Consider the following 144,179-nt stretch of genomic DNA (forward strand, 5'->3'; position numbering starts at 1 on the left):
AGTGTTCTATTTGAAAAAGTTATGCCCTCAGAGATACATTTGTGTGCAGAGGGGTCCTCTGAAGTTTGTTTAAGGGAATTCATTGGAGTGTGTTCTCAAAGCTCATAGGGCAGGATAATGCACAATCAGTAGTGTGCATGAGGATTCTATTCTGGTGTCACTCCAGTGACTAACACTGGCACAGATCACAAAACTCCATAAAATCCACCACAAAGCCATAGATACAACGCCATTTAATGACCAGTCAGACATGGAAGTCATGGGATCTGCCCACCTGTGTCTTACATTTGATGATAACATGAACTTAAGCACAAGACTGCTGTTTATGGTAACTCCAGGCTTTTGAAATGGAAGTCGGAATGTGGAACAATTCTGGAATGATAAAATGTAATAGGATCTGTAGACTGTTGAATGCTTAATGAATGTCACATTCTCAGGATGCATCCAGAACCAACCAAACCCGATCCTGTGCCTGGATAAGCCTCCCCTGCAGCAGATACAATAGCAATTTGCTACTTGCAGAAAGGTTGATTAACACCTTAAGTTTTGTACTGTATGTAATTGCTCATGTTATACAGTAGTACATACAGAGTAGACCAATGGAATTTGGCTTTAACATGTCATTTCCTTATTTTTTAAGTAAAATGGGATTCCAAATTTGTTGTGCAAAGAATTTGTACAGTCATATTATTTGTTACACTCTTTGACAGGGCTGTTCCCAAATAACCTTAGGTATTTGAGGGATTAGGAAATCTGAAAATGTTCATAAATGTTTTAAATATACTAATTAATATCAAAATATTTGCTAATTAATGAGGCAAAGAGCTAGGGGTGATGTATAATGATTCTGGATACAGCCATTTTGTGAACATAAGACATATCGGCGTGTCACTAAACACTAAAACAATCTGAATGTGCAAAACTACTGACACTGAACCAGTGCAGGCGAGCCATGATACTACACTGAACCCAGTACTAACATTCAAACAGTGTGCCCCAAAACACTGACATACTACACAGACCATGGGCTCTTCACGTGTAAACATCGTACAAACACAGTGTCTAAAACGCATCATTAAACGGTCCACTCCAAAGCAAAACACCTGCTGACACAATGACCTCAAATAAGATGAATAGTATCACCCGCTCCCCTGTCCCAACCCTCTATAGCAGAGCTTTCATTTCAATTCTATACACATTTACATGTTACAGAGCGATTTTAAATTCATTTTGACACATTGTTCCACTGGAGTACCGACTGAGTTTCTGCTGCTCAACTACATAAGGTGAGCATAAATGCAGCACTGTCAACCCATAAATATGGCGACCATTTTGGATAGTCTTCACCAGCATGGATGCTTATTGGACGTCCTCTATTCAGTCTTCGAACACAATGCAAAAATTGGCAGGTAATCTCATTCTGTCCACAACAAGTCTTTTCAGGGGTCATCTGTTACATTACAGTACCATGCTCAGCCCCAATGGACGCTGGGAAGAGAGGGTGTCGTCTCTCTGTTCTTAGTTCTGATTGGCTCTCTCTATATAGAGACAACTTAAAAACTAACAGAACAGAAAATACTAGAAAATAAGAGGTACAAGAGAAAACCTCTTCAGCAATTTTCCAGTGTTTCACACTTGTGTGTTTCAGTAGTCTTCTCCACTTCAACGGGAGACAACGGGAGACAGTGAGTCTCAGTGTCTTGTTAGCTCAGTACTCTGTCCCTCCTAGCCCCATCCTTTCTCTCTCTCCATCTCCTGCTGGGCTCTGGTCAGTCCTGCTGGTGCCCTGGTCCTGAGTTCCTCAGAGGTGAGAGGACGTGGAGAAGCACAGCTTCAGGGTGTAGGGGTTAGAGCCATCTGGAAAAGGTCAGACACACTGGGTTACACACCTACTATACACACACTCACACATATTCCTACACATAAACAAACACACATGCTCACATGGCATGCCCACACACATGTTCACTCTGTTGGGGACATTGGCAGGGAGAATTCTGAACACAGCAGCGTGAAGTCTGGTCTGAGAAGAGAAAAAGGTGTGCAGCAGATGGTGCACAGACTCTGGTCCTAGTGTGCTCCCTGTCTCATGACACACACACACACACACACACACACACACACACACACACACACACACACACACACACACACACACACACACACACACACACACACACACACACACACACACACACACACACACACACACACACACACACACACACACACACACACACACACACCTAATCTCCCTCTCTGATGACAACCAACGCCATAGGGCCAGGCTGAAACACCTGTGGAGCCAACCAACAGACAGGATAAATATTGTGAAAATCAACCACCTGCTTCTAGAACAGACAACATTGACAGAGTTCTCCCCCTTGGATTTTATAACATGTTCCCCATGCTATTTCACTCAGGAATAATAGTGTGGCAATAAGACAGGCTATGCCAGTGCAGTAAAGGGGTAGATTGAATGTAAGATAGGATTTAGTCTTCAGGTCTTTAGTCTTCATGTAAATTTGGTCTGAATCCAATTTCTCTGGGCATTTCTCTGACTATGTGACACACTCAGTTATCCTGCTGAGAGTGACTACTAACGGTGGAGTGTTTGGTGCTAGAGTGCGGTCACTGTTGAGGAAAGCAAGGCCATCTGGTCACTTACTTGGTATTCTGATCTGGTAGTGGTTTAGGACGGTCAAGACCTCGACCGCGTGCGTCTTGGAGTCAAACTCTAACAACCCAGAGATAGTTTTGGAGGAGGCTGATGACAAGAGAGGACAGTAGGACAACTTAAGTATGACAGTACAGCTAACTCCTTCAACAGCCTAACAAAATAAAATGAAGTGAACAAAATGCTAAACTTACGCTTTGCATCAAACATCTTGAACTTGGTGAAACCTGGTACATCATGCTCTGAGCATAGCTGTAAGAAATCAAACAACAGTCAACAAGGACAGCTGAGACAACGCTCATGTTTTTCTAACCACATACACAAGATGGAGCTCTTCAATAACGGTCAAACTACAGAGATCATTGACAGTGAATGACTGGTAGATCCATCAGTGGTCCGCTTCTTCTATGGAAGTAATTGTTCAGCAAAAGAGTTTCATCTCTTAGGCCCCCTATCCACCAAACATCAGACATCCACCCTCCTTCCAAGATCCAGCTGGCCCTCTGGAATGTAGGGGGAGGGGCTTGTAATAGTGCAGCTCACAGGATGAGAGTCAACGCTAAACCCTACCCCATACAGACCTCAGAAACCCTTCCCCATACCCTACCCTGTCATTCCAGCCATAACCTCAGCAGCTGGTACTTTCAGATGGGACGCTGCAGTAGTGCAGTATACAGGATGGGAGTTAACCATAAACCTTACCTTACTTCCTCTATCCCGTCCCCTAGCCTTGACCCACAACCCCTCAGGCTTCTGCTCACAACCTATCGCTACCATTGACATCATTACAGCCCTACCCTCAGTAGCTGGTCCTCTGAGATGCAGGGAGGAACGTTGTAGTAGTGCAACACACAGGAGGGTGGCTGGATGATGTTCTTGGAGGCCTGGCCTTGGCTGGTGAAGCGGTTGTTCCTGGTCATGGCAAAGTCCTTATAGCTGCTGCTGCCGTCCTCCAGCTCAAACACCTGGCTGGGGATGACCGCATGCTGCTTGGACACACTGGAGAGAGAGAGAGAGAGAGAGAGAGAGAGAGAGAGAGAGAGGGAGAGAGGAGGAAGAGAGAAATGGAGAGGAAGGGAATGGAATGGAATACAAAGAATGAGTAAAAAGATGCTAGATAATAACATTAATTCCATGGTTGAATACTGCAGGTGCTAAGCTATCCTCTAACATGCTAACAAGGACACTCACCAGACATTAAGCCGCTTGCCAAACACCTTGATGCTGTTGAGGTGAGTGATGGCCCTGTCCACTGCATACTCATCCCCCATCTCTACTAGGGCAGTGCCCGGGACACTCTTCATGAACTTCACCTGCCACACACACAGATTTAGACACATGATGTGCATAGCAAGCCTCAAATACTATATAGCTACATACACATTTAGCACAGTGGTTCTCAAACCTCTCCTCGGGGCCAGCCAGACATTTCACAATTTTGTTTCACACTGAACTAGCTAACCTGATTGACTTAGTCAAGGGCTTGATAATTAGTTGACAATTTGAATCAAATTTTATTAGTCACATGCGCTGAATACAACAGTGAAATGCTTACTTACAAGCCCCTAACCAACAATGCAGTTTAAAAAATACTAATAAGAATAAGAAATAAAAGGAACAAGTAATTAAAGAACAGCAGTAAAATAACAATAACAAGACTATATACAGGGGGTACCGGTACAGAGTCAATGTACGGGGGCACCGGTTAGTCGAGGTAATATGTACATGTAGGTTTCTTTATTTATTTGATTTAACCTTTATTTAACTAGGCAAGTCATTTAAGAACAAATTCTTATTTACAATGACGGCCTAGGAAAGGTGGGTTAACTGCTTTGTTCAGGGGCAGAACAACAGATTTTACATTGTCAGCTCAGGGATTCGATCTAGCAACCTTTCGGTTACTGGCCCAGACCTCTAACCACAAGGCTACATGTCGGTAGAGTTATTAAAGTGACTATGCATAGATAATAACAGAGAGTAGCAGCGGCTTAAAAGAGGGGTTGGGGGGGCAATGCAAATAGTCTGGGTTGCCATTCGATTAGATGTTCAGGAGTCTTATGACTTGGGGGTAGAAGCTGTTTAGAAGCCTCTTGGACATAGAGTTGGCGCTGCAGTACCGCTGCTGTGCGGTAGCAGAGAGAACAGTCTATGACTGGGGTGGCTGGAGTCTTTGACAATTTTATGGGCCTTCCTCTGACACCGCCTGGTATAGAGGTCTTGGATGGCAGGCAGCTTAGCACCAGTGATGTACTGGGCTGTGCGCATTACCCTCTGTAGTGCCTTGCGGTCGGAGGCTGAGCAGTTGCCATACCAGGCAGTGATGCAACCAGTCAGGATGCTTTCGATGGTGCAGCTGTAGAACCTTTTGAGGAACTGAGGACCCATGCCAAATCTTTTCAGTCTCCTGAGGGGGAATAGGTTTTGTTGTGCCCTCTTCACGACTTTCTTGGTGTGTTTGACCATGTTAGTTTGTTGGTGATGCATCCTGACACCAAGGAACTTGAAGCTCTCAACCTGCACCAACACAGCCTCATTGATGAGAATGGGGGCATGCTCGGTCCTCCTTTTCCTGCAGTCCACAATCATCTCCTTTGTCTTGATCACGTTAAGGGAGAGGTTGTTGTCCTGACACCACATGGCCAGGTCTCTGACCTCCTCCCTATAGGCTGTCTCGTCATTGTCGGTGACCAGGCCTACTACTGTTGTGTCATCAGCAAACTTAATGATGGTGTTGGAGTCATGCCTGGCCGTGCAGTCATGAGTGAACAGGGAGTACAGGAGGGGACTGAGCACGCACCCGAGGGTCCCCTGTGTTGAGGATCAGTGTGGCGGATGTGTTGTTACCTACCCTTACCACCTGGGGGAGGCCCGTCAGGAAGTCCAGGATCCAGTTGCAGAGGGAGGTGTTAAGTCCCAGGGTCCTTAGCTTATTGATGGGCTTTGAGGGCACTATGGTGTTGAATGCTGAGCTGTAGTCAATGAATAGCATTCTCACATAGGTGTTCCTTTTGTCCAGGTGGGAAAGGGCAGTGTGGACTGCAATAGAGATTGCATCATCTGTGGATCTGTTAAGGCGGTACGCAAATTGGAGTGGTTTCTGGGATAATGGTGTTGATGTGAACCATGATCAGCCTTTCAAAGAACTTCATGGCTACATACGTGAGTGCTACAAGTCGGTAGTCATTTAGGCAGGTTACCTTAGTGTTCTTGGGCACAGAGACTATGGTGGTCTGCTTAAAACATTACAGACTCGGACAGGGAGAGGTTGAAAATGTCAGTGAAGACACTTGCCAGTTGGTCAGCGCATGCTCGTAGTACACATCCTGATAATCCGTATAGCCCTGCAGCCTTGTGAATGTTGTCCTGTTTAAAGGTCTTACTCACATCGGCTGTGGAGAGCGTGATCACACAGTCGTCCGGAACAGCTGGTGCTCTCATGCATGTTTCAGTGTTGTTTGCATCAAAGTGAGCATCGGACTAGTTTAGCTCGTCTGGTAGGCTCGTGTCACTGGGCAGCTCTCGGCTGTGTTTCCCTTTGTAGTCCGTAATAGTTCTCAAGCCCTGCCACATTCGACAAGCATCAGAGCCGGTGTAGTATAATTCCATCTTAGTCCTGTATTGATGCATTGCCTGTTTGATGGTTCATCAGAGGGCATAGTGGGATTTCTTATAAGCTTCCGGGTTAGAGTCCCGCTCCTTGAAAGCGGCAGCTCTACCCTTTAGCTCAGTGCGGATGATGCCTGTAATCCATGGCTTCTGGTTGGGGTATGCACGTACGGTCACTGTGGGGACGACGTCATCGATGCACTTATTGATGAAGCCAATGACTGATGTGGCATACTCCTCAATGCCATCAGAAGAATCCTGGAACATATTCCAGTCTGTGCTCGCAAAACAGTCCGTTAGCTTAGCATCTGCTTCATCTGACCACTTTTTTATTGACCGAGTCACTGGTGCTTCCTGCTCTAATTTTTGCTTGTAAGCAGGAATAAGGAGGATAGAATTATGGTCAGATTTGCCAAATGGACGGCAAGGGAGATCTTTGTACACGTCTCTGTGTGTGGAGTAAAGGTGGTCTAGAGTTTTTTCCCCCTCTGGTTACACATTTAACATGCTGATAGAAATTTTGTAAAGCGGATCTAAGTTTCCCTGCATTAATGTCCCGGCCACTAGGAGCGCCGCCTCTGGATGAGCGTTTTCCTGTTTGCTTCTGGCGGAATACAGCTCATTGAGTGCGGTCTTAGTGTCAGCATTGGTCTGTGGTGGTATGTAGACAGCTACAAAAAATACAGATGAAAACTCTCTAGGTAGATAGTGTGGTCTACAGCTTATCATGAGATACTCTATCTCAGGTGAGCAAAACCTTGAGACTTCCTTAGAATTTGTTTACAAATATACATAGTCCGCCCCCTTGTTTTACCAGACACAGCTGCTCTATCCTGCCGACATAGCGTATAACCAGCCAGCTGTATGTTTGTAATGTCATTGTTCAGCCACGACTCAGTGAAGCATAAGATATTACCGTTTTAAATGTCCCGTTGGTAGTTTAATCTTCCTCGTAGGTTGTTGTTTTTATTTTCCAATGATTGCATGTTAGCTAGTAGAACGGAAGGCCGTGTTTTTTCCCCCGATCGCCTACGAATTCTCCGAATGCAACTCGACCTCCGACCTCTTTTTCTCTGTCTTCTCTTCACGCAAATGATGGGGATTTGGGCCTGTTCCTGGGAAAGCAGTATGTCTTTCACGTCGGGCTCGTCAAAGAAAAAATAGCTTTTGCCAGTTCGTGGTGAGTAATTGCTGTTCTGATGTCCAGAAGTTATTTCCGGTCATAAGAGACGGTAGTAGCAACATTATGTACAGAATAAGTTAAAAAATAAGTTACAAACAACGAAAAAAACGGAGAAAAAACCCCCACAGTTGGTTAGGAGCAGGTAAAACGTCAGCCATCTTCTCCGGCGCCATGAATCAGATGTGCTAGCTCTGGAATAGATTAAATCCATGGAACAGTTGTGGGTCACCAGGAGAGATTGAGAACTACTGCTTTAGCACACCTACTTCAAACAGAAATACTTCAAACAGAATAATACACACTGACAACAAAAAATGAATTCATCAAAGAAATGTTCATTCACACTCAAACTATCACAAACACACAAATGGATGCCCTCAAGTCCCTCCTAAGGTGGACCTCTGCTGCTGACCTTTTCGATGTTGCCATAGAGACAGAAAAGGTTGAAGATGCGAGTGCAGTTCATCTTGGTGGGGTGCAGGCCGCTCACCATGGCGACAGAGCTAGAGCCGTGGTTGTTGTAAGAGGAGCTTTGGGGCAGGGGGTAAGCCACCACCTCTGGGATGTCATGGGAGCTCAGCTTGTACCTGCTGTTCCCTGGGAGAGGCAGCAGGGGGCAGTGTGACCCTGGAATACATAACACAAGGGGAAAGGAGGAGGGGTTACAACTTTCACTTACACCTGAGTTGTGTTCAGTAGGCATGAAACTGGATAAAACATTTTGAAATGGAGGAGGTCAGCTACTACTTTCTTGTCCTGTTTGATCCTACTCAACACAAGCCTGATGGTAAAAGGAGTCTGGAGGTAGGTTATGTATGGGTAGCCTCTGGAGACAAAGCAGGGTGGGAGGTCTCTACTCTCTAATCCTCTCCCCTTCAGATAAACTTGGGAATCTATACCATCCGAGGCATAGAGGTTGTCGGGCAGGGTTTTACCTGAGGAATAAGGAGTGTGGATGGGGTGGATAATGTAGCAGTCTGTGTGGATAGAGTGGATAATGTAGCAGTTTGTGTCTAGAGATGGAGGAAGCCGATACACTAAGTAATATGGTAGTGTTTTGGTGCTGAGAGGCGGGATCTTACCGTATCCATTGTCTCCGTAAGAGGACGGGTGCTCTCCCAGTATGGCCTGCCTGCCCTTCCCACGCTCTGAAACATCAACACATCCACAACATAGGGAGAGAGTATGAGGTAAATGGCTCTGGGCTACAAATTCAAATAGGTGCTATTCACATAGACACACTGATAGAAAGGTCATTGGAAGTAAAGAATCAGAATAATTAGAGGCGACAGAAACCCTGTGACATTACAGGTGAGTATGAGTACACCGACTGGGGAAACCCACTCTCTGTTGAAATCTTACTTTACATTACAAGTTCACATAGTAACAGTGCAGGCATAAGGCACAACAGGGCACAATAATGAAGTCAAAGCTACATATGGAAAAAATGCTATTGATTAACACACATAATAATACTTTTTGGGAGGAGGGCTTATATTTGTCCTGTTACACACAAGTGTGTAATAGAAATGCGTTTCTTGCATATCCCAACTCCCCCTGAGACACCCACAAAGAGTAGGGTCATCATTGTACAGCACCCCTAGAGCAATTAGGGTTGTGCCTTGCTCAAGGGCACAGCAACAGATTTTTCACCTTGTCGGCTCCAGTATTCAAACAAGCAACCTTTCAGTTACTGGCCCAACACCTGCCGCTCTATTAGAGCATGCTCCTGGTAATAATTTGCATTAGAAGGACTACAATGCCTCCACAGTTGTACCTTTACCATAGTAGTAGCACTTTAAATAGTAGTATTATGTTGTACTAATACACACAGAGAGAAGAAGACGCCAATACATGTTTTAAAAAGTAGGTCCTACTGTTAACCCCAACGGCAGTTCACTTTAAAAAAAAAATACAATTTAAATCCTTCACAACCTATAGACAAGGAACAGTAGAGAGAAAACACAAGAATAGAAAGAAACATAAAATATCACATTTTAAATAGGGGGAAAACATTGTTACATTTGTAATACAAAGATTGGTGGAGGAATAGTACCTGAATTACATCACTAGCGTGAACAGTCAGCAACCCTCTCACTGAGGTCTTGGCTTTATTGGCACAGGTTGTCTCTTTCAGCACAAGTGCACAACATCAACCTGTGTTACATCATCATACAGTCAGTTCACATCTGCCACAGAATCACAGTGAGATACATGGAGGCACAGGATGGACAAAGAGCAGCTGCAGTCCCATCTCCCACAAGAACAGTCCAAAAGGAGCCCTCAACCTGCCTAATAATAGTTCAAATCAAATATTCAAATTAAATTTTATTTGCCACATGTGCCGCATTCAACAGGTGTAGACCTTACCATGAAATGCTTACTTACAAGCCCTTATCCAACAATGCAGTTCAATAGAGTTAAGAAAATATTTACTAAATAAACTAACGTATCATTATTTTTTAACCTTTATTTAACTAGGCAAGTCAGTTAAGAACAAATTCTTATTTTAAAATGACAGCCTACCCCGGCCAAACCCTCCCTTAACCGGACGATGCTGGGACAATTGTGCGCCACCCAAATGGAAGTTACAAAAAATTAAGCAAAACAATCTAATCAAAAAGTAACAAATAACGAGACTATATACAGGGGTACTGGTACCGGATTATTGAGAGAGAGAAAGCTCATCAAACAGACAGAGTGACCTTCAGTCACAAATTAGGGACGTGCAGCAGGGTTCATTGTTTTATCTGCTGTGCAAGCGTAAGTCACCTAAACCCCCCCCCCCCTCCCCCCATCTCACGCTACGGCCCCTCCCTCCACAATCAGGCCACGAATACCCTCAAATACCCTGAAATCCCCCTCCCCTCACAAATCCCCCTATTTCCTCTAGTCTCCTCGTCCTTTTGGTAGAAGGGAAAACAATCCATCATTAAGAACTCCCTCGGAGAGACTGCAGGCCCCTGCTGTACACTCAGCTTTACACTGCACATCCTCTAGCCTCCATTTGTCTTGAAAGCACCGCACAACACGGACCGCGGAACGAGGGAAAGCTCGGTTTGTTGTTTTGGAAAGTTAGTTGTTTTAGAAAGTTTTGAAAGTATATTGAAAAGATTTGGTTACTATCTAGCTACCTTTTGAGTTTGGATCCCGCGACACGGTTGGCATCAGTTGATGGGTCTGCTACTATCTGTCCAGAGATCCTGCCAACCAAGGCCGGGTCTGAGGAGCTGCTTGGTGTAGCAGCTAGCCTAAATGATAGCTAACTGCCTATCAAGCTAGTGGTGTTTTCTTGAGAGCATAAACGCAGCCCGCGATGCAGATAGCCATTGTGGCAGGGACCACGGATTGTCCCAGGTTTGTGGCTCTCTAGATCTCTGCTGTTTGTTGTTTTCAATCTTCCCTGCGAACTGCCCTGTCTGGAAATGCGAGGAGTAACAGCGTAACCTACATTTTATTTTATTTATTTAACTAGGCAAGTCAGTGAAGAACAAATTGTTATTTTCAATGACGGCCTAGGAACAGTGGGTTAACTGCCTTGTTCCAGGGAAGAACAACAAATTTTTACCTTGTCAGCTCGGGGATTCGATCTTAACCTTAACCTTGTAACCTTTTGGTTACAAGTCTAAACGCTCTAACCACTAGGCTACCTGCCGCCACATTGCTATCCTAACAAAGACCAAAGCCGGCGGGAGTACCGTTGAGGACAGTAGTGTCTCTATAACAGGTGAAGGATCTTTAAACAAACAAAAATAGTTCTACAAGCAGTTGTTATAACAACAAGAAAATAGCTTCAAGTGTTTTGTCCAAATACTGGTGGAGTCAACTAATAAAAGCATGGACGACCAGACCAGAGAGGTCCAGGACCTGAAGAACAGTTTGCAGTTCTCCCGGGTCAGCTCGATGAGTTCAAACAGGAGAATGGCAAGATTACAGCAATCTGTAAGTCATTGAGAGAGGACATCAGATCTGTGTGTGAATCCATGATAACAATGACGGAGAAATCAGACTCGAGGGACAATCAAGGCGGAACAACATGGTTGTGGATGCAATTGCAGAATCTCCACATGAGACCTGGACGGAGTCTGAGGACAAAGTGAGGGAAATGATCTCTGAGAAACTGAAGATGGACCACAGGAAGATTGAGGTGGAGCGTGCCCACAGGACTGGAAAACTCACCACCGGCCCAGGTAACAGGCCCAGGTAACAGACCCAGGTAACAGGCCCTAGTGGTAAAGTAGTGGTAAAGTTCCTGAGGTTCAAGGTACATCTTCCTCAACGAAGACTATCCTGAAGCTGAATGTGGGAGCTGTACTGTTAGATGTCAGTGCAGACTTTGATATTATTGACCATAAACTGTTGTTGAGAAAACGTATGTGTTATGGCTTTTTAACCTCTGCCATATCGTGGATTCAGAGCTATCTATCTATCTAATAGAACTCATAGGGTTTTCTTAAATGGAAGCTTCTCTAAGGTCAAACATGTAAAGTGTGGTGTACCGCAGGGCAGCTTTCTAGGCGCTCTACTCATTTCCATTTTTACCAATGACCTGCCTCAGGCATTAAACAAAGCATGTGTGTCCGTGTATGCTGAGGATTCACCTACAGTGGGGAGAACAAGTATTTGATTCACTGCCAATTTTCCTACTTACAAAACATGTAAAGGTCTGTAATTTTTATCATAGGTACACTTCAACTGTGAGAGACGGAATCTAAAACAAAAATCCAGAAAATCACATTGTATGATTTTTAAGTAATTAATTTGCATTTTATTATATTATATTATAATTATATTATTATTTATATATATCAGAAAAGCAGAACTTAATATTTGATACAGAAACCTTTGTTTGCAATTACAGAGATCATACGTTTCTTGGAGTTCTTGACAAGGTTTGTACACACTGCAGCAGGGATTTTGGCCCACTCCTCCATACAGACCTTCTCCAGATCCTTCAGGTTTCGGGGATGTCGCTGGGCAATACGGACTTTCAGCTCCCTCCAAAGATTTTCTATTGGATTCAGGTCTGGAGACTGGCTAGGCCACTCCAGGACCTTGAGATGCTTCTTACGGAGCCACTCCTTAGTTGCCCTGGCTGTGGGTTTCAGGTCATTGTCATGCTGGAAGACCCAGCCACGACCCATCTTCAATGCTCTTACTGAGGGAAGGAGGTTGTTGGCCAAGATCTCGCGATACATGGCCCCATCCATCCTCCCCTCAATACGGTGCAGTCATCCTGTCCCCTTTGCAGAAAAGCATCCCCAAAGAATGATGTTTCCACCTCCATGCTTCACGGTTGGGATGGTATTCTTGGGGTTGTACTCATCCTTCTTCTTCCTCCAAACACGGTGAGTGGAGTTTAGACCAAAAAGCTCTATTTTTGTCTCATCAGACCACATGACCTTCTCCCATTCCTCTGGATCATCCAGATGGTCATTTGCAAACTTCAGACGGGCCTGGACATGCGCTGGCTTGAGCAGGGGGACCTTGCGTGCGCTGCAGGATTTTAATCCATGACGGCGTAGTGTGTTACTAATGGTTTTCTTTGAGACTGTGGTCCCAGCTCTCTTCAGGTCATTGACCAGGTCCTGCCGTGTAGTTCTGGGCTGATCCCTCACCTCCCTCATGATCATTGATGCCCCACGAGGTGAGATCTTGCATGGAGCCCCAGCCCGAGGGTCTGAACTTCTTCCATTTTCTAATAATTTTGCCAACAGTTGTTGCCTTCTCACCAAGCTGCTTGCCTATTGTCCTGTAGCCCATCCCAGCCTTGTGCAGGTCTACAATTTTATCCCTGATGTCTTTACACAGCTCTCTGGTCTTGGCCATTGTGGAGAGGTTGGAGTCTGTTTGATTGAGTGTGTGGACAGGTGTTTTTTATACAGGTAACGAGTTCAAACAGGTGCAGTTAATACAGGTAATGAGTGGAGAACAGGAGGGCTTCTTAAAGAAAAACTAACAGGTCTGTGAGAGCCGGAATTCTTACTGGTTGGTAGGTGATCAAATACTTATGTCATGCAATAAAATGCAAATTAATTACTTAAAAATCATACAATGTGATTTTCTGGATTTGTGTTTTAAATTCCGTACTTGTTCAAATACTTGTTCTCCCCACTGTATATCCGCATCAGCAACCACAGCTGGTGAAGTCACTGAAACCCTTAGGTGGCCAGTAACAAACTGGTCCTGAACATCTCTAAAACTAAGAGCATTGTATTTGGTACAAATCATTCCCTAAATTCTGGACCTAAGCTGAATCTGGTAATACATGGTGTTGCTGTTGAACAAGTTGAGGAGACTAAATTACTTGGTGTTACCTTAGATTGTAAACTGTCCTGGTCAAAACATATAGATTCAATGGTTTTAAAGATGGGGAGAGGTCTGAGGTCACACTCCACAAAGCAAGTCCTGTAGGCTCTAGTTTTATCTTATCTTGATTATTGTCCAGTGCTGCAAAGACCTAGTTAAGCTGCAGCTGGCCCAGAACAGAGCGGCACGTTTTGCTCTACATTCTAATCAGTTTTGCTCTTCACTGTAATCAGAGGGCTAATATTAATACTATGCATGCCAGTCTCTCTTGGCTAACAGTTGAGGAAAATCTGACTGCGTCACTTCTTGTTTTTATAAGAAACATTAATGTGTTGGAAATTCCTAATTGTTTGCATAGTCAACTTACACACAGCACTGACACCACCAGGCATGCCCCCCATATCCAAAACAAATTCAAGGAAACGTACAGTATTATACAGAGCCATGAGTGCTCCCTTCAATATTATTTAGCGTAAGTGAACAGCAAACCTGGTTTCAAAAAACAAATAAAGCAACACCTCACGCCACAACGCCTCTCCCTATGTGACCTACTTGTGTGTATGTACTGACATGTACAGTATGTGTAACTGATAGATGCTCGCGCACAGACACACACACACACACTACATGTTAATGTTTTTAAATGTATGTAAATTGTAAAGTATTTTGTCTGTAATGTCTTTTTTGTTATATGTCATACCCCAGTAAGACTAGCTGTCACCGTTAGGGATCCTAATTAATCAAATCAAAAGCTACCAGAGATTTGCTTTGGCAATCATCATTTCCCTGCTGAGCTGATAAGAAAATGAAAGCGCTGCTTCTCTTCTTGACTGACTTTCTACATTTTTGGGGAAATGGTCCATTAGATTTTCAGTGTAAAGGGCTAGTTATTACCCCACCCAAGCTGAATGCTATTTCCTACAAAGGTGCCAGGGGGTAAGGGTCATAGCTGAGGAGGAGGCCTACTACAGATGTAGGATCTTAATTTGGATCTTAATTTGATCACCCTGTTGCTGGAGAACTTTCCTGCAATGCAGGAAATGTAAAACTTGTACTGTATTTCAGGCTTCTGATGTTTGTTATTTATCAACCCCTACAAAAAAGCCATATATTATAATCCACATAATAATTCACATTTGCTATTGCTGCAGGATTATTTTCTTGCTGTAGCAAACTGGCTCAAATTAAGATCTTTGCTGTAGGCTACAGCAATATGAACCCTGCTGCGGTTAAAGCGTCTCAGAGGGGACGTGATGTCACAGAGAGCCTCTCTGGCTGGTCCCCTTGGGATGTAAAACAGACACTTTGTTGTTGCAGTTGGTAGAGCATCAAGTACTAACACGTTGTAACACCATGTTAACACCTGTTCCACAATGCCAGGGAAATGGGTTCTGTATCAGAAGGTGCTGCAGACCAGATGATAGATAGAGTAGAGGTCTGGGTTACTTCATTCTAGCTGATAGAGCTATGACTTATCAGCAGAGCTTGACTTGGGCAGGAGCTAACAGGAACTGAGTACTGCGGTGACTTTCAGATGGAGATAGAGAAGTTGGACCTCTGATAGAGGGACTCCAGGTCTCACAGAGCGGTGACTTTCAGATGGAGATAGAGAAGTTGGACCTCTGATAGAGGGACTCCAGGTCTCACAGAGCTGGGACTTTACTAGGGAGTTGAAACAATCATAAAAGGAACTGTGACTCTCTTCATCCACACAATGTGCTTCCATTAACAGTGCATGCAATAATTATTATCTAAACTTTTCTCTCTGCTAAAATAGGCATTTCAACACATTGACATTGACAGAAATACTATAATGTAAAGTATAGCTTATAGAAGAAGATAGTGTCAATTTGGTATTTAAGTAGATTACAGAGCATAGGTGTGTATCTTATTGTCTGATTTAACAGAATACAGGCTTTCTCTACAGGCTTGAAGACAGAGAGAAATGCACTTTAAAAGTTCTGGGATACTGTAAAGTCCATGGAAAACAAGAGCACCTCCCAGCTGCCCACTGCACTGAGGCTAGATAACACGGTCACCACTGATAAGTCCGTGATAATCGAAAACTTCAACAAACATTTCTCAATGGCTGGCCATGCCTTCCACCTGGCGACTCCAACCTTGGCCAACAGCCCCGCCCCCCCCGCTGCTACTCGCCCAAGCCTCCCCAGCTTCTCCTTTACCCATATCCAGATAGCAGATGTTCTGAAAGAGCTGGAAAACCTGGACCCATACAAATCAGCTGGGCTTGACAATCTGGACCCCCTATTTCTGAAACTGTCTGCCGCCATTGTCGCACCCCCTATTACCAGCCTGTTCAACCTCTCCTTCATATCATCTGAGATCCCCAAGGATTGGAAAGCTGCCGCTGTCATCCCCCTCTTCAAAGGGGGAGACACCCTGGACCCAAACTGTTACAGACCTATATCCATCCTGCCTAGCTAAGGTCTTCGAAAGCCAAGTCAACAAACAGATCACTGACCATCTCGAATCCCACCGTACCTTCTCCGCTGTGCAATCCGGTTTCCGAGCCGGTCACGGGTGCACCTCAGCCACGCTCAAGGTACTAAACGATATCATAACCGCCATCGATAAAAGACATTACTGTGCAGCCGTCTTCATCGACCTGGCCAAGGCTTTCGACTCTGTCAATCACCATATTCTTATCGGCAGACTCAATAGCCTCGGTTTTTCTAATGACTGCCTTGCCTGGTTCACCAACTACTTTGCAGACAGAGTTCAGTGTGTCAAATCGGAGGGCATGTTGTCCGGTCCTCTGGCAGTCTCTATGGGGGTACCACAGGGTTCAATTCTCGGGCCGACTCTTTTCTCTGTATACATCAATGATGTTGCTCTTGCTGCGGGCGATTCCCTGATCCACCTCTACGCAGACGACACCATTCTGTATACTTCCGGCCCTTCCCTGGACACTGTGCTATCTAACCTCCAAACGAGCTTCAATGCCATACAACACTCCTTCCGTGGCCTCCAACTGCTCTTAAATGCTAGTAAAACCAAATGCATGCTTTTCAACCGTTCGCTGCCTGCACCCGCACGCCCGACTAGCATCACCACCCTGGACGGTTCCGACCTAGAATATGTGGACATCTATAAGTACCTAGGTGTCTGGCTAGACTGCAAACTCTCCTTCCAGACTCATATCAAACATCTCCAATCCAAAATCAAATCTAGAGTCGGCTTTCTATTCCGGAACAAAGCCTCCTTCACTCACGCCGCCAAACTTACCCTAGTAAAACTGACTGTCCTACCGATCCTCGACTTCGGCGATGTCATCTACAAAATAGCTTCCAATACTCTACTCAGCAAACTGGATGCAGTTTATCACAGTGCCATCCGTTTTGTTACTAAAGCACCTTATACGACCCACCACTGCGACCTGTATGCCCTAGTCGGCTGGCCCTCGCTACATGTTCGTCGTCAGACCCACTGGCTCCAGGTCATCTACAAGGCTATGGTAGGTAAAGTGCCGCCTTATCTCAGTTCACTGGTCACGATGGCTACACCCACCCGTAGCACGCGCTCCAGCAGGTGTATCTCACTGATCATCCCTAAAGCCAAAACCTCATTTGGACGCCTTTCCTTCCAGTTCTCTGCTGCCTGCGACTGGAACGAATTGCAAAAATCTCTGAAGTTGGAGACTTTTATCTCCCTCAACAACTTTAAAAATCTGCTATCCGAGCAGCTAACCGATCGCTGCAGCTGTACATAGTCCATCTGTAAACTACCCACCCAATTTACCTACCTCACCCCCATACTGCTTTTATTTATTTACTTTTCTGCTCTTTTGCACACCAGTATCTCTTCTTGCACATGATCATCTGATGATTTATCACTCCAGTGTTAATCTGCTAAATTGTAATTATTCGATTTATTGCCTACCTCATGCCTTTTGCACACATTGTATATAGATTCTCTTTTTCCTACCATGTTATTGACTTGTTTATTGTTTACTCCATGTGTAACTCTGTGTTGTTGTCTGTTCACACTGCTATGCTTTATCTTGGCCAGGTCGCAGTTGTAAATGAGAACTTGTTCTCAACTAGCCTACCTGGTTAAATAAAGGTGAAATAAAATAAATAAAAAATGTTCCAATGTCCAGACTAGGGATTGTATACACTAATACATAAATATTTCTACTACTGGTCATTTGGTGAGGGGATATAAAGGGATTTAGCCAGTCAGAGTACTGACTGAATAAGATCAGGATGCAAGCAAGAGAAGAAAATAGGTCCAGTCTAAAAGCAGTCAGTCCTCCAGCCATGAGGTGGCACTGGCGGGTTCTCCTGGGCGTGTTGATGTTGAGGTTGCATGAGGTCAGGATGAATGAGTAGTCTTTCTCCCTCTCTCTTGAGGTTTGGGTGAAGATGGATGCATGTTGTTGTGCAGGGTCAGCCTGTCGTCCATCCCTCTCTCTCTCTCTCTCTCTCTCTCTCTCTATTCCCATGGGCGGCAGGTGCAGGCTTGTGAGAGACGGATGTGAGAGTGTGTTGCTTGGAGAAGGACGCGCAGTGGGTCGATCTTGTGTTGGCTTGGTTGACTGCAGGTCTGTGGTCCATTCTGGTCCTTAAACACCTTCCAATAGGTGCGCTACAGTGACAATGATGACTTCACATAAACAGGGCCATATCTCTGCTCTTTTTTCAAACAGCATCTGTGCTACTGTAACATTCCTCATACAATGATAAACCCACCGTACCCACATCAGCCTCTGACTCAGTATCTCGCTGTCTCACATTTAGCAACGTTAGCGAGGATATAGAGAAGTATCGCCAAGTATCTGTTTCATTTTAGCTGATGCAGACTAAACTCAAGACAAATTGTCTTTCTCTCTCTCTCTCCTCTCTCTGTCGCTCTCTCTCTCCAACAGCTAAGATCTGATTTATCTACAGCCTGCAGGAATGAAAAGAGAGAAAGAGCCACACTTATTTGATATCCTTACCGCTCCTTTCCTGCTGTTCTGTTTGCAGCCTGAACAAATTTGAGTTACTGAGCCAGAGGGAGAAAAACCTGACTCTGCCCTGCAGGCTGCCCATGGACTCTCTGACAGCCCGATATTGCAGGTTTTAGTCCTAACACAGCAGCTTCTACACAATGAGAGTGCTCCATAGCCTACAGAACTAGGAGCAGATTGTTACCTCTTCGGACCAGGTAAGGCTTTGTGTAGTCCCAGCTCTCGTTGTCATTTCTGATCACGTTCAAGCGAGTTGGCTACAGGGGGGAAACAACAGATATGTTTTTGCATGCTGAGGCTGATCATCAGGAAGTGCTCTGGTGTTTTAAACACAATCTATTTGCTAAGAATTATATATGTGATTGCGTGTGGTGAATATAGACTTACCCTTGCATATTCAATTTTTAAGGTGCAGCAGCCGGCATAGATGTCAGCTCCATTGAGAGCAGCCTTAGCTTTCTGAGCACACTCGACGGACTCAAATGTGAGGAGGGCAAGTTAAGGACAACAGCAAAACAACCAACGAACCTCAATCCTCAATTCACAATTACAAGTCCCCGGATAGAAGTTATAAAACCTCTAAACCCATCAACAAAAACAAGTCTATGCTCATTGAATAATTTGACTTGGGGATACCTTTCTTATTGGTTCACCCTCCACCCCTAACACTCACACCCTAACAGCCAGACAGCCTGTCAGCCAGACAGCCAGCCAGACAGAAAGGATATTCCACCATGGCCTGGATGCCGTTGCGTTTGAAGATGACGATGCGCATCACACTGCCGATGGGGTTGCAGACGGTGTAGAGAACGTCCTTGGAGACAACAGAGGGAGACAGAGAAAATGTTTTAGTCAGCTCTCACCAAGGCTGCAGACGGAAGATAAAAGCTCCAATCAAATCAAATCAAATTATATTTGCCACATGTGCCGAATACAACAGGTGTAGTAGACCTTACCGAGAAATGCTTACTTACAAGCCCTTAATTAACAATGCAGTTCAAGAAATAGAGTTTAGAAAATATTTCCTAAATAAACTAAAGTAAAAAATAAATAAAAAGTAACACAAGAAAATTACATAACAACAATGAGACTATATTCAGGTACCAGTACCAGTGTTCCTTGCCTCGTAGCAAGCAGAAAAGGCATTTAGCTCATCTGGTAGGCTCGCATCACTGGGCAGCTCGCGGCTGTGTTTACCTTTGTAGTCCGTAATAGTTTTCAAGCCCTGCCACATTCGACGAGCGTCAGAGTCGGTGTAGTATAATTCAATCTTAGTCCTGTATTGACGCTTTGCCTGTTTGATGGTTCATCTGAGGGCATAGCGGGATTTCTTATAAGCATCCGGGTTAGAGTCCCGCTCTTTGAAAGCGGCAGATCTAGCCTTTAGCTCGGTGCAGATGTTGCCTGTAGTCCATGGCTTCTGGTTGGGATATGTACGTACGGTCATTGTGGGGACGACGTCGTCGATGCACTTATTGATGAAGCCGGTGACTGAGGTGGTATACTCCTCAATGCCATTAGATGGATCCCAGAACATATTCCAGTCTGTGCTCGCAAAACAGTCGTAGCACCCGCATCCTCTGACCACTTCCGTGTCTCTCTAATCAGACTCTGTTTGACTCAATAATAAGACAATTCAACCCTATCCATGACCAGCGTGCATACTTCCTGCTTAAGTTTTTGCTTGTAAGCAGGAATAAGGAGGATAAAATTATGGTCAGATTTGCCAAATGGAGGGCGAGAGAGAGCTTTGTATGCATCTCTGTGTGTGGAGTGAAAGTGGTCTAGAGTTTTGTTTCCTCTGGTGGAATTAGGTCAAACAGATTTAAGTTTCCCTGCATTAAAGTCCCCGGCCACTAGGAGCGCCGCTTCTGGATGAGCATTTTCTTGTTTGCTTATGGCCTTATACACCTCGTTGAGTGCGGTCTTAGTGCCAGCATCGGTTTGTGGTGGTAAATAGACGGCTACGAATAATATAGATGAGAACTCTCTTGGTAGATAGTGTGGTCTACAGCTTATCATGAGGTATTCTACCTCAGGCGAGCAATACCTCGAGACTTCTTTAATATTAGACATTGCGCATCAGCAGTTATTGACAAATAGACACACACCCCGCCCCTCATCTTACCAGACATAGCTGCTCTGTTCTGCCAATGCACAGAGAAGCCAGCCAGCTCTATATTATCCGTGTCGTCGTTTAGCCACATCTTGTGAAACATAAGATATTACAGTTTCAAATGTCCCGTTGGTAGGATAGTCTTAATCGTAGATCGTCCAGTTTGTTTTCCAATGATTGCACATTGGCCAATAATACGGAGAGTAGTGGTGGTTTACCTACTCGTCTGCAAATTCTTACAAGACCCCCCCCTTCCCTTCTCCGTCTTTTCTTCGCGGATGATGGGGATTTGGGCCTTGTCTCAACAAAGCAGTATATCCTTCGCGTCGGACTCATTAAAGAAAAAATCTTTGTCCAGTTCGAGGTGAGTAATCGCTGTTCTGATGTCCAGAATCTCTTTTCGGTCACAAGAGACGGTAGCAGCAACATTATGTACAAAATGAGTTACAAACAATGTGAAAAAACAAGCAAAAAGCACAGTTGGTTAGGAGCCCGTAAAACGGCAGCCATCCCCTCCTGTGCCATTACACAATTATATAATAGCAAGAGCAATCTGGATGCAGGAACCTATATGTTCCGTTTTAAAGTTCCATTGGTCTTGATATAAGACACTCTAGTATGGCATTGTATGTCTATCTATAAGAGTGAGTGTATATCTATGTGCATACATCAATCAGTCCTTTAGTGTGTGTGTTCATTCTTCCATAATGCTTGTATGTTCTAGCACAGTGACTGTGTCTCGCTAATCAGACTATGTTTGACTCAATAATAAGACAATTCAACCCTATCCATGACCAGCGTGCATAACTATTGTATTTCCTCTATGCTCAGCTGGAATTAGACACAGGGAAGCAGTGCTGGATGCTTTCTCAGCCTATTTGTTCATCCATATCTGAGGAAGACTGATATATGTGAGCTTCCTGGTATTCTAATCATCAGACACATGCTATCTGAACACATCTACAGACGCCCCGCTGAGATCCCTCTCTATCTATCAGTACCTGAGAGGGAGAAAGGCAGAAAGAGAGCAGGGGGAGATGAGAGAGAGAGCAAGGGGGAGGGGGATATGCAAACTCCGGGAGAAATAAACCTTGAAACAGCCCGAGGATGCTTTAAAACACTACTTTCTAAATGTAGCCCGTCAGCTCACATTAGGAGCGAGAGGGAGACAGAGAGATAACATTGAGATATAGAGGAGTGAGAGAGCAAGAAAGAGTAAAAAAATGATAATACACAATGCTTTCGATTCATATATTCACTTGACTACTGATAATATGGGCAATAATCAAGGACTCTCGTTAGCTACTGTTACCAAGGTGAGAGAATAGCATACATACAGTACAAGGGGCGTGGCACAGAGCGACTTAATAACTGCCACTGTGGTAATGGTTCTTTGTCGCTCAGTTGATAAAGTATGGTGCTTTTAATGCCTGGATAGTCGGTATGATTCCTGGGACCACCCATACGCAAAATGAATGAACACGTAAGTTGCTTTGGATAAAAGCGTTTGCTAAATGGCATATATTACATATATTTGATCATTCTAATGTATAATACAGTATGTATTTTCAGCACTGATTACCGTGGTGATGGGGTAGAGGGGATTCTGGATAGACAGGAGCAGGACTTTGTTGCCACTGTTGGGGTTGTCTGAGTTGGTGGGGCGGGTGATCCTCTTGCTGGTGGAGTAGTTGAAGAAGGCCTGCTGGCCTGCGATGTAGACGGCCTCGCTACTGCCACACGCCACACACTTATCAGCACTCTCCACCATCTCAAACTCCACCAGCGCCTGCCGCTTAAAGGGCATCATCATCACATAGCTGCCATCAACACAGAACAACAAGGAAGCCCATTAGAATTCAATTGACTGAGTGGAAAATGTGTCCATTACTCTAAATGGACTGAGGCTCAAATTACACCCTATTCCCTGCTGTCTACCGTACTGCCATAAAGAGAGCACTATTGGGAAGAGGGTCTCTTTGAGATTTCCCCAATGAGAACCCATGTCCTGAACTGACAGAATTTAAACTGCAAGTTTGGATTGTAAAACATTTCCTAGTCAAATTGTGAGGTTTTGGGCAACTGTCAAACAATTCTAGCAGAAAGGAAACTGCTGTATCTATTTCTTGTTTATATTACCTTCAAAAAATTATCATAGATGCACTGAGCCTAAAGTGGCTCAACACAAAAGCACACAAAACAGAGGAGGGGAGAAACTGCTGCTGTGACAATACTGTGGGCAGTGCTGGTCTAATTGGACAGTTACCATAGTTTCTACAGTTACCATGGTACGGTAGATTGTCCCTATGTTGTGGGTTACCCATGCTGTCGTATGCTGTTTCCACAGCTCTCTTAGGGTTGATGGGATGTTAATGAATATTGCACCACATAAGGAGCCTGAGTCACACTGAGATCTCTCTGTTACTCAAGGTCTCTGTGAGGTAGGGGAGAGTGGGGTAATCTGAGCAATTTTTTCCATTCAGCATCACTCCGTCAAGGGAAACATATTATTCTTTCTAACAAAGAAATATACAAATTTCAGGGTGTTGTTTATACATGGAAATAATCAGAATTCATGTAACCGTTACAGTTTTGAGAACATATCTTGTCCAAAAAAAGTGGTCTCTTGGCACAACTTACCCCGGGTAAACGGTAAGTTAGCCCCTTGTTAGACCTCATAACGAAAAGGCATTTATCCCATCGTTTTGTTAAACATAGGAAAATATGCACAGAAAATCATTTTACCAAATATTTAAGAGGTCATCATTTCATGGAGTCTGTAAAGGAAGAAACCATATGGAAAGAGTGGTACGCAACTTAGGTCCAAAAAACGCATTTTCACCAAGTCAAATGAATTCATTGTGTTAGAGTTTTCATGATGCTTGTATCTAAACCAATGTAGATCATTTTAAGATTGTTTCTATACGTCAGTTGAGGTCTATATAAGCTCCTAAACCTAGCATGAAAGTGTAGCCTTGTAGCTGTGTGGGCTAATATAGTCAAAATGTTTGCCTTGGGGTAAGTTGTGCCAATGGTTGAGCAAATTGAAATGTAGTGCTGAGTGATTAACGAAATTAATGTTATTTTTAGTTTTTTAAACAACTAATTGAGCAAAATCTGTTCAATTATTTGAATTCCAAAAAGCAGTAATGGGCAGTCACTACCATCATGGGACTTTTATTAATAATTTTATTCTGTGTTACAGCATTCAACCCACATAATGCATAGTGCATTTAACCATGATATTTTTTTTATAACCAAACCCAAACCGAACCAACCTCAAAAAGCGCTAATCGCTCATCACTACATCCCAGGTGTAATGCAAGGAAATCCCTGGGATAGGAGGTAACAACAAGGTCTGGCCTATGTTAAAAGTCTTTTAAAAAGTGTTTGTTAGATGCTTAAAATGATTAAAAGAGCAAAATGCTATTGTGATTGAATTGTGTTTGGGAAATAAAGATAGGCATGGTTTAAAAAAAGTGGTAATATGTCACACAGTACAAAAATGTGTAGGCGGCTTAAGGGGTGGGGTGCATACCATATGGGTCCAAACTTCTCAAGGGCCTCCACCAGGTCAGCCTCCACCACAGCCTCACACAGCCCCCTGACATGGACGACTGGGGACTGTGCAATCCTATGGGAGTCCTCCCCACTGTCCTGCAACACACACAAACAACATTGGTTAGAGACTAGAACACACAATACTGGAATAGCGGCAGAGGTTATGTTGATCATAAATCGACTGTATTAAATCATATAACAACTGAAGTGCCATGTCCTGTATAATACCTATCTAAAATAGGAGTCATTTTGAAAAGTTTGGATGTAGGGAGGAGGTTTCAGGTTGAATAATTTAACTGCAGCTCAAAATGGATGACCTCCAGTACAGGTTACCTTCCCTAACTGGGACTGTACCCCTCTTTGTGAGAACCTTTAAGTACATCTATGAATGAGAGGATGGGTCGCTTCAAGGATTCCCGACTGAAATTCAGTTTTTAAAATGTTATTATCTGTAATTTTTACCCATTTTCTCCCCAATTTTGTGGTATCCAATTGTTAGTTACAGTCTTGTCTCATCGCTGCAACTCCCATACGGACTTGGGAGAGGCAAAGGTCGAGAGCCGTGCATCCTCCAAAACACGACCCTGCCAAGCCGCACTGCTTCTTGACACAATGCTCGCTTAACCCGGAAGCCTGCCGCACCAATGTGTCAGAAGAAACACCATACACCTGTGTCAGCGTGCACTATGCCCGGCCCACCACAGTAAGCGCTAGTGCGCAATGGGACAAGGACATCCCTGCCGGCCAAACCCTCCCCTAACCCGGACGACGCTGGGCCAATTGTGCGCCGCCCCATGGGTCTCCCGGTCGCGGCCAGCTGCGTCATAGCCTGGACTCAAACCCAGAATCTCTAGTAGCACAGCTAGCACTGTGATGCAGTGCCTTAGACCACTGCCCCAATCGGGAGGCCCTGACGTGAAGGGTTTGCAAGTCAAGTTCCATTAGTGCCAAGGGTGCAAGAGGGACAGATTTTTTGGGGAGGTGGGCAGGAGATTTGGTTTAAAACTGCTAAATGTTCTCTCAGCCTCATGGTAAAATGTGTAGAATAGCAGGAGATTTGGTTTAAAACTGCTAAATGTTCTCACAGCCTCATGGTAAAATGTGTAGAATAGCAGGAGATTTGGTTTAAAACTGCTAAATGTTCTCTCAGCCTCATGGTAAAATGTGTAGAATAGCAGGAGATTTGGTTTAAAACTGCTAAATGTTCTCTCAGCCTCATGGTAAAATGTGTAGAATTGCAAGAAATTAGCTAGCTTGAAACTGCAACATTTTATCTTAGTCTCATGACAAAATGTGTAGAAATGCAGAAAGTTAGCTGGGTGTGGTGGGGGCACCAAATGCATGGGCAAGATAAAATATTTAGACGAAAAACCATGGCGTGCTCGGAGAATGTCCGATGAGTCTCTATTTCAGGCTTTAGCAACAGAGCGATGTTTACACTAGCTCTGTGATCTTATAGGCTCAGGATGTAACTAGGTGGGGCTTAGCTGGCTTTCTCTAGCAGTAGTGGGCGGGAATCCATCTCTCTGTGATAGTAATATGAATATGGTTACATTCCCATTCAATATATGACATGCAGGAATAATGGCCAAGACCTATGCCCAATGGACAAGGTGCTTGTGGAGCATAGAGTCAGTGGTGGGAAAAGTACTCAATTGTCATACTTGAGTAAAAGTAAAAAGTTAAAGTTAAACATCAAACTCCTTATATTAAGCAAACCAAAACTATCTTTATTTATCATTTTATTTACGGATGGCCAGGAGCACACTCCAACACTCAGATATAACTTACAAATGCAGTATTTGTGTTTAGTGAGTCCGCCAGATCTTTTTTTATTTTTTTTTATTTAACCTTTATTTAACCAGGTAGGCAAATTGAGAACACGTTCTCATTTACAATTGCGACCTGGCCAAGATAAAGCAAAGCAGTTCGACACATACAACAACACATAGTTACACATGGAGTAAAAACAAACATATAGTCAATAATACAGTGAAAAAAATAAAAAAAATAAGTCTATATACAATGTGAGCAAGTGAGGTGAGATAAGGGAGGTGAAGGCAAACAGATATATGTATAAATAAATAAAAATATAAAAAGGCCATGGAGTACAACACAGCAAGTAAAATAAAAACAAACAAAAAAACACTGGAATGGTTGGTTTGCATTGGAAGAAAGTGCAAAGTAGAGACAGAAATAATGGGGTGCAAAGGAGCACAAATAAATTAATAAATAAGTACAGTAGGTAAAGAGGTAGTTGTTTGGGCTAAATTGTAGATGGGTTATGTACAGGTGCAGTAATCTATGAGCTGCTCTGACAGCTGGTGCTTAAAGCTAGTGAGGGAGATAGGTGTTTCCAGTTTCAGAGATTTTTGTAGTTCGTTCCAGTCATTGGCAGCAGAGAACTGGAAGGAGAGGCGTCCAAAGGAAGAATTGGTTTTGGGGGTGACTAGAGAGATATACCTGCTGGAGCGCGTGCTACGGGTAGGTGCTGCTATGGTGACCAGCGAGCTGAGATAAGGGGGGACTTTACCTAGCAGGGTCTTGTAGATGACCTGGAACCAGTGGGTTTGGCGACGAGTATGAAGCGAGGGCCAGCCAACGAGAGTGTACAGGTCGCAGTGGTGGGTAGTATATGGGGCTTTGGTGACAAAACGGATGGCACTGTGATAGACTGCATCCAATTTATTGAGTAGGGTTTTGGAGGCTATTTTGTAAATGACATCACCGAAGTCGAGGATTGGTAGGATGGTCAGTTTTACAAGGGTATGTTTGGCAGCATGAGTAAAGGATGCTTTGTTGCGGAATAGGAAGCCAATTCTAGATTTGACTTTGGATTGGAGATGTTTGATGTGGGTCTGGAAGGAGAGTTTACAGTCTAACCAGACACCTAGGTATTTGTAGTTGTCCACATATTCTAAGTCAGAGCCGTCCAAAGTAGTGATGTTGGACAGGCGGGCAGGAGCAGGCAGCGATCGGTTGAAGAGCATGCATTTGGTTTTACTTGTATTTAAGAGCAGTTGGAGGCCACGGAAGGAGAGTTGTATGGCATTGAAGCTCGCCTGGAGGGTTGTTAACACAGTGTCAAAAGAAGGGCCAGAAGTATACAGAATAGTGTCGTCTGCATAGAGGTGGATCAGAGAATCACCAGCAGCAAGAGCGACATCATTGATGTAAACAGAGAAGAGAGTCGGTCCAAGAATTGAACCCTGTGGCACCCCCATAGAGACTGCCAGAGGCCCGGACAACAGACCCTCCGATTTGACACACTGAACTCTATCAGAGAAGTAGTTGGTGAACCAGGCGAGGCAATCATTAGAGAAACCAAGGCTGTCGAGTCTGCCAATGAGGATGTGGTGATTGACAGAGTCAAAAGCCTTGGCCAGGTCAATGAATACGGCTGCACAGTATTGTTTCCTATCGATGGCGGTTACGATATCGTTTATGACCTTGAGCGTGGCTGAGGTGCACCCATGACCAGCTCTGAAACCAGATTGCATAGCGGAGAAGGTGTGGTGTGATTCGAAATGGTCGGTAATCTGTTTGTTGACTTGGCTTTCGAAGACCTTAGAAAGGCAGGGTAGGATAGATATAGGTCTGTAGCAGTTAGGGTCAAGGGTGTCCCCCCCTTTGAAGAGGGGGATAACCGCAGCTGCTTTCCAATCTTTGGGGATCTCAGACGACACGAAAGAGAGGTTGAAGAGGCTAGTAATAGGGGTGGCAACAATTTCAGCAGATAGTTTTAGAAAGAAAGGGTCCAGATTATCTAGCCCGGCTGATTTGTAAGGGTCCAGATTTTGCAGCTCATTAAGAACATCAGCTGACTGTATTTGGGAGAAAGAGAAATGGGGAAGGCTTGGGCGAGTAGCAGAGGGGAGGGCAGTGCTGTTGTCCGGGGTAGGGGTAGCCAGGTGGAAAGCATGGCCAGCCGTAGAAAAATGCTTATTGAAATTCTCAATTATAGTGGATTTGTCGGTGGTGACAGTGTTTCCTATCTTCAGAGCGGTTGGAAGCTGGGAGGAGGTGTTCTTATTCTCCATGGACTTTACGGTGTCCCAGAACTTTTTTGAATTTGTATTGCAGGAAGCAAATTTCTGCTTGAAAAAGCTAGCCTTGGCTGTTCTAACTGCCTGTGTATATTGGTTTCTGGCTTCCCTGAAAAGTTGCATATCACGGGGGCTGTTCGATGCTAATGCAGAACGCCATAGGATGTTTTTCTGTTGGTTAAGGGCAGTCAGGTCAGGAGAGAACCAAGGGCTATATCTGTTCCTGGTTCTAAATTTCTTGAATGGGGCATGCTTATTCAAGATGGTGAGGAAGGCATTTTTAAAAAATGACCAGGCATCCTCTACTGACGGGATGAGATCAATATCCTTCCAGGATACCCCGGCCAGGTCAATTAGGAAGGCCTGCTCGCTGAAGTGTTTCAGGGAGCGTTTGACAGTGATGAGTGGAGGTCGTTTGACCGCTGACCCATTACGGATGCAGGCAATGAGGCAGTGATCGCTGAGATCTTGGTTGAAAACAGCAGAGGTGTATTTGGAGGGCAAGTTTGTTAGGATGATATCTATGAGGGTACCCGTGTTTACGGAATTGGGGTGGTACCTGGTAGGTTCATTAATAATTTGTGTGAGATTGAGGGCATCAAGCTTAGATTGTAGGGTGGCTGGGGTGTTGAGCATGTTCAAATTTAGGTCGCCTAGCAGCACGAGCTCTGAAGATAGATGGGGGGCAATCAGTTCACATATAGTGTCCAGAGCACAGCTGGGGGCAGAGGGTGGTCTATAGCAGGCGGCAACGGTGAGAGACTTGTTTTTAGAGAGGTGGATTTTTAAAAGTAGAAGTTCAAATTGTTTGGGAACAGACCTGGATAGTATAACAGAACTCTGCAGGCAGTCTTTGCAGTAGATTGCAACACCGCCCCCTTTGGCCGTTCTATCTTGTCTGAAAATATTGTAATTGGGGATAAAAATGTCTGAATTTTTGGTGGTCTTTCTAAGCCAGGATTCAGACACGGCTAAAACATCCGGGTTGGTAGAGTGTGCTAAAGCAGTGAACAAAACAAACTTAGGGAGGAGGCTCCTAATGTTAACATGCATGAAGCCAAGGCTATTACGGTTACAGAAGTCATCAAAAGAGAGCGCCTGGGGAATAGGAGTGGAGCCAGGTACTGCAGGGCCTGGATTCACCTCTACATCACCAGAGGAACAGAGGAGAAGTAGGATAATGGTACGGCTAAAAGCTATGAGAATTGGTCGCCTAGAGCTACTAGAGCAGAGAGTAAAAGGAAGTTTCTGGGGGCGATAAAATAGTTTAAAGGAATAATGTACAGACAAAGGTATGGTAGGATGTGAATACAGTGGAGGTAAACCTAGGTATTGAGTGATGATGAGAGAGATCTTGTCTCTAGAAACATCATTGAAACCAGGTGATGTCATCGCATATGTGGGTGGTGGAACTGCAGGGTTGGATATGGTATAGAGAGCAGGGCTAGAATCTCTACAGTGAAATAAGCCAATAAACACTAACCAGAACAGCAATGGACAAGGCATATTTACATTAAGGAGAGGCAAGCTTAATCGAGTGATCAATAAGGGTCCAGTGAGTAGAGGTTGGTTGGGGTCGTGGCGATCCAGACAGCTGGCCGGGTATATGGCTATCGGTAGCAGCATAGGATGGAGGTCTGTTTGTAGATACCTCGTTCGTTTCTGTCGGTAGGTTCCGTGTAGTGGAGTTTTGTTCAGATAGCAGCCGATAAGACAGCTAACGATTAGCGGGCCTCAGATGAGCGTTCAGGTAATGTCGGGACGGAGGTGCCGGTTGGATAAATCCCTCGGGCAGATAATGTCGGCAGTCAGTCGTGAAGGCCCGGTGGGGTTCCGTATCTGCAGCAGCAACAAAGAAACGGGTCCGGATGGTGATGGAACTCCTCAGCTGGCTAGCTCCAGCATGATTTGAGTTAGCTCCGGGGTCGACGTAAGCCAATAGTCACACGGTATGCAGCTAGCTAGCTGCGAAATCAAGGTGCAAGTGTCCAGAGCCTGCGGTTGGATTCCGGGGAAACTGAGAGAAAAAAAGTCCCGGAATGCTCCGGTCCGAGTCGCGTTGCACAAAAGTGCCGGTAGATTATCGAGCTAAAGGAATAGCTGATGACCGCAAAACGTGGGCAGCTGAAACACCAACGCTAGCCAGCAAACCGGCTAATTTCGGGGCAGCTACAGATTAGCTTCTGGCTAGCTATCGGAGTAGCTTCTGGTTAGCTTTCAGGCTAGCTTCTGAATTAGCCCCTGGCTATCTTCCACGATGGATTTTCAGATTGAGGTAAATAATACTTATTGTAATTGGTGAAGCGGGTTGCAGGAAAGCTTTTGCAGGAAAGCTTTTGTAGTTGAGTTGTTGGATAATAAAATAAATAAAAGATATGTGAAGAAAAGGTGTAAATATATATATATACAGGACACGACACGACAATACGGAAAAATACGTCTGAACTGCTAAGCCACCTTGGAATGAGGTCAGAGGCAGTAGGGATGACATTGACATTTGCATGTTTTCAACCATAATTCTGTCCTGCCTGAGCATTCCAAATGTAACGAGTACTTTTTGGTGTCAGGGAAATGTATGGAGTAAAAAGTACATTATTTTCTTTAGGAATGTAGTGAATTAAAAGTAAAAGTTGTCAAAAATATAAATAGTAAAGTACAGATACCCCAAAAAACTACTTCAGAAATACTTTTAAGTATTTTTGCTGGAGTACTTTACACCACTGAGCATAGTGTTAAAGCTCACCCTTCTGTTTCAAACACCTATCTCTGTCTGCTGTGGCAGTACAACTTCTCCATCCCTATAGTGCAACAAAAACATCCCACTCTGCCCTTTCAGATGTCCTATTCCACTCAGTCTATAAGAGAGAGCCAGGCAGAGAAAGAGGAAAATAGGCAGAACGGGGAGGTTGAAAGTCAAAAGACAGCACTAAGAGAGAATGCAAGCAAAGGAGTGAAAAGGAGTGATGCAGATGGAGTTAAAGGTCCAATGCAGATGTTTTTATCTTAATATCAAATCATTTTGGGGTAAGAAGGAAGTACCTCACTGTGATTGTTTTCAATTAAAATGGTCAAAAAGAAACAAAAAATGCCTCTTAGCAAAGAGCAATTTCTCAAGCAAGAATTTAGCTAGGGCTGTCTGGGATTGGTCTGAGTTGAGTTTGGAAGGGGAAAATGGAAAAGTACCTGTTACTGGCAGAGAGGTTTGGAACTCCTTCTTATTGGTCTATTAACTAATTTAAGTGTGACTAATTGCACAGTATTACTCCAACCTCAGAGTGTGGAAATATACACGGAAAAAATATCTAAACACAACATGTAAAGAGTTGGTCCCATGTTTCATGAGCTGAAATAAAACATCCCAGAAATTTTCCAAACGCGCAAATAGCTTAATTCTCTCAAATTTTGTGCACACATTTGTTTACATCCCTGTTAGTGAACATTTCTCCTTGGCCAAGATAATCAATCCACCTGACAGGTGTGGGATATCAAGAAGCTGATTAAACAGCATGATCCTTACACAGGTGTGCCTTTTGCTGGGGACAATAAAAGTCCACTCAGTGGGGAAATGATCACCTTCGATGGCCACTGGCACGCTGGAGAAGTGTGCTCTTCACAAATTAATCCCGGTGTCAACTGTACCGTGCAGATGGCAAGCAGCGTGTATGGCATTGTGTGGGCGAGTGGTTTGCTGATGCCAACGTTGTGAACAGAGTACCCCACGGTGGCAGTGGGGTTATGGTATGGGCAGGCATAAGCTACAGACAACAAACACAATTGCATTTTATCGATGGCAATTTGAATGCCCAGGGATACCGTGACGAGAACGTTGTGCCATTCATCCGCCGACATCACCTCATGTTTCAGCATGATAATGCACAACCCCATGTCGCAAGGATCTGTACACAATTGCTGGAAGCTGAAAATGTCCCAGATCTTCCATGGCCTGCATACTCACCAGACATGTCACCCATTGAGCATGTTTGAGATGCTCTGGATCGATGTGTACGACAGCGTGTTCCTGTTCCCACCAATGTCCAGCATCTTCACACAGACATTAAAGAGGGGTGGGACAACTTTCCACAGGCCACAATCAACTATATGCAAAGGAGATGTGTCACGCTGCATGAGGAAAATGGTGGTCACACCAGATACTGACTGGTTTTCTGAGCCACTCCCCTACATTTTTTAAGGTACTGTATCTGTGACCAGCAGATGCATATGTTTATTCCCAGTCTTGTGAAATCCATAGATTAGGTCCTAATGAATTTACTTCAATTGACTGATTTCCTTATGTGAACTGTAACTCAGTAAAATCTTTCAAATTGTTGCATGTTGTGTTCAGTGTATATCAAACACAGGAAAATCATGTTTTTGACTCCACTGGGACTTTAAAGAAAGGGGGTCAAAGAGAGGTAAGGTTTAGTTATACAATTGGAGAGAGCGAAAGAGAGAGACTACAGCCCGTGCAAAGAGAGAGACAAGGCAGTGAGATTAAAATACTTTCTAGAAGTGTCTGTCTCCAAAATGAGGTTAATTTCAAATGGTTCAGTCCCTGCAGACTCTGAAAACGCATAATGCGATTCAAAATATATCACAGTGTATAACGTTTCCATACCCATTTTTAATGTGAGTAAAGTCATACCGCATATAAAAAAAAAAATCTAAACAGGTTTGTTGGAAATACCAAGTTTCGGTACAGTTTTATAAATGCTGATGTAGGGCAACCCCAGAAGTGACCCTTTACAATTTATGCAAGAATTTCCTCTGTGTCTTAGGAATTCAACATTCTCTGTGTTGATCTCACCAAACCCCATTGTCACACCTCTGAGCAGTAGAGGTTCTGATGTGATTACATCACGTAGGTCTGATATCTGATTGGAGGTTAACTTTACAGTAATGCTATTGACCAACAACTCAGATGTTATAAAAGGGTCTTAGATGAATTGTCGCTCTCTCTTTTTTGTTCCTGACCTGCACCGGTTGAGATTCTCTCCTGTGAGCTGTGGGTCATGGCACAAGTCACGGTTTCATTATCTCTCTCTCTCTGATCATGCCTAGATTAAGGCCTTGTAATGCTTGCTAATGCTTTGTAAATTAAGTTTCATGCCTTGTATGTGAATCCATTCATTTTACAAAGTAATTAAATAATACTTGTACAGTTGAAGTCGAAAGTTTACATACACTTAGGTTGGAGTCATTATAACTCGTTTTTCAATCACTCCACAAATTTCTTGTTAACAAACTATAGGTTTGGCAAGTCGGTTAGGACATCTACTTTGTGCATGACACAAGTAATTTTTGCAATAATTGTTTACAGACAGATTACTTCACTTATAATTCACTGTATCACAATTCCAGTGGATCAGAAGTTTACATACACTAAGTTGACTGTGCCTTTTAAACAGCTTGGAAAATTCCAGAAAATTATGTCATGGCTTTAGGAGCTTCTGATAGGCTAATTGACATCATTTGAGTCAATTGGAGGTGTACCTGTGGATGTATTTCAAGGCCTACCTTCAAACTCAGTGCCTCTTTGCTTGACATCATGGGAAGATCAAAAGAAATCAGCCAAGACCTCAGAAAACAAAATGTAGACCTACACAAGTCTGGTTCATCCTTGGGAGCAATTTCCAAATGCCTGAAGGTACCACGTTCATCTGTCTGTACAAACAATAGTACCCAAGTATAAACACCATGGGACCATGGAGCCGTCATACCGCTCAGGAAGGAGACGCGTTCTGTTTCCTAGAGATAAATGTACTTTGGTGTGAAAAGTGCAAATCAATCCCAGAACAACAATAAACGACCTTGTGAAGATGCTGGAGGAAACAGGTACAAAATTATCTCTATGCACAGTAAAAATGAGTCCTATATCGACATAACCAGAAAGGCCGCTCAGCACGGAAGAAGCCACTGCTCCAAAACCGCCATAAAATAGCCAGACTACGGTTTGCAACTGCACATGGGGACAAAGATCATAGTTTTTGGAGAAATGTCCTCTGGTCTGATGAAACAAAAATAGAACTGTTTGACCATAATGACCATCGTTATGTTTGGAGGAAAAAGGGGGAAGCTTGCAAGCCGAAGAGCACCATCCCAACCGTGAAGCACGGGGTGGCAGCATCATGTTGTCGGGGTGCTTTGCTGCAGGAGGGACTGGTGCAATACAAAATAGATGTCATCATAAGGAAAATTATGTGGATATATTGAAGCAACATCTCAAGACATCAGTCAGGATGTTAAAGCTTGGTCGCAAATGGGTCTTCCAAATTGACAATGACCCCAAGCATGCTTCCAAAGTTGTGGCAACATGGCTTAAGGACAACAAAGGCGAGGTATTGGAGTGGCCATCACAAAGCCCTGACCTCAATCCTATTGAAAATGTGTGGGTAGAACTGAAAAAGCATGTGCGAGAAAGGAGGCCTACAAACCTGACTCAGTTACACCAACTCTGTCAGGAGGAATGGGCCAAAATTCACCCGACTTATTGTGGTAAGCTTGTGGAAGGCTACCCAAAACGTTTAACTCAAGTTAAACAAGTTAAAGGCAATGCTGCCAAATACTAATTGAGTGTATGTAAACTTTTGACCCACTGGGAATGTGATGATAGAAATAAAAGCTGAATCATTCTCTACTATTATTCTGACATTTCACATTCTTAAAATAAAGTGGTGATCCTAACTGACCTAAGACAGGGAATTTTTACTTGGATTAAATGTCAGGAATTATGAAAAACTGAGTTTAAATGTATTTGGCTGAGGTGTATGTAAACTTCCGACTTCAACTGTATTTAGAATTCTATTCTCAGACATTTCTTGATTGCCTATTACGCTAAATCAACGATAGTCTCTTGCATATTTTAATCATCTTTATGGAGTCAGATAAACATTTTAATAGGCTAATTGCTTATTCTTGCATGTGAGGTGTATAACACACATATCCAATATTACCCCACTACACCGACAGATCATTTGTTTGTTCGACATTGTGGGATCTTTTTGTGTCTGTAAAATGTATTAAATGAAACGCATTTATGCACAAAGCAAATATTGATATAATAACCATTATATTGAAATAAACCTGGAGTAATGCAATGGTATGGTATGTGGTCCTTCCACTACGACTCAGGAAACCAAAGAGTTTATTAGGCTACAGATGAAATAATTTATGATGGACTTCACAGGCTGGTGAAAGTGCAAGGTGATCTTGATGCTCCTGTCCAATAAATATTGAGGGTCTTATTCTGGTGACATGCTGATCGATGCGAATAAAAAAACAAACAAGTTAAATGGGTTTCCATCGCATTTTCAACTCTACTCATGGTTTTCTCTCAAAAAAAATGTGTGGTTTATAGAGCGAGTATGCCCACTCTGGTATGGGCATGTGCACTCTAGCAAACAGCTCGCAGACAGTGTGGGTATAGCCTACCTGCAGTACATGATGAGATTATTATCGACAAGAGAACACAATTATTTTTATTTGTCAAACGGAAGCCAAGCATCGATGATCATGCCATCAGAATAAGACCCTCGATGTTTATGGGAAAGGAGCATCAAGATCGTCACCTTGCACTTTCACCACCCTGTGAAGTTCATCATAATGTATTTCATCTGTAGCCTAATAAACAACATGCTTTCCCGACGAGTCATAGTGGGAGGACCACAAAACATGTCTACCGCGTGACTCCAAGTTGGTTTATTATATCAATTTTTGCACATATAAGCAGTTCCACTGAAATTTCTCACATCATTTATTTTACCGACACATCAAAATCCCACTTTTGTCTGTCGTATATTTTTGGGTCGATGATTGGAAAGTTTACTGACACATTTTCTGTTTCCATCAGGCCTATCGTGACATTTTTTATCCGACGTGTACTTTATTTGCATAAAAAGATTAGATGGAAACCTGGTTAGAGACAGATATTTGATGACAATCAGGTAAATAGAATAAGGTGGCTTTAAGATGGAAATAGTGGAATAACTTGTTCCTTTCTGTTTCCTGGGCTTTCTAACTTAGTCACTCCTCTCCTCTCCCATTCTGGGATTTCAACATTCCTCATCACTTCTTAGGGAAATACTAATAACCTAGCGTGCAAGGATCAGTTGGCCACTCAAGTGTGCGTGTGTCTGTATGTGTTTGTGTGTGTAGGCATGGGCAGATGGTTGCGCAAGGTTAAGTGGCAGTCCAATCCATCAGCAGACTCATTTTCCCAGAGTGCTGTTTTTTCCGTGTTTGTTAAAGTGGTGTGTGAGAGTGGCCTACTGGCCTTGTATTCCAGCTCATTCCTCACTCGAATTCTGAATAATCCTCACTACAACACAGGTGACCAGGGCAAAAATGAGGTTAAATGACTTCTGTCTCTACACTACTTTACCTCTCTCTCTTCTCTCTCTCAGTTATGATGTGGTGGTGGACTACACTTCCTTGCTGAGCTGATTTCCTTAGCCTATTGTGTGTGTCAGTGTTTTACTGTCTGTGCTGTTCACTAAGACCCCGACAGTCTCAGAGGGAGGTGACCCCCTGGCACAGACAGCAGCAACTGCCGTTTAGGGAGAACAAGGCACCAGTAGGAGCATTGAGAGACAGAATATGTGTTCCTTCCCATATATACCTACACTGTGTGTACTCCTCTGACAACATCCCTGTGTTCTGCTACGCTGCTCTGACTGAGTGTGTTCCTCTCCCCTCTCTCTGATATTTATAGCACACTGCTGACATTTCAGAGTGGCTGCAGTAAAAATGTAGGCCATACAGGAAAAGGGCTGGTGCAGTGTATTGTGATAGGTGACCAATTAGCTTGCATTATGGTATTTGGTACTGGGAGGTGGGCGTGGTGAGTGTATATCTGTCTGATGAAAACCTCATACAAAATGTGTGCCTTTTTTTATTTATTGAAAGTAGTAACTCCCTCAATGTACTCTGAAATGTCATTTATTCATAACACATTCTGAAGTTTCAAAATTGTATGTTTGTTATTGGTAAAATATGTCAGTTAGGGACAATATTTTTGTATGTGTGTACATATGTGTGTGTGTGTAGCTGCTAATAAAAAAACTGCCGTCAATTAAATGACTGTGAAGAGTACTACAGTATGCTAATAAACCAGAGGTCAATAAATGTTTTTCTTATCATACAGCTGTAACGGCTCTCGTCGAAAGGAGGAAGTGTGGACCAAGTCTCAGCGTGGAAAGTGTTCATGATATTTATTTTCAAAAAACACTTGAACAAAATAACCAAAGTGAAAACGAAAGCGCACAGTTCGGTAAGGCAAATAAACTATATAGAAAACAAGATCCCACAAAACTCAAACAGAAAATGACAACTTATACATGATCCCTAATCAGAGACAACGATAGACAGCTGCCTCTGATTGGGAACCACACTCGGCCAAAACAAAGAACTAGAAAACATAGAATGCCCACCCAAATCACACCCTGACCTAACCAAATAGAGAAATAAAACGGCTCTCTAAGGTCAGGGCGTGACAACAGCAAACATTTATTGAAATTTCATTGACTTAGAAACACCTTAGTATTATATTAACAATACTGAAAGGTCTACACGATTGCTGATGTATTCCTAGATATCTTAGCTATAGAATAGCTTTGGTTATTGCCTGATCTACAAGCTTCAATTGTTTTATTAAAGAGAATTACCAGAGTATGAGCAGTAATTAAGAAAGTGGCAATCTCTAATGGTATATTTTAATATATTTCATTTAATATAAAGAATAGGAAAACATGCATGTGATTTAATGACGTTTCTTTCAACCTCATCTTGTGTAGTAAGCAACAATCAACTCTAACACCAAATAATCTAACACAATTTACAATAGCAGTAGCCAGTAGCCTACGGCAAAACAATTCAGCACGCTTATTCAAGTCCAGTATAAACTCAAACATTAAAGGTCAATGTCTGGAAAACATCCCACACAGGTCAATGTGATAGCAGGGGAAAAAGGTGTTAGGCCTGTCTTTGGTTTGTTGCCATAGGTCTTCAGTTCAGGCTCTATGGTGATTCTCTGTTAGGAATAGTATCATACACCGAGCGGCGAGGGTCTTTCTGAAGGGCTGTGTAGGTGTCATCCTGTAGGTTATCATGCTCATCAGGTTCATCCTGTATGTCATTGAACTCAGCAGTGTCAGCGTAGATATGATCTATGCTCTCCTTCTCACACACGTCGACGTTCAAGGCATCCTTACTGACATAATGGACTCTCAGTGTATCTGAGATCACTTTCTCAACAGTTTCTCCTGTTCAGTGTGTAGTAGCTGAGGACTAGAAGAGTTCCAATAGTCAGGACAGTCACCACCCCCAGTACAGGAGCCAAGACACTGGTCTATCATCTGTGGTCAGGTCCCAGGTACAGTTCTGAGCTCCAATCTCATTCTTAGCCTCACAGAATTACTGGTCAATGTACCCAAGACTGACACTGGTGTAACTTTGTTTCTCCCTGTAAAACCGTCACTTCAGTTTCATTCCTTTGGTACCAGGTGTATTTCTCCACTGGTGGGTTGGCATCACTGCTGCAGGTCAGAGTCACTGCACCGCCTTCCAATATTTCATTGACTGTCACGGTGGTGGACCTTGGAGGTTATCTCACAATGAGCATAGCTGCAAGGGACCAGTGATTCTCGAGGCCAACCAATGCACAGGAGTAGCTGAATGTATCTTCACTGCTGACTGGGCCAAGGTATATAGGATACCCCAGTGTTGGTTTGGCCTGGGAAGAAGAAGTCTGTCCTTATAGAAGATGTAGTTATTAGAGTTAAGGTTCAGAAAGCAGGAAGTTTCGCACAAGATCCGGACTTCCTCTCCCTCCATGACGATGTCAGGACTAACGTTTACACGTACGCCTGTGACAGACAGAGTGACCTGAAATTGGTCATTGTAGTTCCCCTGTTGTGTTTTAAATCTAAAACTGTACTTGGCTGAGTTCCACTGTCTCAGCTCTGCGACTTTCAGGGTGCAGTCAGTCTCCTTATCTCCACAGTACTGCACACAACCTTTTTTTTTTATATAAAAAATTCACCTTTATTTAACCAGGTAGGCCAGTTGAGAACAAGTTCTCATTTACAACTGCGAACTGGCAAAGATAAAGTGCGTCAAAAACAACTGTCACGCCCTGGCCTTATTATTCTTTGTTTTCTTTATTATTTTAGTTAGGTCAGGGTGTGACATGGGTAATGTTTATGTTTTGTATAGTTTTGTTAAAGTGTTTCGTGTCGTGTTCATCTTCGTCTTTTTAAATAAAAAAAGAGAAGATGTATTCATATCCAGCTGCGCCTTGGTCCTCATTCTCTCCAGTACACGATCGTGACAGAATTACCCACCATAGGACCAAGCGGCATGGAAGGCGGCAACAGGACATACCTACACAGGATCTCTGGAGTTGGGAGGAGGAATTGGAAGAAGATCCATGGGCACAACCTGGAGAATATCGCCTCCCTCGTGAAGAGCTGGAGGCAGCGAAAGCCGAGAGGAGGCGATATGAGGAGGCAGCACGGAGACAAGGCTGGAGACCCGTGAGTACACCCCAAAAATTTCTTGGGGGGGGCCTTAAAGGGAGGGTGGCGAAGTCAGGTAGGAAACCTGCGCCTACTTCCTGTACTTACCGTGGAGAGCGAGAGTACGGGCAGACACCGTGTTACGCAGTAGAGCGCACGGTGTCTCCTGTACGCGTGCATAGCCCGGTTCGGTACATTGCAGCTCCACGTATCGGCCGGGCTAGACTGAGCGTTGAGCCATATGTCATGAAGCCGGCCCAACGCATCTGGTCACCAGTGCGTCTCCTCGGGCCGGCGTACATGGCACCAGCCTTACGCATGGTGTCCCCGGTTCGCCTACATAGGCCGGTGCGGGTTATTCCACCTCCCCGCACTGGTCAGGCGACGGGGAGCATAGAACCAGGTAAGGTTGGGCAGGCTCGGCGTTCAAGGGAGCCAGTACGCCTGCACGGTCCGGTATTTCCGGCGCCACCTCCCCGCCCCAACCCAGTACCACCAGTGCCTCCTCCACGCACTAGCTATATGGTGCGTGTCTCCAGCCCTTTACCACCAGTGTCTAAACCACGCACCAAGCCTCCTGTGTGTTCCCAGAGTCCTGTGCGTCCTGTTGCTGCTCCCCGCACTAGCCCTGAGATGCGTGTCCCCAGCCCGGTGCCACCAGTTCCGGCACCACGCACCAGGCCTACAGTGCGCCTCAGCCGGCAGGAGTCTGCCGTCTGCACAGCATTGACTGAACTGCTCGTCTCCCCAGCGCCATCTGAGCCATCCGTCTCCCCAGCGCCATCTGAGCCATCCGTCTCCCCAGCGCCATCTGAGCCATCCGTCTGCAATGAGCCTGCAAAGCCGCCCGTCTGCCATGAGCCTGCAAAGCCGCCCGTCTGCCATGAGCCCACTGAGCCGTCCGCCAGACAGGAGCCGCTAGAGCCGCCAGCCAGACAGGAGCCGCTAGAGCCGTCCGTCAGACAGGATCTGCCAGAGCCGCCAACCAGACAGGATCTGCCAGAGCCGCCAACCAGACAGGATCTGCCAGAGCCGCCAACCAGACAGGAGCAGCCAGATCAGTCAGCCAGCCATGAGCAGCCAGATCCGTCAGCTAGCCATGAGCAGCCAGATCCGTCAGCTAGCCATGAGCAGCCAGATCCGTCAGCTAGCCATGAGCAGCCAGATCCGTCAGCTAGCCATGAGCAGCCAGATCCGTCAGCTAGCCATGAGCAGCCAGATCCGTCAGCTAGCCATGAGCAGCCAGATCCGTCAGCTAGCCATGAGCAGCCAGATCCGTCAGCTAGCCATGAGCAGCCAGATCCGTCAGCTAGCCATGAGCAGCCAGATCCGTCAGCTAGCCATGAGCAGCCAGATCCGTCAGCTAGCCATGAGCAGCCAGATCCGTCAGCTAGCCATGAGCAGCCAGATCCGTCAGCCAGCCATGAGCAGCCAGATCAGTTAGCCAGCCATGAGCAGCCAGATCAGTTAGCCAGCCATGAGCAGCCAGATCCGTTAGCCAGCCATGAGCAGCCAGATCTGTCAGCCAGCCATGGGTCGTCCCTCAGTCCGGAGCTGCAGTCCCTCAGTCCGGAGCTGCAGTCCCTCAGTCCGGAGCTGCCATTCCTCAGTCCGGAGCTGCCCCTTACCCTGGAGCTGCCCCTTACCCTGGAGCTGCCCCTTCCCCTGGTGCTGCCCCTTACCCTGGTGCTGCCCCTTACCCTGGTGCTGCCCCTTACCCTGGTACTGCCCCTTATCCTGGTACTGCCCCTGACCCTGGTACTGCCCCTTACCCTGGTACTGGTCCTTAGTCCGGAGCTGTCCCTTAGTCCGGAACTCCCCCTTAATGCAATGGGGTTAATGTGGAGGGGGGTCGTTTGGAGGAAGCCTAGGAGGTGGTTAGGTACTGTGGTGACGTGGGGACTACGACCAGAGCCGGAGCCGCCACCGTGGAGGGGAGCCCACCCAGACCCTCCCCTAGACTGTGTATGGTGCGCCCGGAGTTCGCGCCTCAAGGGGGGGGTTATGTCACGCCCTGGCCTTATTATTCTTTGTTTTCTTTATTATTTTAGTTAGGTCAGGGTGTGACATGGGTAATGTTTATGTTTTGTATAGTTTTTTTAAAGTGTTTCGTGTCGTGTTCATCTTCGTCTTTTAAATAAAAAAAGAGAAGATGTATTCATATCCAGCTGCGCCTTGGTCCTCATTCTCTCCAGTACACGATCGTGACAACAACAGAGTTACACATGGAATAAACAAACGTACAGTCAATAACACAATAGAAAAGTGTGTGCAAATGAGGTAAGATTAGGGAGGTAAGGCAATAAATAGGCCATTGTGGCGAAATAACTACAATTTAGCAATTAAACACTGAAGTGATATACTGTATGTAACAGAAGATGAATGTGCAAGTAGAGATACTGGGTTGCAAAGGAGCAAAATGAATAAATAACAATATGAGGATGAGGTAGTACAGATGGGCTATGTACAGGTGCAATAATCTGTAAACTGCTCTGACAGCTGATGCTTGAAGTTAGTGAGGGAGATAAATCTCCAACGATGTTTGCAGTTCGTTCCAGTCATTGGCAGCAGAGAACTGGAAGGAAAGGCGGCCAAAGGAGGAATTTGCTTTCGGGGTGACCAGTGAAATATACCTGCTGGAGCACGTGCTACGGGTGGGTGCTACTATGGTGACCAGTGAGCTGAGATAAGGCGGGGCTTTACCTAGCAAAGATTTATAGATGACCTGGAGCCAGTGGGTTTGGCAACGAATATGAAGCAAGGGCCAGCCAATGAGAGCATACAGGTCGCAGTGGTGGGTAGTATATGGGGCTTTGGTGACAAAACAGATGGCACTGTGATAGACTACATCCAATTTGCTGAGTAGAGTGTTGGAGGCTATTTTGTAAATGACAACGCCGAAGTCAAGGATCGGTAGGATGGTCAGTTTTACGAGGGTATGTTTGGCAGCATGAGTGAAGGAGGCATTGTTGTGAAATAGGAAACCGATAATAGATTTAATTTTGGATTGGGGATGCTTAATGTGAGTCTGGAAGGAGAGAGTACAGTCTAACCAGACACCTAGGTATTTATAGTTGTCCACATATTCTAAGTCAGAACTGTCCAGAGCAGTGATGCTGGACGGGTTGGCAGGTGCGGGCAGCGATCGGTTGAAGAGCATGCATTTAGTTTTACTTGCATTTAAGAGCAGTTGGAGGCCATGGAAGGAGTGTTGTATGGCATTGAAACTCGTCTGGAGGTTAGTTAACACAGTATCCAAAGAAGGGCCAGAAGAATAAAAAACGGTGTCGTCTGCGTAGAGGTGGATCAGAGTTTCACCAACAGCAAGAACGACATCATTGACGTACAGTTGAAGTCGGAAGTTTACATTCACCTTAGCCAAATACATTTAAACTCAGTTTTTCACAATTCCTGACATTTAATCCTAGTAAAAATGTCCTGTCTTAGGTCAGTTAGAATCACCACTTTATTTTAAGATTGTGAAATGTCAGAAATATAGTAGAGAGAATGATTTATTTCAGCTTTTATTTCTTTCATCACATTCCCAGTGGGTCAAAAGTTTACATACACTCAATTAGTATTTGGTAGCATTGCCTTTAAATGGTTTAACTTGGGTGAAACGTTTCAGGTAGCCTTCCACAAGCTTCCCACAATAAGTTGGGTGAATTTTGGCCCATTCCTCCTGACAGAGCTGGTGTAACTGAGTCAGGTTTGTAAGCCTCCTTGTTCTCACACACACTTTTTCAGTTCTGCCCACAAATTTTCTATGGGACTGAGGTCAGGGCTAGGTGATGGCCACTCCAATACCTTGACTTTATTGTCCTTAAGCCATGTTGCCACAACTTTGGAAGTATGCTTGGGGTCATTGTCAATTTGGAAGACCCATTTGCGACCAAGCTTTAACTTCCTGACAAATGTCTTGAGATGTTGCTTCAATATATCCACAATTTTCCATCCTCATGATGCCATCTATTTTGTGAAGTGCACCAGTCCCTCCTGCAGCAAAGCACCCGCACAACATGATGCTGCCACCCCGTGCTTCACGGTTGGGACGGTGTTCTTCGGCTTGCAAGCCTCCCCCTTTCCCCTCCAAACATAACGATGGTCATTATGGCCAAACAGTTCTATTTTTGTTTCATCAGACCAGAGAACATTTCTCCAAAAAGTACGATCTTTGTCCCCAAGTTGCTGTGGGGGGTGCAGAGCTGTTGACCGGGGTAGTGGTAGCCAGGTGGAAAGCATGGCCAGCCTTAGAAAAATGCTTATTGAAATTCGAAATTATAGTGGATTTATCGGTGGTGACAGTGTTTCCTAGCCTCAGTGCAGTGGGCAGCTGGTTGGAGGTGCTCTTATTCTCCATGGACTTTACAGTGTCCCAGACCTTTTTGGAGTTTGTGATACAGGATACAAATTTCTGTTTGAAAAAGCTAGCCTTTGCTTTCCTAATTGCCTGTGTATATTGGTTCTTAACTTCCCTGAAAAGTTGCATGTAGCGGGGGCTATTTGAAGCTAATGCAGAACGCCACAGAGTGTTTTTGTGCTGGTCAAGGGCAGTCACGTCTGGAGAGAACCAAGGGCTATATCTGTTCCTGGTTCTACATTTTTTGAATGGGCCATGCTTATTTAAGATGGTGAGGAAAGCACTTTTAAAGAATAACAAGGCATCCTCTACTGACGGAAAGAGGTCAATATCCTTCCAGGATACCCGGGCCAGGTCGATTAGAAAAGCCTGCTCATACTCCAAGTCTTCAGGCTTCCCCTTGGGATCTACATTTTTTGACCAGAGAGTCTGTGTGATGGTCTGTCCACTGGGGTATGTGTAAGTGCAAGGCAGGTCCACAGATGACCCGGTTATGGCGCAGATTATCTTGTTTGTGTATCTCACATCCCAACAGTTATCCAGGACACAAAGTGCAGGAGAACAGAGATAATTTACAGCACAGGAGTAGCTGCCAGCATTCGTAATGTTGAATGGGTCTAGGTACAGGCTGGTATTTAGGGTCTTTGCGTTGATTAGTTGTTGTCCGTTCTAGAGGTCGACCGATTATGATTTTTCAATGCCGATACCGATACCGATTATTGGAGGACAAAAAAAACGATACCGATTAATAAAAAAATATATATAATTTAAATATATATATCATACACACACACACACATTTTTGTAATAATGACAATTGCAACAATACTGAATGAACAATGAACACTTATTTTAACTTAATGCAATACATAAATACACACACACGCACACAGCTCTGCAGTGACAATGATACTGAAGAGTCTGCTTAGGAGACAAATACTCTCAACTGTTTGAATAAAAATAGAGTTTAAGTTACCTGTGATGAATGTTGAAAACAAAAACTTTAATTTCTATATGCAGGAAATCCTATTTTAATAATAGGCATGGTAAGAATTGACAACCAAAGTGTGAGTCATAATTCCCATGACACCTTCTAGCAAAATCTGAAAAGCGGTTCATTTATTCCATAGGATATTTTTAGATTCACTTAAAATAAGGTCTGTGTTTCGTGTAGTCTTACATCACCGTGCCAATTTTATAACTGTGTATATATCAATAGGACAAGGTCACTCTGATCAATATTGGCTAAATATAACCAAAGATTAAAAAAAATTGTAGAGTGGATTTATGAAAATATGTTGACAAACGTTACCTTATCCTAGTGAGATTTACACGGGTATCAAAACGCTGAGGCGGTTTAAGCCTGCACGAAACACAGACCTTATTTGAAGTAGATCAAGACATTCTCTATGGAAGACGTGAAGGGTAAAATAACGAAGGAACCCCTTTCAAATTCAGCCGCAAGTTATTACAGGAATTTTAACGCGTCGACTATTTCTCTCTAAACCATATACCTTTGACTAATCCGGAAACTATCACCTCGAAAACAAAACGTTTATTCCGTTCTGTATTTTACCTAACGGGTGGCATCCATGAGTCTAAATATTCCTGTTACATTGCACAACCTTCAATTCCCTATTACATATCAGCAGGAATACATTCTGTTAATCCCCATAATTTTTTATCTACAATGTTTGTTTGGTTACAGTAATTTCCCTTAATGCACTCAATATTATTCCAGTCTTTTACTGTTCTCATTGTTGGAGTGGACATGTTTGCAGAGCGCACAACCTATGCTACACTTGTTTTGGTTTATTTCATTCCATTTACAAGTTTTGTCAATTTATTTAGTGTCTTTGTTTGGAGAGCTCCCAGCAATGTTGTGTAAGGACGCACACCTGATTATGCATGGAAGTAGGCCCTGGCTACCTGGCCTGCTTGCAAATGTAAGCATATAAATGTGCCCATTTGGGGGTCTGATAGTATTTCTTAACTCACCACCACTAATGAGCTGTGGAACTTCTTAAAGTACTATTTTTTTTAATATATATATATTTTTTTTTTACATCCATTGTGAATGACAATAGTTCCTCAATGTAGCATGTTAGAAAAATCTTTCCAGCTCTCTCCCTTTTGATAACCACTTGGTGTGAAAGGAAAAAAATGGCATGCTCTGATCCAGTGTAAAAATCATAAAATAGGTCTCATCCCCTTCGGCGTTTTTTATGTCGCCGGTCTACTAACCACCGGTCCTGGGATCCAACATTACACACACCTGGCATCAACAATTACTCGCAGCTGCATGTCATCATGAGGCACACCTGGACTCCATTACCTCACTTATTACCTCTCCTATATCTGGCACTCCCTTAGGTTACTTCCCCAGTCAGTATTGTTCCTGTGTTTATGTGTAGACGCTACTGTTATGTTGTCTCGTTCAACATTTGTTGTTTTATTAAACATTTCATCTGCACCTCCTTGTGTCTCTGTTATACCTACTTGATTACTACTTGTCCCTTGCACAAAGCTTAGCTGTGTCTGTCGGGAGCTCACTGGTGTGGGAAACTCTGAGGGCCCAGAATACTGTCCGACAATGTTGCAAGTTTGATAGTGCAAGCATTGGGTCAGACCCAGTTGATAGTTGACACATGTGTCAAGTTCATTGCAGACAGGTCACGCATAGCCATGTTTTTATTTGTTGGCCTTAGGTAGACTATTTTTACATATTTTATTGTGTTACTTTCTATTAAATGTGTTTATTGTATTTTCTATAAAATATCCCAAAAAACTCTGCATTGTTGGTTAAGGGCTTGTAAGTAAGTATTTCACGGGAAGGTTGTTGTATTCGGTGCATGTGACAAATAACATTTGATTTGATTTTACATCAAACTTTCAATGGGTGAATTTGAGTTCTGAAAGCTCAGATTTACACTCATCCCTGTGAGAGCTTTGGGAGCCTCAAAGTCTGTATGGTCTCCTCAGGCTAGTCTCTCTACAACCTGTAGCTAGACCAACTAAACAGTATGCTGTTCTGTGAATACAAACAGCAGATCAGATTAATGAATCTATGTCAGAAAATATATAAAGGCTGATGGGAGAAAGCAATACAGCAGATATGTGGTGAAGGGAGTCTTTAAAAGCACCTTAATTGGGGAGGACAGGCTCGTGGTAATGGCTGGAATGGAATCAGTGGAATGGTATCAAATACTTCAAACACATGGTTTCATGCCGTTCCATTCACTCCGTTCCTGCCATTATTATGAGCCGTCTTCCTCTCAGCAGCCTCCACTGGTATATACTGTATACCGTTGTATTTGGAAATAGCCACGGGAGGGTTTTTCAATACCATGAATAACTTGAAACCATTTCTTTGAAGTTTTTCAATACATTTTTATATTTGTAGCTAATTTCTAAGTAAATACCGGCAGACAAATTGTGCAATATGTTAGGAGATAAAGCAGATCGCGTTCTTCATTTCACCTGTCACATTATTTTACAAGCTTAGATCCCCAGAACAGTTGAGCCAGTCACACTGTTTGTTTAAAAATAGCATAACGGGAGAAACGGGAGCAGGTCCAGCTGTGTATTAGGGGTCGCGTTTTATAATGAAAGTTAACAGTGTTTTTTTTGCTCCTATAGTTTTCCTTTACGGAAAATAAATTAATGCAACACATTAGGGAGAAAATACTTTAATTTTCATCAGATGACAACAGAAGTGAAACGCTAATTGGCTCGCAGACACATAAGTAAATTAGCTTACAATGAAAAAGCAATGTATATTTTTAATGAAAAACGATACATGTCCATCATATTTTTAATGTTTATCATAGAAAGAATGTAGCCAGCTACATTTCCTAATGTTTTGCTGAATGTTAATCGTGCATTTTACCTGAGAAAAGTAGTCTGGCTACACCGAGAAAAGTACAGGAGAAAAGTAGCTACACATCAGTCAAAGTGTGTCTGCTGATAGAATGCCCGTTTGTGAATTCTCGAGTGGAGAAGTGCAACTGAAGCACAAAATGAGTCTGATGCCGACTAGAAATTACAATAAGGAGAATTTTAGATCTGCGTTTACAAAACACAGCAAGATGTTTCTAATCCGCTATATATTTTCTTCCTGCGTGAAAAATGCAGAATTCTGCTTTAACCCCTAAATTTAACTTGTTAGTTATCTAATAAGTGGCTGAATAAATAAGGTGACGGGGCATCATATTGTGTTAGCTTTCTGTCGTGTTTGAGTCAAAGCCCTTTGGATGAGTTATTCAATTTCTCCTCCCCCCCTCTTCTCCGAGCAGACAGGCAGGCCTGTTGCCCTAGCGACTCCAGGCTCCACACAGTCACAGCGTGTAGCCTACACATGCTGCTCCAGAGTCAGTACTGTTCTTCCTTCAGACAAGCATGCGTAGACATTGTGCAAATGAACACATTTTTATCATTCACATTTGCCTGTAAATGTCACCAGAAAGGACATTCGGTAGCTCCTACCTATATATGTATAACATTATGAGCTGGATTGCCTGTCTTTGCAATTCGTTTATTTTCATTTGTGCTAATTAGCATATTTAGCTAACAGCCGTAACGGAAATCCGCTATTACTTGTTATAATATTGTTAGCATTCTGGTAATAGATGCTCAATAGGCTTTTTTTGCATTTTTGGCACTCCCTTGTGTACTAAGCTGGTATTACCAGTATGAAAGAAGGCCGGTATGACGATATGAAAATCTGGATACCGCCCAACCCTATAATGTGGTACAGTATTTTTTATAATATTATATTACAGCATTTTTAGGAGAGTGTGTTTAACTGTGTTGGGAGTCAGTAGAGGCATTCTGAACATGTATTGGGGGAGTCTGTTAGCATGTTGAGAGTAAGGAGTGATGTTCCTTGGACTGTGAACATCAGCTTTCCAGGCCACGTCCCCTGGGAGAGTGTGTGGCCATGCAAGTGTGTGAGTAAGACAGAATTTGTTCTCAATTTGTGCTCAACATCAGCTTTCCAGGGTTTGCTTCCTAGGGGCTTGAACCTGTTTATCCTTTTCTCAATAAGGGGTGCTGTTTGCACTTTGTAATAATTTCTTTCCCAAATTAAACTGCCTCGTACTCAATTCTTGCTTGTACAATATGCATATTATTATTACTATTGGATAGGAAACACTCTCTAGTTTCTAACACCGTTTGAATTATATCTGTGAGTAAAACAGAACTCGAGTTGGAGCAATTTTCCTATGAGGAAGTGAGAAATCTGAAATCTGCAGGCTGTTCTGAGGTCGGTTTATTAATTTGCATGTCTTCTATTGGCTGAGATGCACTGCATACGCCTTCCCCTGGATGTCAGCAAATATGGAGAATTGAAATGGAGTTGCTAGGCAGATCTGAGGCCTTATAAATGGGCTGGCAGCGTGGGGTCCTCTCTTTCTTTCCTTCGCCATGACGCAAGACAGACCTCAGGATGGCGTTCTAGAAAGCTCCCGTTATAGCCCTTAGATATATCCGGCTCTGATTTTATTCGATATAGGTGTTAAAGACATCATAATGTTGTTATTTTAAACCGAGTTATATCAGTATATTGCGATTTTCGGGTATTTATTTGTGCTGCGTTCTAGTGAGTTGGGCACGTCTGGCCCACATGGCTAATGTTTACTGCTAATTCCAAAGTTGAAGACCACAATCTACAACCGAGCAACGATTCTTTTGGAAAAAGGACAACTTGCCCAAGATTCTGATGGGAGCTCATCAAAAAGTAAGAACTATTTATGATGTTAATTCGTTGTTCTGTTGAAAAATGTAAAACTCATATTCCGCCATTAATTTCGGTGCGGTCTCGCTTTAACGCACGCTGTATGTCGTAGTAACGTTAATTTTAAAAATCTAACACAGCGATTGCATTAAGAACTAATGTATCTTTCATTTGCTGTCCAACCTGTATTTTTTAGTCAAGTTTAAATTTAGTTACTGATTAGATTAGGTGCCTCTCCCAAGATTTCTCCTGACATATTGTTGGCAGCTTGGCTACTATTCTCATTGTATAAGCATGATTTGTGCCGCTAAATATGCACATTTTCGAACAAACTCTATATGTATTGTGTAATATGATGTTATAGGACTGTCATCTGAAGAAGTTTGAGAAGGTTAGTGAAAAAATGTATATCTTTTGCTGGTTTATTCGTTATCGCTATTGTTGGCTTGAATCAATGCTGTTGTGTGGTTGGCTATTGTAGTAAGCTAATATAATGCTATATTGTGTTTTCGCTGTAAAACACTTAAAAATCTGAAATATTGGCTGGATTCACAAGATGTTTGTCTTTCATTTGCTGTACGCTGTGTATTTTTCATAAATGTTTTATGATGAGTATTTAGGTAATTCACGTTGGTCTCTGTAGTTATCCTTTCAAGAAGACGTAAGCAGTGTCCGTATACTCATAGGAATAACATTGGCCTTAAAACTGACTCCAGAACAGGGGCCAACATTTCTGAAATCTGACTCCATGTCAGGGAAATTGCTATAGAATGAGTTCTGTTCAACTTAGAGACAAAATTTCAACTCCTATAGAAACTATAGACTGTTTTCTATCCAATAATAATAATAATATGCATATTGTACAATCAAGAATTTTGTAGGAAGCCGTTTCAAAAATTACACGATTACCATAAATAGTGACAACAGCACCCCCTAGCCTTAAGAAGTTATTCTAGTTACTTTGGTGAGAGTTGTGATGGTGGCTGCAATGGTAAACTATGATTTATACCTGAAATATGCACATTTTTCTAACAAAACATATGCTATACAATAAATATGTTATCAGACTGTCATCTGATGAAGTTGTTTCTTGGTTAGTGGCTATTTATATCTTTATTTGGTCGAAATTGTGATAGCTACCTATGCAGGAAAAAAATAGTGAAAAAATAAGTTGTGTCTTTTGCTATCGTGGTTAGCTAATATATTTACATATTGTGTCTTCCCTGTAAAATATTTTAAAAATCAGAAATGATGGCTGGATTCACAAGATGTGTATCTTTCATCTGGTGTCTTGGACTTGTGATTTAATGATATTTAGATGCTAGTATTTACTTGTGACGCTATGCTAAGCTATGCTAGTCAGCTTTTTTACTGATGGGGGTGCTCCCGGATCCGGGATTGTGATGAAGTAGAAGTTATATATGTGTGTGTGTTTGTGTGAGCAGAGTGGAGTGGAGCGAGGAGTGGAGCGGAGCGAGGAGTGGAGAGGAGCTGGAGGAGCAGAGCAGAGCTGGAGCGGAGCAAGGAGTGGAACGAGGAGTAGAGCGGAGCGCGAGTTTCCCAAAGGCTGGAGCATCAGCCTTCTCACCCGCTCCAATTTCGCTCCAGTAGCAGTCACTTCAGGACCTCAGGGCATGCCCGGCCCAGCGTGCATTTGTAGTCTACTTGTGTGCTGCTATAGCCCATAGCTTTAGCTACTGTCATCTAGTACGCTAAATATTTTCATAAAGAAACTGATAAAACACACAGGTGAAAAATCAAGGTGACTAACAAAGATGAGGACCAAGAGAGGGAGTAAAGAATGATTGTGGAATCTGAAAAGACAGGTATCCCGAAAGCATGATGGGGTACTTAGTATGTGTTCATGCTAACAGAAAGGAAGGAGGTGGGTAGCTAGCTAAGTGTGTCATTGTAGCAAAGTATTTATAAACAAAAAATCTGATCTCTTAAAAGTTTTGTTAATTTTCATTGTATTATCTATACAATAGACCATCATTGATTTTGGCAGAATAGGCCTGGCATTTTACATCATTCAAGTAGCTTTCTGTTTTGATAGGGTCATTTTACCTAAAATCCTTTAGGCCTAGCTACAGAAATATAAAAAAACAACTACACATCCCTGCCCAGTCTGGCAAGAGCGTTCCAAAGGGTGTTCAGCATCCCCAGTGGCTCTGGAAGCGCTGAGAGGGTATTCTCCGCTGCTGGCCTGTTCTCCAGGCACCATCACATGGGCCTGAAACCACAGACTCCAGCCAAACTCATGTTTCTAAAAATGAATTCAAATGCCCTGTAGATGGAGCATAATAAGGCATTTTTCATTTAATTTGTATTTAATTCTTAGTAAATCACAACCTATATGTGTAGTTTATACGCTTTGATAATTTAATACAACAAAATGTTTTTTAAATGCTGAGCGCTTAATGTTCCTGCCAGCCTAGTGTGTCGCACTTGCAAATGCTTCACAATGTATTTCTTTGTCGGCTATAGCCTTAAAATAACAATAAATAATAATTCATTTTCGTTCCTTCTTAGGCTCCCTGTCTGGCTCCAGAGCTATTTACAGTGTGTTTAATACGACATATAGCCTATTTGAAATTATAAGTGCTTCTTAGTCACCTTTTCCTGTAACCAAACGTTAGGTCCAGATAGTCACAATAATAGATGGGTTTTGGTTAAATTGTGATTTTAATGAATGGAACGAATTCGGAGCGGCTGTTTTTTTTTCTTTGAGCGAGGAGCAGGTTTTTAGCGGAGTGATTCGAATAGAACGATGAGCAGGATTTACGACCACTCAACTGCATCTCACATAGTCTGGTGTATGTGTGTTTGAAAGTGTGCGAATGCGTGAAACATGATTGTGTGTGTGTGTGTCCCTCTGTATGTGTTTGAGAGCCGAACATCGACTGTTGAGGCTTGCTTCCCAGGAGCCCAACCCCCTTCCCCCACCCCCTCTCCCCTAGACGTCTGGGAGGAATATTATATCATCCACAGGACAGATATGTGTAAAAAACAACCTAGCTAGTAACAGCCCCTCCATTCCTCACTGAGACATATTCTCAAAGAGACATACTATTCAGTCTACTGCAGCACATCATCCCTCTACAATTCCACCTCAGAGTTCCACCAGGCTTCAGTTGAAATGAGACCATTTCATTCTATAACAGACTGCATCCCTGAAAGATATAAGGACTTCACATTGACGATAAATATCAGTTTCCCACAGAGCTCCATCCATAAAAACAACATTTGAGAATTCTACAGGGATTGTTGCTATGTGACTATGTTAGTCTACCATTCCATTTCACATGACCCACATTAATCATACAGATTCCTCTCTTTCATATGATCAACCTTACAGCACTTGGATTAACACACTTAATCCACATGACAGAAATGCTGCCCGAATAATGATCATAATTTAGACCAGCCTCGACTATCTTACATGAATAACACCTTCAAATGAAAGATTGAACCCGTGATAATTATTTGTACAAAATGGACTTTGACGTAATTTGTCATTCTGACTTAAATTATGCCAAAACACTAACCTTTCAATCAAGCGAACACCACAGTCAGACACCGCAGCTTTAAAGGGTAATGTTTCAGCCCAACCCTGCTCTAACACCTGTGTCGCTGTCTGAGTAGATTAGCAATCGAGTCTCATCAAGTCTGGGACAATAACAGGCCTCTCACTGGCCCTTTCACAACCATTTATTCTGAGTATGCATCAGGCAATGTTTGGCATTTATGAATTTCAGCTGAATTCAGGCCTATTGTTTACTATAGAAGCCAATTCCCAGTGTTGTGCTGTTTTGGCAGTTTTTTTCCTGATGCCTTTCAGGATGCCTCACACTCATGAGTATTATCACACTCATTCTGCTGGGAAACGCTGAGAGGCCAGCTGTGATGAACAGACACACACACACTCGCACGGACACAAGCACAGTTGCACACACACACGTTTAGCTCCACAGCACTGGGGGCAAACACAGGTCTTCCATTTGACACCTGCATTTTACCATGTTCAGTCAGGACTACGGCTGTGGTGGTCACAAAATTTCGTCAGCCGGTGATTGTCAAGCAAATAACTGTTGGGCTCACAGTAATTGACCATTAATTAACATGAACACATTTAGCATCTCCTGGCTTCCACACACAGCCTACAAGCCACTGATGCAGACCTTTAGAACAGCTACATTTTAAAAAGTCTAATAAATCCATGTAATATAGCCTACACCTTCACAATAAATCCATTATTTATTTTAGACCGGTCTAAAGAAGCATAATATGAAGATAATGTAGTCTATTTCAAAAGAAAATAATAGCATACTCTTGAGTTGTCCTTATTTTAGGCCCTGATGTGGCTATGCCAAATGGCTGTGGGCTACACTAGTTCATTTAGCAGACAAGATTTGCTTATAATTCTGTGGCATTATTTTATAGTATGAGAAATACAATTGAACAAAGCTGAATAAAATATAAATATTTTCTCCAAATTATTTCAGGGAGTGCGCACATGCGGCTATTCTGTGTTGAGCGGTTAACAAAGAAATAGGTACTCCTATATGCTTAATTTAGAGTTATTAATGTAACTTTAGTTGTTCTACAAACGGTGGGCTATATGTTTAGATTTTTAATACATTGTAAGGATGCATGATGCGACTCTAATGATGATTTGAAAAAAGTTGCTTGATAGGCATGAGCTCTGCTTTGTTTTTTGAGCAGGTTGTACACACTCCAATAGTCTCTCATTCACATTTTGACAAGCACTTGATAATGCCTCAAATTTCACCGCGGCATCACCTTGTGGCCGTAATGCACCCTTTTGCAGCCCGGAGTGCTGCATTGTGCCCTTCTCCCTGAGAGTGCTGCGCAATCCGAGGCTCTCCATGAAGTGATCAGGTCTTTCTCAGAGGCTACAAGTGAAGACAGACTGTAACGGCTGTCGAAGTCGTTCTCCTCCTCAGACGAGGAGGAGCATGGATCGGACCAACACGCAGAGTGGAAAGAGAGTGGTCATCTTTTAATGAACGTAGACTGAACACTTACACATACAAAAACAACAAACGTGACAAAACCGAAAACAATCCCGTGTGGTACGAACACTGACACGAGATACAAACACCCACAAAACACATGTGAATCCCAGGCTGCCTAAGTATGATTTTTTTTATTTTTTATTATTATTTATTTATTTATTTTATCCCCTTTTCTCCCCAATTTTTCGTGGTATCCAATCGCTAGTAATTACTATCTTGTCTCATCGCTACAACTCCCGTATGGGCTCGGGAGAGACGAAGGTCGAAAGCCATGCGTCCTCCGAAGCACAACCCAACCTAGCCGCACTGCTTCTTTAACACAGCGCGCCTCCAACCCGGAAGCCAGCCGCACCAATGTGTCGGAGGAAACACCGTGTACCTGTCCCCCTTGGCTGGCGCGCACTGCGCCCGGCCCGCCACAGGAGTCGCTGGAGCGCGATGAGACAAGGATATCCCTACCGGCCAAACCCACCCTAACCCGGACGACGCTAGCCCAATTGTGCGTCGCCCCACGGACCTCCCGGTCGCAGCCGGCTGCGACAGAGCCTGGGCGCGAACCCAGAGACTCTGGTGGCGCAGTTAGCACTGCGATGCAGTGCTCTAGACCACTGCGCCACCTGGGAGGCCCTAAGTATGATTCTCAATCAGGGACAACGATTGACAGCTGTCTCTGATTGAGAATCATACCCGGCCGAACACAAACATCCCAACATAGAAAATAACACATCGACAACCCACCCCAATTCACGCCCTGACCAACTAAATAAATACAAGAAAAAGGAAAAACAGGTCAGGAACGTGACACAGACACATCGGGGACGCAACTCCGCGCGTCCTTATCCAATTCCGAGGTGCATATTGCAGATATTGGATAACTGTCCACATTTACTTTTCATCAGCCAATAAGATGTGTAGGACTAACGAACAGCAAAATCACTAGCCTGGGTCAATCTATGCCAAACCCTCCCCTAACCTGGACGACGTTGGGCCAATTGTGCGCCACCCCATGGTTCTCCCGGTCGCGGCCGGCTACGACAGAGCCTGGACTCGTACCAGGATCTCCAGTGGTACAGATAGACCACTGCACCACTCGGGAGGCCCCGACCTATTCTATTCTGTGCGAGAAATAAATATTCCAAACATAGTCGGGGACAGTTGTGTAATGCGATAGATCCCAAATTAATACAACACTAACATTAAAAAAATGCAATGTGGCTGACGAAAAAGATCAGAACATTTAGCTTAAAATGTTGATAAACTATTAGGCTATTTCTTCACATTATAAGCACAGCAATGCTCACACGGTAGAAGTCTATAAGTGTGAATGTTCCATTAGTGGAAAACACCATTATCAAAAGTGACCGCAAATGCAATTATGCATGTAATGCTTTTATTATAAAAGGTGCATTTTTATGGTGAAAATGATCTTCCCTGAACTTGAAATTCACGTACTGCTTATATATGCCAGTTAGGCTCTACACCCCTTGTAAAGCGGATTAATGTGCTTTATTTTAAGAGGTTTGTGATAAAGACCTATGGGCTAGGCACATGAGGTGTGTGACTATGATTCGAACAAGTCGCAAAAAAAGGCTTTGTTTCTTATGCTGGGCATCATTTACAAGTGATAATATATATTTCACAAGTGATAGGCTAATATTGTCACCCATCAGACTATTCTTGATTTAATATTGTCTTTACATATACTAAATAATATATGTGACATTTGTTTTGATTTAGAATGAACCATTATTATGCACCTGTATCGAAACAGGGGCAGCAGAAAAAATACATGTCATCTATGCACTTAAACAGCGAATGGAGGAGGCTTTTCCCTATGGTTATTTTCATTCCAGCCAGGTAGGCTATACTCCTGTCGTAAAGAGAAGCAATGTGCTTAACATTAGGAAAGTTGAGAAATAAATATAGTAGGCCTAGCCTACAGAAAGCTGATGGGATCCTCCTCTTTTTATTAGCAGCCATCACTCTGTTTTCTCCCGCAATTACATAACCTATAGAAATGTTGCGCAACATGAGCTCATGGGCTCTCAGGAAGTGTTTGATTAGAGGGACAATAGAGTGCTGAGTACCAAGCAGTAGCAAGTTTGGTGGCTACTAATGACCAGCAGCAGCATCAGAGCTTGGAGAAGTCTAATTACCGTGACTAAACGGTCAAGTGGAATTTGACTGCCTTCATGACTCGTTACCGCCGGTGTGGCAGTAATACGGTCACTGCAACAGTCCTAGTCAGGACAGACATTTTGAAGGCATGTGACGTGGGCCTAACACACTCGGTCTATGCCGTAGATACTGTGTCTCAGCAGCAGTAAGAAAAACACACTCCCTATATGTTGCTCTGTATTTTGATCTTACGAGGGGAATGGAGACTTGTCACTTGAGTGTCAATCAATCAAGCTTACTTTCTCCAGCAGTGAGGAGGGAGTAGAGAGAAAAGCTTAGACACACAGACACAGACAGAGGACTCCACATCATAAACACAATGAACAGACCAGGCAGCATGATAGGTCAACTTTACCATTAAGAAAGACCAGGAAGGATACCTCCAGAAATACATGTTATCTGTGAATTGAACAGAGTCATCTGCATAAGGGGTCATTGTGGAGTCGAAGGTTGATGAGCTGATGCGAAACTTATACTGATATATTTTCATACACAAACTAATTAAACACACAAAAATACATAAACTAATTAAAACACACGCAAATACACAAACTATGTACACACACAAATACACAAACTAGGAACACACACAAATACACAAACTAATTAAACACACACAAATACACAAACTATGAACACATGCTGGACATACACATATAATCACACAAAATCACAATGTCAGTCAGTGCCTTTATCAATCCTTCTTTTCTACTCGCTGCAATTGCCGTAACTGATGTGAGCAGCTGCAAACTCTGAAGCATGTGATCACATGGTGACGGTCTAAAAACACAAAAATGTACCAAAACAAGGAGCATTGTTCCTAGTACTCTAAAGACACCTTCTACATAAAACCCAGACTTGTAAAGCGCAGAAATACCTGAAGACTGTTAACGTAATCACATAGAATGAACTAAATGTGAGTAACAGGCATAGAACACTAGAATCATAGCACTCACACACACACACACACACACACCCCTTCTCAGTACAGCACCACGACACACCTAACATATACCGAACAATATAAATGCAACATGTAACAATTTCAACAATTTTACTGACTTACAGTTCAGTAAAATGGAAATCAGTCAATTGAAATAACCCTTTACATGCTGCTTTTATATTTCTGTTCAGTATAGTTCTACAAATACATTAAGGGCATAGGGCAGACCGCACATATACAGCCCACTTCAACACCTCCTAACAAACTGGGTCTCAACAGCATTAACATTTCAATCAAACTCATGGAAGACCCCAGGAAGATTAGCTAACTTTGACGTTAGCTGATCGGGATCCTAATAAAAAAAGATTATTTTTGAAATCAACAGGTTCCTTTGTGGGAGAGCACAGATAATAAAAGAGGGTGAGCACACTTAGTGAAATACAATTACACACACAACACACGCAGTCACCAACACATACACTATACACACATATGCACACACTCAGTCCTTTCTCAGTTTGAAAAAGAATTCAATTTGCACATCTCCAAAAGAGCCAGTGGGAAATCGAACACATATTTGCACTGTTCGTCTGGCAACAGTGGAAGACTTGAGATGCTGTAGGAGAAGTCAGGAGGTCACTTCACAGCCTAAAGCAGGAAAACTGGAGACATATGAGAACAAAGTTCCCTCTCACATTCTCTCTAACCCAACAGTGTGTGGAGTGTTGGGGGAGAAGAGGAGCGAGAGGGAGGAAGAAGGGAGGAGATGGGAGCTAGAAAGCTGGAGTCTGTCACTGAGTAAATTCCCTGGGAGGAGGTTGTAATGGGAGGCTTTCTACAGAGTGGTCTGTAAGCAACAGGAGGCTTCACACACACAAACACACTCTGTCAGCACTGCTAGGTTTACCTAAGATAGATCATGCTTTTGCACCACAGAAAGTTTTGAGCGCCTTTATCAAAATAACGTCAGCTTAAAAAGAACAACTTGAAATTGATATCTTTACCTTTATGGTTTTTTTCAACCTTTGACCCTTTGTTGTGCCTTGGATTTGACTTAATTTTTTAAATATATTCTGGCACACTCGGTAGGCTACAATGTTTGCACCGGTAAATAGGCTATTGAGTCAAGGTCAATAGGTCACTTACCTTTTACACACAAACTAAACAAATACACAAAACTACACCACTGAACAAACCATACACACATAAACCACATTCACAAAACCATGCACTCGTGCTCAGCCGTCATCAAACAGTGCTTACAGTGGAAATCAAACAAGACATCCAACTGCATATGTTATTGTTGTCTTGAAATAAAATTGTTTTTCACTAATCTCAGAAACCGGGTTTTTATTTGGACTAGTCTAGTAGTCTCTGCCACAGACTTTCAGACAACTTGAAGAGGTGCTGTGCTTGTCTTCTCTCTTCTCTACTGGGTGCAGACTGTCTCAACTAGGGATGTGGACGGTTATTCCAATATCTGACGGGCATTAGAATTCGAATAATTGTCTGACAAATAAAATATTGGCCTATTTTAACACTGAATAAGATTTTTCTAAATTAAATAAAAATATAAATTTGACAATGTTACATATACCATGACATTTCAAATGATTAATTTAATAAAACTGCAAACTTTTCAATGCAGATTTTATGACGTGTGCCCCATAAAAAGACCGGTAGCCCTCACGTCTGTAGCTTGTTGTTTATGTTGGCCAATCGATGCGGCAGAGGCTCAATGTGTAGCAAGTAAAGTGGCGTCAGTAATGCAATGCAAGATGAAATAAAATGTGTGAATTAAAGGTTATCGAAATTAGAAGGAGTAGGATATAATGAGCAACCAACAGTAGGCTGTTGCTTTATCTAAATGGGGTTGGAGAGAAAGCACAGCATATGGGCCTCAAATAACCTAGCTAGCTATAGCTGGCTAGCTAGCTTAGCTAGCTAGCTAGTTAGCTTCTCTAGGCTTCTCCGGTCAAGACAGGCACTGTTATATGGGATGATAAATAACACTGTGGCTGCTACAAATTAGCTAGTCTTGGCTGCATCTCTCTCTCTCTCCCTCCTTCTGTTCGCTCCCATGTGATCACACGCTGGCCGCTCCGCAGCTGCAGCAATAGAGCGGCAGCCTCTATCCCTCGTGCAGCAGTGCTCATGTTAAAACTTACGTTAAAAAAAAAACATATGTATTTCGAAGAACCGGATATCCGACAAAGATTCATGATAGTATTTGAATAGTGAAATTATTTTAAACCCCCCCATCCCTAGTCTCAATTTCTGTCTGTTTGTAGCTTAATCTCTCCCTTCGTCAGAGTCTCTCTTTTCCATCGTCTTCAAAGACGGTGTAATATATAAATACATTCTATGCCACAGGTGCAAACCCCATTTTTAAACATATTTTTCTTAATCGTTTAGGTGTGACATTTAGTCATGGACTTGTCTGTCTCTGTCACTATGCCGATAGGGAACCCATTGACTTACTGTATACAAAAATGTTTTATAGCCCCCTCTCTCTAAAACCTCTCTCAATTCAATTCAATTCAATTGACATGGCAAGTTCGTTATTACTTACATTGTCAAAGTATACATATCGAAAAATAAAAATCAAATATATATGTATATATATACAAAATATATATATCTGTTGCTGTCTCTCTCTCTCTACCTCTTTATCACTCCCTGTCTCTCTACCTTTATGTCTTTATCTCTCTCTCACCAGCCCGTGGCTGGTTTTCAGTAGCAGTCCCAGCTGTCATATTACCAGTAGTGATGATTCAGAAGACACTCTGCCCTCTCAGGAGGTCACCCCCAGCCTCAGTCCATTTTATCCTGTCACCCTGCATCACACAGCAGCACCCAGTCCACACACACACACACACACACACACACACACACAAACCTGGTCTGTCTGCAGTCCATGCTGCCTGCAAGGTCGCTCTCACATACACATGCGCACGCAAGCAGGCACACGCACATACAAACACACACACACACACACACACACACACACACACACACACACACACACACACACACACACACACACACACACACACACACACACACACAGTCACACACACACACACACACACACACACAACCAAACACATCAGCAATGAGGAGAGGTCCCAGCACTATCTGCTGCCTGCATACCAAATTAGAAAATGAAAATCAATATGCAATTTTTTAGATATCCACATAACTGTTTATGGCGGGACGAATCCCATTAAAGCGCATGGCAGGACGGAGAAATAGAAATTATCATCATGTCGAATTCCAGGTGTTAACCATGCACAAACTCAGCATTGGCATCCAGCACTCAGATATCAGGTAGGTCTATATGCCACCTAATTGGGCAGCCTGGTCTCATAGACTAGACGTAAAATAATAAATATAAATCCTCCGAGACTCAAATTAGTATGATATGTTAACGTTTAATGCGAACATCTAGCAACCCAAAGGTTACTCGTTCGAATCTCATCCCGGACAACCAATAACGCGAACGTCTAGCAACCCAGAGGTTGCGTGTTCGAATTTCATCAAGGACAACTTTTGAATTTTAGATAATTAACAACTTTGCAACTACTTTGTACTTTTTAGCTACTTTGCAACTATTTAGCATGTAAGCTAACCCTAAACCTAACTTTTTAGCTAACCCTTCTCCTAACCATAACCATAACCCTTTAACCTAACTCCTACCCTTAACCCTAACCCCTAGCCTAGCTAACGCTAGCTAACGTCAGTGTTAGCCAACTAGCTAACATTAGCCACAACATATTGGAATTCGTAACATATCATACACTTTGCAAATTCGTAACATATCATACAAAATGGATGATGGACATCCACAAATGAATACATACCACACAAAACGTAACATATTATACTAAATGGAGTGTCTCAGATTTCCGTATAGAATAATACAAAATGCTCTGAGTCCAGGTTGAATTGGGATGAATCTGATATGCCTAAAAATAAAAACATTACATATGAAGCATATTTGGCAAACAGCATCTAATTTAAATGTAGAATCACATTATCCTATTGTCAGGTGTTCACTGTTCACTTTCTAAGCTACAGGTGGATGTGTGGACCACTGTGGATGTTGTTGTTGCTTGTCCATTTGATGTAGAAACATTAGTTGGTAGAGAGCGCAGATAAGGCGCGTGCTCCGCAGGTTGTGACATCAGGCAGCTGAATCTGTCTTGCCGGTGGCAGACTCGTAGCTTTTCCATGGTGATAAGGGGAAAAGCCGATCAACGGACTCAAGATCTGCACCGCCTGAGGTAGCAAAGACCAAAACACTGCATAGCTAATCTAGATAATGCGTTCAATGCCTCCCCAGGCCAGGACCGGTTTATGATAATCTGCGGAGAAAATGTAGCAGAGATACGGACACAGAGCAGGGAGCTGGTTTCGCTTCCCACATTGCTGTCTGTTGTTGATCTCAAAGCAAGGCATGCTGGGCTGTATTCTGCACCCCGCGGAGGTTGAAGTGAGATAAATCAGATTTAAAACATCAGGATTCTCAGTTTCACTGGACAACTCAGTAGACTGGTTTACAATCCAAAGACTCAGTTCCCTCTTTACACGCCGGGGGTCCTCTTCTCTTCTGCTGGGTTAAACGTGTTTCTGTAGACTTATTATACCTTTGTAGACTATTTACTTTTAATTACACTAAACTAGTCGTGTCATGGTAAAGTCTGTTGCAGGGCATGAGCAGGTCTTCACATAACTTAATTCCAGACATTAGACAACAGAAGTGAAGATGTTCCCATTCGCATCTGTAGCCTATCCAAAGCAAGCAACCCCAAAGACTAGACTATACTCTGACAGTGTAGCACAGTCTACTGACTATATAAGCAGTGCAAATCACATCATCATGTCACTATGAACTTTTACAAAAAGCAGTGGGTAGAGGACATTTCCAAAATGAATTGCTAATATTAGTGATATTAGGCCAAGTGACATCACCAACTTCACACATCTCATTCAATATTCGTGACATGTCACTATCATAGTAGACCTAAAACCATAGTAGTCAATGAGGGTTCAGTATGTTTCAACTCCTCTGTAAAGCACTTGCTTTTTCTGCAGTTTGATGTTATGCATCAATTGTCCAATAAATCAGTTATAATCCATATTACAATCCCGTTTAACTTCAACACGTGGTCATCTAGTCTGAACAAGATTTACACCTTGTCAGAGTAGAAAATAACTATAGGCTGCCCATACGTTGTACGATGTTTACCTGGTGAGGGTACCCTTCATGTGAAACAGCCTGTCAATTGACATCTTGACTGCAAAGGGCAGACAGGTTATCAAACGCAGACGAACACAATGAATGAATAGCCTATATATAGGCTAGGCTAATATTTCAGTAGCAACACTGTCACCACTGTGTCACCATTGCCAAACAATCCTAGTAATGTTACGAAACATTGTAACAGATCAGATTCATATTCGATGGGCGCGCTTCCCTACCCGTCTTGCAGGTCCGTATTTCGTTGTGGTCCACAGGGCTTTTTTCTCGGCTCCTACATTCTCTACATCTCCGAGCAGCCCTGCAGAATCAGAGTCTGAGTTCTCTCCCTCCTCCAGCTCCTCGCCCTCCTCCACCTCTGCCGTCTTAAGTCGCTTCGGCGCCCTCCCATACTCCCCTTCCTCGTATTCTTCAACAAGTGACATGGCTCTTCAGATGGACAGCGATTGAACCCTTCTTTATCTGGAGATAGAGCGTGAAGACGGACTAGTGGTGCGTCGAAAGTTCCCTCTCCTTCTTTTTTGTAAATGTCTCTGGCGTAGCGTGCATCAATGAAACCTGAATGTCCTTCTGTAACGCGCCCTCCTCCGCGGTTCTGTACCAGAGAGCTGCCCAGAGAAGGTGAGTGGAGAGAACCCACCCAGCACGTCCCTCATTGGACAGTCTGTGCTTGCTACTTAGGAATACATCTACCGATTGGTCAGTCTTTTTGTGTCAACAGAGAAAGCCTTCGCTCTCCAGTTTCCACATTATGCAGTAAAGAAGTACGCAGAAATTAATGCAGCTGCTCGAGCTGTCATATCTCCTGCGACAGAAATAATGTTTGAATTCGAAAATTGCAACATAATAGTGATACCATTGCAATTTTATTCCTAGCTTAATGTTGCTGACCCTTTTCAACACTTCCAGAAGTGTTGCCACAGCACCCGATAGTTGGTGCACATATTTGTATTGCACCTGGTCAGGGATGGAATTTAAGAATTTGGGGCACTGGACAGACCTGACGGAAGATCCGGTTCGGACCGAAACGTTGTCTGAAAAGTACTAGCCTTGAGCTAGCTTAATTTCCATATTTGCACCTGATATATGCATATTTTAGTCTATTGCCTGGTTCTCTAAAGTTCCCACTAAGATGCTAGACTTGAGTGCATCCAAGAGCTGAGAAGATCCTCCAGCTTAGTGGAAGAGCCGTCCGCTCCATATTCTTACAGCCAGTGGTATATTGTTGAGAATCATAACTACAGTCAAGAGAAAGACTTCCCACGGTACTAAACTAGTAGATGTGACTGAAATCTGATTATCTATCTAACCAAGGTTGTAAATTGGCCATTGGGCTTCCTGATTCTGCATTATGCTTGGATGAAACACACAATACCCAGTGTCCTCTGCTTAATCAATAGCTCTAAACAAAGCTTCTGGATTCAGACTCTATGCTTCAGGCTTGGGTGTGTCAGTTTCACATGTACAGAAACCCAATATTTCCTTACCTTCTCAGTTTTATATGCTGTCCTTGTGCGCTCTAGATTCTTTGCCCATCAAAGTAATACCGGTAGGCTAAACGCACTAGCTTAAATTGACAATCTATGCCTAATGTTTATTCAACGTCCACCTCTCTTCTTCACAGAGAAAGCTGTCCCTGGATGACATGGTAGCTGTGTTTGTTAAAGCTTCAAACGGAGGCTTCCGTCTGATAATCGGGGTTGTGTTGAAGCCTGCTGAGGGGAGGACTGCTAATAATAATGTCTGGAACCAGAAACCATGTATTTGATACCATTCCACTTTTTCCGCTCCAGCCATTACCACAAGCCCGTCCTCCCCAATTAAGTTGCCACCAACCTCCTATTGTTGAAACCCCTGAGACAGTGAGAGATATCACCTCATCGTCATCTTCCTCTGACCCTACACACAGAGGAACCAAACAACTGGGTGTTTCCTTCATCTCCTCATCATGACCTGAGAGTCAAGTTACACCTCAGCACAAAGGGAAGCATGTGTTGCACTTAAATGTTTTGTATGACACTGTTTTGTATGACACTGTTCGGATGGCACTGCCTAAATTGTAGGGGCAGCAGGGTGGAGGCCAGAGGAGCTACCATATAAATGTTGAATGAGGTCTGTACAATTAATTTCTTCTCATTGATGTAGGAGGCGTTGAAAGGATATTCAAGGACTTCAAGATCGAAGCTTTGATCCTTTCTTTGTCGTTCCTTAATGTTACAATGTGCTCCACATATTTGAGGTTTTACGCAAGCATTGACTTACTCTATTGTCAGAAAAACTCTCACAATTTTAGAGCGTTATTCAAACCTCTTATGCCTGTTTACTCTCACTTTCCCCTATGTTCCTTTGTCTTTATGCTCCACCCTTCTCTTCCCTCTTGAGATACTTGTCAAGTATCGAGCTGCATGCTTCAGATTCAGCATTGGGTAGGTTACTTTCTAAATGTAATCCGTTACAGTTACTAGTTACCTGTCCAAAATTGTAATCAGTAATGTAACTTTTGGATTACCCAAACTCAGTAACATAATCTGATTACATTCAGTTACTTTTAGATTACTTTCCCCTTAAGAGGCATTAGAAGAATCAAATCAAATCAAATGTATTTATATAGCCCTTCGTACATCAGCTGATATCTCAAAGTGCTCTACAGAAACCCAGCCTAAAACCCCAAACAGCAAGCAATGCAGGTGTAGAAGCACGGTGGCTAGGAAAAACTCCATAGAAAGGCCAAAACCTAGGAAGAAACCTAGAGAAGAACCAGGCTATGAGGGGTGGCCAGTCCTCTTCTGGCTGTGCCGGGTGGAGATTATAACAGAACATGGCCAAGATGTTCAAATGTTCATAAATGACCAGCATGGTCAAGCATGGCCAACCCAGACAGGAAGATCACGTCAGTGACTCAACCCACTCAAGTGACACATGAAAGGGACGGCATGAAAGAGCACCAGTAAGCCAGTGACTCAGCCCCTGTAATAGGGTTACAGGTAGAGAATCCCAGTGGAGAGAGGGGAACCGGCCAGGCAGAGACAGCAAGGGCGGTTCGTTGCTCCAGAGCATTTCCGTTCACCTTCACACTCCTGGGCCAGACTACACTCAATCGTATGACCCACTGAAGAGATGAGTCTTCAGTAAAGACTTAAAAGTTGAGACCGATTCTGCGTCTCTCACATGGGTAGGCAGACCATTCCATAAAAATGGAGATCTATAGGAGAAAGCCCTGCCTCCAGCTGTTTGCTTAGAAATTCTAGGGACAATTAGGAGGCCTGCGTCTTGTGACCGTAGCGTACATGTAGGTATGTACGTCAGGACCAACTCGGAAAGATAGGTAGGAGCAAGCCCATGTAACGCTTTGTAGGTTAACAGTAAAACCTTGAAATCAGCCCTTGCCTTAACAGGAAGCCAGTGTAGGGAGGCTAGCACTGGAGTAATATGATCACATTTTTTGGTTTATTCAGGATTCTAGCAGCCGTATTTAGCACTAACTGAAGTTTATTTAGTGCTTTATCCGGGTAGCCGGAAAGTAGAGCATTGCCGTAGTCTAACCTATAAGTAACAAAAGCATGGATTCATTTTTCTGCATCATTTTTGGACAGAAAGTTTCTGATTTTTGCAATGTTACGTAGATGGAAAAAAGCTGTCCTTGAAACAGTCTTGATATGTTTGTCAAAAGAGAGATCAGGGTCCAGAGTAACGCCGAGGTCCTTCACAGTTTTATTTGAGACGACTTTACAACCATCAAGATTAATTCTCAGATTCAACAGAAGATCTCTTTGTTTATTGGGACCTAGAACAAGCATCTCTGTTTTGTCCGAGTTTAAAAGTAGAACGTTTTCAGCCATCCACTTCCTTATGTCTGAAACACAGGCTTCTAGCGAGGGCAATTTTGGGGCTTCACCATGTTTCATTGAAATGTACAGCTGTGTGTCATCCGCATAGCAGTGAAAGTTAACATTATGTTTTCGAATGACATCCCCAAGAGGTAAAATATATAGTGAAAACAATAGTGGTCCTAAAAGAAGACAAACATGTATGTTACCAATTGATTTATCCTGCATTAGATGCCGTTCAATGTTAAAGTTTACATAGCTGCCGATATATAGATGTTACGTTTTACTTTATGGGTTGATTATGTAGGCTTCTTCTAACCCATCGCTTTCTACTACATATAATACGATTCAATTATATATTTACATTAAAAACCAAAGTTTATCAGAATTCCAGTCATTCCAATAAATGTTATACCCCTTGATCTTCAAGAATAGGACTTGGAAATATGGAAGTATAGATTAGCCAAATTGTTTTACCTGAGCATGACCCCAAAACTAAGGACTTATTAACCAGCCCTACTCTGTTGTCTATGATTTTGTTGTCCTGGAGGACTGATTGGGCTCATTGATTTGAGTTGAACAATAAATGTTGCGCTCATGGCATACTTTGAGCGCTACTGAAAAGTGCTATTTACATGTGAAAAATGAATGCCATATGCTGCATTTGCTATACACCTATTGTTTACCTTTTTGTTGGTGACACTTTGATATATTGATAATATGCAGCTGTTTAAAGGGCAGATCCACAGATGAAACAATAACTGTTGTTTATAACTGTTATAATAATAATAATATATAATAACTGTTATCTGTTTTGATAAAAAGCTGAGGGATGGGCCTGGAGAAATGTAACTACTCTCTGATTAATAGACAGAGCTATGGATGCAAGGATTGACCATCCATGATATCAAACATATTATTTAAAATATGTTATGAGGCTATACATGTTTGTTAACATTTACAATGTTTACAAACATTGGAGAAAAACAAGTTATTGAGGCATTTATCAGTTATATTCTTCAACAATTAATGGATATATATATATATATATATATATATATATATATATATATATATATAATTTATAATTTATAATTCTAAAAATGGATCTAGCAACTACAGGTTGCCCCTTTTTTTTACCAGGCAAGCCAGTTAAGAACAAATTCTTATTTTCAATGACAGCCAAGGAACAGTGGGTTAACTGCCTTGTTCAGGGGCAGAACAACAGATCTTCACCTTGTCAGCTCTGGGATTTGATCTTGCAACCTTTCAGTTACTTTCCTATGCTCTAACCACTAGGCTACCTGCCACCCTTTAAGTCCATCAAAATTGGCCTCCCGGGTATCGCAGTGCTAGCTGTACCACCAGAGACTCTGTCGCAGCCGGGCGCGACCGGGAGGCCCATGGGGCGGTGCACAATTGGCCCAGCATCGTCCGGGTTAGGGAGGGGTTTGGCCGGCAGGGATATCATTGTCTCACCGTGCACTAGCGACTCCTGTGGCGGGCCAGGTGCAGTGTACGCTTGCCAGGTGTACAGTGTTTCCTCAGACACATTGGTGTGGCTGGCTTCTGTGTTGGATGTGCAGTGTGGCTTGGTTGGGTTGTGTTTCAGAGGACGCATGGCACTCGACCTTTGCCTCTCCTGAGTCTGTACGGGAGTTGAGCGATGAGACAAGACTGTAAATACTACAAATTGGGGAGAAAAAAAGAGGTAAAAAAATAAAAAGTCTATCAAAAGTGTGTGAGTTTGAGCATGTGTCCATTAGGACTATGGATTATCTTTTTTATCAGCGTGAATTAGATTGAGCAATAAAATCCCCATTTTTATTCCATAGAATGAGATCTGCACTAGGCAGCTTTTGCAAGAGCGCATTTTTCAATGGCTGTCCACTGGTTTCAAAAACAATGATTGATAGGCAGCTTAAACTTCTTGAATTCAACCATTATTGGGTTCAAATACACATTTAGATTTGTGAACAGCCATTCACAACAACCACAATCCGTGAGGCACAAATAGCTAAATGAGAGAGCAGCAGTGAGTCACATCAATGCGCTATGTAAATATCAATAATAAGTGATATCCGTATCGCCGTAGACTAACCCACTGCACCATTGTAAGACATATATTGGACTGTAGCCTACAAAAGTCTATTCCTGCGCTTTTCCCACAATCGATCAAACACATTGGTGTGTCATCATAGAGGTGTCTGACTTGTGGTGACTCGCTCAGTTGGAACAAACTTAAATGTGCCCCTTTTTTTCAATGCTGATTTGAATGTTATTGAGAAAACAGAGAAGTGTCAAAGATTTTTTTTCGCAAACATTGTTTCTGAATTTAAAAGTAATCCTTGATGTAATCATCTAGTATCTGCAATCTGATCACAATATTTTTGCTGGTAATGTAGCACAGTTACTTTTTTTGTAAACCTTTACAAACCCTGTCCAGAGTACTCCATGACCTTAGGGCCTTGAGTTCCTTTGTGTAATCACAATGTGCTACAATACACACACACACACATGTTAGTAATTTAGCAGACACTCTTATCCAGAGTGATTTACAGGAGGAATTAGGGTTAAGTGCCTTCTTCAAGGACACACACACGCTATCCTCGTGGGGACCTAACAGGTATTCAAAATCCCTAATTGTAACCCTAACCATTAACCTGAAAATAGCCTTTCTCTTCATGGGGACGTGAGGAAGGTACCCACGAGGGAGAATTTTTCTTATTTTACTATCCTTTTGGGGACATTTGGGATTTTCAGGTCCTCACGAGGATAGAAAAACAAGATCACAAACACACACACACACACACACACTCACAGATACACAGGGTGAGGACATCTATTGCCTCACTTCCTCTTCAGTGTTAGGTGTTTTTTTTCTCCCAGTTGCAGTTCCTCATTTGGACGACTTAAACATTACGAGTGAACCTTAATATGTGCGTGCTTAACTTGCATAACTTATATAAGTTTATGCCAGTGGGAGATTTGCATATCTCAAGAGCCTTCAAAAGCATTTTACATTTACGTAATTTAGCAGACGCTAAATCCAAAACAATTTACAGTAGGTAATGAGCGCATACATTTTCGTACTGGTCCCCGTGGTAATCAAACCCACAACACTGGCATTGCAACCTCAGGAAGTGTGACTAGCATGTTTCACACACTTGTTGTAACATCTGCTTCCAACTCCCTCAACACCCTCAAACACGTAGATCCCCTGAATGCAGCTCACTTTCCAGCTCACACTCTCAAACACGTAGATCCCCTGAATGCAGCTCACTTTCCAGCTCACACTCTCAAACGCCTAGATCTCCTCAACGCAGCTAACTCTCCAGATCCCAATCACCTGAATTCTAATCACCTGTTCACACTCCTGTATGTCATTATCACACACTATTTAGTTCAGTTCTTTGCACCCCATCACTGTAAGGTATTGTTTGTTTTGTGACACACGTCTTTCAGAGCGCTGGGTTTCCTGAGATTTACGCCTCCCGTGGATGATAGTTTTTGCCTGCCTCACTAACGATGCCTTTTTGCCTATTCCCTGCCTGTACTTTAGCCTATCGGATTTCCTGTTATCTACCTATTGCCTGATCACCCGGACTACGTTACTAGTGTCGTGTCTTTACTATCATTAAATTGAAGACTTCGTTTTATCAAAGATTCTCTGTAATTTAGTATTACGCGATTAGACTGATTAATCATGTAACTGTAATTAACTAGGAAGTCGGGGCACCAAGGAAAATATTCAGATCACAAAGTTATCATTTCCTAAAATAACTTTTCAGACATTTTCATATCTGATCCATAGGTCTTCTTAATTAATGAATTATTTACTTTACCTCACGTTAGTCAAATCATATCAAATCAAATCAAATTTTATTAGTCACATACACATGGTTAGCAGATGTTAATGCGAGTGTAGCGAAATGCTTGTGCTTCTAGTTCCGACAATGCAGTAATAACAACAAGTAATCTAACCTAACAATTCCGCAACTACTACCTTATACACGCAAGTGTAAAGGGATAAAGAATATGTACATAGAGATATATGAATGAGTGATGGTACAGAACGGCATAGGCAATGGTGCAGTACATGGTATAGAGTACGGTATATACCTATGAGATGAGTACTGTAGGGTATGTAAACATAAAGTGGCATAGTTTAAAGTGGCTAGTGGTCCATGTATTACATAAGATGGCAAGATGCAGTAGATGATATAGGGTACAGTATATACATATACATAAGAGATGTGTAATGTAGGGTATGTAAACATTATATTAGGTGGCATTGTTTAAAGTGGCTGGTGGTACATTTTTACATAATTTCCATCAATTCCCATTTTTAAAGTGGCTGGAGTTGAGTCAGTATGTTGGCAGCGGCCGCTAAATGTTAGTGGTGGCTGTTTAACAGTCTGATGGCCTTGAGATAGAAGCTGTTTTTCAGTCTCTCGGTCCCTGCTTGGATGCACCTGTACTGACCTCGCCTTCTGGATGATAGCGGGGTGAACAGGCAGTGGCTTGGGTGGTTGTTGTCCTTGATGATCTTTATGGCCTTCCTGTGACATCGGGTGGTGTAGGTGTCCTGGAGGGCAGGTAGTTTGCCCCGGGTGATGCGTTCTGCCGACCTCACTACCCTCTGGAGAGCCTTACGGTTGTGTGCGGAGCAGTTGCCGTACCAGGCGGTGATACAGCCCGACAGGATGCTCTCGATTGTGCATCTGTAGAAGTTTGTGAGTGCTTTTGGTGACAAAAGTCTCATTCCAAACGTCGTAAATTGTTGGTTATCTGCACGAACCCAGGCTTCACTATGAGTCATCCAAACATCAATTGTCTTAATTAATTAATTTATTACTAACTAAGTAATTCACAGAAATGCATAAACAAACAAACAAAGTAAATACGGTTACAAGAAATGATAGGAGAATGTGCCCTAGTGGGCTAAACCGGCATGGCGGCTTGTTAGACCAAAGGGAAGTGGGGGTCGACTGAGAAGTCACTACAGAGTTAATAATTATAACAATTGAAATGCTAATTCTTTGCACATGAACGCTCACTCATTCGGGAACAATTGCAATCAATATATATATTTACGCTCAGTGTGTCGTCTTGATCGCTGTTGAAAAGTTAGTTTCTGTTAGAGAGTTTCCGTTCTCTCTCTCTGTCGTGGTTAGAGGGGATAGTTCAGAGTGATATTCATTCGTGTTGTTGTAGAATGGATATTTCGGCGGTTGTCGATCTTCGCGTTCAATGATACCAAATTCCTAGCTGCAGACTAGTAATGAATATCAAAGACTGTTCTTATTCTGTCAGTATCGATAGTCTAAGAGTTTAACCACGTGGTATGGTTAAAAGATTCAGCAATGGTCTGCAACCTTCGTCCCCTCCTAATAGAGAAAAACATGGTCTGGTGATAATTTCTCAAAGTTGGATTTTTATTCGGAATTGCAGAAAAGGGGCTGTCCCAGGATGTCTGACCCTAACTGGGCTCAGGGGCGGTCCTCTGATTTAGTTCAAATCAAAAGGGAATTGGATTTTCCTTCATTAAACAGTCCAAAATCATATTACACAATTTTAAACAGTATCATACTCACTCATTCATCTTATACAACAATTAGATGTAAACCTCATATCTGAGGCTATTAGATAAACAGCGTTATGGTAATGTGGCCACACCGTCTCCCATGAGCTTCCCCAAGTTGTAACAAACAGACCAGTTCGTAGCTGGATTCTACACCGATCTTTTATACTTCCCCCGGAACATGAAATTTGTTCGTACCTCAAGTTCTGTGAGGTGGAAGAAATTCCCTTGTTCTCTATGAAAATGTACTCTGCCTCTTATACTGTGTGGCCATGTGGCAGGGTCTTCTCCTCGGGAATTTACGACCTCTCTCTGACCACAGCAGCCTAGTTGAAGGAGGCAAGGGGAAGGCAGGGAGAGGGGATGGGGCTTGCTATATCCAAAGAGAACAAGTCATGACACTAGCCTTTTTCCTGCCTGTACTGTTGCCCTTTTGGACCCCCTGTGTATGACCTTCTGCCTGCCCCTGGAACCAGCTACCTGCCTCCTCCTGTGGTCCTTTGCAATAAACACCTGCTGAGCCCTGTGCTTGAAACCAGCTCTCTTTCTCCCCTCGTGTTCATTAGACTTGTTTTGATATCTCGGTCCTAAACGAAGGCAATCAAGCATGAACGTCCTACTTGTTGGGGGTGATTGTGTCTGAGTAGTAGCTATAATCCATGCTCATGTATCACTTACTCCAGCCACCAGTTATTATGCTGTGTACTCTGTGGGCATTTTCCTTACACAATCTCAGTCTCCACTCTCCAACAAGACATTCCTGCCCAACCCACCTGTTGAATGGCTTATCAGGTTGGAAATTAGATTTGTCTGTGTTAACAAAGCAGAGCATGTGGATAAAGAAGGGTGTGGAGGTGTGTGTGTGTGTGTACATGTGTGCATGCAAGCAACAAGATTGATAATATTCCGACAACAGACCAACAGGTGGCACACCACCCTCTGACCCCCTGTCCAGTAGATCACTACCTTCTGACCCCCCTGTCCAGTAGATCACTACCTTCTGACCCCCTGTCCAGTAGATCACCACCCTCTGACCCCCTGTCCAGTAGATCACTACCTTCTGACCCCCTGTCCAGTAGATCACTACCTTCTGACCCCCCTGTCCAGTAGATCACCACCCTCTGACCCCCTGTCCAGTAGATCACTACCTTCTGACCCCCCTGTCCAGTAGATCACTACCTTCTGACCCCCCTGTCCAGTAGATCACTACCTTCTGACCCCCCTGTCCAGTAGATCACTACCTTCTGACCCCCCTGTCCAGTAGATCACTACCTTCTGACCCCCTGTCCAGTAGATCACCACCCTCTGACCCCCTGTCCAGTAGATCACTACCTTCTGACCCCCCTGTCCAGTAGATCACTACCTTCTGACCCCCTGTCCAGTAGATCACTACCTTCTGACCCCCTGTCCAGTAGATCACCACCCTCTGACCCCCTGTCCAGTAGATCACTACCTTCTGACCCCCTGTCCAGTAGATCACCACCCTCTGACCCCCTGTCCAGTAGATCACTACCTTCTGACCCCCCTGTCCAGTAGATCACCACCCTCTGACCCCCTGTCCAGTAGATCACTACCTTCTGACCCCCCTGTCCAGTAGATCACCACCCTCTGACCCCCCTGTCCAGTAGATCACCACCCTCTGACCCCCTGCCCAGTAGATCACTACCTTCTGACCCCCTGTCCAGTAGATCACCACCCTCTGACCCCCTGTCCAGTAGATCACTACCTTCTGACCCCCCTGTCCAGTAGATCACTACCTTCTGACCCCCCTGTCCAGTAGATCACTACCTTCTGACCCCCTGTCCAGTAGATCACCACCCTCTGACCCCCTGTCCAGTAGATCACTACCTTCTGACCCCCCTGTCCAGTAGATCACCACCCTCTGACCCCCTGTCCAGTAGATCACTACCTTCTGACCCCCCTGTCCAGTAGATCACTACCTTCTGACCCCCTGTCCAGTAGATCACTACCTTCTGACCCCCTGTCCAGTAGATCACCACCCTCTGACCCCCTGTCCAGTAGATCACTACCTTCTGACCCCCTGTCCAGTAGATCACCACCCTCTGACCCCCTGCCCAGTAGATCACTACCTTCTGACCCCCTGTCCAGTAGATCACCACCCTCTCACCCCCCTGTCCAGTAGATCACCACCCTCTGACACCCTGTCCAGTAGATCACTTCCTTCTGACCCCCCTGTCCAGTAGATCACCACCCTCTGACACCCTGTCCAGTAGATCACTTCCTTCTGACCCCCCTGTCCAGTAGATCACCACCCTCTGACCCCCCTGTCCAGTAGATCACTACCTTCTGACCCCCCTGTCCAGTAGATCACCACCCTCTGACCCCCTGTCCAGTAGATCACTACCTTCTGACCCCCTGTCCAGTAGATCACCACCATCTGACCCCCTGTCCAGTAGATCACTACCTTCTGACCCCCTGTCCAGTAGATCACCAACCTCTGACCCCCTGTCCAGTAGATCACTACCTTCTGACCCCCTGTCCAGTAGATCACCACCCTCTGACCCCCTGTCCAGTAGATCACCACCCTCTGACCCCCTGTCCAGTAGATCACTACCTTCTGACCCCCTGTCCAGTAGATCACCACCCTCTGACCCCCTGTCCAGTAGATCACCACCCTCTGACCCCCTGTCCAGTAGATCACTACCTTCTGACCCCCTGTCCAGTAGATCACCACCCTCTGACCCCCTGTCCAGTAGATCACTACCTTCTGACCCCCCTGTCCAGTAGATCACTACCTTCTGACCCCCTGTCCAGTAGATCACCACCCTCTGACCCCCTGTCCAGTAGATCACTACCTTCTGACCCCCCTGTCCAGTAGATCACTACCTTCTGACCCCCTGTCCAGTAGATCACTACCTTCTGACCCCCCTGTCCAGTAGATCACCACCCTCTGACCCCCTGTCCAGTAGATCACTACCTTCTGACCCCCCTGTCCAGTAGATCACCACCCTCTGACCCCCTGTCCAGTAGATCACTACCTTCTGACCCCCCTGTCCAGTAGATCAGTACCCCAGTATGAGTCAAAAGGATTTTGAACAACAGTGCAACTTGATGTAACGACTGCTTCCAACTCACTCTCAAACACGTAGATCCCCTGAACACAGCTCACTTTCCAGCCCACTTTCCAGCGTACACTCTCAAACACATAGATCCACTGAATGCAGCTCACTCTCCAGATCCCAGTCATCTGAATTCTGATCAAATCAAATCAAATGTATTTATATAGCCCTACATACATCAGCTGATATCTCAAAGTGCTGTACAGAAACCCAGCCTAAAACCCCAAACAGCAAGCAATGCAGGTGTAGAAGCACGGTGGCTAGGAAAAACTCCATAGAAAGGCCAAAACCTAAGAAGAAACCTAGAGAGGAACCAGGCTATGAGGGGTGGCCAGTCCTCTTCTGGCTGTGCCGGGTGGAGATTATAACAGAACATGGCCAAGATGTTCAAATGTTCATAAATGACCAGCATGGTCAAATAATAATAATCACAGTAGTTGTCGAGGGTGCAGCAAGTCAGAACCTCAGGAGTAAATGTCAATTGGCTTTTCATAGCCGATCCTTAAGAGTATCTCTACCGCTCCTGCTGTCTCTGGAGAGTTGATAACAGCAGGTCTGGGACAGGTAGCACGTCCGGTGAACAGGTCAGGGTTCCATAGCCGCAGGCAGAACAGTTGAAACTGGAGCAGCAGCACGGCCATGTGGACTGTTGACAGCAAGGAGTCATCATGCCAGGTCGTCCTGAGGCATGGTCCTAGGGCTCAGGTCCTCCGAGATAGAGAAAGAAAGAGAGAAATAGAGAATTAGAGAGAGCATACTTAAATTCACACAGGACACCGGATAAGACAGGAGAAGTACTCCAGATATAACAGACTGACCCTAGCCCCCCGACACATAAACTACTGCAGCATAAATACTGGAGGCTGAGACAGGAGGGGTCAGGAGACACTGTGGACCCATCCGATGATACCCCTGGACAGGGCCAAACAGGAAGGATATAACCCCACCCACTTTGCCAAAGCACAGCCCCCACACCACTAGAGGGATATCTTCAACCACCAACTTACCATCCTGAGACAATCCTGAGTATAGCCCACAAACATCTCCGCCACGGCACAACCCAAGGGGGGGGCGCCAACCCAGACAGGAAGATCACGTCAGTGACTCAACCCACTCAAGTAATGCACCCCTCCTAGGGACGGCATGAAAGAGCACCAGTAAGCCAGTGACTCAGCCCCTGTACTAGGGTTAGAGGCAGAAAATCACCTGATCACCTGTTCACACACCTGTATGTCATTTACACACTCTATTTAGTTCAGTTCTTTGCACGCCATCATTGTGAGGTATTGTTTGTTTTGATACACATTTCTATTCAGAGCTCTGTTTTTTCCAGTATTAGTCCTCCTGTGTATCATAGTTTTGGCCACCCTCACTAACGATGCCTTTTGGCCTATTCCCTGCCTGTACTTTTGCCTATCGGATTTCCTGTCATCAACCTCTTGTCTAATCTCCCGGACTACATTACTAGCCTTTTCTCTGCCTGTACTGTTGCCTTTTTGGACCCCATGTGTATGACCTTCTGCCTGCCCCTGGACCCAGCTACCTGCCTCCTGTGGTCCTTTACAAAATAAACACCTGTTGCGCCCTTCGCTTGAAACCAGCTCTCTGTCTCCCCCCGTATTCATTACACTTGAGAATGTTTAGGATTTTAATCATGATCAGTTTGACTAATGCAACACTGACGGATATTCCCTCTGGTAGTCGACAGCATCTAATATCAAGATGAATGAGGTGTAGCTTTGACAGTGAGTCTCAAAGGGCAGTTGATGACACAAGACGAAGGAAACCCATAGGGACCCTAGCATCGAGCTAGGCCCATTCCCCCTGCTAGCAAATGAAGTATTAGGCCCATTTCCCCTGCTAGCAAATGAAGTATTAGGCCCATTCCCCCTGCTAGCAAATGAAGTATTAGGCCCATTCCCCCTGCTAGCAAATGAAGTATTAGGCCCATTTCCCCTGCTAGCAAATGAAGTATTAGGCCCATTCCCCCTGCTAGCAAATGAAGTATTAGGCCCATTCCCCCGGCTAGCAAATGAAGTATTAGGCCCATTCCCCCTGCTAGCAAATGAAGTATTAGGCCCATTTCCCCTGCTAGCAAATGAAGTATTAGGCCCATTTCCCCTGCTAGCAAATGAAGTATTAGGCCCATTCCCCCTGCTAGCAAATTAAGTATTAGGCCCATTTCCTCTGCTAGCAAATGAAGTATTAGGCCCATTTCCCCTGCTAGCAAATGAAGTATTAGGCCCATTCCCCCTGCTAGCAAATGAAGTATTAGGCCCATTCCCCCTGCTAGCAAATGAAGTATTAGGCCCATTCCCCCTGCTAGCAAATGAAGTATTAGGCCCATTCCCCCTGCTAGCAAATGAAGTATTAGGCCCATTCCCCCTGCTAGCAAATGAAGTATTAGGCCCATTTCCCCTGCTAGCAAATGAAGTATTAGGCCCATTCCCCCTGCTAGCAAATGAAGTATTAGGCCCATTCCCCCGGCTAGCAAATGAAGTATTAGGCCCATTCCCCCTGCTAGCAAATGAAGTATTAGGCCCATTCCCCCTGCTAGCAAATGAAGTATTAGGCCCATTCCCCCTGCTAGCAAATGAAGTATTAGGCCCATTTCCCCTGCTAGCAAATGAAGTATTAGGCCCATTTCCCCTGCTAGCAAATGAAGTATTAGGCCCATTCCCCCTGCTAGCAAATGAAGTATTAGGCCCATTTCCCCTGCTAGCAAATGAAGTATTAGGCCCATTCCCCCTGCTAGCAAATGAAGTATTAGGCCCATTCCCCCGGCTAGCAAATGAAGTATTAGGCCCATTCCCCCTGCTAGCAAATGAAGTATTAGGCCCATTCCCCCTGCTAGCAAATGAAGTATTAGGCCCATTCCCCCGGCTAGCAAATTAAGTATTAGGCCCATTCCCCCTGCTAGCAAATGAAGTATTAGGCCCATTCCCCCTGCTAGCAAATGAAGTATTAGGCCCATTCCCCCTGCTAGCAAATGAAGTATTAGGCCCATTCCCCCTGCTAGCAAATGAAGTATTAGGCCCATTCCCCCGGCTAGCAAATGAAGTACACCAACTACAATACCTCTCTTGCAAATTGGCCTGGACCCTTTGTCGACACGGCGCCCCGCTGATCCATCACGACTGGTCTACTGACGTAATTCGGCTGATGTGCTCTCAACCGGCCTCTGCGTCGTTGATATCGGTGAAGACCCAGCTACTAGCCCAGGCCCGCTAGCTCTCTGAACGCCGTGTCTCCCGCTCGCCTAGCGTAGTAACGACTACCGAACGGCTCCCTGTTTCATCCATTGCTGCTCATTGGACCCTATGATCACTCGGCTACACAGCTGATGCTTACTGGACTGTTCATTAACATGGTACTTCATTTTGTTTATCTGTTGGCCCCAGCCTCGAACTCAGGCCCTGTGTGTAGCTAACTGACCCTCTCTGCCCATTCATCGCCATTTACCCGTTATTGTTGTCTTAGCTGTTTACCCATTGTTGTCATAGCCTTCCCAATCAACACCTGTGATTGTTTTATGCCTCCCTCCAATGTCAATATGCCTTGTATACTGTTGTTTAGGGTAGCGCTCATTGTTTTGTTTTACTGCGGAGCCCCTAGTCCTGCTCTACATGCCTCGGTTAGCTCCCTTGCCCCACCCCCCACACATGCAGAGACCACACCTAGCTTAACTGGTGCTTCCAGAGATGCAGCCTCTCTCATCATCACTCAATGCCTAGGTTTACCTCCACTGTGCTCGCACCCTACCATGCCCTTGTCTGTGCGTTATGCCCTGAATCTATCCTACCACACCCAGAAATCTGCTCCTTTTACTCTCTGTTCCGAACGCACTAGACGACCAGTTCTTATAGCCTTTAGCCGTACTCTTATCCTACTTCTCCTCTGTTCCTCTGGTGATGTAGAGGTTAACTCAGGCCCTGTGTGTCCCCAGGTGCTCTCATTTGTTGACTTCTGTAACCGGAAAAGCCTTGGGTTCATGCATGTTAACATCAGAAGCCTCCTACCAAAGTTTGCTTTATTCAATGCTTTAGCACACTACGCCAACCCTGATGTCCTAGCCGTGTCTGAATCCTGGGTTAGGAAGGCCACCAAAAATTCTGAAATTTCCATCCCCAATTACAACATTTTCCGTCAAGATACAACTGCTAAAGGGGGCGGAGTTGCAATCTATTGTAGAGATAGCCTGCAGAGTTCTGTCCTACTATTCAGGTCTATGCCCAAACAATTCGAGCTACTACTTTTAAAAATCCATCTCTCGAGAAATATGTCTCTCACTGTTGCCGCTTGTTATAAACCCCCTTCAGCTCCCAGCTGTGCCCTGGACACCATATGTGAATTGATTGCCCCCCGTCTATCTTCAGAGTTCGTTACTGTTAGGTGACCTAAACTGGGATATGCTTAACACCCCGACCTTCCTACAATCTAAGCTAGATGCCCTCAATCTCACACAAATGATCAAGGAACCTACCAGATACAACCCCAAATCCATAAACATGGGCACCCTCATAGATATTATCCTGACCAACTTGCCCTCTAAATACACCTCTGCTGTTTTCAACCAGGATCTCAGCGATCACTGCCTCATTGCCTGCATCCGTTAAGGGTCCGCGGTCAAACGACCACACCTCATCACTGTCAAACGCTCCCTAAAACACTTCTGCGAGCAGGCCTTTCTAATCGACCTGGCCTGGAAGGATATTGACCTCATCCCATCAGTAGAGGATGCCTGGTTGTTCTTCAAAAGTGCCTTCCTCACCATCTTAAATAAGCATGCCCCTTTCATGTAGAACTAAGAACAGCAATAGCCCTTGGTTCACTCCAGACTTGACTGCCCTTGACCAGCACAAAAATATCCTGTGGCGCACTGCACTAGCTTCGAATAGTCCCCGCGATATGCAACTTTTCAGGGAAGTCAGGAGCCAATATACGCAGTCAGTTAGGAAAGCAAAGGCTAGCTTTTTCGAACAGAAATGTGCGTCCTGCAGCACTAATTCCAAAAACTTTTGGGACACTGTAAAGTCCATGGAGAATAAGAGCACCTCCTCTCAGCTGCCCACTGCACTGAGGCTAGGAAACACTGTCACCACCGATAAATCCACGATATTTGAGATTTTCAATAAGAATTTCTCTACGGCGGGCCACGCTTTCCACCTGACTACCCCAAACCCGGCCAACAGCTTTGAACCGCCCGTAGCAACTGGCCCAAGCCCCCCTGCTTCTCCCTACCCAAATCCAGACAGCTGATGTCCTGCAAGAGCTGATGAATCTGGATCCCTTCAAATCAGCTGGGCTAGACAATCTGGACCCTCTCTTCCTAAAATTATCTGCCGCCATTGTCGCACCCCCTATTACTAGTCTGTTCAACCTCTCTTTCATATCGTCTGATTGGATTGGAAAGCGGCCGCTGTCATCCCCTTCTTCAAAGGGGGAGACACTCTAGACCCAAACTGTTATAGACCTATATCCGTCCTGCCCTGCCTTTCTAAAGTCTTCGAAAGCCAAGTGAACAAACAGATCACCGACCATCTCGAATCTCACCGTACCTTCTCCGCTTATGCAATCCGGTTTCCGAGCTGGTCATAGGTGCACCTCATCCATGCTCATGGTCCTAAACCATATCAGGGCCTGTTGTCCGGACCTCTGGCAGTCTTATGGGGGTGCCACAGGGTTCAATTCTCGGGCAGACTCTTTCTATGTAAATATCAATGATGTCGCTCTTGCTGCTGGTGATTCTCTGATCCATCTCTACACAGACAACACCATTCTGTATACATCTGGCCCTTCTTTGGACACTGTGTTAATAAACCTCCAAGCAAGCTTCAATGCCATACAACACTCCTTCCGTGGCCTCCAACTGCTCTTAAACGCAAGTAAAACTAAATGCATGCTCTTCAACCGATCGCTGCCCGCACCCGCCTGCCCGACTAGTGTTACTACTCTGGATGGTTCTGACTTAGAATATGTGGACAACTATAAATACCTAGGTGTCTGGTTAGACTGTACTCTCTATCCAGACACATATTAATCATCTCCAATCCAAAATTAAATCTAGAATCGGCTTCCTATTTTGCAACAAAGCCTCCTTCACTCATGCTGCCAAACATACCCTCGTAAAACTGACTATCCTACCGATCCTTGACTTCAGCGATGTCATTTACAAAATAGCTTCCAACACTCTACTCAGCAAATTGGATGCAGTCTATCACAGTGCCATACGTTTTGTCATCAAAACCCTATATACTACCCACCATTGCGACCTGTATGCTCTTATTGGCTGGTCCTCGTTACATATTCATCGCCAAACCCACTAGCTCCAGGTCATCTATAAGTCTTTGCTAGGTAAAGCTCCGCCTTATCTCAGCTCACTGGTCACCATAGCAACACCCACTTTTAGCACGCGCTCCAGCAGGTATATTTCACTATTCATCCCCAAAGCCAACACCTCCTTTGGCTGCCTTTCCTTCCAGTTCTCTGCTGCCAATGATTGGAACGAATTGCAAAAATCACTGAAGTTGGAGACTCATAGCTCCCTCACTAACTTTAAGCGTCAGCTGTCAGAGCAGCTTATCGATCGCTACACAGCCTATCTGTAAATAGCCCATCCATCCAACCAACCAACTACCTACCTCATCCCCATATATACACTGCTCAAAAAAATAAAGGGAACACTTAAACAACACAATGTAACTCCAAGTCAATCACACTTCTGTGAAATCAAACTGTCCACTTAGGAAGCAACACTGATTGACAATAAATTTCACATGCTGTTGTGCAAATGGAATAGACAAAAGGTGGAAATTATAGGCAATTAGCAAGACACCCCCCAAAACAGGAGTGATTCTGCAGGTGGTGACCACAGACCACTTCTCAGTTCCTATGCCTCCTGGCTGATGTTTTGGTCACTTTTGAATGCTGGCGGTGCTCTCACTCTAGTGGTAGCATGAGACGGAGTCTACAACCCACACAAGTGGCTCAGGTAGTGCAGTTCATCCAGGATGGCACATCAATGCGAACTGTGGCAAAAAGGTTTGCTGTGTCTGTCAGCGTAGTGTCCAGAGCATGCAGGCGCTACCAGGAGACAGGCCAGTACATCAGGAGACGTGGAGGAGGCCGTAGGAGGGCAACAACCCAGCAGCAGGACCGCTACCTCCGCCTTAGTGCAAGGAGGTGCACTGCCAGAGCCCTACAAAATGACCTCCAGCAGGCCACAAATGTGCATGTGTCTGCTCAAACGGTCAGAAACAGACTCCATGAGGGTGGTATGAGGGCCCGACGTCCACAGGTGGGGGTTGTGCTTACAGCCCAACACCGTGCAGGACGTTTGGCATTTGACAGAGAACACCAAGATTGGCAAATTCGCCACTGGCGCCCTGTGCTCTTCACAGATGAAAGCAGGTTCACACTGAGCACATGAGCACATGTGACAGACGTGACAGAGTCTGGAGACGCCGTGGAGAACGTTCTGCTGCCTGCAACATCCTCCAGCATGACCGGTTTGGCGATGGGTCAGTCATGGTGTGGGGTGGCATTTCTTTGTGGGGCCGCACAGCCCTCCATGTGCTCGCCAGAGGTAGCCTGACTGCCATTAGGTACCGAGATGAGATCCTCAGACCCCTTGTAAGACCATATGCTGACACATGCACATTTGTGGCCTGCTGGAGGTCATTTTGCAGGGCTCTGGCAGTGCATCTCCTTGCACTAAGGCAGAGGTACCGGTCCTGCTGCTGGGTTGTTGCCCTCCTACGGCCTCCTCCACGTCTCCTGATGTACTGGCCTGTCTCCTGGTAGCGCCTGCATGCTCTGGACACTACGCTGACAGACACAGCAAACCTTTTTGCCACAGTTCGCATTGATGTGCCATCCTGGATGAACTGCACTACCTGAGCCACTTGTGTGGGTTGTAGACTCCGTCTCATGCTACCACTAGAGTGAGAGCACCGCCAGCATTCAAAAGTGACCAAAACATCAGCCAGGAAGCAAAGGAACTGAGAAGTGGTCTGTGGTCACCACCTGCAGAATCACTCCTGTTTTGGGGGGTGTCTTGCTAATTGCCTATAATTTCCACCTTTTGTCTATTCCATTTGCACAACAGCATGTGAAATTTATTGTCAATCAGTGTTGCTTCCTAAGTGGACAGTTTGATTTCACAGAAGTGTGATTGACTTGGAGTTACATTGTGTTGTTTAAGTGTTCCCTTTATTTTTTTGAGCAGTGTATATGTATTTGTATTTCTGCTCAATGGCACACCAGTATTTCTACTTGCACATCCTCATCTGCAATCTATCACTCCAGTGTTAATTGCTAAATTGTATTTACTTCACCACTATGGCCTATTTATTGCCTTACCTCACTTCATTTGCACACACTGTATACAGATTTTCTATTGTGTTATTGACTGTGCGTTTGTTTATCCCATGTGTAGCTCTGTGCTGTTGTTTTTGTCGCACTGCTTTGCTTTATCTTGGCCAGGTCACAGTTGTAAATGAGAACTTGTTCTCAACTAACCTACCTGGTTAAATAAAGTTTAAATAAAATCAAATAAAAAGCATAAACAGCAGAGAGGGAGAGGAGACTTCATTCCCATTTCCTACCCCCTCCCCTAAACAGTGTGAAAGAGGCATGCCACAACAGTGCTCTGAGCTTGAGGGTTGGTTCAAATGCATGATTGCCAGAAGAGACCAACTCTGATGATAGAGGTTGTAGCCTATTAATTCAAATCAGATAAAATCTTTATTATTCTTATTGTTATTATGGGTATATTGAGTTTTAGAGAGATTTCGCAACAACTTTCTGTTTGTAGTAGTTATTGTTTATTATTTCAGGAAAATGGTTATTTTGAAACGTAGCTAAATAGCCTATTTATTGATAAAAACATTTTAACATTATGGCTTAATAGTGCATGAGCATTGTTGTCTGTGACACTGTACCTCATAGTCTATTTGCATGGAAATGTTGGAGTGCAAATGCCCCTTGGAGTATGAATATTCGCATCACTCGTTGGCCACTCAATCCTTTATTTAATTCCACTAAAGGCTTATCTGAATGAACAACAAAGACAGAATGCAACATGACATTTTATTAAATAGTTTGGGAAATGGCCTCATCTCTGAGGGAAGATCCTCAGAGCCAGATGATGTGATCACAGGTAGCCATATTCGGGGCTGTTGGCATCGAAACCCCCCCCCCCCCCACTGGGAGAAAGGTGTTCCAATGACGTGCCTTAAAGTTATTATAGCTGGTGGGGAGGTGGGTGGTCGTCAAAAACTGTTGCTAAAAACAGCAAATGAGAGAACAAAGGTAAGTTGACATATAAATAAACTCAGCAAAAAAATAACTGTTCTCTCACTGTCAACTGCGTTGATTTTCAGACAACTTAACATGTGTAAATGTTTGTATGAACATACCAAGATTCAACAACTGAGACATAAACTGAACAAGTTCCACAGAAATTTGACTAACAGAAATGGAATAATGTGTCCCTGAACAAAGGGGGGGGTCAAAAATAAAAAGCAACAGTCAGGATCTGGTGTGGCCACCAGCTGCATTAACTACGGCAGTGCATCTCCCCCTCATGGACTGCACCAAATTTGCCAGTTCTTGCTGTGAGATGTTACCCCACTCTTCCACCAAGGCACCTCCAAGTTCCCGGACATTTCTGGGGGGAATGGCCCTAGCCCTCACCCTCCGATCCAACAGGTCCCGGACGTGCTCAATGGGATTGAGATCTGGGCTCTTCACTGGCCATGGCAGAACACTGACATTCTTGTCTTGCAGGAAATCACGCACAGAACGAGCAGTATGGCTGGTGGCATTGTCATGCTGGAGGGTCATGTCAGGATGAGCCTGCAGGAAGGATACCACATGAGGGAGGAGGATGTCTTCCCTGTAACGCACAGCGTTGAGATTGCCTGCAATGACAACAATCTCAGTCCGATGATGCTGTGACACACCGCCCCAGACCATGATGCACCCTCCACCTCCAAAGTCAATCCCGCTCCAGAGAACAGGCCTCGGTGTAACACTCATTCCTTCGATGATAAATATGAGTTCGACCATCACACCTGGTGAGACAAAACCATGACTCGTCAGTACTTTTTGCCAGTCCTGTCTGGTCCAGCGACGGTGGGTTTGTGCCCATAGGCGACGTTGTTGCCGGTGATGTCTGGTGAGGAACTGCCTTACAACAGGCCTACAAGCCCTCAGTCCAGCCTCTCTCAGCCTATTGCAGACAGTCTGAGCACTGATGGAGGGATTGTAACTCGGACAGTTGTTGTTGCCATTCTGTACCTGTCCCGCAGGTGTGATGCTCAGATGTACCGCTCCTGTGCAGGTGTTGTTACACGTGGTCTGCCACTGCGAGGATAATCAGCTGTCTGTCCTGTCTCCCTGTAGCGCTGTCTTAAGCGTCTCACAGTACGGACATTGCAATTTATTGCCCTGGACACATCTGCAGTCCTCATGCCTTGCAGCATGCCTAAGACACGTTGACACAGATGAGCAGGGACCCTGGGCATCTTTCTTTTGGTGTTTTTCAGAGTCAGTAAAAAGGCGTCTTTAGTGTCCTACGTTTTAGAACTACGACCTTAATTGCCTACCGTCTGTAAGCTGTTAGTGTCTTAACGACCATTCCACAGGTGCATGTTTATTAATTGTTTATGGTTCATTGAACAAGCATGGGGAAACAATGTTTAAACACTTTACAATGAAGATCTGTGAAGTTATTTGGGTTTTTACGAATTATCTTTGAAAGACAGGATCCTGAAAAAGGGACGTTTCTTTTTTTTCTGAATTTACATCCCAACATTTACGCCCATTGGTAGGGAGAGAGAAAGGTGATAATTGCAAGTGAGCCCTTAGCTTAAACAGCAAGTGTGAGTCATGTGCATGATTATACCGTGCTTATAAGGTAAATGGAGTGAATGACATTCTATACATACTGTATTGTATATACTGTATTATACATGTGACATGCACATTATGGCCCGCTGGACACAATCGTCACTTGTTTATAATGCTAACAGCAGCGGTTGGCCAGAGTGTCTTACATATCCCTGACAAATGGGGAACATGTCAAAAGAGAGCAGTTAGTATTTTAATAAGTGTGACATCATTTCTGGTCACCAAACATTTCCTCATATATTTTGACTGCGATGTCGATCTATGAGTAGTGTGGGAGAATTTGGAATCTTCTTTTAGAAATGAGTGCCTATGACCTATAATGTTAACTGTCAGCTCCAAAACAGAAACTAGTTGAGGTGTATTTTATCTTGTGGTTTAAGGTTAGAGTCCAGAGCGCTGACATGATGACCAAGACTTAATATTAGTATACTTAGGATACTTACACAGTGGAGAAAAATAGTATTGTCTATTTATGATTTGACAATAAACAATAATTCCCTCAGAATTCTTTATATCTGAGTTGTTAGGGTATCTGGGTAATGTTTGTGATAATATGCCATATTTCATATACTGTATTCACGACTCTATACCTGGGTCATCAACCAGATTTATGTGTGCAACCATTTTAAAGTTACGTTTTTTTAATGATGTGATTTACACACAACATATTCAGTGACAAGCTCTTTTTCTAATACCGTACACAGCACCACCAGTGTGTTGATTTGGTTTCCATAGTAACAGCAGTCATTTTCACACTTCCACCCACCCACTCATCTGCATTCTGAAGAGTTGGCATGGTGCCATTTCTCTAACTGGGAAAATGTTTTTTCTCTCCTCAACGAATCCTGTCTTAACTTTCATTTATATAAACAATTCCTGATTGGCATGATTTTCTCATTGTTCATGACCAGATAATGTCGCCTCAGCTGTGACAGACAAAAGTGGTGTAACACTCACATGGTGATTCTTTATGTGAAATGAGTTTAGACTGTAATGACACTCTCTTAACTGTGATGTTGAACACTGCCTTACATCAAAACACAGAACAATCACATTTACTTTCATAAAGTTATTAAATACAAACACAAAATCTACAGGTCGCATTCTTTAGATTCAACCATTCAGCGCAACCGGCCACCCGAATGAATAATATACTTTACAAATCCCCAAATCCTGCAATTGGAGTAGATGCAATAAAAAAAGACCAAGAAGGTTAATCTAATCCAATTAAATCCAGCCCAACCATACACACCTCTTCTTCCTCCATGCTAGAAAGATGAACAGTAAAGCAAAAGGACATTTAGCAACCTGTTGAAACTCAACACCCCATCTCTCCAAGAGAGTAAAAATGCTTTGGGCCAACTTCTGAATTTGAAGTTTTTGAAGGTTGAACGAAGGAGTTACTATAGCAACGCTGCTGCCGAGTATCTGAGCAAATTTTACAAAAAGGGTAGTACTCACTTTGTTCAGATGAGAATTAATCGCTTACAGCTAGAGTAGCAACGAATTGAAATAGTACACATGTGAGATGAATCCAAAAGTGTGACAGGCGCAGACAGAAACAACACTATTGGGATTTCATTAGCATTCAATGGTGTGCTGAAGAAAGTTAGTTTGACAGGCAACTTATTTGGGATACCACTCTTTCCATTGTGCCTATGATGGCACAATGAAACACACCACCCTATCCAACTCGTTTTCGAACGTTGCTATGGGCACAGCCAAACAACGGAAGTGATGGATTCGACTTCCACTTTACTTCCTTACTGCAGCACGCCAGTAGCAAACTTGCCAGAGTACATTATTTGAAGGAGTCAATTTATAGAGTATAATTAAGTGATAATGCCCTCGAAGCCGGTGTTTGGAGGATAAATTGGCACGGGTGTTGTTAGGCCCGAGACAAAGTTGAAACCGTACCAATATATCCTCCAAACACCGGCTTCGAGGGCATTATGACTTTTGTACAACAGGTTACCAACATATTAAAATAATTATTGACATATTTTCATTAAAAACTTTAATTTGATGAATTTATTCATACTATTTCATCCTTCCACAAGATATAGTCCTGACACAAATCTAGGGTTGCTACCCAAGGAGGCTGGTCGTTCGTTCTATCGGTTTGATTGTCAGAGACGCGACCCAGTCGTTCAGTCTTTTTGTTCTGTATCTATGGACGCGACCCAGTCGTTCATTTAAAATGTTCCATTGGCATACTGGCTGGCAATGTTCTTATGCCTTGCTGCTAGCTAGCCAACTACGACTAATTTACAGTCGCGTCAAATAGTGTAGCCAGAATAACAACAGTCTCTGCATTTGCGTTTGTTTAAGCTTTTTTCATTTGACATTTCTTTGTATATATCCATGGAAATGATGCCAGCTGATTCATGATTTCGACACCTGTGCCAGACAGTGTGGTGAAGAAGGCGCAACAACGTCTCTTCAACATTAGGTGGCTGAAAAAAATTGTCTTGGCCCCTCTCAAACTTTTACAGATGCACAATTGAGAGCATCCTGTCAGGCTGTATCACCGCCTGGTACGGCAACTGCACCGCCCGCAACCGCAGGGCTCTCCAGACACCATTCTGTATACATCTGGCCCTTCCTTGGACACTGTGCTAACTAACCTCCAAACGAGCTTCAATGCCATACAACACTCCTTCCGTGGCCTCCAACAGCTCTTAAACGCTAGTAAAACCAAATGCATGCTTTTCAACCGTTCGCTGCCCGCACCCGCCCGCCCGACTAGCATCACCACCCTGGACGGTTCTGACCTAGAATATGTGGACAACTATAAATACCTAGGTGTCTGGCTAGACTGTAAACTCTCCTTCCAGACTCATATTAAACATCTACAATCCAAAATCAAATCTAAAATCGGCTTTCTATTTCGCTACAAAGCCTCCTTCACTCACGCCGCAAAACTTACCCTAGTAAAACTGACTATCCTATCAATCCTCGACTTCGGCGATGTCATCTACAAAATAGCTTCCAACACTCTACTCAGCAAACTGGATGCAGTCTATCATAGTGCCATCCGTTTTGCTACAAAAGCCCCTGATACCACCCACCACTGCGACCTGTATGCTGTAGTCGGCTGGCCCTCACTACATATTCATTGCCAGACCCACTGGCTCCAGGTCATCTATAAGTCTATGCTAGGTAAAGCTACCCCTTATCTCAGTTCACTGGTCACGATAACAACACCCAACCATAGCACACGTTTCAGCAGGTATATCTCACTGATCATCCCCAAAGCCAACACCTCATTTGGCCGCCTTTCCTTCCAGTTCTCTGCTGCCAGTGACTGGAACGAATTGCAAAAATCGCTGAAGTTGGAGACTTTTATTTCCCTCACCAACTTTAAACATCAACTATCTGAGCAGCTAACCGATTGCTGCAGCTGTACATAGTCCATCTGTATATAGCCCACCCAATCTACCTACCTCATCCCCATACTGTTTTTATTTTATTTACTTTTCTGCTCTTGCACACCAGTATCTCTACTTGCACATCATCATCTGCTAATTTATCACTCCAGTGTTAATCTGCTAAATTGTAATTATTCTCTCCTATGGCCTATTTATTGCCTACCTCCTCATGCCTTTTGCACACACTGTATATAGACTTCCTTTTTTTCTATTGTGTTATTGAATTATTTATTGTGTTATTGGCTTGTTTATTGTTTACTCCATGTGTAACTCTGTGTTGTTGTCTGTGTCACACTGCTTTGCTTTATCTTAGCCAGGTCGCAGTTGCAAAGGAGAACTTGTTCTCAACTAGCCTACCTGGTTAAATAAAGGTGGGAAAAAAGGGTGGTGCGGTCTGTCTAACGCATCACCAGGGGCACACTGTCTGCCCTCCAGGACACCTACAGCACCCGATGTCACAGGAAGGTCAAAAAAACATCAACCACCCGAGCCAAGGCCCGCTATCATCCAGAAGGCAAGGACAGTACAGGTGCATCAAAGCTAGGACAGAGAGACTGAAAAACAGCTTCTATCTCAAGGCCCTCAGACTGTTAAATAGCCATCACTAGCCGGCTCCCACCCGGTTACTCAACCCTGCACCTTAGAGGCTGCTGCCCTATATACATAGACATGGAATCACTGGTCACTTTAATAATATTCCCATACTGCTTTACTCATTTCATATGTACAGTTGAAGTCGGAAGTTTACATACACTTTAGCCAAATACATTTAAACTCAGTTTCTCACAATTCCTGAAGTTTAATCCTAGTAAATTCTCTGTCTTAGGTCAGTTAGGATCACCACTTTATTTGAAGAATGTGAAATGTCGAGAGAATGAGTAGAGAATGATTTATTTCAGCTTTTATTTCTTTCATCACATTCCCAGTGGGTCAGAAAATTACGTACACTCAATTAGTATTTGGTAGCATTGCCTTTAAATTGTTTAACTTGGGTCAAACGTTTTGGGTAGCCTTCCACAAGCTTCCCACAATAAGTTGGGTGAATTTTGGCCCATTCCTCCTGACAGAGCTGGTGTAACTGAGTCAGGTTTGTAGGCCTCCTTGATCGCACCCCCTTTTTCAATTCCGCCCACACATTTCTATAGGATTGAGGTCAGGGCTTTGTGATGGCCACTCCAATACCTTGACTTGTTGTCCTTAAGCCGTTTTGCCGCAACTTTGGAAGCATGCTTGGGGTCATTGTCCATTTGGAAGACCCACCAAGCATTAACTTCCTGACTGATGTCTTGAGATGTTGCATCAATATATCCACATAATTTTCCTGCCTCATGATGCCATCTATTTTGTGAAGTGCACCAGTCCCTCCTGCAGCAAAGCACCACCACAACATGATGCTGCCACCGTGCTTCACGGTTGGGATGGTGTTCTTCGGCTTGCAAGCCTCCCCCTTTTTCCTCCAAACATAACAATGGTCATTATGGCCAAACAGTTCTATTTTTGTTTCATCAGACCAGAGGACATTTCTCCAAAAACTATGATCTTTGTCCCCATGCGCAGTTGCAAACCGTAGTCTGGCTTTTTTATGGCGGTTCTGGAGCAGTGACTTCTTCCGTGCTGAACGGCCTTTCAGGTTATGTCGATATAGGACTCGTTTTACTGTGAATATACATACTTTTGTAACTCCTCCAGCATCGTGACAAGGTCCTTTGCTGTTGTTCTGTGATTGATTTGTACTTTTCGCACCAAAGTACAATCATCTCTAGGAGACAGAACGCGTCTCCTTCCTGAGCGGTATGACGATTGCGTGGTCCCATGGTGTTTATACTTGCGTACTATTGTTTGTACAGATGAACATGGTACCTTCAGGCATTTGGAAATTGCTGCCAAGGATGAACCAGACTTGTGGAGGTCTACAATTTGTTTTCTGAAGTCTTGGCTGATTTCTTTTGATTTCCCCATGATGTCAAGCAAAGAGGCACTGAGTTTGAAGGTAGGCCTTGAAATACATCCACAGGTACACCTCCAATTGACTCAAATTATGTCAATTAGCCTATCAGAAGCTTCTAAAGCCATGACATAATTTTCTGGAATTTTCCTAGCTGTTTAAAGGCACAGTCAACTTAGTGTATGTAAACTTGTGACCCACTGGAATTGTGATACAGTCAATTATAAGTGAAATAATCTGTGTGTACACAATTGTTGGAAAAATGACTTGTGTCATGCACAAAGTAGATGTCATAACCGACTTGCTAAAACTATAGTTTGTTAACAAGATATTTGTGGAGTGGTTGAAAAACTAGTTTCAATGACTCCAACCTAAGTGTATGTAAACTTCTGACTTCAACTGTATATAGGGCAGGCAATCAAGGAGGTGATGGAGTCCATGTGAGTGTCATAATGCTGTGCGTTACAGGGAAGACATCCTCCTCCCTCATGTGGTATCCTTCCTGCAGGCTCATCCTGACATGACCCTCCAGCATGACAATGCCACCAGCCATACTGCTCGTTCTGTGTGTGATTTCCTGCAAGACATGATCTCAATCCCATAGAGCACGTCCGGGACCTGTTGGATCGGAGGGTGAGGGCTAGGGTTATTCCCCCCAGAAATGTCCGGGAACTTGCAGGTGCCTTGGTGGAAGAGTGGGGTAACATCTCACAGCAAGAACTGGCAAATCTGGTGCAGTCCATGAGGAGGAGATGCACTGCCGTAGTTAATGCAGCTGGTGGCCACACCAGATACTGATTGTTGCTTTTGATTTTGACCCCCCCTTTGTTCAGGGACACATTATTCCGTTTCTGTTAGTCACATGTCTGTGGAACTTGTTCAGTTTATGTCTCAGTTGTTGAATCTTATGTTCATACAAATATTTACACATGTTAAATTTGTTGAAAATCAACGCAGTTGACAGTGAGTGGACGTTTCTTTTTTTGCTGAGTTTATTTAGGTTTAAAGCTTAATTTCAACAGGGCTCAAAGCCAACTTCATATGATATCACAACGTTTAATGCGGTACAAAATCCAGCTGTAAAAGAGGGGAACAAAGCAATGTGGAGGAAATTGAAAGAGTCAAATTGGTCCCTCTGTGTCTTTATAAACCCATCACCTCTAATCATGTACGTCGCCTTCCATGAATATGCTGCCAATCATCTTCATAATTTTCATTCCAAAATCATTACCTGTCCATCTCAGATTGGTCCTTGTATATTGCAATATCATCCCTCTGATTTGAGTGTTAACATCTCCTGGTCCGTGTCACTCCATCCCTCATTTCAGCAAAGAATCAGCTCTGATCAGTGGCTGGGATTCTGATTGGTTGCTCGGTGCTTGATGCTGATCCCTGAACCCCCTCTCTCCCCATCAGGTGGTGGAAAAGGTGAAGCGAGTGTCATGACAGTACTCCTCTCAGCAGGGCGTCGGAGAACGAGGCCTGTTCAGAAACATAGGATCACATGGTCAGGGTCACACCTGAAGGACAGGACACAAGAGGCTCACCTTGAAGACAGAAGAAAGGTGTGAAGGCTTTTGGGAGAACCGTGGGCAGGCTAAAACTGGTTGCCAGGGGCATGCAGCTGTAGATGTGGTTGCTAGGTGGTTAGGAGTGAATATGGAGGTCTCTCTGTTGGCCCAAAGTGTCACATGACAGACAGCTGCATTGAGTGTCTCAATGTGAGGTTCAGTGATTGTGCTGAATGAACAAACGTGCACGGACACACAGTGTTTGTGTTTCCAATCACATGTCAAGGTCAGGTTTAAGGAACTGGAGAAGAACCATCCAAACAGAAAAAGAAAAAGAGAAGTTAAAACATAGACTGCCTGGCCTTGTTTAGTCTGAAAAAGACAAGAGGCAGAGTTCAGTTCAAATCTCTCCAAGTGCGTGTGTGTGTGTGTGTGTGTGTGTGTCTGTGTGTGTGTGTGTGTGTGTGTGTGTGTGTGTGTGTGTGTGTGTGTGTGTGTGTGTGTGTGTGTGTGTGTGTGTGTGTGTGTGTGTGTGTGTGTGTGTGTGTGTGTGTGTGTGTGTGTGTGTGTGTGTGTGTGTGTGTGTGTGTACCATTCTCTCCAAATCTCCTGTTTTGACACATTCTACCCAGTCTTCCCACCCTCCCTCTCCATTCCTCCCTTCCCCCTGCTTGATCTGACTGCAGTGTTCTCTTGCTCCCATATGGGCGGCAGTTTGATATGTATGCAAATAGAAGTGCTTCTCAATCTGTCATTTGCCTGCACACTTTGTTCTTGAGCTCAATCCAATGCAAATGGCTGTCTCTCTGTGTGGGTCTCTGCCTCTCCTACAGTACAGAAGAGGAGGAGCAGGGGCCAGAGCTGGCGTTAGGCAACACTCTGAATGTGACCCACGTAGTGGCAACACAAAGGGCTGTAATTACCAGGCAGCCCACCCACCAGCAGCCATTAAACTCTCAAGCTGAGAGCACCTTTGCACTGTTTTTGCTATGGCTGTATTCATCAATCTACCAAGAAGGCAATTTATTGAATAATGTAGTAGTGTCCACCGCCAGAAAGGTATGGATATTGGCTTTCATCTGGAATTGTGTAAATAATCATCTGAATTTATGTCTGAGAAGAAACACTTTTCACTCCATAAGATCTAGTACACAATAAAAGTATAGTATATATATATATACAAATATGATAATCTTATATGTGAATCCATAAAATGTGAATGAGCATTTTCATATTTTATAATGTCCAATCAGTTTTAGAAACATCTACACTAAATATTTCACCTTCTTTATTACTGTACAAAAAATATAATGAAATTAGTGACAGTAAATGTGTCACATTGTTATAGCTCTAAATAAACATTTTGGCCACAGTATGCAGTAAATAATGGAAGGCTGTTAAAACGATGTCTGAAAGCACCCTGAGTCATATTGCTCATTGTCTCTCATAGATGCTTTCTCATAGCTAGTCTTTAAATGCAGGCATGTCTGAGACTCTTGGTGTTATTGACTGGTGCGGTGGTTAGAGATTCTGTGATGAGGTAATTCTAGTGTATTTATGGATGTGTGTGCAGGCCTACATGAGTGCTTGTGATTTCCTCTGTTCAAGACAGCCCTATTAGCCATGTATCAAAAACTCTTCTTGCCTATTCAAATACCCACATACATTTGAAGTCAGAAGATTACATACACTTAGGTTGGAGTCATTAAAACTCGTTTTTCAACCACTCCACAAATTTCTTTGGCAGCATCATGTTGTGGGGGTGCTTTGCTGAAGGATGGACTGGTTCACTTCACAAAATAGATGGCATCTTGAGGGATATATTGAAGCAACATCTCAAGACATCAGTCAGGAAGTTAAAGCTTGGTCGCAAATGGGTCTTCCAAATGGACAATAACCCCAATGTCACGCCCTGACCGTAGAGAGTCTCTATTTTGGTTTTGTCAGGGTATGATTTGGGTGGGCATTCTATGTTCTTTTTTCTATGTTTTTGTATTTCTTTGTTTTGGTATGGTTCTCAATCAGGGACAGCTGTCTATTGTTGTCTCTGATTGGGAACCATACTTAGGTAGCGTTTTCCCACATGGTTTTTGTGGGTTGTTGTTTCCTGTTTAGTGTTCTTCACCTGACATGACTGTTTCGGTTTCGGTTATTCACATTGTTATTTTTTGTTTAGTGTTCAGTTTAAATAAAAAGTCATGAACACTTACCATGCTGCGCTTTGGTCCGATTCCTCTTCATCCGACGACGACACCCGTTACACCCAAGCATACTTCCAAAGTTGTGGCAAAATGGCTTAATGACAACAAAGTCAAGGTATTGGAGTGGCCATCACAAAGCCCTGACCTCAATCCTATAGAACATTTGTGGGCAGAACTGAAAGAGTGTGTGCGAACAAGGAGGTCTGCAACCTGACTCAGTTACACCAGCTCTGTCAGGAGGAATGGGCCAAAAATCACCCAACTTATTGTGGGAAGCTTGTGGAAGGCTACCCAAAACGTTTGACCAAAGTTAAACAATTTAAAGGCTTAAAGGCAATGCTACCAAATATTAATTGCATGTATGTAATCTTCTGACCCACTGGGAATGTGATGAAAGAAATAAAAGCTGAAATAAATAATTCTCTCTACTATTATTCTGACATTTAACATTCTAAAAAATAAAGTGGGGATCCTAACTGACCTTAGACAGGGACTTTTTACTAGGATTAAAAGTCAGGAATTGTGAAAAACTTAGTTTAAATGTATTTGACTAAGGTGTATGTAAACCTCCGACTTCAACTGTACATAAACATTTGGAATCACAGAAATGGGGCTCATAGACCTGAACAGTGTACGGGAACCTTCCCCTGTGCATATCCACTCTAATGACACTGAGGGCAAGAAGAGAGGCTGTGAAACTAATCTGCACACGGCTAGCACAGCAAGAGGAAAGGAGCAACCGGATTTATGGAAATCAACAACCTCACGCAGCCTCCTACTTAAAAAGTCAGTCTACCAGCCCATAATTACATTTCTCCGGGTTTTGATATAGATAGATGGAAAGACAAAGGGAACCTAGAGAGAAAGATGGAGAGAGGTGAGGCAATACAAACAAATATATGTATTGTCACATACACTGTGTATGTGCAGTGAAATGTGTTGTTTTACAGGGTCAGCCGTAGTAGGGCACATCAACAGATTATTCAACTTGCCGGTTATTCGAACCAGCGACCTTTCGTTTACTGGCCCAACGCTAGGCTACCTGCCACCCTGATACTGTACAGCCCCCAATACTGTGCAGGGCAGTCGAGAAAGAAGAACAGAGAGGAAGGGAGAAACAGTGATGAAAGAGAAACAGGAAGAGAAAGAGAGAGATGGGAGGAGAGATAAGAGACAGTCTAGACAGGAGAATGTGTTACAGTGAGGAGAGGAGGAGATTAGAGTGAAGGAGAGGAGAGGAGAGGAGAGGAGAGGAGAGGAGAGGAGAGGAGAGGAGAGGAGAGGAGAGGAGAGGAGAGGAGAGGAGAGGAGAGGAAAAGAGGCTGGGAGAAGAGTAGAGGAAAGGAGCGGAGAGGAGAGTAGAGGAGAGGAGAGGAGAGGAGAGTAGAGGAGAGGAGGGAAGGAGATTAGAGTGAGGGAGAGGAGAGAGGAGTATTCAGTGAGGAGAGGAGAGGAGAGGAGAGGAGAGGAGAGGAGAGGAGAGGAGGAGAGAGGAGGGAGAGGATGAGAGGAGAGAGAAGCTGAGAGGAGAGGAGAAGAAAAGAGTGACGAGGAGAGTAGAGGAAAGGAGCGGAGAGGAGAGTAGAGGAAAGGAGAGGAGAGGAGAGGAGAGAGGAGGAGAGGAGAGTAGAGAGGAGAGGAGAGGAGAGGAGAGGAGAGGAGAGGAGAGGAGAGGAGAGGAGAGGAGAGGAAAGGAGAGGAGGAGAGAGAGGAGGAGAGTAGAGAGGAGAGGGGAGAGGGGGAGAGGAGGATAGTAAAAGAAAGGAGAGGAGGAGAGAGAGGAGGAGAGTAGAGAGGAGAGGGGAGAGGGGGAGAGGAGGAGAGTAGAAGAAATGAGAGGAGAAGAGGAGGAGTGGAGGGGAGAGGAGAGTGGAGGAGAGGAAAGAGCAGGAGAAGAAGAGGAGAGGGGAGAGGAGTATACGGTGAGGAGAGGGGAGAGGAAAGAAGGGAATAGGAGAGTAGAGGAAAGGAGAGGAGAGGAGAGGAGAGGAAAGGAGAGGAGAGGAGGAGAGGAAAGAGCGGGAGAGGCGGAGAGGGGAGAGGAGTATACAGTGAGGAGAAGAGAGAGGAGAGGAAGAGCAGAGGAAAGGAGGGAAGGGGAGAGTAGAGGAAAGGAGAGGAGAGGAGTGGTAAGTGGCGGAGAGAAGAATAGAGGAAAGGAGAGGAGAGGAAAGGAGAGGAGAGTAGAGAGGAGAGAGGAGAGGAGAGAGGGGGAGAGGAGAGAGGGAGGGAGGAGAGGAGAGGAGAGGAGAGGAGGAGGAGGAGAGGGGGAGAGGAGGAGAGGAGGAGAGGAGAGGAGGAGAGGAGAGGAGGAGAGGAGGAGAGTAGAAGAAAGGAGAGGAGAGGAGGAGATGAGGAGGAGAGAGGAGAGAGGAGGAGAGTAGAGGTAAGGAGAGGAGTGAAGAGAGGAGGAGTGGAGGGGAGAGGAGAGGAGAGAGAGGGGGAGAGGAAAGAGCAGGAGAGGCGGAGAGGGGAGAGGAGTATACAGTGAGGAGAGGAGAGGAAAGGAGGGAAGAGGAGAGGAGAGAGGAGGAGAGGAGAGGAGTGTAGAGGAGAGAGAAGGAGAGGAAAGGAGTGAAGAGGAGAGGAGAGGGGAGGAGAGGAGAGGAGAGAGTAGATGAAAAGAGGAGAGAAGAGGAGAGGAGAGAGGAGGAGAGGACAATAGCGGAGAGGAGAGAGGTGAGAAAGGGAGAGGAGAGGAGGTGTCAAAAGTCTAGGTGATGCTGGTAAGGCGAAGTCAGGCGCAGGACACAGAGATGAGTAATAACCGTAATTTATGAAGGAGACAAAATAATCCAGTTCACAAAACAAAACTTGACAATAACAAACACGCACAAAACCAAGGGGGAAACCAGAGGGTTAAATAGTGGAACAATGATTATTGAATGAAAACCAGGTGTGTACAATGAAGACAAAACAAATGGAAAATGAAACGTGGATCAGTGGCGACTAGAAAACCGGTGACGTCGACCGCCGAACGCCGCCCGAACAAGGAGAGGGATCAACTTCGGCAGAAGTCGTGACAGGAGGAGCGGAGAGAGGATGAGAGGAGAAGAGAGGAGGAGAGAAAGGGAGAAGAGAGGAGGAGCGTAGAGAGGAGGAGAGGAGAAGAGAGGAGGAGAGAGGAGGAGAGGAGTATACAGTTCTCAGTAAATCTCATAGCAGGTACTCCCTGAAGTCCCATTATACGTTGATGCTGTGATTACTCAAGCAACAATTACTGCCATCAATCTAATGGAAGCACAGGGGACCAGCAGAGAGAGGGCCAGAGTGCATTATAACTACAGAGGAGAATTGGACAGTGTGTGTGTGTTATACAATATTTCTCAGTGCACCATGTGTCAACCTTACACGTGTTCATGCTCCTTGTATGTGTCCTGTGTACATGTCTGGAATATATCCTCATGCCGTCTATATGGGCAGTATATGTGATTTGCTGCTGTCTGTAGCACACTTACAACAAAACCCCATCGGATTTAAAGCTATATAAATTAAACTAAATCTGTTTTTTTTAAATGAATGATTACTGGGGCGAAGGTGTACGTGTACAGAGAAAGGGGAAATGTTTCAATAAAACCTATTTTCATGCAGTCCATGAGACAGTCTCTGTACTGTGTGTTCTGTGTGTGATAATGTTTAGTGGGCTGCTGCACAGCTCAGCCATGCAGTACTGTAACTCTAGCGAAGGGAAGCCAGCTCACTGAAAAGCTGATGGAGCCCGATGAATCAAGAGCACAAGATGTTAAAGCACTTTATTACATTGCATGCTACAGGGGTTAGGGGCTCTGGCGACAGTCAATGAGAAAACTCAATACTCAGGGAAAGTAGTTGTTGTTACATTGCTTTCTGACTAAAGACTCGCAGGAACATACTACACACACACACACACACACACACACACACACACACACACACACACACACACACACACACACACACACACACACACACACACACACACACACACACACACACACACACACACACACACACACACACACACACACACACACACACACACACACACACACACTTACACACACCTTCCACCGCCTTTCTATTCCCTCTCTTCCTCTCCTTCCATCTGTAAAGTGTTCTCTTCTCCTCCCACACCTCTGACCACAATTGATTTCCCATGATTCCACTGTTGGCCTCATGAAACTGTGCTTTTATAAAATCTCTCTAAACCTCCAGAAACTGTCCTCTGCTCTAAGACAATCTCTCTAAACCCCCAGAAACTGTCCTCTGCTCTAAGACAATCTCTGTAAACCCCCAGAAACTGCCCTCTGCTCTAAGACAATCTCTGTAAACCCCCAGAAACTGTCCTCTGCTCTTAGACAATCTCTCTAAACCCCCAGAAACTGTCCTCTGCTCTTAGACAATCTCTCTAAACCCCCAGAAACTGTCCTCTGCTCTTAGACAATCTCTGTAAACCCCCAGAAACTGTCCTCTGCTCTTAGACAATCTCTGTAAACCCCCAGAAACTGTCCTCTGCTCTTAGACAATCTCTCTAAACCCCCAGAAACTGTCCTCTGCTCTTAGACAATCTCTCTAAACCCCCAGAACCTGTCCTCTGCTCTTAGACAATCTCTGTAAACCCCCAGAAACTGTCCTCTGCTCTTAGACAATCTCTCTAAACCCCCAGAAACTGTCCTCTGCTCTTAGACAATCTCTCTAAACCCCCAGAACCTGTCCTCTGCTCTTAGACAATCTCTCTAAACCCCCAGAAACTGTCCTCTGCTCTTAGACAATCTCTGTAAACCCCCAGAAACTGTCCTCTGCTCTTAGACAATCTCTCTAAACCCCCAGAACCTGTCCTCTGCTCTTAGACAATCTCTGTAAACCCCCAGAAACTGTCCTCTGCTCTTAGACAATCTCTCTAAACCCCAGAAACTGTCCTCTGCTCTAAGACAATCTCTCTAAACCCCCAGAAACTGTCCTCTGCTCTTAGACAATCTCTCTAAACCCCCAGAACCTGTCCTCTGCTCTTAGACAATCTCTCTAAACCCCCAGAAACTGTCCTCTGCTCTTAGACAATCTCTGTAAACCCCCAGAAACTGTCCTCTGCTCTTAGACAATCTCTGTAAACCCCCAGAAACTGTCCTCTGCTCTTAGACAATCTCTCTAAACCCCCAGAAACTGTCCTCTGCTCTTAGACAATCTCTCTAAACCCCCAGAACCTGTCCTCTGCTCTTAGACAATCTCTCTAAACCCCCAGAAACTGTCCTCTGCTCTAAGACAATCTCTGTAAACCCCCAGAAACTGTCCTCTGCTCTTAGACAATCTCTCTAAACCTCCAGAAACTGTCCTCTGCTCTTAGACAATCTCTGTAAACCCCCAGAAACTGTCCTCTGCTCTTAGACAATCTCACTAAACCCCAGAAACTGTCCTCTGCTCTAAGACAATCTCTCTAAACCCCCAGAAACTGTCCTCTGCTCTTAGACAATCTCTCTAAACCCCCAGAAACTGTCCTCTGCTCTAAGACAATCTCTCTAAACCCCCAGAACCTGTCCTCTGCTCTTAGACAATCTCTCTAAACCCCCAGAAACTGTCCTCTGCTCTTAGACAATCTCTCTAAACCCCCAGAACCTGTCCTCTGCTCTAAGACAATCTCTCTAAACCCCCAGAACCTGTCCTCTGCTCTAAGACAATCTCTCTAAACCCCCAGAAACTGTCCTCTGCTCTTAGACAATCTCTGTAAACCCCCAGAAACTGTCCTCTGCTCTTAGACAATCTCTGTAAACCCCCAGCAACTGTCCTCTGCTCTTAGACAATCTCTGTAAACCCCCAGAACCTGTCCTTTGCTCTTAGACAATCACTGTAAACCCCCAGAACCTGTCCTCTGCTCTAAGACAATCTCTCTAAACCCCCAGAACCTGTCCTCTGCTCAGACACTCTCTCTAAACCCCCAGACTTTACATCGACACTACCTGCACCCTGTACTTTAATCACCCTTACGCAACGACACACAATCTCACCATTATGCTTTTACTGTATATTCATCAACTACAATCTAGTTACGTCATTTTCTAGTCATTAAACGTCTCTCATGTATAACAAGTACTAACTGTAACTGACACACATCACAGTTTGGTTTAGTTTTACTCTAACTCCAAAGTTTTATACATAATTTTAAAACAAGTGAGTACGATTCAATATATGAAGGTCTTTAATATTGGTCAGTATAATCCCTTTGATTTTACTTCAATGAAAAAGATTTGTATGCAACTAAATGGCTGAGCATTTGCAATGTTAGATCAAAGAGAATCCAATGGTCTTCGAGGCTTAATTTTTCAGTAGCAGTCTCATTAATCATTCAGTTAATGGGCACATCATTTACGTCGTACCTTAACAGTAGTAACAAAACTATAGTAGCGGGGTTAATTAGTAAGTCAGTCCTATTACAGATAATGGGCTGTGAGGAAAAAGCTCAGGGACAATTAAAATGTGAGTGTGTGTGTGAGTGTGTGTGTGTTAGAAGCCTGCCTTGCAGTTTATAAAATGCATGTGGACCCACCAGACCGCCCATCATAAATAGAAGAGACGTACTGACAATGTGTAATGTTCCTCATCAATAGAAAGTCTACATCAGCAGTAGTTTAGCCCATGGGCCATTTGCAAACCAATTCACTGTGACTGTGACTAAACATTTCCGTAGTTGATTTCTGTGGTTACAGTCTACACATGGTGCATTTCCACTGAGGATATACACCAGTGTTTTACGCACAAGACTCAGACTTTTCTATTTCCATCTACGTGGCCCGGCACCGGTGTCTCACTGGGCCATGGCTCCGGAGGACCTGCTCTGACTTGGAGCCAGGGTAGGGCCCTGCATACTTTTCAGCTGTCATTTACATAACAATGGCTGTGTACATTTAACACCTTATCACAAAGCAACTGTCTTGATGGTGCAGAGGTTGTTGATTCTGCTTGCTTCAAGTCTTTAATGTCACACTCCTGATGGAGTGTCACGTCCTGACCATAGTTCTTATGTGTTTTGCTTGTTTAGTGTTGGTCAGGACATGAGCTGGGTGGGAATTCTATGTTGTGTGTCTAGTTTGTCTGTTTCTGTGTCCAGCCTAATATGGTTCTCAATCAGAGACAGCTGTCAATCGTTGTCCCTGATTGAGAATCATATATAGGTGGCTTGTTTTGTGTTGGAGATTGTGGGTGGTTGTTTCCTGTCTCTGGGTTTGTGTTCTGCACCAGATAGGACTGTGACGGTTAGTTTGTTTTGTCATTTTGTATAGTGTCTTGTTTTGTGTGAATTAAATAATGGAAAATTACCACGCTGCACATTGGTCCTCAGATCCTTCTCGCCTCTCCTCGTCTGAGGAGGAGGACGACTTAGACTGCCGTTATATGGAGACACAATTGCACCAAGAGTTACATTAACATAAAACACTGGGGATACACTGGCTTGTGGGTGAGTCTACATGGGAAACCACCAACAGACTACTATTTGGGCTCCGGAGTGGCGCAGCGGTCTAAGGCACTGGCTTTGATTGGGAGTCCCATAGGGCAGTGCACAATTGGTTCGGGGTAGGCCGTCATTGTAATTAAGATTTTTTTTCTTAACTGACTTGCCTAGTTAAATGAAAAAATACTATTATGGACCCATGGCCAAATGATCTGGCTCTCTCCTCTACTATTGACCTACTCTGCCTACCTTACAGGACACCAGGCAGAAGATGTTGTGTTTAGGGTAGGAAGTCCCGCCCTTTCCTTAGAAAGAGCCATCCAGGAAGTTGGCTGTGTAGAACTGGATGCCAGGCTGATTGGTGTTGACCTCACAGAACACGCCCACTCCCCTAGGAGACACAGACGGAGGGCAGAGGTGAGGATAGGGTAAGAGAGAGACACAGTCACTCACTTATCTAAGGTTGTAGCTGGGGCGCTGTGCAGTGTTCATGCATTTTCTAAGTTGATCTGCAGGACCACTACTGATGATTCATAGAGAAACAGCAAGTTAAACAGCAACTATACAGCCCAACATAGCAAGTCAGCATTGACAGTGCGCTGTGGCCTCACACATCTCCAGGTGATGACAGGCCGTGGGCCAATCAGAACAGGCTTCCATGGTCAAGGGGTGTGAGCTCCACAGGTCTGATCTCTCCTATAGGCCGAGCAGGGTTAGAGCTGAGTATGTTCATTTTCACATGACTAGGGCTGTGGACCTGGACCAGAGTATGTGAGCAGAGCTGAAACGGAGCGAGGAGCAGATGCATCTGTAGTCTACTTGAGTGCTGCTATAGCCCCTTGCTTAAGCTACTGTCATGGAGTTCACAAAATATTTTCATAAAGAAACTGATAAAACACACAAGTGCTAAATCAAGGTGACTTACAAAGATGAGGACCAAGAGCAAGAGAGGGAGTGTGGTGATGTAGTGTCCACAACTAAAGAATCATGGTGGAATCTCTCCCTGTACACCAAGTCAAAAACGTAGGATAAATAAAGGGGGCATATAAGCACACATTGAAAGCTCTTACAATATTTGATGATTACATTTGTCTAAAACAGGCTATAGGCTACATGTGCACCACCAAGTCAGAACAGTAGGCAAAATGAAGGGGGGGGGGACAAATTATTAGGCTGAGGCATATGGGCTACTAACGGCTTACTACACAACATACATTTAGTATTACTTTCTTAGCTACAGTATACATATCTCCCTGGCATATTACATACTTTATGCAGCATACAGTACAATACATTTTTAGACTTGTTGTGCTGTACTCACTTGAACAGGAAGGTGGCGCGGCGGTCCTTCGTGGGCAAATTTTGTCATCAAAGTCTGGCATTCTCTGGATTTATGGTGCTTTCAAGACAACTAGGAACTCTGAAAAAAACAAAGTTGAATCATCATGACGTCAGTGATCTTCATGTCGGAGCTCTAGAAAGAGGCCTGAGTTCCCAACCTGCAATTCTTGGATGAGTTGGATGACTGTTCAAAACATATTTTTTCAGACAGAGCTCGTTTTTTCAGAGTTCCCAGTTATCTGGAACTCACTGTTGAGCGCGGCAGAAGTCAAACTGGATTGACAGCATGTCGAATGTTGAATGTTTATCCTTTTAAGCTGGGAAAAGAGACCCTTAAACCCAGACTTGGTATCACAATCCCCACTCCACTGAATATCAGGCTAGTGATTGCTTTGCAATGCTTGCAGTTAGCCACTAATTCCTTCCAAACCACTCATTGTTGAATTTGCGATTTCCAACTTGTTGTGTAATGCTTATGTTCAACGGCCGATGAGCACCGATACGTTTTTATCTATAATTTATCTTCATTATTTCTCTTCCGATGACAAGGATTAAAAAGCATTTGCCATTAGATTGTCAACTTGATTCATGATGATGAGTGCTGGCTTGCTAGCTAAGATTTTGAAAGTTTGATGTTGACATGATCAGTCCAACCAAAGCTACTGTAATTATAACGTGATTTGATGTCATTTTATCTTTGGTCAATGGCCTTGAGCGTTCTTAGATGGGCACACCTAATATAACTCTATGGCAGCACCCAAGGGGCTTGAATTTTTGAGCTCTGCCCTTTGATTTGGCAGTGACTTAGTGTCCCCATGAGTGACAGAACACTGAGCCAATCACGGCGCAAATAGAGAACATTACTCAATCACGGCGCAACTAGAGAACATTACCCACCCCTATACTTTGTATTTTCTGCTGGCTGCCCCACCACCACAGAAGGCAATGAGCTAGGCTGAAACACCTGCATTTTGGAGCTCCCTTGCTCAAGAAAGCAAAAAAGAGACCAAGTTTGTTTGCGGCTTTATTAATTAAGATTATAATATATATTTTTTTACATTGTTTACAAATTGATATGTGACACGTATTAATGTCAAAATAACAGGCAAAACAGGCAACCCCCCCCAAAATTAAAAAAAAATATATATATTTGTAACGGTGTTCCTCCTCCTCTTCATCCGAAGAGGAGGAGCAGGGATTGAACCAAACTGCAGCGTTTTGAAATGACATAATTTTAATTAAACAAGACGGGAAAAACACGAAACGAAAACACTTGAATAATTAACAAAAATAACAAAACGAATGTAGGCAAACCTGAACATACGAACTTACATAAAACACGAAGAACGCACAACAGGAAAACTGACTACATAAAATGAAGAACGCACGAAACAGTCCCGTATGGTGCAACAAACACTAACACAGGAGACAACCACCCACAACAAACAATGTGAAACAACCTACCTTAATATGACTCTCAATTAGAGGAAACGCCAAACACCTGCCTCTTATTGAGAGCCATACCAGGCAACCCTTAAACAAACATAGAAACAGAAAACATAGACTGCCCACCCAAACTCACGTCCTGACCAACTAACACATACAAACTAACAGAAATAGGTCAGGAACGTGACAATATTTGTATTTGTTTTTTTAGCTAAAAAGGTGGGACTCAAAACAGGTGTACTCGCCACTGTACTTACTACATGTACATGCTAACCGAAAGGAACAAGATGGGTAGACAACTAAGTGTGTTATTGTAGCAAAGTATTTATAAACTACAAATCAGATCTCTTAAACGGTTTATTTATGTTTCTTCTATTATCTATACAATAGGCCATCATTGATTTTGGCCCAATAGGCCTGGCATATTCCCACGTTCAAGAACATTTCCATTTTGATAGGGTTATTTTGCCTAAAAACATTTAGTCCTAACAATAGAAGAAAAAAAACTTTGCCCAGGCTGGCAAGAGTGGCCAAAAGGGTGTTTAGCATCCCCAGTGGCTCTGCAAGTATGGAGAGGAAATTTCTCCTGCTGCCCTGCTCTCCAAGCACCATCGCATGAGCCTGAAGCCACAGACTGGCCATTTCTAAAAATGAATTTAAAAGGCACTAATTAAGACACAACCTATGTGCACAATTTATAGACTATAATGATTTCATTTAAATGTAATGATTTAATACAACAAAATGTTGTTTAAAACTTCTTGCTACTATAGGGGGTGCTGTTTCGCATTAGCATAATTTGCTCTGCAGATTAAACTGCCTAGTACTCAATTCTTGCTCGTACAATATGCATATTATTGTTATTATTGGATAGAAAACACTCTCTAGTTTCTATAGCCGTTGGAATTTTGTCTCTGAGTGAAACAGAACTCAATCTACAGCACTTTTCATGATAGGGAGTCAGATTTCAAACATCTTGGCCACTGATCTGGAGTCAGTTTAAAGGTCACTGTAAATGCTATGGAGAAACAGACACTGCTTACGTCTTCCCCTGGGTGTCAGTACGTGATGACGCTTTGAATGGAGTCGATTGCGCAATCAGTGCTTCCATAAATCACAAAATACCGAAAGTAGTGTTCTTTTGGACTCTGCGCTCAACGCAAGAAGGATATCTGACTGGCCTTTTTCCAAGCCTTGGTTTAGCCAGTAATATAGCGTCGGTCATGTTTTTACTCGTTATAGGTGTTAGAAACATCATAAGGTAGTTAATTTAAACCGTTTTATAGCAATTTATATCCGTTTAGTGCGATTTTGAGGCATTTCTATGTGATGCTCTTTGAAGAGCCGGGCACGTTTCGGGGTCCCGGGCGAACGTTAGTGGGCATTTCGACGGACAGAGGGCATCTTTCGACCAAAAGAAGATTAGACCCAAGAAAGGATACATTGCCCAAGAATCTGATGGAAGATCACCTCATAGTAAGAAATATTTAAGATGATAAATCGTTGTTCTGTCGAAAAATTTTAAACGCATATTCCGCCATTTTGTTTGGCATAGCTTCGCTTGGCGAACCCTGTATTGCACAGTAAGGATAATTTTAGAAATGTAATTCAGCGATTGCATTAAGAACTAATTTGTCTTTCGATAGCTGTCCAACTTATATTTTTTTAGTCAAGTTTATGAATAGATATCCATGAGACAAGATCACTGTGAAAGATGGCGACCGACATTTTCAGGCTAGTTTTGCTAGTATTGTCATTGTATAACCACGTTTTTTTATGGCTAAATATGCACATTTTCGAACAAACTCTATATGTATGTTGTAATATGATGTTACAGGAGTGTCATCGGAAGAATTCTGAGAAGGTTAGTGAAAAAATTAATATATTTTGGCGATGATAACGATATCGCTCTCTTTGGCTAGAATCAATGGTCGGGTAACGTTTGCATATGTGGTATGCTAATATAACGATTTATTGTGTTTTCGCCGTAAAACACTTAGAAAATCTGAAATGTTGTCTGAATTCACAAGATCTGTGTCTTTCCATTGCTATGTGCTGTGTATTTTTAAGAAATGTTTTATGATGAGTAAATTGGTAATACAAGTTGCTCTCTGTAGTAATTCTAGTCGCTTTGGTGAGATTTGTGATGGTGGCTACAATGGCAAACTATGATTTATACCTGAAATATGCACATTTTTCGAACAAAACCTATCCTATACCATAAATATGTTATCAGACTGTCATCTGATGAGGTTTTTTCTTGGTTAGTGGCTATCAATATCTTAGTTTAGCCGAATTGGTGATAGCTACTGGTGGAGAGAGAAAATGGTGGACAAAGAAAAATGGTGTCTTTTGCTAACGTGGTTAGCTAATAGATTTACATATTTTGTCTTCCCTGTAAAACATTTTAAAAATCTGAAATGGTGGCTTTATTCACAGGATCTGTATCTTTCATTAGGTGTCTTGGACTTGTGATTTAATGATATTTAGATGCTACTATTTAATTGTGACGCTATGCTAGCGATGCTAATCAGTGTGGGGGGGGGGGGGGGGGTGCCCCCGGATCCGGGGTTGAGGCTCGTGAAAGGTTAAATGCTGAGCCTTTTGTGTCGAACTTGCAAATGCTTCACAATGTATTTCTTTGTAGTCTATAGCCTTGAAATAATTGAAATAATATAGCCTAAATAATTCATTTGTGTTCCTTCTTATGCTCCCTGTCTGGCTCCTGACCTATTTAGAGTGTTTAAATGCTGTTTAATGTGACATGTAGACTATTTGAAATAATGTGTGCTTCTTAATTTCACGTTTTCATGTTTATTAAAATCATTTTCATTCAAATCCATGTGGTTTAATTTCAATACTTCAAAACCAAATGGTAGGTCCAGGCTCTTTAGTCACAAAATAGATGGATGTTGGTTAATTGCAGAGGTGTAAAGTGCTTAAGTAAAAATACTTTAAAGTACTCGTTTTTTGGGGTATCTGTACTTTACTATTTATATTTTTGCCAACTTTTACTTTTACTTCACTACATCTTTCAATGAAAGACTAAATACACATGTGGACACTGAATTAAATGTCTGTCGATGTACAATAAAGGCTATGTAATACCATAGTTATCTAATGATTAGTTGATGATGAGGTCTGCATTCTGAGGGTCAATTTGAAGAGGAAAAGTGGGGGAAGAATAGTTAAGGTATGCACCCTTAATCAAAGACCGAGACTCGCAGGAACATAGAACACACACACCTTCACACCCACCCAACCACGCACGCACCCACCCACGCACGCACGCACGCACGCACACACACACACACACGCATGCCCAGAGTAAACTGCTTGCTACAAAGCCATAAAAGCTAGAATATGCATATTATTAGTAGATTTGGATAGAAACCACACTGAAGTTTCTGAAACTGTTTGAATGATGTCTATGAGTATAACAGAACTCATATGGCAGGCAAAAACCTGAGAAAAAAATCCAACCAGGAAGTGGGAAATCTGAGGTTGGTTGATTTTCAACTCAGCTCCTATTGAAGATACAGTGGGATATTGGTAATGTTGCACTTCCTAAGGCTTCCACTAGATGTCAACAGTCTTTAGAACCTTGTCTGATGCCTCTACTGTTTAGTGGGGCCGAAGGAGAGAGGAATGAGTCAGAGGTCTGCCAGCAGCCACGAGCTGACCATGCGCGTTCACATGAGAGTTTGCTCCCGTTCTATTTGCTTTTCTGAAGACAAAGGAAATCTCCGGTTGGAACATTATTGAAGAATTATGTTAAAAACATCCTAAAGATTGATTCAATACACTGTTTGACATGTTTCTACTGACTGTTACGGAACTTTTTGACATTTCGTCTGCTTTTAGTGAATGCGCTTTGTGACTTTGGATTTGTTTACCAAACGCGCTAACAAAAGTAACTATTTGGACATAAATGATGGACATTACCGAACAAAACAAACATTTATTGTGGAAGTGGGAGTCCTGGGAGTGCATTCCGACGAAGATCAGCACAGGTAAGTGAAGATTTATAATGCTTTTATGACTTTTGTTGACTGCATATTATGGCGGCTATATTTGTGTCTTGATTGGGCTCTGAGCGCCAACCTCAGATTATTGCATGGTTTTTGCTTTTTCCGTAAAGCTTTTTTGAAATCTGACACAGCGGTTGCATTAAGGAGAAGTGCATCTAAAATTACATGCATAACAGTTGTATCTTTTAGCAATGTTTATTATGAGTAGTCCTGTAAATTGATGTGGAACAGAGCCCATTCTACAGCAATTTCCCTGACATGGAGTCAGATTTGAGAAATGTTGGCCACTCTTCTGAAGTCAGTTAAAAGGGCACTGTCGTTGCTATGACTATACGGACACTTCTTACGTCTTCCCCTGGATGCCTTTACGTGATGACGATTCCAATGGGGTCGATTGCGCGTTCACAGGCCCCACAAATGAAAAAACCCTGAAGCTAGTCATTCTTTTGGAGCTGCGTCATGCGCCTAGAGGACACCGGCCCGCACCTTTTCCAAGCATTAGTGAAGGGGGTAATATTACTCGGGTCATGTTTCTACTCGTTATGGGAGTTAAAAACATCATAAGGTAGTTAATTTAAAGCGTTTTATAGCAATTTATATCCGTTTAGTGCGATTTTGGGACATTTATTTTTGCAACGATGTGAAAAGTTGGGCACGCTTTTCAGTTCATCCCGAACGCAGTTGACATTTCCACATGGCAAGAGGACAGCTTTCCACCAAAAGACGATTTCTCCCAAGAAAGGATCCTTTGCCCAAGATACTGATGGAAGAACAGCTCAAGGTAGGACATTTTTATTATGATAAATCGTGTTTCTGTCGAAACATTTTAGTGGCTTAGGACGCCATGTTTTTTGACGTAGCTTCGCTTGGCGCAAACTGTATTGAAAAGTAAGGATAAATTAAAAAATGTAATAACGCAATTGTATTAAGAATTAAATTGTCTATCAATCCCTGTCCACCCTATATTTTTTAGTCACGTTTATGAGTATTTATGTATAAGAGTAGATCACTGTCTAAGTGGCGCAAGGACTTTTTCTTTACCAGCTTGTCTACATTTCACATTGTCTAACCATGATTTTGGTGGCTAAATATAAACATTTTCGATCAAACTGTATATGCATGTTGTAATGTGATGTTACAGGAGTGTCATCGGAAGAATTCTGAGAAGGTTAGTGAAAAAATTAATATCTTTTGGCGATGTTGACTTTTATCGCTCACTTTGGCTAGAATCAATGCTGGGCTGCTAATTGCTATGTGCTAAGCTAATATAACGATTTATTGTGTTTTCGCTGTAAGACACTTAGAAAATCTGAAATATTGTCTGTATTCACAGGATCTGTGTCTTTCGATTCGTGTATGCTGTGTATTTTTACGAAATGTTTGATGATTAGTAGTTAGGTAAACACGTTGCTCATTGTAATTATTCTAGTCCATTTGTGACGGTGGGTGCAATTGTAAACTATGCCATCTACCTGAAATATGCACTTTTTTCTAACAAAACCTATCCCATACCATAAATATGTTATCAGACTGTCATCTAATGAGTTTTTTTGTTGGTTAGGGGCTATAAATATCTTAGTTTAGCCGAATTGGTGATGGCTACTGGTGTTGGTGGACAAATAAAAGATGGTGGATTATGCTAATGTGTTTTTAGGTAATAGATGTACATCTTTACATATTGTGTCTTCCCTGTAAAACATTTTAAAAATCGGAAATGTTGACTGGATTCACAAGATCTGTGTCTTTCATTAGCTGTATTGGACTTTAATGTGTGAAAGTTAAATATTTAAAAAAAATATTTTTTTTGAATTTCGCGGCACTGGTTTTTCAGTGGGGGGGGGGGGGGGTGTGCCGCTAGCGCCACGCTGATCCTAGACAGGTTAAGGTATCTTTACTTTTACTCAAGTATGACAATTGAGAACTTTTTCCATCACTGTTAAATTGTGACTGTAATGAATGGAACAACCTTTTTCTTCCTGTGAGCCAGGAGAGGTTTTGAGGAGCGGTTGGAAGGGACATGGAGCGTCAGAGCACCCCTCCATGAGCGATGAGCAGGATTTCCAACTGACCTGGACACATCCCCTTAATTAACTGGCAAACATTCAACACCAACAGGCTTTAAAATGATTTAGATAGAGATAGAAAATAGACTGAGAACTAGACCAACAGACCAGGCTGAGTTCAACAGAGGAGACTGGTGGAAGGAGCTATGGGAGGATAGGATGGCTCATTGGAAAACCAATTTTTCTTTACTCCGTTCCATTCATTCCATTCCAGCCATTCCAATGAGCCCATCCTCCTATAGCTCCTCCTAGCAGCCTCCTCTGCCACGTGGTGTGGTAGAGACAGCCTCACTCTATTTAAACAGTGATTATATTGGATTCTCAAACCATCTAAAAAAACAAACATAATTTGGCTCCAAATTTCCCTTCAGGAAATACCTTATTAGTAACAACATGTTTAACAGAGAGTGATGTTGGGAGATGGTATGAAGGACAAACAGTCTCTTTCTCTCTGACAGCGTAACTAATGTCAAATCACCTTCTCGTCTTATTAAACTCTGAGCAACTCCAAGGATTCTCAGACAGCCTTCCAAACCACCTCCTCGACAATCCCCTTACAATTTCACAGGCCAAAAATATCACCATGACGAAGATGGCTTTCTTATTAATCCAGAGTCAGGAAATGAAACCAGTAACATGATACAGAGGGCTTTTCACACAAAACACAATCCATTCAGGCAGCGCAGAGAAGAAACAAATCAAAAAAGATTACTTAATTTATCAGGTTTCAGATAAGACCCAGAGCAGAATGTGTTGAAGTAACAATGTTTATTGCAACAACAGGGGCAGACAAATGACAGGTCAAGGCAGGCAGGGGTCGATAATCCAGCGTAGTGGGGCCAAGGTACAGGACGGCAGGCAGGCCCAGGGTCCGGTCAGGCAGAGGTAGGTAATCCAGAGTAGGGCAAAGGCACAGGACGGCAGGCAGGCTCAGAGTCAGGACAGGCAAGGGTCAAAACCAGGAGGATGAGAAAAAGGGAGACTGAGGAAAAGCAGGAGCCGAGACAAACCGCTGTTGACTTGAACAAACAAGATGAACTGGCCCAGACAGACAGAAAACACAGGTATAAATACCCAGGGGATAAGGGGGGAAGATGGCCGACACCTGGAGGGGGGTGGAGACAAGCACAAGGACAGGTGAAACAGATCAGGGCGTGACAAATTAAGAGAATGATGTAGGAAGAAAAAAACTTTAAAGGTTTCTAGGCAGCAGGTAGCCTAGCGGTTAAGTGCAAGACGGTGCCAGGTAACAAGGCTGACGTTGTACATATTACTAACCAATTGTGTTTTTTTGTTTGTTTCTTTGCATTGTTTTTAACTTATTTTTTAACTTATTTTGTACATAATGTTCCTGCTACCGTCTCTTATGACCAAAAATAACTTCTGGACATCAGAACTGTGATTACTCACCACGGACTGGCAGAATCCTTTTTTTTCCTTTAATGAGTCCGACGTGCCCGACGTGAATGATATACTTCTTTCCCAGGAACAGGCCCAGATCCCCGTCATTAGCGTGAAGAGAAGGCAGAGATAAATGGTCCAGAGGGTGGGCTGCCTTCTGAGAATTTCTTAGACGATCGAGTAAACCCCCACTTCCTTCCATTCTGCTAGCAAACGTGCAATCTTTGGAAAATAAAATCGATAACTTACGCGGAAGATTAAACTACCAACGGGATACTCAAAACTGCAATACCTTATGCTTCACGGAGTCGTGGCTGAACGACAACGTTATCAACATACAGCTGGCTGGTTATATCGGCAGGACAGAACAGCGGCATCTGGTAAAACAAGGGGCGGCGGCCTACGTAGTTTTCTAAATAACAGCTGGTGCACAATATCTAAGGAAGTCTCGAGGTTTTGCTCTCCTGAGGTAGAGTATCTCATGATAAGCTGTAGTCCACACAATCTACCTATTTTTCGTAGCTGTCTACATACCACCACAGACTGATGCTGGCACTAAGACTGCACTGAATGAGCTGTATTCCGCCATAAGCATATCCAGAGGCATGGTCCTAGTAGCCGGGGACTTTAACCTCTCTTGGGTATGTGGGAAGTTAGCGTCCCACCTCTTCAACAGCCAGTGAAACTGCTGGGCGCCATATTCAAATAAAGAAATACTCATTATAAAAATTCAGAAAACAAAACATATTTTACATGGGTTTAAAGATGAACTTCTTGTGAATCCAACCACGGTGTCAGATTTTAAAAATGCTTTACGGCGAAAGCATACCGTACGATTATTTGAGAACATAGCCCACTAGACAATTCATTACAAACAGTAACCAGACAAGTAGAACAGAGTCAGAGTCAGAAATATAGATAAAATTAATCCCTTACCTTTCATGATCTTCATATGGTTGCACTCAGCAGACATTAATTTACTCAATAAATGTTTCTTTTGTTCGATAAAGTCTCTTTATATACAAAAACCTGAGTTTTGTTTGCGCGTTTTCTTCAGTAATCCACAGGCTCAAACGCAGTCAAAACATGAAGACAAAAAAATCCAAATTGTATCCGTAAAGTTCATAGAAACATGTGAAACGATGTTTATATTCAATCCTCAGGTTGTTTTTAGCCTAAATAATCGATAATATTTCAACTGGACAATAACGTCGTCAATTTAAAAGGTAAACAAGAATTGCCATCTCTCTGTCGCGCCCATGAAAAAGCTCTGCGACACTTTAGGGTCCAGTCATTCCGAATGCTCTTATTCCCTCATTTTTCAGAATACAACCCTGAAACTAAGTCAATGGATACTGTAATGGCATTGAATAGAAAACTACAAAACCCCCCAAAAAACGACTTCCTGAATGGATTTTTCTCCGGTTTTCGCCTGCCAAATCAGTTCTGTTATACTCACAGACACTATTTTAACAGTTTTCCAAAACTACCAGTTATATGCATATCATATCTTCTGGGACCGAGAAGCAGGCAGTTTAATTTGGGCATGCATTTCATCCAAAATTCCGAATGCTGCCCCCTACCCTAGTGAAGTTAATGCAGGAAAACTTAAATCCGTCTTACCAAATTTCTATCAGCATGTTAAATGCGCAACCAGAGGGGAAAAAACTCTGGACCACCTTTACTCCACACACAGAGACGTGTACAAAGCTCTACCTCGCCCTCAATTTGGTAAATCCGACCACAACTCTATCCGCCTGATTCCTGCTTACAAGCAAAAATTAAAGCAAGAAGCAACAGTGACTTGATCAATAAAAAAGTGGTCAGGTGAAGCAGATGCTAAGCTACAGGACTGTTTTGCTAGCACAGACTGGAATATGTTCTGGGATTCCTCCAGCGGCATTGAGGAGTACACCACATCAGTCATTGGCTTCATCAATAAGTGCATCGATGGCATTGTCCCCACAGTGACCGTACATACATACCCCAACCAAAAGCCATGGATTACAGGCAACATCCGCACTGAGCTAAAGGCTAGACCTGCCACTTTCAAGGAGCGGAACTCTAACCAGGAAGCTAAAAAGAAATCCCGCTATGCTCTCCGATGAACCATCAAACAGGCAAAGAAGCATCAATACAGGACTAAGATCAAATCGTACTACACCGGCTCTGACGCTCGTCGGATGTGGCAGGGCTTGCAAACCATTACAGACTACAAAGGGAAGCACAGCCGAGAGCTTCCCAGTGACGCAAGCCTACCAGACGAGCTAAACTACTTCTATGCTCGCTTCGAGGCAAGCAACACTGAAACATGCACGAGGGCACCAGCTGTTCCGGAAGACTGTGGGATCATGCTCTCCGCAGTCAAAGTAAGTCAGACCTTTAACTTCTTCTGGCTGCAAGCCCGGGGCCGGCCACAATATGACAACAGCCACTTCAAGTGCAGGGCGCGAAATTCCAAATATATTTTTTGGAAATATTTAACTTTCACACATTAACAAGTCCAATACAGCAAATGAAAGGTACACATCTTGTGAATCCAGCCAACATGTCCTATTTTTAAAATGTTTTACAGCGAAAACAGCACGTATATTTATGTTAGCTCACCACCAAATACAAAAAAGGACAGACATTTTTCACAGCACAGGTAGCATGCACAAAGCCAACCTAACTAACCAAGAACCAACCAAACTAACCAACAAACAACTTCATCAGATGACAGTCTTATAACATGTTATTCAATAAATCTATGTTTTGTTCGAAAAATGTGCATATTTCAGATATAAATCATAGTTTACATTGCAGCTACAATCAGAAATTGCACCGAAAGCAGACAGAATAATTACAGACACCAACGTCAAATACCTAAATACTCATCATAAAACATTTCTGAAAAATACATAGTGTACAGCAAATGAAAGACAGGCATCTTGTGATTCCAGCCAATATTTCCGATTTATTAAGTGTTTTACAGCGAAGACACAATATAGCGTTATATTAGCTTACCACAATAGCCAGAAACACAAGCCATTCCCCAGTAGCAAAAGTTAGCAATCGTAACAAACCAGCAAAAGATATATAATTTTTGACTAACCTTGATAAGCTTCATCAGATGACAGTCCTATAACATCAGGTTATACATACACTTATGTTTTGTTCGAAAATGTGCATATTTAGAGCTGAAATCAGTGGTTATACATTGTGCTAACGTAGCATCTTTTTCCCACAACGTCCGAATATTTTTCGGACACTTTTTCTGACACACATATTCTGACCAAATAGCTATTCATAAACATAACTAAAAAAGACATGTTGTATAGGAAATGATAGATACACTAGTTCTTAATGCAATCGCCGTGTTAGAATTCTAAAAATAACTTCATTACGACATCCAGCTTAAGTATAGCGAGAGAGTACCCAAAATCTGGGCGCAAACGACTAGCACAACATGTTCGACAGAAATAGCATCATAAAATGGGTCCTACTTTTGCTGATCTTTCATCAGAATGTTGTACAAGGGGTCCTTTGTCGGGAACAATCGTTGTTTGGATTTAGAACGGCCTTTTTCCCTCTCGATTTAGCAAGAACACTTGCCAAGTGGTGCGAATCTCTCCATGTCAACAAACGGAAGAGAACGGAACACGGCAAAACTCCCGAAAAAAATTTAATAATCTGATTAAACTATATTGAAAAAACATACTTTACGATGATATTGTCACATGTATCAAATAAAATCAAAGCCGGAGATATTAGTCGTCCATAACGACAGCTTATCAGAAGGCAAATCCAGGTCCCTTGACGCGCTCTCCAGAAAACAGGAAACTGGTGACACGTCATACAAAGAGCTATTATACGAGCCCAGATCAAGTTACACACTCCATTTCTTCTCTCACTCCTTGTCGACATCTAGTGGAAGACGTATGAAGTGCATCTAAACGAATAAATATCAAGGACTTTAATAGGCAGCCCATAGAAGAGAGCATCGATTTCAGATTTTCCACTTCCTGTCAGGAAGTTTGCTGCAAAAGGAGTTCTGTTTTACTCACAGATATAATTCAAACGGTTTTAGAAACTAGAGAGTGTTTTCTATCCAATAGTAATCATAATATGCATATTGTACGCGCAAGAATTGAGTACGAGGCCATTTGAAATGGGCACCTTTTATCCGGCTACTCAATACTGCCCCTGCAGCCCAAACAGGTTAAACAGGTCAACATTCACAAGGCCGTAGGGCCAGACGGATTACCAGGATGTGTACTGCGAGCATGCACTGACCAACTGGCAAGTGTCTTCACTGACATTTTCAACCTCTCCTTGTCCGAGTCTGTAATACCAACATGTTTAAGCAGACCACCATAGTCCATGTGCCCAAAAACACTAAGGTAACCTGCCTAAATGACCCGTAACACTTACGTCTGTAGCCATGAAGTGCTTTGAAAGGCTGGTCATGCCTAACATCAAAACCATTATCCCAGAAACCCTAGACCCACTCCAATTTGTATATCACCCTGACAGATCCACAGATGTTGCAATCTCTATTGCACTCCACAATGCCCTTTCCCACCTGTACAAAAGGAACACCTATGTGAGAATGCTATTCATTGACTACAGCTCAGAGTTCAACACTATAGTGCCCTCAAAGCTCATCAATAAGCTAAGGACCCTGGGACTAAACACCTCCCTCTGCAACTGGATCCTGGACTTCCTGACAGACCCCCCCCCCCCCCCCCCCCCCCCCCCCCCCCCCCCCCAGGTGGTAAGGGTAGGTAAAAATTCATCCGCTATGCTGATCCTCAACACAGGGGCCCCTCAGGGGTGCGTGCTGAGTCCCCTCCTGTACTCCCTGTTCACTTATGACAGTACGACCAGGCACGACTCCAACACCATCATTAAGTTTGCTGATGATACAACTGTGGTAGGCGTGATCACCGACAACGGCGAGACAGCCTATAGGAATGAGGTCAGAGACTTGGCCATGTGGTGGCAGGACAACAACCTCTCCCTCAACATGATCAAGACAAAGGAGATGATTGTGGACTACAGGAAAAGAGGACTGAGCATGCCCCCATTCTCATCAACGGGGCTGTAGTGGAGCAGGTTGAGCACTTCAAGTTCCTTGGTGTCTACATTACCAACAAACTTACATGGTCCAAACACACTAAGACAGTCGTGAAGAGGGCACGACAAAACCTATTCCCCCTCAGGAGACTGAAAAGATTTGACATGGGTCCTCAGATCCTCAAAAGTTTCTACAGCTGCACCATCGAGAGCATCCTGACTGGTTGCATCACTGCCTGGTATGGCAACTGCTCAGCCTCCGTCTGCAAGGCACTACAGAGGGTAGTGCGTACGGCCCAGTACATCACTGGGGCCTCTATACCAGGTGGTGTCAGAGGAAGGCCCTAAAATTGTCAAAGACTCCAGCCACCTAGTTATATACTGTTCTCTCTGCTACCGCACGGCAAGCGGTACCGGAGCGCCAAGTCTAGGCTTCTAAACAGCTTCTACCTCCAAGCCATAAGACTCCTGAACATCTAATCAAATGCCTACCCAGACTATTTGCATTGCCCACCCCCCCTTTTACACTGCTGCTACTATTTGTTGTTATCATCTATTCATAGTCACTTTAATAACTTTACCTACACATACATAGTACCTCAACTTACCAGTACCCCCACACATTGACTCTGTAGTGGTACTTCTCTGTGTATAGTCTCGCTATTGTTATTTTACTGCTGCTCTTTAATTACTTGTTACTTTTATTTCTTATTCTTACTCGTATTTTTTAAAAACTGCATTGTTGGTTAGGGGCTCATAAGTAAGCATTTCACTGTATTCGGCGCATGTGACCAATACAATTTGATTTGATTTGATTTACATGCTTTGGGCCAGTAACTGAAACGTTGCTGGTTCAAATCTATTCTGCCATTGAGCAAGGCTGTTAACCCCCAACAAGAACTGCTCCCCGGGTGCAGTTAACCCCCAACAATAGCTGATCTTTCTCCATTTCAAATAAACAAACACAGAAGCGTCAGCTGGACGGGCTATATCACCGCCTGGTATGGCAACTGCTCCGCCCACAACCGTAAGACTCTCCAGAGAGTAGTGAGGTCTGCACAAAGCATCACCGGGAGCAAACTACCTGCTCTCCAGGACACCTACACCACCCGATGTCACAGGAAGGCCAAAAAGATCATCAAGGACAACAACCAACCGAGCCACTGCCTGTTCACCCCGCTATCATCCAGAAGGCGAGGTCAGTACAGGTGCATCAAATCTGGGACCGAGAGACTGAAAAACAGCTTTTATCTCAAGGCCATCAGACTGTTAACTTCTTATGACTGCAGGGGCAGTATTGAGTACCTTGGATGAAAAGTGCACAGAGGTGCCCAGAGTAAACGGCCTGCTCCTCAGTCATAGTTGCTAATATATGCATATTATTATTAGTATTGGATAGAAAACACGCTGAAGTTTCTAAAACTGTTTGAATTATGTCTGTGAGTATAACAGAACTCATATGGCAGGCAAAACCTGAGAAAGAATGCAAAGAGGATATGGGAATTCTGAGGCTGGTCGATTTTCAACCAAGATCCTATTGAAATCTCAGTGAGATATGGATGAATTTGCACTTCCTTCGGCTTCCACTAGATGTCAACAGTCTGTAGAATCTTGTCTGATGCCTCTACTGTGAAGGGGGACCAAATGAGAGGGGAATTAGTCAGGTCTGCCATGACCTGACCATGCTTTGACCATGCGCGTTCACATGAGAGGGAGCTCTGTTCCATTGCTCATCTGAAGTCAATGTAATTCTCCGGTTGGAACGTTATTCAAGATTTATGTTAAAAACATTCTAAAGATTGATTCAATACATCGTTTGACATGTTTCTACTGACTGTTACGGAACTTTTGGACATTTCGTCTGCTTTTAGTGAACGCGCTTCCTGACGTTGGATTTGTTTACCAAACACGCTACAAAAATAGCTATTTGAACATAAATGATGGACATTACCGAACAAAACAAACATTTATTGTGGAAGTGAGAGTCCTGGGAGTGCATTCCGACAAAGATCAGCAAAGGTAAGTGAAGATTTATAATGCTTTTATGAGTTTTGTTGACTGCACAATTTGGCGGGTAACTGTATGGCTTGCTTTTGTGGCTGAACGCTGTTTTCAGATTATTGAATATTGTGTTTTGCCGTAAAGCTTTTTTGAAATCTGACCCAGCGGTTGCATTAAGAACATGTGTATCTTTAATTCTATGTAAAACATGTATCTTTGATCAAAGTTTATGATGAGTATTTCTGTTATTTGACGTGGCTCTCTGCAATTTCTCTGGATATTTTGGAGGCATTTCTGAACATGGCGCCAATGTAAACTGAGGTTTTTGGATATAAATATGAACTTAATCGAACAAGACATATATGTATTGTGTAACATGAAGTTCTATGGGCGTCATCTGATGAAGATCTTCAAAGGTTAGTGATTCATTTTATCTCTATTTGTGCTTTTTGTGGCTCCTCTCTTTGGCTGGAAAAATGGCAGAATTTTTCTGTGAGTTGGTGGTGACCTAACATAATTGTTTGTGGTGCTTTCGCTGAAAAGCTTATTTGAAATCGGACACTTTGGTGGGATTAACAACAAGATTACCTTTAAAATGGTATAAGATACATGTATGTTTGAGGAATTTTAATTATGAGATTTCTGTTGTTTGAATTTGGCGCCCTGCACTTTCACTGGCTGTTGTCATATCATCCCGTTAACGGGATTGCAGCCATAAGAAGTTTTAAACAGCCATCACTAACATTGAGTGGCTGCTGCCAACATACTGACTCAAATCTATATAGTAAATGTATCACTAGTCACTTTAAACTATGCCACTTTATATAATGTTTACATACCCTACACTACTCATCTCATATGTATATACTGTACTCTATACCATCTACTGCATCTTGCCTATGCCGTTCGGCCATCGCTCATCCATATATTATTTTTATTATTTTTGTACATATTCTTATTCATTCCTTTACACTTGTGTGTATAAGGTAGTTGTTGTGAAATTGTTAGATTATTTGTTAGATATTACTGCATGGTCGGAACTAGAAGCACAAGCATTTTGCTACACTCGCATTAACATCTGCTAACCATGTGTATGTGACAAATACAATTTGATTTGATTTGATTTGGACCAAGCTGAAAATACATCTAGACTCTGTGGACCAATATTTACTCTAAAGCCCAATTTACTGTGTCTCCAAACCAACGCTAAAAATAAACAGTCATTAACTATGTTGTCTGGACCATTAGGCCGTCCCATGGGGCGGACTGGTAATTGAACTACAATGAATGTGTTTATCTAAAGGTCTACGAGAGCTCGGATAGGTTAATCTGAAGTACGTTAATGATTATTCTAAAACTCAACACAGTGACAGTTTCTCACCTTTAGCAGAGAAGACATATATATAGAGAGAGAGAAAGAGAGAGAGAGAAACAGAGAGATATGTAGAGAAAAAAAGAGACAGAGAGAGAAATACAGACAGAGACAGAAACAGAAATAAATAGAGACAGAGATAGATAGAGAAAGAGAGAGAGAGAAAGAGACAGAAATAGAGAGAGAAATATAGACAATGATAGAGAGAAATAGAGAGAGAGATAAATAGATACTGTGAGAGAAAAATAGAGTGAGAGATAGAGACAGAGATAGAGAGAGAAATAGAGAGAGAGAGATAAATAGATACCGAGAGAGAGAGCGAAATAGAGTGAGAGATAGAAACAGAGAGAGAAACAGAGAGAAATAGAGACAGAGATAGAGAAACAGAGAGAAATAGAGACAGAGATAGAGAAACAGAGAGAAATAGAGACAGAGATAGAGAAACAGAGAGAGAGAGAAACAGAGAGAAATAGAGACAGAGATAGAGAAACAGAGGGAAATAGAGACAGAGAAATGGAGACCGAGAGAGAAAAACAGCAGAGAGAGAGAAACAGAAAGAAACAGAGAGAAATAGAGACAGTGATAGAGAGAGAGACATAGAGAGAGATACAGACAGAGAGAAACAGAGGGAGATATATAGAGAGAAATAGAGACAGAGATAGAGAGAGAGAGAGAAACAGAGATAAATAGATACTCACACTATTTGACACAGAGGTAAAATACCTGCTATATGCTGATGACTTCGTACTTCTATTACCAACCAAAGAAGGTCTTCAACAGTACTTTAATATTCTAGACCAATATTGCCATAATTGGGCCCTGGCAGTACATAAAAATAAAAAAAATCATGATTTTCCAACAAAAAAATCAGATGTCAGAAACACAAATATAAATTCACCCTGAACAACACCATAAATGAACACACAAAAAATTACACATACCTTGGTCTGACCATATCATCATCGGGAAACTTTAATATGTGTCACGCCCTGACCTGAGATATCTCTGTTTTCTTTATATTTTGGTTAGGTCAGGGTGTTACTAGGGTGGGTACGTTAGTTTTTGTATTGTTTAGGGTTTTTTGTAGGTCTAGGTATTTGTATGTCTATGGTGGCCTGATATGGTTCCCAATCAGAGGCAGCTGTTTATCGTTGTCTCTGATTGGAGATCATATTTAGGTAGCCATTTTCCCTTTGGTGTTCGTGGGTTCATGTCTATGTGTAGTTGCCTGTCAGCACTCGTTTTGTATAGCTTCACGTGTCATTTTGTTATTTTGGTTAGTTTGTTCAGTGTTCATTCTTATTATATTAAAGAATGTACGCCTACCACGCTGCGCCTTGGTCCGATCCTTACGACGAATGTGACAATATGGCAGTAAATGCACTCAAAGAAAAAGCCCGCAGAGCATTGTATGCAATAAAAATGAAAGTATTCATTATCAACATTCCAATTAGCATTTGTACCAAAATATTTGACAGTTTAATCCTACCAATAGCTCCTTACGGAAGTGAGGTTTGGGGGCCACTCAATAAACTGGACTTTAATATGTGGGACAAACATCCAATTGAAGCCCTACATGGAGAATTCTTTCGGAAAATTCTATAAGTCCAGAGAAATACAACAACTAATGCATGTAGGGCAGAATTGGGCCGCTTTCCAGTAGTAATGAAAATACAGAAAAGATCATTAAAGTTTTGGCTGCATCTAAATTGAAGTCCAAATTCAAGTCTGCAATTTAAAGCACTTCAAACCCAAGAGCTGAGCCCAGAAACGAGCCCTCTCAGTCAGCTGGTGTTGGGCCTAGCCAACCAAGCTGACACCAGCACTGCTTCAACAACAAAAAAATTACAATAAACAAAATCATGAACCAATCAAAGGACTCATATTTACAACATTAGAAAAACGAAACAAAATCCCAAAGCCGACTAAATTGCTATCTGACCCTAAACAGAGAATATGAATTGGCTGATTATCTCTACTCTGTCAGAGATACGAAGCAGAGAAAGATCCTTACCAAGTACAGGCAGAGTGACCAACGATTGGCAATAGAAACTGTCAGACATAAAAAGACATGGCTACCCAAAGAGGAGCGTGTATGTGGTCACTGCACGACAGGGGAGGTAGAGACAGAGATGCACTTTCTCCTTTACTGTGATAAATATTCCTCACCAAGAGATTCATTAGTCACAGAAATGACTACATTTGTTCAAATTATTAACTTATTAAACCCAGGGTAAAAACTAAAAATACTCATGGGCGAAGGAGCAATGGCTCCTCTTGCAGCCAAATATGTATTTGCCTGCCATAGCCTGAGGGACACTGAATAATAACAACTGCATAGTAAATAGTAACCTACTTATTATTACTATTAATGTTATTACTATTATTGTTATTGCTACTACTGTTATTTCTATTATTATGGTTGTTTATCATTCCAAATAGTAGTGGTATGGGTAGTAGGGTGATGGTAATGATAGCAGTTTAATGATGGTGGTGGTAGTAGTAGTAGTAATGATGATAGTAGTTGTAGTACTGATATAATGGCGAAGATGACCGTTATTTAGTTATAAGTCATTTTCCATGTTTAGCTTTTCATATTCATTACATTTCTACTATATTGTTGTTATTTTTGTATTTAAATGTGTATTATTATTTACTACCATTTTATATTATTATTTGTTATTGTTTATAATTTTATTACAATGTATATTGTATAGACTGTTGCTTTGGCAATATTGACACAATGTTTTTCATGCCAATAAAGCAGCTTGAATTTGAGAAACAGAGATAAAAAGAGACAGAGATACAGAGAGAGATATATAGAGAGAAATAGACAGTGATAGAGAGAGAGACATAGAGAGAAACAGAGAGAAAAAGAGACAGAGATACAGAGAGAGATATATTGAGAGAAATAGACAGTGATAGAGAGAGAGACATAGAGAGAAACAGAGAGAAAGAGACAGAGATACAGAGAGAGAGATATAGAGAGAAATAGACAGTGATAGAGAGAGAGACATAGAGAGAAACAGAGAGAAAAAGAGACAGAGATACAGAGAGAGATATATAGAGAGAAATAGACAGTGATAGAGAGAGAGACAGAGAGAGAAACAGAGAGAAAAAGAGACAGAGATACAGAGAGAGATATATAGAGAGAAATAGACAGTGATAGAGAGAGAGACATAGAGAGAAACAGAGAGAAAAAGAGACAGAGAGAGAAACAGAAAGAGAAATATATAGAGAAAAAGAAATAGAGAAAGAGAGAAACAGAAAAACAGAGAGCAATAGAGACAGTGATAGAGAGAGAGAACAGAGAGATATATTTGGAGAGAAATAGACAGAGATAGAGAGAGAGAAATAGAGACAGAGATAGAGAGAGAGAAACAGAGGCAGAGATGGAGAGAGAGAACCAGTTAGTTATAAGTAAGTTATAGTTTCATTGTTTAGCTTTTAATATTCATTACATTTCTAATATTGACTGTTACCATTTTATTGTTGTTATTTTTTTTGCTCATTTATTTACTACCATTTTATATAATTATTTTTTATTCTTTATAATTGTATTACAATGTATATTGTATACATTGTTGCTTTGGCAATATTGACACAATGTTTTTCATGCCAAGAAATTAGCTTGAATTTGAATTTGAGAAACAGAGATAAATATTTCTCTCTCTACCACTGTCTCTATTTGTAACGGTGGTTCTCCTCCTCTTCAACCGAAGAGGATGAGTAGTGATTGAACCAAGGCGCAGCGGGTTGTGAATACATAATTTATTTAAAGAAAAGACGAAAACACGAACTATGAACTAACAAAACAACAAACGGAGTAGACAGACCTGGACGACGAACTTACATTAAACACGAAGAACGCACGAACAGGGAAAATAGACTACACAAAATGACGATGTACAAAAACAAACCGAACAGTCCCGTATGGTGCGACAAACACTGACACAGGAGACAACCACCCACAACAACACTGTGAAACAACCTACCTAAATATGACTCTCAATTAGAGGAACGCCAAACACCTGCCTCTAATTAAGAGCCATACCAGGCAACCCTAAACCAACATAGAAACAGACAACATAGAATGCCCACCCAAACTCACGTCCTGACCAACTAACACATACAACAAACTAACAGAAATAGGTCAGGAACGTGACACTATTTCTCTCTATCTCTGTCTCTAATTCTCTCTCTATCACTGTCTCTATTTCTCTCTCTATCGCTGTCTCTATTTCTCTCTATCTCTGTCTCTGTCTGTATTTCTCTCTCTATCTCTGTCTTTATTTCTATCTATCTCTGTCTCTATTTCTCTCTCTATCACTGTCTCTATTTTTCTCTCTATCACTGTTTCTATTTCTCTCTCTATCACTATCTCTATTTCTCTCTCTTTCTCTATCTCAACTTCTCTCTCAATCTCTGTCTTTATTTCTCTCTCTCTGTCTCTATTTCTCTCTATTTTTCTCTCGATCTCTGTCTTTATTTCTCTCTCTATCTCTGTCTCCATGTATCTCTGTTTATCTCTTTGTTTTCCTCTCTCTATCTCTGTCTCTATTTCTCTCTACATATCTGTCTCTGTTTCTCTCTCTCTCTCTCTCTCTCTCTCTCTCTCTCTCTCTCTCTCTCTCTCTCTCTCTCTCTCTCTCTCTCTCTCTCTCTCTCTGTGTCTCTCATGATCACTGTCTATAATTCTCTCTATATCGCTCTCTGTTTTACGCTCTCTCTATCACTTTTTCATTTTCTCTGTTTCTTTATCGTTGTTTCTCTCTCTCTCTGTCTCTATTTCTCTCTCTCTCTCTATCTCTGTCTCTGTTTCTCTCTCTGTGTCTCTATTTCTCTCTATATATCTCTCTCTCTGAGCGATATAGAGAGAATTATAGACAGTGATAATGAGAGAGACATAGCGAGAGAGAGAGAGAGGTAGAGAGAGAGAGTCATGTTCAACATGAGCTCCTGATATATTTCATGTTTTTTTGTTTTTAGAATGAGATAAACACTCTAATCGAAAAGAATTCCAGACAAGAAGTGATGAACAACAACTCTATTCATTCAGAAGAGGGAAAAAAAGTAACTTTACGCCTCAAGTTAAAGAAGTTTTGAGTCTAGCTAGCTAGCTACACAACAAAGGCCTAGCCAGCAGACTAACAAGCTAGCCAGAAGAAACGAGTTGGAACAAACCGAGCAAGGGGAGTTAATACAACTACATCAAACGACCAAACTGAGTGAGTAAACCAAAAAGGAGCACGGACTAACTTTAAACATATCTTCAGTTTTTTGTGTGAGGATTTGTCACTATTTTTGCTGGTTTTTGAACTAAATTAGCACTAGCAGCAGACAAACAAATAGGTTGCTATGGCAACGGGGCAGCAGAACAGCGCAGCAGTAGTAGCGGAGCGCACAGGCACCATGTCCCCACTCCCCCTCAGCGCAGAATCCATTCTCTACCCTAAAGAGGACAAAAATAACACAACGAGGAAAGCTTTTAAACAGAAACTACTAAAGGACAGGCCAGAAACCCTTTTTGCAGACCTCTACAAAAACAGTGATGTGAGTAATCTCATCTTCCTCACTGACCAGCCAAATGCATGGCGCTCAGCAGTGTGCTCTTACTACCCATCCATAAAGAAAGAAGGAATCTGTAATGGGTGGAAGCTGAAAATCAAAGAGACAGATGACCCTGACAGCACCATGATAACAATCAACCTCTTCAAGACTGGGACTGTCATGGTGCAAGGTAACATTAGGCTGTTTGAAACAGACTTTCAGACCATTAAAGAGAGAGTGGAGAGAGAGAAGGATAACACCTGTGACATACCCTCCCACAAGACAAACTCCACCAGCACCACCCTCACCCCTACTCTCCCCACCCAAAAAGGCACATCCAGCACCTCTCTTCCCACCATAGTGGAAGACATGCCCCAGGAGGAGAGCAACCCCCTCAGTGCAGAGCAGGCTCAGGCCCTCCTCACCACCATGGCTGCCATGAGGGGTGAGTTCATCAAACTGGAGGGGGAGGTGGTCCTGCTCAGGGAGAGCGTGAGCAAACGGCAACCAGACAACCACACCTTAGAGGAGCTCCTAACCAAGGTGAGGATAGAGCAGGACAGCAGCCTTGCAACACAGCTGAAAGAGGTTCAGCAAGAGAGAGACAGACTCAAGAGAGAGCTGGGTGATCTAACAAAGGAGGTGAGAGAGCTCCAAAAAGACAGGCAGAACAGCAATAAGGAGCTGACCACAATAAGAGAGGAGCTGCAGGAGAGAAAGAGAACAGAGGACAGGCTGCAGGAGCAGCTAGATCACCACCCTATGACCTGCCCTCACACAGCAGAGGAGCCCAGCTCAACCAGCCAGACTTCCACAGCCCTGTCTGCTGCACCCCTCCTCCCCAGCCCACAGACCAGCCACACCCCAGCTCCAACACCCACCAGCCCCCCCTCTGCCACCCCCAGTCCAGAAGAAACACTGGCTGACATCGTCCTGTTAATGGACTCAAATGGGAAGTATGTTCAGGAGAATAAACTTTTCCCTAGACACATAACGAGAAAGGTGTGGTGCCCAACAATGCAGAGTGCCATGGAGCTGCTTGATAAGGCCCATCTCGGGTCGCCAAGCTACATAATCATACATACCGGAAGCAACGACCTGCGTGCTCAGCAGGAGAGGGTGGCGACTTCACTACGGGGAGTGATTGAGAAGGCCTCCGCAATCTTCCCCAACTCAAGAATCATAGTGTCAACCCTTCTACAGAGGAGGGACTTCCACCCTGCCACAATCCAAAGAATAAACGCCAGCCTATCCCGGGACTGTGCCCTGCGACCCAATGTACACCTGGCCCACCATCCCACCCTCGATCTGGATTGTCTCTATGACCATGTTCACTTGTACAGGGAGACAGTCCCCATCCTTGCCAAGACTCTCAAGGACGACGCTTTAAACCGCAGCCCGACCTCTCCACTCAGGAACAGCGGAGCAATCTCCACCCCTCCGAGATCACCGAGACAACACCCCGGACCAACACCCTGGAACCCCCAGCCATGACCACAGCACCACCAACCTCAATGCCCACCACAGCCAGCGCAGCATAGACCACCCCAGCCCAGCTTCAGAGCCACCCAGACAAGGCCTCCCACCCCGCCGCCCCCCACTGCAGACCCACACTTGGAGGAGCCACAGCCCAGCAGGCAGAGCTACGCACAGGCTGTGGGAGAAGCAACTGGCCCAGCCCCCACCAACCAAATGAGTGACATTAAACAAATGCTGAGTCTACTATGCTCACATGTGATCGGCCGAGGGTCATGGTAAGATGAGCACAAGAACTCCACCATTCTCACACTACATCCACCCAAGTGGCATGACACAAATTCTATCTTAAATGATAAACAAATCACATTTGCAAAATAAGAGTTTACTTTAATTGAAAAATCCTATTTTAATAGTTCTTGTTGGATTGTGAGTGTTTGTCTCATTTTGAAGGTAAAGAGAAAAGAAAAAAAAAGTTATGAAATCTTTTTACGTTGCATGTTGGAATTTACAAGGATTGAAGTCCTCTGCTTTTGGGCTAAAGAGCAGAAACCCAGACTTCCTGAAAGAAATTGATGATGTTGATATTGTAGTACTACAGGAAACATGGTGCAGAGGTGATGTTTCCACTGGCTGTCCACTAGGTTATAGGGAGATAATCATACCATCCACTAAATTAAAAGGAATCAAACAGGGCAGAGACTCAGGGGGAATGCTAATATGGTATAAATCTGAACTAATTAATTCAATCAAATTGATCAAAACAAGAGAATTCTTTATCTGGTTAAAAATCAACAAGGAGGCTATCTTGACAGATAAAAATGTCTTCCTCTGTGCCACATACATTCCCCCCTCAGAGTCACCCTACTTCAATGAAGAGAGCTTCTCCATTCTAGAGGGGGAAATTAGTCACTTTCAGGCCCAAGGCAACGTACTGGTCTGTGAAGACCTGAATGCTAGAACAGCAGAAGAACAAGACACTATTAACAGTCATGGGTATAAACACTTACCAGGAAGCAACAACCTTTCCCTCCCCACAAACCCCCACAGAAACAACTATGACAAAGTGAAAAACAAAAACGGAGTACAGCTCCTGAAGCTCTGTCGAACACTGAGTCTGTACATAGTCAATGGCAGGCTGAGAGGGGACTCTTTTGGTAGGTACACCTACAGCTCATCCCTTGGCAGCAGCACTGTAGACTACTTCCTCACCGACCTAAACCCAGAGTCTTACAGAACCTTCACAGTCAGCCCACTAACACCTCTCTCAGACCACAGTAAAATCACAGTGTATCTGAGAAGAGCAGAACCCAACCATGAAGCATCACGGCCCAATAAATGACATGGTACTAAACAAGCCTATAGATGGAGTGCAAACAGTACAGACATCGACCAAAAAGCAAATAGTAGCCAAAAAATACAATCACTCCTGGACAACTTTTTAGCCTTAACATTCTCCTTCAGCAATGAAGGTGTACATTTGGCTGTTAGGAACATAAACTTTATATTTGACAAATTAGCCTCCTTGGCTAATCTAAAGAAGCATAAGAGCAAACCAAAAATAACAGATAATGAAAAATGGTTTGATAATGATTGCAAAAATCTAAGAAAGTCATTGAGAAATATATCTAATCAAAAACACAGAGAACCAGACAACAAAAATATACGCCTTCAATATGGGGAAACACTGAAGCAATACAAACGCACCCTAAGAACAAAAAAGGAACAGCACATTAGAAATCAGCTGGATGGAATTGAGGAATCCATAGAATCAAACCACTTCTGGGAGAATTGGAATAAATTAAACAAACCTCATCATGAGGAATTGGCTATCCAAAATGGGGATATGTGGAGAAATCACTTTGCAAACCTCTACAGCAATATAACAAAGAGCCCAGAACAAAAAGATATACAAGAAAAATGACAAATCCTTGAATTAGCAGTCAAAGACTATCAGAATCCTGTGGGTACACCAATTACAGAAGAAGAATTATTGGAAAAACTATGCACTCTCCAACCCAAAAAGGCCTGTGGTGCTGATGGTATTTTAAATGAAATGATCAAAAATACAGACCACAAATTCAAATTGGCTATACTCAAACTCTTCAACATTATCCTCACTGCAGGTATTTTCCCCGATATTTGGAACCAGGGATTGATCACAACAATCTATAAAATCTATATATTTGACCCAAATAATTACAGAGGAATTTGCGTTAACAGCAACTTGGGTTGCTGATTGGATTTCTAAAAAATTATCGTACAACAGACCACATTTACACCCTCCAAACTCTAATTGATAAACAAATGAACCAAAACAAAGGCAAAATCTACTCGTGTTTTGTAGATTTCAAGAAAGCATTTGATTAAATTTGTCCCGAAGGACTTTTTTTATAAACTAATAGAAAGTGGTATTGGAGGGAAAACATATGATTTTATTAAATCAATGTACACTAAAAACAAATGTGCGGTTAAAATTGGCAACAAGCAAACAGACTTCTCTCAGGGACGGGGAGTGAAACAGGGCTGCCCTATAAGTCCAACATTATTTAACATCTACATTAAAACCTCTTTGGGCTCAAGGGGCAATATTGAGTAGCCAGATAAAAGGTGCCCATTTCAAAAAGGCCTCGTACTCAATTCTTGCTCGTACAATATGCATATTATTATTACTATTGGATAGAAAACACTCTCTAGTTTCTAAAACCGTTTGAATTATATCTGTGGGTGAAACAGAACTGCAATTTTCCTATGTGTATGTCAGAATGCAGAATTTTGCTGGCTGTTCTGAGACCTGTGTATTAATTTGCCTGTCCTCTATTGGTTGAGATGCACTGTATACGCCTTCCACTGGGTGTCAGCGAATAGGGAGAGTTGAAATGGAGTTTCTACGTAGGTCCCAAAGGTTATAAATTGCTTGGAACCGAAGTGTCCCATCTTTCCACTTTTCGCTCTGACGCAGGAAGGGTCTTGGCATGTCATTTTAGAAGCTCCCGTATTAGCTCCTAGATATATCCGGCTCTGTTTTTATTCGATATAGGTGTTGAAGACATCGTAATGTTGTTATTTTAAACCGAATTATATCAGTTTATGTCAGTATATTGCGATTTTCGGGTATTTATTTTCGTGACGTTTTAGGAAGTTGGGTATCTCTGGCCCACATGGCTATTGTTTACTGCTAATTGCAACGTTGAAGACGACGTTCTCCAACCTAGCAACGATTATTTTGGACAAAGGACACATTTCCCAAGATTCTGATGGGAGTTCATCGAAAAGTAAGAATTATTTATGCTGATAATTCATTGTTCTGTTGAAAAATGTCAAATGCATAAGACGCCATTTCCTGCAGTGTAGCCTTGCGTTATCGCAGCCTGTATTGCGCAGTAAGGTTAATTTTAAAAATGTAATTCAGCGATTGCATTAAGAACTAATTTGTCTTTCAATTGCTGTCCAACCTGTATTTTTTTAGTCAAGTTTCTGAATAGTTTTCGATAAGAAAAGGTGCCTTTACAAGATGGCGCCGGACAGATTGCTTGACGTTATGGACACTATTCTCATTGTATAAGCACGATTTGTGCCGCTAAATATGAACATTTTCGAACAAACTCTATATGCATTGTGTAATATGATGTTACAGTACTGTCATCTGAAGAATTCTGAGAAGGTTAGTGAAACAATTAATATGTTTTGGTGGTTTATACGTTATAGCTATTTTTGCCTTGAATCAATGCTGTTGTTATGTTTGCTATTGTGCTAAGCTAATATAACGCTATATTGTGTTTTCGCTGTAAAACACTTGATAAATCGGAAATATTGTCTGGAATCACAAGATGCCTGTCTTTCAATTGCTGTACACTATGTATTTTTCAGAAATGTTTTATGATGAGTATTTAGTTATTTGGCGTTGGTGTCTGTAATTTTTCTGTCTGCTTTCGGTGCAATTTCTGACTGTAGCTGCAATGTAAACTATGATTTATACCTGAATAACAAAACATATGCTATACAATAAATATGTTATCAGACTGTCATCTGATGAAGTTGTTTCTTGGTTAGTGGCTATTTATATCTTTATTTGGTTGAATTTGTGATAGCTACTGATGAAGTAAAAAACTGATGAAGTAAAAATAGTGGTGTCTTTTGCTAACGTGGTTAGCTAATAGATTTACATATTGTGTCTTCCCTGTAAAACATTTTTAAAAACGGACATGTTGGCTTGATTCACAAGATGTGTACCTTTCATCTGGTGTCTTGGACTTGTTAATGTGTGAAAGTTAAATATAAAAAAAAAAAAATCTTTTGAATTTCGCGCCCTGCACTTTGAGCTGGCTGTTGTCATAAGTGTACCGACGTCGGGCTTGCACGCCAAACAGGTTAATGAATTGGCAAGAACATTAGAAGAATCGGCAGCACCTGGTATCACCCTACACAACACGGAAATCAAGTGTCTGCTGTACACAGATGACCTGGTGCTGCTGTCTCCCACTAAAGAGGGGTTACAGCAGCACCTAGATCGTCTTCAAAGGTTCTGTCAGACCTGGGCTCTGACCGTTAACCTAAAAAAACAAATATAATGATATTCCAAAAAAGATCCGGAAATAAGGATGACAAATATAAATTCTATTTGGACACAGTTCTATTAGAACACACCAGAAACTACACATATCTAGGACTAAATATCAGCAACACAGGTAGCTTTCACATGGCTGTGAATGAGCTGATAGACAAAGCAAGAAGAGCATTCTATGCCATTAAAAGGAACATCAAAATTCCAATTAGAATCTGGCTCAAAATGTTTCAGTTATAGAACCTATTGCTCTATATGGCAGTGAAGTATGGGGTCCACTCTCTAATAATGAATTTACCAAATGTGACAAACATCCAATTGAAATATTGCATGCAGAGTTTTGCAAGACTGTATTGCAAGTACAAAGAAAAACTCCAAACAACGCATGTAGGGCAGAATTGGGCCAATACCCCCTCCATTCGAATAGAAAAAAGAGCCATCAAATTTTACAACCATCTAAAAACAAGTGACCCCAAAACATTCCATCACACAGCTCTACAATGTCAAGAGATGAAACCAGAGAAGAGTCACCTCAGCCAGCTGGTTCTGAGGCTCAGTTCACCAACTCAAACCAACCCCATAGAGCCGCGGGGCAGCCCTCAGAAAATCTGGCCCAACCAAATCATCACAAAACAAAAATAAAAATATATCACCTATTGGAAAGACACCACAAAAAATCTAAGTAAACTTCAATGCTATTTGGCTCTAAACAGACAATACATGGTGGCAGACTATCTGACCACTGTGACTGGTAGAAAACTGAGGAAAACATTGACTAGGTACAGACTCAGTGAGCACAGTCTGGCTATAGAGACCGGTCGTCACAGACAAACCTGGCTGCCCAGAGAGGACAGGCTGTACTCACTGCTCCAGGGGAGAGGTAGAGACAGAGCTGCATTTCCTATTACACTGTGACAAATACTCAGACCTAAAAGAATATTTCTTTCCCAAAATTATAATTCAATACAAAGAATTTGAAACTATAAAAGATGAAGAGAAAAACTGAAAATTCATTGGGTGAAAAGCCAAAATGTGCAGTTTTGGCAGCCAAATATGTGTCCTCCTGCCACAACCTGAGGGACAGCCAGTGAAAGTGCAAGTAATGTTGCTAATATTTCCCATCTTGTTTTGTCTTTCATGCCAGGTCATTTGTCTTCTCAGTCATGTTGACACTGGTCTTTAATGTATTGTTGTTCTGATTAATATTATTGTTGTTGTTAATGGTAATCCCATGTCCACTACTACTATTATCATTGCTGTTGGTCCCACCATTTATTTATACACTGCTCAAAAAAATAAAGGGAACACTAAAATAACACATCCTAGATCTGAATGAATGAACTATTCTTATTAAATACTTTTTTCTTTACATAGTTGAATGTGCTGACAACAAAATCACACAAAAATGATCAATGGAAATCAAATTTATCAACCCATGGAGGTCTGGATTTGGAGTCACACTCAAAATTAAAGTGGAAAACCACACTACAGGCTGATCCAACTTTGATGTAATGTCCTTAAAACAAGTCAAAATGAGGCTTAGTAGTGTGTGTGGCCTCCACGTGCCTGTATGACCTCCCTACAACGCCTGGGCATGCTCCTGATGAGGTGGCAGATGGTCTCCTGAGGGATCTCCTCCCAGACCTGGACTAAAGCATCCGCCAACTCCTGGACAGTCTGTGGTGCAACGTGGCGTTGGTGGATGGAGCGAGTCATGATGTTCCAGATGTGCTCAATTGGATTCAGGTCTGGGGAACGGGCGGGCCAGTCCATAGCATCAATGCCTTCCTCTTGCAGAAACTGCTGACACACTCCAGCCACATGAGGTCTAGCATTGTCTTGCATTAGGAGGAACCCAGGGCCAACCGCACCAGCATATGTCTCACAAGGGGTCTGAGGATCTCATCTCGGTACCTAATGGCAGTCAGGCTACCTCTGGCGAGCCCATGGAGGGCTGTGCGGCCCCCCAAAGAAATGCCACCCCACACCATGACTGACCCACCGCCAAACCGGTCATGCTGGATGTTGCAGGCAGCAGAACGTTCTCCACAGCGTCTCCAGACTGTCACGTCTGTCACATGTGGTCAGTGTGAACCTGCTTTCATCTGTGAAGAGCACAGGGCGCCAGTGGCGAATTTGCCAATCTTGGTGTTCTCTGTCAAATGCCAAACGTCCTGCACGGTGTTGGGCTGTAAGCACAACCCCCACCTGTGGACGTCGGGCCCTCATACCACCCTCATGGAGTCTGTTTCTGACCGTTTGAGCAGACACATGCACATTTGTGGCCTGCTGGAGGTCATTTTGCAGGGCTCTGGCACTGCTCCTCCTGCTCCTTCTTGCACAAAGGCGGAGGTAGCGGTCCTGCTGCTGGGTTGTTGCCCTCCTACGGCCTCCTCCACGTCTTCTGATGTACTGGCCTGTCTCCTGGTAGCGCCTCCATGCTCTGGACACTACGCTGACAGACACAGCAAACCTTCTTGCCACAGCTCGCATTGATGTGCCATCCTGGATGAGCTGCACTACCTGAGCCACTTGTGTGGGTTGTAGACTCCGTCTCATGCTACCACTAGAGTGAGAGCACCGCCAGCATTCAAAAGTGACCAAAACATCAGCCAGGAAGCAAAGGAACTGAGAAGTGGTCTGTGGTCACCACCTGCAGAACCACTCCTTTATTGGGAGTGTGTTGCTAATTGCCTATAATTTCCACCTGTTGTCTATTCCATTTGCACAACAGCATGTGAAATTTATTGTCAATCAGTGTTGCTTCCTAAGTGGACAGTTTGATTTCACAGAAGTGTGATTGACTTGGAGTTACATTGTGTTGTTTAAGGGTCCCCTTTATTTTTTGGAGCAGTGTATATAAATATATATATATATATTTTGTATATATATACATATATATTAGATTTTTATTTTTCGATATGTATACTTTGACAATGTAAGTAATAATGAACTTGCCATGTCAATAAAGTACATTGAATTGAATTGAATTGAGAGAGAGAGAGAGAGAGAGAGAAACAGAGACAGATATGTCGAGAGAAATAGAGACAGAGATAGAGAGGGAAACAAAGAGAGAAACAGAGATAAATGGAGACAGAGATAGAGAGAGAGAAATAAAGACAGAGATCGAGAGAAAAAATAGAGAGAAATAGAGACAGAGAGAGAGAAATAAAGACAGAGATTGAGAGACAAGTTGCGATAGAGAAAGAGAGAGAAATAGAGACAGTGAAAGAGAGAGAAATAGAGAGAGAGAGAAATAGAAACAGAGATATAGAGAGAAAAGCAGAGACAGAAATAGAGAGAAATAGAGACAGAGATAGATAAAGAGAAACAGAGACAGAGATAGATAAAGAGAAACAGAGACAGAGATAGAGAGAAATAGAGATAGTGATAGAGAGAGAAATAGAAACAGTGATAGAGAGAGAAATAGAGATAGTGATAGAGAGAGAAATAGAAACAGTGATAGAGAGAGAAATAGAGACGGTGATAGAGAGAGAAATAGAGACAGTGATATAGAGAGAATAAGAGACAGCGATAGAGAGAGAATAAGAGACAGCGATAGAGAGAGGCAAACAGAGAGAGATATGTAGAGAGAAATAGAGGCAGAGATAGAGAGAGATAAATAGAGAGGGAAATAAAGACCATGATATAGAGAAATAGACATAGATAGAAAGAGAGATAGATAGAAATAGATACAGAGAGAGAGGGAAACAGAGACAGAGATAGAGATAGAGAGAGAAACAGATAGAGATATATAGAGGGAAACAGAGACAGCGATATAGAGAGAGAAACATTAGCATAAAAAGCAGGAACCTGGACTTCATCAAAGAAATCGGAAATACAGACATTGTCATCCTACAAGAAACATGGTATAGAGGAGACGGACCCACTGGTTGCCCTCTAGGTTACAGAGAGCTGGTAGTCCCATCCACCAAACTATCAGGTGCGAAACAGGGAAGGGACTCAGGGGGTATGCTAATTTGATATAGAGCAGACCTAACTCACTCCATTAAATTAATCAAAACAGGAACATTTTACATTTGGCTAGAAATTCAAAAGGAAATGATCTTAACAGAGAAAAATGTCATCCTGTGTGCTACCTATATCCCCCCACTAGAATCCCCATACTTTAATGAAGACAGCTTCTCTTCATTTCCAGGCCCAGGGACATGTACTAGTCTGTGGTGACCTAAATGCCAGAACCGGACAAGAACCTGACACCCTGAGCACACAGGGGGACAAACACCTACCTGGAGGTGACAGCATTCCCTCCCCCATATACCCCCCTAGGCACAACTATGACAACGTAACCAACAAAAACGGTTTACAACTCCAGCAGCTCTGTCGCACACTGGGTATGTACATAGTCAATGGTAGGCTTCGAGGGGACTCCTATGGTAGGTACACCTGTAGCTCATCTCTTGGCAGTAGTACTGTAGACTACTTTATTACTGACCTCAACCCAGAGTCTCTCATAGCGTTCACAGTCAGCCGACTGACACCCCTATCAGACCACAACAAAATCACAGTCTACTTAAACAGAGCAATATTCAATCATGAGCCATCAAAGCCAAATGAACTGAGTAATATTAAGAAATGCTATAGATGGAAACCTACCAAAAAACACTGGGGGGGGGGGGGGTACTGGGGGGGTGTACTGTCACGCCATGACCTTAGAGATCCTTTTTATGTCTATTTCTATGTTTTGGCCGGGTATGGTTCTCAATCAGGGACAGCTGTCTATCGTTGTCTCTGATTGGGAACCATACGTTGTTTAGGGCACATAGCCTTTGAGCTTCACGGTTTGTTTTTATAATGTTTATTGTTTTGTTCGGCGTCATTTTGATTTAATAAATAAAATGTACGCTTACAACGCTGCACCTTGGTCCTCTGCTTTCAACAGCCGTGACACCACGGCCCTGTTTTTTGTCCACTTTCACCGCACCCTTGTCGTTTGTGTACATGGATTTTATAATGGATCGTATATTTTGCCCCCAACACCACTTCCCATCAATTTGTATAGCAGACCCTCATGCCAAATTGAGTCGAAAGCTTTTTTGAAATCAACAAAGCATGAGAAGACTTCACCTTTGTTTTGGTTTGTTTGTTTGTCAATTAGGGTGTGCAGGGTGAATACGTGGTCTGTATACGATAATTTCTTTAAAAGCCAATTTGACATTTGCTCAGTACATTGTTTTCACTGAGGAAATGTATGAGTCTGCTGTTAATGACACACACACACACACACACACACACACACACACACACACACACACACACACACACACACACACACACACACACACACACACACACACACACACACACACACACAATTAACACACAGCCTGGAGATACACTATATTACCAAAAGTATGTGGACACCTGCTCATTGAACATCTCATTCCAAAATCATGGGCATTAATATGGAGTTGGTCCCCCTTTGATGCTATAACAGCCTCCACTCTTCTGGGAAGGCTTTCAACTAGATGTTGGAACATTGCTGCAGGGACTTGCTTCCATTCAGCCACAAGAGCATTAGCGAGGTCGGGCACCACTACAGCCGACGCTTGGCATTGCGCATGGTGATCTTCGGCTTGTGCGTTCACATACTTTTGTATATACAGTGTATGTGCCTTGTTACCATAACATCAAACAAAGCACAGGTAGGGTAACACTAAAAAGCAACTCAATCTCAGCCCCATGCACGCTCCTGAGACCCTATCACTTGGAACGTTCACAGTCTTAAAACACTATCTTTCAATAACCCTGTTACCTCTCTGTTGACAGCAGAAGAGATCAGGAGATACTGAGTAGGAGATACTGATCAGGAGATATTGATCAGGAGATACTGAGTAGGAGATACTGATCAGGAGACACTGATCAGGAGATACTGAGTAGGAGATACTGATCATGAGATACTGATCAGGAGATACTGATCAGGAGATACTGATCAGGAGATACTGATCAGGAGATACTGCGTAGGAGATACTGATCAGGAGATACTGATCAGGAGATACTGAGTAGGAGATACTGAGTAGGAGATACTGATCAGGAGATACTGATCAGGAGATACTGAGTAGGAGATACTGATCAGGAGATACTGAGTAGGAGATACTGATCAGGAGATACTGAGTAGGAGATACTGCGTAGGAGATACTGATCAGGAGATACTGAGTAGGAGATACTGATCAGGAGATACTGATCAGGAGATACTGAGTAGGAGATACTGATCAGGAGATACTGAGTAGGAGATACTGATCAGGAGATACTGATCAGGAGATACTGAGTAGGAGATACTGATCAGGAGATACTGAGTAGGAAACGTGAATCTGTATTCCACAACATAATGCCTGTGAAGGATTAAGGCAATAACCAATCACTCTGCAATCCCACTACGATGTCTGATATGAAATACTGACATAGAATAACAGTTAACAATATTGAAATAGTCTATTTTACACTGCCACCTTTACACTGCCTGGGAGCCTTACATTGATTGGCTGGTTCTGTCCATACATCTTGAACATGATTTCTCTACATGTCAATGCACATTACAGTACATTGATTGGCTGGTTCTGTCCATACATCTTGAACATGATTTCTCTACATGTCAATGCACATTACAGTACATTAGACATAGTACTACGTGTATCATAACACATTTAGAGACATATTTTCTCATCTACAGTGGCGTGAGAAAGTATTTGCCCCCTTTCTGATTTTCTCTAATTGTGCATATTTTTGATACTGAACGTTATCAGATCTTCAACCAAAACCTAATATTAGATAAAGGGAACCAGAGTTTACAAATAACCCCAAAAATGTATACTTATTTTATTTATTTAATTAATAAAGTCATGCAACACCCAATTCTCCTATTTGAAAAAGTAATTGCCCCTTAAATGACTGTGACCAAATGCTTCCTGTAGTTGTTGATCAGTCTCTAACATCCCTGTGGAGGAATTCTGGTCCACTCTTGCATGCAGAACTGCTTCAACTCTGCGACATTTGTTGGTTTTCAAGCATGAACTGCTCGTTTCAAGTCCTGCCACTACATCTCAATTGGGATTAGGTCTGGACTTTGACTAGGCCATTCCAAAACTTCACATTTGTTGCTTTTTAGCCATTTTCATGTAGACTTGATTAAGTGTTTTGGATCATGGTCATGCTGCATGACCCAGCTGCGCTTCAGCTTCAGTTCACAGACGGATGGCCTGACATTCTCCTGTAGAATTCCCTGATACGGAGCAGAATTGATGGTTCCTTCTATAAAGGCAAGGCCCCGAGGTCCTGAAGCAGCAAAGCATCAACCTACTACCACCATGCATGACTGTAGGTATGAGATTCTTACTGTGGAGTGCAGTGTTTGGTTATCGCAAGGCCTAATGCGACCCATGTCAATGATAAAGTTGACTCAAGTTTCCAAAAGCACCTAGAAGCACCTGGTTGATCATCAATACCCTTAGAAGAATGTTCTATGGACAGATGATTCAAAAGCAGAACGTTTTGGACGACATGGGTCCCATTGTGCCGGGCGAAAACCAAACACTATCACGTTCCTCCATCAGCGCTTCTAAAAATACGTGTTTGCTCCAATGACAGCAGCCAATGTCAAACACTGCCTACAGTTAATGGCATTTTTTGTTCCAGCCTCTTTTTCTCATCCATCAGTTTGTCATCTCCATCGTGGTGCTACCGGTGCTATCTGCTATTTACAACTAGCAGCCCATCAGTCTGATACCTGTTGAGTCATGGCGCGACACATGTGGCTTGGCAAGATGCTAAGGAATCACAAAAAGAACAACAGTGGCCTCTGCATCCGTCTGTAAACAAATCTCTCCACGCTGATTACCTCGACTAACCTGTACCCCTAAACATTGACTCGGTACCGGTACCCCCTGTATATAGCCTCATTATTGTTATGTACATTTATTGTGTTACTATTTGATTGATTAGATTTTTTTAACTTTAGTTTATTTAGTAAATATTTTATTACAGTTTTTTTTCCAACTGCGTACACACAAAATCTTTTCATGTCACATGATTTTTGAAACCTCTCACTCAAAGTGCAAAACTACACACCAAATATCCAAAACCATAAGCTATTTCTCAGCCTTTGACTCAGTTGTCAATTGCATAAAACACTTTTTTCAAAACACTACACACAATTCTCTACCTAAAACACAAAAATCTAACAGGAAGTGACTTGCTTTCCTTTTCCAAACACAACCAATGAAAATGCTACACTTATTCACCAGGTCACACACACACGCCTCACATGTGCAAACACTAATAGCTTAACTGATCACTAACCAATCACTGCTTTACTGTAGTATAGGCCTATAAATAGGTCAAAGGTCAGATTACCTGTTTTGAACAATGGATGCCAACACTGGACAGAGAGCAAGAGGAGTAGGAGGGAGAGGAAGAGGAAGAAGAGGACGTGGGCAAAGAAGATAAGGAAGGTGAGCCATCTCTGATGAGATTAGGGCAACACTTGTTGATCATGTGATCAACCACGGTTTGACCATGAGAGAGGCTGGACTGAGAGTCCAGCCCAACTTGAGTCGATTTACAGTGGCGTCCATAATTCGAACCTTCAGAAATGAGACCAGGTATGTAACTATCTAATGACTATTTTAGCATTACAGTAATGTACTGTAAAATACGTATGACTGCATAGTATTGCATAAACATTTGTAACTCTAAGCCATCCATTTACTGCACTGCATTGAATGAATGAGGTTGGTTATCATGCTGTACTACATTTTTTTGTACATTGTTTACAGTTCCTATGCTGAACACATACTGTGTTTGAATTCTGTACAGAGTGGAAAGGCAAAGACATCATGGAGGACGAGGATACTTGTTTACAGATGTACAAGAGACTGCAATTATAAATATGGTTTTGGCCAACAATGCAATTAGGATTCGAGAGATAAGAGAGCATATCTTGAATAATGACACCATATTTAACAACATCAATGCTGTAAGCCTGTCGACCATACAACGCATCCTCCAACGGCACCGAGTGACAATGAAACAACTTTACAAGGTGCCATTTGAGACATACTCTGTCAGAGTCAAGAATATGCGACATGACTTTGTAGAGGTATGTATGCAACACTACTTCCAGTACTTCAGACATACCATATTTACTCATCTGTATATCCTTTTGTCTGTTACAGAGAGTATTGGAGCTGGATGCCCATGTAATTCGCCATGAATTTATTTATGTGGATGAGGTTGGCTTCAACCTCACCAAAACCAGGCGCCGCGGAAGAAATGTAATAGGACAGAGGGCAATTACCAATGTCCCTAGACAGCGTGGGGGTAACATAACTATGTGTGCTACCATCACTCAAAACGGGGTCCTCCATCACAATGCCACACTGGGTCCGTACAACACCGGCCACATGCTCACTTTTCTGGATGCAATTTACACAATGCTTGTTCCTGATCCAGATCAGGAGCCTGCTAGATTTATGGTTTTATGGGACAATGTTAGTTTTCACCGGGCTGTTCTGGTCTAAAACTGGTTTGCCACCTATACATATTTGTAGTTTTGTACCTACCCCCATATTCACCTTTTCTAAATCCCATAGAGCAATTCTTCTCAGCCTGGCGCTGGAAAGTGTATGATCGCCAACCCTATGCCCGCATGCTGCTTCTCCAGGCAATGGAGGACGCATGTGGGGGCATAGAGGTTGCCTCTGTCCAAGGTTGGATACGCCATGCTAGGAGATACTTCCCTCGATGTTTGGCAAGAGAAAACGTATCTTGTGATGTGGACAAAGTATTGTGGCCAGACCCAGGTTGGAGAAGAGATGAAGCGTAGCTTAGCACTGGTGACCCCCCCCCCCCCCCCCCTACCAATTCCTGGACTGCTCCCCCGGGACCCCAAACCCACCATTGTGTTCTTTACTGTATTCTAAAGAATATACTTTTGGTTTACATATGTTTATGGTTTTGATGTATGCTACTGTATACAACAGTAATGTTTGGCCTAATAAATATTTTCTGCTTCTATATTGCATTGGTGTTTACAGTGTACTTGTTACCCCTCTCAGCAGATTACTTTCACTGTAGAACATTGTATTGAAATGTAGATATAAGCCTATGAAAGACCAAAGAGCTTTAGATTTAGAACAACAGTGTTTACATGGTATATCCAAAAATGTACTATTATGAAAGCAGTGTTTGCCATTTGATGCAAATGCTTCATTCTGACATGTGTTTATGGCATTTTGAATGCAGTGTTACATTTTGAAGGAGATGTGAGGCATTTTGCATTTTGTGTGTGCAGTTTTGGGAATTGTGTGTAGAGTTTTGAAAAAAGGAGACAGTTTTGAAAACGTGTGTAAGCAGTTGGAAAAAACTGCACTGCTGGGGAAAGGGGAAGGGGGTACTTGTAAGCAAGCATGTGACAAGTAACATTTGATTTGATTTGATTAAGTGGG

At 43.1% G+C, this 144,179-nt stretch overlaps 1 protein-coding gene across 2 annotated transcripts; it reads right to left on the bottom strand.

Annotated features, from left to right (window-relative positions):
- Window positions 1-218: 218 nt before the first annotated feature.
- On the bottom strand, window positions 219-64,120 carry LOC129836477 (heterogeneous nuclear ribonucleoprotein L-like). Of its 2 annotated transcripts, none has more exons than XM_055902725.1 (13): window positions 63,722-64,120; window positions 24,402-24,520; window positions 22,446-22,683; window positions 19,474-19,561; window positions 19,135-19,229; window positions 18,932-19,004; window positions 8,549-8,614; window positions 7,879-8,093; window positions 3,869-3,990; window positions 3,475-3,676; window positions 2,872-2,929; window positions 2,669-2,767; window positions 219-1,857 (listed from the first exon to the last, which is right to left on the bottom strand). In XM_055902725.1, the coding sequence occupies exons 1-13, from the start codon at window positions 63,923-63,925 to the stop codon at window positions 1,802-1,804; spliced, it is 1,635 nt and encodes a 544-aa protein (XP_055758700.1). In that variant the 5' UTR covers window positions 63,926-64,120; the 3' UTR covers window positions 219-1,801. The 2 variants fall into 2 exon arrangements, with proteins under 2 accessions (XP_055758700.1, XP_055758699.1); XM_055902724.1 differs by having other exon boundaries at window positions 8,549-8,623.
- Between the last annotated feature and the right edge of the window lie 80,059 nt (window positions 64,121-144,179).

The sequence above is a fragment of the Salvelinus fontinalis genome, chromosome 37 (assembly GCF_029448725.1).
Source record: "Salvelinus fontinalis isolate EN_2023a chromosome 37, ASM2944872v1, whole genome shotgun sequence".
NCBI lineage: Eukaryota > Metazoa > Chordata > Actinopteri > Salmoniformes > Salmonidae > Salvelinus > Salvelinus fontinalis.

Excerpts from the sequence above, each read along its gene's own strand:
- LOC129836477 (XM_055902724.1), bottom strand. The coding sequence starts at position 63,925 with ATGTCACTTGTTGAAGAATACGAGGAAGGGGAGTATGGGAGGGCGCCG. Across the intron at positions 19,230-19,473 it reads CATCCAGGCCATGGTGGAAT|TTGAGTCCGTCGAGTGTGCT; the intron begins ATCCTTTCTGTC and ends CCCTCCTCACAT. Across the intron at positions 2,930-3,474 it reads CAGAGGACCAGCTACTGAGG|CTATGCTCAGAGCATGATGT; the intron begins GTAGGGCTGTAA and ends GATTTCTTACAG.